We start from the raw sequence: 116,371 nt of genomic DNA, 5'->3' as shown, positions 1-116,371 counted from the left end.
AATTTTTTTGTGAATATTATAGTGTGCAAGTTAATTGCCTTTTAATTTAAATATAGTCACACCAACATTGTCATTAATCTAGGTCAAGTTTTATTCCGTCTTATAAAAATTCTAGACAAGAGATCGTGATTTTCTTCCTAAAGAAGCACGCGATAAGAAATTAGCAATATTTTATGATATTGCTTAGTTTTTGACATTAAAAATTATATTTAGTTTGGTGATTAATAGGATGAGTAGAGTTTAATTTTGTCTTTAGATTGTCTAATTAACCATTATGAAAAAGTTTGAAACCCCAAACTCGCCCTCACTGAGTTTGAGATTTCTGGTGAAAGAAAAATCATATTTCTCTCGAAATGTGACTCTTAACTCATTTTCGTATTTTTAACAGCAAAATTACTTCATCCAATCATGCATTCCTTCCTGTCACAACTCACAAACGAATCCATCTTTCAATACACTAATAATCTAATCCAAACGGCCAAACCACTCCATCCTTCAATAAACTTTCAGTTGTTAATATCAAGTATCCGCTAAAGTTTTGAGAAATAACATGATTTGTGTTGTATGGTCGAGTAATTAACTTTCTTGATTAAAAGGTTTGATCATCGTGGTTGGATAGGATATTTGGTATTTGAAATGCACATAACAAATCGATAATAAATATGCACCGGAAAACTTTGAGACCAAAACAAAATTGTAAATTTGAGGAAAATGATGAGGACCGCTCAATTTATTTGTATTTTCTCTTTATAACTTTTCGTGTGAATATTTTATTGTCCAAGTTAAATGCCTTTTGAATTAACTTTTTTTTTTTTTTGAAACCTTTTGAATTAAATATAATCACACCAACATTGCCATTAATGTGGGTTTAGTTATCCGATCTTACTTTTCATATAATAATCTAGACAAAAGATCGTGATTCTATTCCTAAAGTGGTAAGCACGCTGTGGGAGATTCACAACATTGTATTGTTTAGGTTTCTTTTGTTGAAAATTATATTGTTTGATTGGTGATTAATAAGAGATAGGATTTAATTCATTTTGTCTATATATTATTTGATTGAAGATTATATTAATAGAAATTGCAAACTAACCTTTGGTGAGTTTGGATTTTCCCCTAAAAAAAACATATCTTTTTTCAGAATGTGATCTGTCGCGACGAAATCAAATAAACCAAAAAAACAAACAAAAAGTACACAATCATATAAAATATAAACAGATTTACGTGGTTAGGTTTGTTAAACCTACTCCACGACAAACAACGGCGCGATAATTTTCACTATGTTTAGAATAACAAATTACACAAGGTATCCGTGAGAATGTATAAGATATCCTTAGACCTTAGGGGAAACTGTTTATATGGTCACAAAAATCCTAATCCCACTGCCTCACTAATTCTCTTTCTAAATCTCGAAATACATATGGGTGCCAATAACATTGATGGCAGCCTTAACTAGGGGTGACAATGACTACCTCGATTACCCGAAAGAACCAGAGCTGTTTATGCCGGTTCTAGATCTTCATTTTCATATATGATAGGAAATTAATACCCGACCGGTGTTACTTGATTGGAACCGATAAGACTGCGATACTATCGGGTATATAACACACGATTATTTGATTCTTTTGTGAATTTTAAGGTCCCTATTATTTGTTCTTTGTTAATTATGTTCTAAACATGTCATTTGAGTTTTTCGTTTATACATATCATTCTTAATTGATAATCACGATGTACTTATAATAAATTTTTGGATTAATTCCATCTTAGCCTCCTAAAAATTACCAACTCACCAAAATGGCCCCCTTAAAGATCACCAATTTCTAAATTGGCCCCCTAAACTCTATTGTCGGCAACTTTTCCATCTACATTAACGACTTTATAATATAAATCTCAGCTTTGCCCTTTTTCTTTTCCTACTTTCTCCTTCCCATTAATTTCTTTTCTCTCTCTTATTAATTTATTCGCTCTCTCTCTCTCTCTCTCTCTTCATCATTTTAATCATTTTGAACTACTTTCATTTTCATCGCCATCATTTCTAATATTTCTCTCTCTAATTAATTTCTTCTTTATTCTCCAACATTTCAAAAAATTAAAATACCTCCATCATCATCTTCAAAATTTTCTAATGGGATTTTGCTAGAAGATATTTTATTTAAAATAATCAAAATTATTTTGTAGGAAAGGAATTCTAGATTTCTCTTCTTTTATTATGTTTTATTCATTTTTCTCTCTATTAGAAAATCATCTTGAAATTTCTTCTCTCAAGATAGTAAGAATTAACTTTTCACTTTTTAGAATTCCCGACTTAAATTTCAACAAAAATGAACTCCTCTCTTAAAACATTAAATCACTAACAATTACTCAATATCTCATACATGTTCAAACCCTAAACCAATTCAAAACCCTCTATCAAGACTTAATTATTTCATTTTGGGTTACTTCAAAACCCTCTTTCAAGAGAAGAAATTTCAAGATGACTTCTTGATGAAGATAAAGATGAAGAATGAAGAGAAGACAAGACAGGAAGAGAAGATAAGAGGGAAGAAGAGAAATGTGAGCTTTTTTTCTCAAAAATAATATTGATTTTTTATAGTCCAAAAAACGGGTCCTAATAGTAGATATAATCCTCTCTAATCCTATAAAGAGTTTTAAAACCAAAAAAATAACATAAATGGATATCTAGCCCATTTGGTCTCATCTAGAGAGAAAACACAAATCTCTAGAATAAATATTATTTCATAATCCCTAATCTAACCTTTCTATATTTTATAACTAATTTATCTTCGAAATCTATGCATATCTTTTTCCATATTTATCTCACATATTTCTCTCCAATCATGTTTCTATTCAAAGTAAGGATATCTTCATTATTATCTCCCATATTTCTCTCCAATCATGTTTCTATTCAAAGTAAGGATATCTTCATTATTTTCAGTAACGGAAACTCTTTATTTGATTTCTCTAAAACCGATTTAGTTGACAAACCTCCATTAAACTCAGAAAATCTTCTTCTTCTACATTATATTGCTGTCCAAATTCATCATTTATCAGGTTTAATACTTTCGAAATCTTTATAAACACCATTGTTAATATCTAATATTTCTTCTTATAACTAAAACCTTAATTATTTCGCTCTATTATAAAACGTATCAGATTTATTATACATATCTATAAGATCTGTTTACTAATTCATTAACTTCGAATGTATGATGTTTATTTTCTCTCTCTAAAATTTTCATAACTGTTTAAGATCTTTATGTTTATTCCTTATTCAATGATTTATAACTAAAACCCTAAAATTTTCATAACTGTTTAAGATCTTTATGCTTATTCCTTATTCAATGATTCCTTCAAAGTTAGTATGTTATGTTTGCATCCAGTGATAATATCATATTTCTTTAGATCTATGTTTAATCTTCTGTTGTTTCTGATATTTCGTGAGATCAGATTATCAATCATCAATCGAATGTTTGATGTTTATTTTCTTTCTCTCTCTTAAAATTTCATTTATGTTTTTGATCTTGATGTTTAATCCTTCAACTCGAGTTTGACATTATTGCAATCAATCATCATAGCAGATATATTTAGATTTGTAGTTTAAGCTTTCTCATTTTTTTTTGTTCAGATCTGGTTTTCAATCCGTACGGATTTATGAAACATTTGTTCTTTCGTACGGTTACTCATAACAGAATTTACAGTACATGTACTGTATCGTAAATTACCACAATTTATAGTAAATTATGGGTAATTTATAGAACATTACCCGTGCTTTAACACCAAAACAGTACTCATTTCATTAGTAGAAATACTTCGCTTTACTATCAAATCTCGTGTACTTTGCAATAAAGTATATATAATTTACGTATATCTTCATGTTCTTACCATTATGTATACAATTTATGTATAAGTGCACATAAATTATGTATTATTTATTTACCATTACGTGTACTTTTCACCCAAAACAGTAGCCTTGATAAGTTTACCAAACTACTCAAAACCTTCAAATGTTGTCAAACTTTGACAAACATTATATATAATTTACGAAACTGTACATGTAGTTTATAATACAATATATGATTTTTTTTTTCTTTAATGTATGTGTATTTATGTGTGTAGATTTGATATACCAGATGAAATTTCAAAGAGAATCATCAAATCAAAGTGAGTCAAAGTGAGTCAAAGAAATTTCAGGATGGGCACCATTTTTGAACCAAAGAAGATTTTGTACTTTTTTTTTGTAACAGAATGTAAAGGATGTGTAATGTAAAAAAAAAAATTATGTGTCATGTAAAAGAAATTATGTGTAATTTATTGAACAAGACCCACATACATTTGATAAATTATGTTGTATACTTGACAAATGATGGTTTCCTCGTCATAAACAATACATAATTTACGTATTTGTTTCATAATTTTTATTCTATGTGTATTTATGTATGAGTAAAAACGAAAACATATGTTGCTTTAATGTTCCCAGAAAAATATACTATTTCCAAAACTGAAAGTTAAGTGAGAGAAAGTGATATATATGTTTTGTATATTAACCCTCAAATCACGTAAATTGATCCTAGAAAATATACTATTTCCAAATCTGAAAGTTAAGTGAGAGAAAATTGATTTGAATCGAAAAAAATTTACATAGTAAGAGAGAGAAAATTGATTTGGTTTCCAAATATGTAAAGAGAGAGAAAATTGATTTGGTTACGATTTTTGTTTTGAATTGATTTGGAAATAGATTTGCTTTCCAAAACGGTTAGAAGATAGAGAAAAATCAATTTCGGATTTATAGTTAGTTGCTTTAAATCCCCTAAATCACGCCCACATTAGAAACATTCCAAATTCACCCTACAAAATTAAAAATCCCATGATTTTTGTAGGAGGGACATGGACGGTAGTTCTCTCATAAAGAATGGGTTATTATGTCCATAATGTAAAAGGACTAAATATCCATGTTTTGGGAAGATTGGATCATAAACCTTTTTTGAATATTATTTTGGTCTATATACCCACGGACCTTTTTTTAATAAAATGTCTTCTAGCAAAATCTCAACAGAAAATTTTGAAGATGATGATGGAGGTAAAATATTTTAAAAATATTGGAGAATGAAGAAGAAATTAATTAGAGAAAGAAATATTGAAAAAGATAGTGATACAAATTGATGAAGATGATGAAGAGAAAAAATAAATTCATAAGAGAGGGAAACGAAATTAATGAATGGGATAAACTAGGAAAAGCAAAAGGACAAAGCTGAGATTTACATTTTAAAGGCTTTAATGTGGATGGAAAAGTTGACGACAATTGAGTTTAGGGGGCCAACTTGGAAGTTGGTCATCTTTAGGGGGCCATTTTAGTGAGCTGGTCATCTTTAGGAGGCTAAAATAGAATTAACCCTAAATTTTACGACAACTTAAAATATATAATATAAGATGTGTTCCAAATTTTAATAACTCGTTCATGTATCTCTTATTTTCTAGGTTATACAAAAAGTGTTTGAGTTTTTGAGTGAAGTATAACTTTCCTGATTAGTGGTAAAAAATGATTAAATAAAAAGTTTGAGAGAGAACCGATACCCGACGGGTACCCGCACCTTTTATAGTTTCCAGTTCTGGATCCTTAAATTATAGAAATGAAGCAGGTAGGATCTGAAACTGTAATTTTTAATGGGTTCCGATTTTGGGTAGTAAGATACCCGAAATAGAACCAACTTGTTGACACCCCCGATCTTAACATAAGTCATGCTTTGGAGATCGACCTTGCTGAACAAATCCAAAATTCTTCAAAATGAGTTGGTGGGTCGTAAACTAGATTAGATATCGACTCATATTCAAGACACTTTCAACATGATCCTTAACTCTTTCCTGCACCGTCCGTATCAAACACCATGTAAAATACAAGTGCTGATAATTCCTTCCAATCCTGCATTCCTTCCTGTCACAACCTACTCCACCTCTCAATAAATAAATGACCTCATTTAAACGGCTAAACCACTCCATCTTTCAAATATCAATTGTTAACATAATATCCATGCTTTCTTGTTTCATATCTTACTTCCTAAAAAAAAAAAATTTGTCCCTCATGGGGCCTCTCTGTTACTAAATTAAGACCGGTGATTTACGGATTATTCATCTTTCAACCATTGGTTTCGTCTCAACTCTCAAGTCTCCTTAAGACTGTAACGAGTCTGTTATTTTTTAATATAGTACAAATAATTGGAATAGCTTTCCAACCCTTTTCCTATTTTTTTTCCAACCTTTTATTTTTATTTTCCTTAAACAATTGTCACGCCTCACATCTAGATGGTCAAAATCATTATATTCATACCCCATCTCCTACTTCACCATTATTCCCTACTTCTGTTACCTTTTTAGTTTTTCCACACACACCAACCAATTAAAGATAACACTTTTTTTCTCTGTCTACTTCATCTACCCACCTACTTTACCCATCTTTGTCCTTATAAAACAACACACTTCAAACCCTAATTCCCATATCACTTCCATCTTTCTAGATCACCATTGTTTCTACTAGTAAGAACTTTATTTTCCTTGGTAGAGTTTTCAATGGCAGGAATTCAATCTTTGGTCGCAATCTTCTCTATCTTCATCTTCATTTCTAGCATACTAGTTGATGCCAAATCCCATTCTTTTGGAAAGGTTTTAGACCCTGTAAAAATGGGTCTTGGAAAAGAAAAATTTAGTCATTTTCGTGTTTACTGGCACGATATCGTTTCGGGCCCAAATCCAACTGCAATTCGAGTAGCGGCTGCACCATCGACCAACAAGTCACCAACGGGCTTCGGTGCTATAGTGATGATAGACGACCCCTTGACAGAGGGACCAGAGTTAAGTTCCAAACTCCTTGGACGTGCCCAAGGATTGTATGCAGCTTCGTCCATAAACGATGCGGGATTACTAATGAACATGAATTTTGTTTTCATGACCGGAAAATATAACGGAAGTACAATTAGTATTATGGGAAAGAACGCGGTGATGTCGAAAGTTAGGGAAATGTCCATAGTCGGTGGTAGTGGGCTTTTTCGATTTGCTCGTGGATATGTTCAAGCCCAAACTAACAAGTTCAATCTGAAAAATGGTGATGCTACTGTTGAGTATAACATTTATGTCTTTCATTATTGAAGGATTTTTGTTTTGGCCAACTACTTTGGCTTATTTTGTTTTAGATTTGACTTGTCAGTTTTATAAAAATGAAATAGCTAGATGGTATGATTTGTAAGACTATTTGGTTATTTCGTGAGTTATTAATATATAATATTATCGGATTCACAAAATTGAATGAAGTGGTTGAGTATAGTTGTTTCGTTATATCTCTAAGCTATCTGGTTTTTGTCGGAGTTTTGGAGGAATAAAACCGACTTAACAATATGTTTGAGCACAACTAAGTTTGTTTCCAAATCACATTTCTAAAATTTCATGTTCTCACCTAGTCACCTATATCAAACTCAACTAGGTTAAAACAACTTTCGATTTGTTAAGTTAATTGAGATTAAGAAATACAATCCCAGTTTAGGTTTTGATGGCGGTCATGAGTAGGGGTGAGAAATTCCCTCACAATTTTAGTTTTTCGGTGGTAGTGATGGCGATGGATGGTCGGTGATAGCGGTAATTATATTGTCCGTAAAACAGTTAATCGATGGAATTCGAGAGAAAATCTAAAAAAGTATTTTTCATTAATAGAAATAAATATGTAGAACAATTAACTAATGGAATGATAGGGAGACTTAAGAGATTTATTTGGTCTATGGGTTGAGGATATTTTGAGTAAAAGGACAATCTAAGTAATTAAAACTTACTTGGTAACCAAAACTACAAAAATTATTAGGGCAAAGTGTAATTTCTTCACATCACTTGGACACTTGGATATATCTTCCGCTTTGTCTTAAAAAAAAAAGAATATCTTCCACTCAAATACAAATAACTTGTTTAATTATTTACTTAATTTGAGTTAACCCATTAAGTAAGATATCTAGTAACATCAAATCATAATAAATTTTTTTTTTTTTTTTTTGGAAGTCGACTACGAACTACGTATGTCATTACATTTGGCACTTGATACATCATAGATGTGATAAGCTCGATAACCGCCCACTCAAACACTAACAGGACCGGGCCTATAGCCCAACTAGAACATGTCCTAAAGGCCAACAACAATCATAATAAATTGGAAGGGAGAGAATCATTTTATTTAAAGAAAAAACAACACAATCCATATAACTTTTAAAAGGAAAAAGAAAGATAAAGTGCCTATAAAAGCTTACTTCATATACAAGCCGACTAGAGTAACTCTAGCCAATTTGGTCTCTTTCTGACTTCCAATTGCAAGTTGGCAACAGAAACTCTACCCCATTTGATCTCCATTGCCACCTTCACTTTATTTCTCTTCTCCATTATGGCCGCCAATGGCGTTGCCGGAAAACATCAACAATTTTCTACAAGACTGGATCCAATAACAAAACATGGTTTGAAGAAGGAACAACTAAGTCATCTACACTTCTACTTACATGACACTTTTAGTGGACCTAATGCTACTGCAATTCGAGCCGCTTCATACCCATGTCTATCAAAACACAAACAAACCCGTTCGGTGATGTTTTCGTGATAGATGATCCGCTAACAGAAGGCACAGAAATAAGTTCGAAACTCGTAGGAAGGGTGTAAGTTTTCATGAACTCTAAAATTTTATTTCCAATTATCTTCTCATTGTTTACAACCTTTATTTATAGAGATAGAAAGGAAAAGAAAGTAACAGAAAAGTTTGTTACTAGAAACAGAAAACAGAATTGAAAGAAAAGTTAGTTTGTTAACTAACTTAAAACTAACTTTTCTTTAACAATTGGTGAGTGCTCTTAGCATATCTGAGATGTCACCGAGCTGGGCTGAAATGGGCTGCATTCGTTGACTCCATCCTGTTAACTCCATCTTGACTATTGATTCAAGTTGACCATATAAGATTCCTTGTAATCCCTAATTGCTTAACTCATCGAAATGTAAAACCCTAGTTCTCTCACTGGTTCTCTCACTGGTTCTCTCAAAGGGCTCAGGGGATATATGTCTTCGCTTCACAAAACGAAATTAGTTTGTTAATGAATATAAATTTCGTGTTTTCGGTAGGAAAATATAACGGGAGTACTTTGAGTTTACAAGGAAGGAACTTGGATTTTGCTAAAGTAAGAGAGTTGCCGATTGTCGGTGGTAATGGGGTTTTCCGATTTGCTCGAGGTTATGCTTTGCTTAAGACACACTCATTTGATCGTGAGACCGCTGTTATTCAGTATGATATGTTTGTCTATCATAATTGATAAAATTAATATACATGTATAAGTAATGTCCCAAATGACATATGCAATTACATTTTTTTAGTTGATAAAAGTTAGGGTTTATTTGATGCACATATGATTTTGGAAATCAATAGAAAAAATCAATTTGGGAATAATATTGGAAATAAATTGAAATGAGATATTGTTCTAGTTGGATTTGATTTTGGAAAATATGGAATCTGGGTCTTGCATTGGAAATTAAATGAAAAATATCTCTCAGTTAATTTGCCCTGATTGTAGAAACAAATTGAAATAGATTGGTGTTTGAATTGGGGTTAGGTGTCGTTTGGCAATCAAAAGTAAAAGTACTTTTGCTTGTAGTAGAAGTTCTTTTGCTTTAAAAAAGTAAAAAAGTTTCAAAAGTATATTTGACAAAAATGTTACTTATAAGTAAAAAAGTCAAAAAGTTAGTTTGGTAACTCAATTTACTTTTGATAATTTTATTTTTCTTTCTCATAGAGATAGTTGATTTTAATTGAATTTGTTTATGATTTCCACTATTACTCTCGTATACGAAGTAGTGATGATATTAATGGTAGTGGTGGTGCGATGAAGGTATGGTTATGGATCTGGTGGTGGTTGACGTTTGATAGTGGGGGTGGTAGAGGAATGATGGTGGCGATGGTGGTGGTGGAAGTACGGTGGTGGAAGTGGAAGTACGATGGTGGTGATGGTGGAAATAAGGTGGTGGTTGGGATACGGTGGTTGTGGTGGTGGGGATACGGTGGTGGTGGTGGTGGATAAGATACGTGAGAGATAGTGACGGAGTTATGGTGGTGGTTGTATGGTGGTGGTGGTATGGTGATGGTGGATAAGATATGTAGGTGGTAAAGATGGAGGTATGGTGGTGGCGGTGATGAAAGTACCGTGGTGGTGAAGGTATGGTGGCGGTGAAGGTATGGTGGTGGTGGTAGTGGTGGTGGTGAAGGTATCGTGGTGGCGGTGGTGGTGGTGGTGGTGAAGGTATCGTGGTGGTGGTGGTGGTGGAGCTAGGAGGTGTGGTGGTGTATGGTGGTGGTGGTACGAAGGTGGTGGTTAAGGTGTGGTGGTGGTAGTTGAGGTAGGGTGGTGGGGGAGGTGCAATGCTTGTTGTGGTGTTGGTGTGGGGGGGGGGGGGGGGGGGGGGTAGAATGGTATGGTAGAAGCTTAGTTGTGGTAGTGGAGTAGAGATAGACAAAAAAAATCGTCAAGTAAAATTCATGCATGTCTCAAAAAAAAGTTACTTTACTTTGAAGTCAAAAGCTAAAAATTTTAACTTTAAAAGAAAGTCAAATTTTAACTTAAATGAAGTCGGTAATTTTTGCGTACCAAACTAACTTTTTGACTTTTCTACTTAAATAAGTGAAAAAGTAACTTATTTTAGTGTTGCCAAACGACACCTTAATCTTAGAAATAAGTAAAAATGATTAGCATTATAAGGGCAATATTCTCACTTGCTTAATCCCTTAATCTGAATTAAGGGCCAAGTTTACCAAATACTTGGTCTAAATTAGTGGACCACTTCAAGAGGGTTTAAGGTTGGGGTCGGTATGAGCTAAGGTGCTTGTAACAATTTCCCATCAACTAATTGACCTTAGAGGTACGGAAACCCAATTCCTTCTACACCTATTGGGCCCAAAAATTTAAATGCACCCCTCAATGTTAAATGCACAAACATCTCTTTTGACTTGAACAGAATAGTTTGACTAAAGTCAAGCTAGAATATTCCAATTGAATGGTCACTCAGACTGAACGATTCAGATCTGAATTTGTCTAACTAGGGGTTTTTAGGTCGTGTAGGATCTCCCTTTTTTTTTTTTGAATTGTTCAACGTGCGCTTCGAACCCTTAAAGTGGAAGAACTTCTTCACCTAAGAAGAAAAATTTATGGGGGGCCCTTAATTTGTGTTAAGTGCAATTATGGCTCAATTAGTAGATAAACTATAATTGGGAAAAAAAAACTATAAAATAAATTTGTGTTAAGTGTAGTTAAACTTAAGTTTTTGAGTGAATGGACTGATGGGGGTCCCTTGATAGTGTCATTGGTTGTTGGATAATATAAACAAATAGAGGAAAAAGACTCAACCACAGCTTTGTAATATCAGTACTACAAACATCTAGAAAAAAGTTATATTCTAGGTGAAAAAAAAAAAAAAGAAATCAGAGAACATCAATTGTTTCTCAAAAGCCATTGTTCAGTTATCTCCCAATATCAGTACTACCCTTTTTATGGCTTCAAAACAAACAAAATCCAAATAGGGAAATTTTAAAAGGCCCCCCGTTTTTGTTAAAAGGCCTCCCCGCTAAAAGCGCCCCTCATTATAACCCATTTGGTTATAGGGCCCCCTCTACAAAAGAGCACCTCCTTCATCAATATTTGACCTAACGGCAAAAGTTAACGCCGTTAGGTCAAACTTAACCCAAGACCGGTGATGTTGACCACGCCACATCATCATCTTCTCCGGCAAGGTCGCCGGCCGGCCAAACTTCCGGCCGGCCGGCAACCTTCAAATTTTTTTTTTTTTTTTTTTATTTTCTCTCTTCTCTCTCTCTCTCTCTAAAAACAATATTTTTTTTTTATTTTATTTTTAAACTCTCTCTCTCTCTAGATCTAGAGAGAGAGAGAGAGAGGCAGATCCATTGAAGGTCTGCGAACAGACCTTCAATGGATCTGCCTCTCTCTCTCTAGATCTAGAGAGAGAGAGAGAGTTAAAAAAAAAAAAAAAAAATTATTTTTAGAGAGAGAGAGATAAGAGAGAAAATAAATAAAAAAAAATTTGAAGGTTGCCGGCCGGCCGGAAGTTTGGCCGGCCGGCGACCCTGCCGGAGAAGATGATGATGTGGCGTGGTCAAATGATGGAGAGAAAATGTGGGTGAAATACACCTTTAAAGGGGGTTTTTTTCACCCATTCAAAGAGGGGGGCCCTTTAACCAAGCTAAGTCAAAGGTTTTTTACTAAGTCAACGAAACTATGGGGAGGCCTTTTAACAAAAACGGGGAGGCCTTTTAAAATCTCCCATCCAAATAATACTTTCTTAACATTCTCCTTTTACACACCATATAAGTATCTATTATATAAAACAGAAGAGAAAACGATGACTGGGACAAACATCCTTATTTAATTAGGCATATTGACTAGAAGTCCTCAAAATTTAAAATATAGTCCTTCGTAGAAATAAAGTTACCTATTTACAAAACAATAATCGTTTCCTTCTTAGAAATAAAATAACTACTTTAAGAAAACAAGAAACAAAATAAATTTCAAGGGTTAAAAAAAGAAATTAAAATCTCTCTCTCAATAAAGAAATGAAAGGGTATCTCTCTCTCTCTCAATAAAATAATAATTAATTTAAGATAAAATAAACAAAAAAAATAATACAAAAAAATAATAACTAATAAAAATCTCGCTCTCAATAAAATATAACAATAAATTTCGTAACATTTGATTAATACAAGTATCTGTGCCCTAGGGCATGGGATATACCTTAGTCTATATAATAAAACAGAAGGGAAAACGATGACTGAGACAAACATCCTTTTTTAATAAAGGATATTGTCTAGAAGTCCTTCTCAAAATTTAAAATATAGTCTTTTGTAGAAATAAAGTTACATATTTAAAACACAATAATCGTTTCCTTTTTAGAAATAAAATAACTAATTTAAAAAAAATAAAATAAAATAAATTTTAAAGGTTTAAAAAAAGAAATTAAAATCTCTCTCTTTCTCTCTTTCAATAAAATAGTAACTAATTTAAGAGAGAAGAAACAAAAAATAATAATAACTAATAAAATCCCTCTCTCTCTCAATAAAATATAACAATAAATTTTGTAACATTTGATTGATACAAGTGCCCGTGCTCTAGGGCACGACATATACCCTAGAAGCCCTTCTCAAAATTTAAAATATAGTCCTTCGTATAAAAAAAGTTACCTATTTAAAAAACAATAATCCTTTTTTAATAAAGGATATTGTCTAGAAGCCCTTCTCAAAATTTAAAATATAGTCCTTCGTAGAAATAAAGTTACCTATTTAAAAAACAATAATCCTTTCCCTCTTAGAAATAAAATAATTAATTTAAGAAAAAAAGAAACAAAATAAATTTCAAGGGTTAAAAAAAGAAATTAAAATCTCCCAATCTCTCAATAAAATAATAACTAATTTAAGAGAAAAGAAACAAAAAAATAATACAGAAAAATAACAACTAATAAAAAATCTTTCTCTCTCAATAAAATATAACAATAAATTTTGTAACATTTGATTGATATAAGTGTCCGTGCCCTAGGGCACGGGATATACCCTAGTATATAATAATAGTAAATCTTTTGAAATGGGGTTTTTCTTTATTTAGTTAAAAAGCATAACTTGATACCTAAATGATGATAAGTTTAACTTAATTTGGATAAAATAGTGTTTCTTGTAGTGTTTTCTATATATTTCAAAAATTGTTAAATTTTAATTTATTTAACTTAGCAAGTATTTCTCAATTTGCAATTTGACACCCATGTGGTTGTGGAAGAAATGAATAGCGTTTTAAAAATGTTGGAATTTTATTGTATTTTAATTTAATGTAATCTTTTTAACATTCTCGAAGCCTGAATTATAAAACCTACGCTTACAACTTATTTGGATTAACTACATTGTACTCAGGGCCGTGTGGTGAGGGTGCAGGTCAGGCGTCTACTTAGGGCACCCCACCACAAGGAGCCTCTTTTTGGAAGCTAGCTCTTCAATCTCTCTACCTTAGACATACGTACCATGTACAATTGAAATCCCCACTTACGTCTACGAAAAAAATGAGTGGACACTTAAAATAGTCTTCTCACTCTTTGATAGGGCATGCATTTTAGATACAAGATATTCATTGGTACGATCTGATACTATGGTGAAAATCGACTGTACGTGTGTCTAAGTCTGTACATATACATGTTTATGTGTGTTTATTTTGTATTTTTGTTACTTGTTTAAGATAATATCAGATTATTGACACAAGCATTACAAACAAGCGTAAACTTCTCATTGTCAATAAAAGATTTACAGACATGGCTGTATGTTTGCCTATAATTTTCTTTAATTAATTCGCTTTAAGGCATTTTGTGCTTATTATTTAATTAATAATCGACAAAAATTAATTGAGATAGATGAAATGTTAATTAAATTTAACAAAGAAGCTTGACTTCCATTAATAAAAATAAAAGTTTAAAATGGTATGATTAGAATTCCCTTGTAAACATACCACCATTTTTTTCCATTATCATATATAATTTTAATATATACTTAGAAATATTATAAAAAAGAATTACAAACGAAGATCTAAACTCACGTGATCTTGTACACTTGCTTTTGATTCATACACGTGTGCATTCTGTGAACTAGAACCGTTGATTATCTGCATAGATTTCAAATCTTGATGTCGACGACGATCATCGCTAGCAAAATATGGCAAGTGATGATTAACTTGAATCTGACGGTCTCCACTAAAACTACTTTTGTTATTATTTTGATGAACGGCTGAGATTTTCCATAGAGGTAGTTGACTTCCATTAATTAGTCTTTGTTGTTGGTTATGATGAGAAAAACCGTTGGTGGTGGTGGTGGTGGTAGTGGCCGCGGCGGTGGTTGTGGTGGTGTAATTCCAAGAAGGGTAAGTAGTGAGAGTGGGTGGCGACGACGCCGTTGAGGTTCCGAAACGGCCGTAATTGAGGAGGCCATAAAGGTGATGGGGGTGGTGGCCGTCGGTGATGGTGCTATTGTGCGCCATGGTGGATTGTAGATGCGCACGTTTAGCATGTTGACGTTCACGTTTATGTGCATTTTGATGACCTCCTAATGCTTGAGAAGTTGGGAAATTCCGGCAACAATAATGACACTCGAATTTACGACTATTATCGGAGTTGTTGTTATCGTTCTCTTTCACAAGGTCACTCACGTTAGCACCATCACTACCGCGGCCGCCACCACCACCACCACTACCGGCGACAGAGGCTGATGAATTTGAAGATTCTTGTTCAGAAGTGGTGGCATTTTTGTAATTATTGTTATGAGGATCTCCGGTGGCGAATTCGATGCCGAAAAGACGAATGCCCTTCTCCACTTTGACAGGCGGTGCAGGACGAACAAAGGGTAGTTGAGAGAAAGAGTCGACGTTCATGAAATCATGGGTTTTATCAGTGATCTTGTCCATGGAGGATTTTTGGGTGTTTAATTGAGAGTTTGTTGGAAATGAAGGAGAAAGGTGGAGGATGAAGTGTGGAGTGAAAGAACAGAAAGAGAAGTGTAGAGATGGGAGAAGAGAGAAGGGGAGAAATAGTGAAGGGAGAGAGAGAGTGAGATAGGACTAACTAAAGACATCTTCTTTTTAGGGTAGAGACTAGAGAGAGAGAAAGGGAGGAGAGGAAGTGTAGTGGGACCTCATAAGAGGAAATGGATGAAGAGAGTAGTCAATTTGAGATGACCTAATGAAGGGTAAGCCTGACAGAACAACCAAGTTATAGTGAGAGATAGAGAGTGAGAGAGAGAGAGAGAGAGCTTGTGGCTTCTCAAAATACCCACATGTTTATTCATTGCTTCTTCTCTCTTTTTTCTTTCCTTTCATTTATTTCGTGTAGAATTCTACATTCCCTAACACTTTGTTTAAGATATAGTCTAATCAGGGCGGAATCAGGATTTTAAATCAGCCAGGGCAAGCCTAAAATTACTAGAACGAAAAATAACTTGAATTATACAAGTAACAAGATGACAAAATTTACAACGTTCCTATCAGAATTTCAAAGAAACTTTGATCAAATTTTAGTCGTTAAAAGATATTTGATTCCGATCTGTTCATCTTTTTAACGGTCTAGATTCAGTCAAAATTTCAGAGAAAACCTACCAACTATCTAATTCATATGGTCTATGGTTTATCAATTGCCAAACCCAACTATTAGACTTTTGGTTTGATAATCTTGTAAATATGAATACAACATTTTAAGTTTTTGACCAAAAAAATGTTATAATGATTGTCATTTTCTCTTTTACTCCCAAACAATATGGTATAAAACCAAAGTTTTTCTTTTTAATTCCTTATACACCTTTGGGGTTGCATATGATAAGATAGACATGTACTGTTCAAACTTGTTTCTCTCTTTCATCTCTGCATTTGTACCTCTTATTGTATCCATCAGTCAAAACCAAAGTTTGTAAGTTGCAGGAGAAAGAAATGAGGAACTTCTAATTGGTGTGGGTCTCTCAACTTTCTCTCTCTACATTTTCTCTCTCATCAGGATATACACAAGTAGTTGATGCTTCTTCTTTATAGCTAGTTGGGTGTTCTTTTATATCTTCTGCCACTCATCCTGCAAAAATAAATGGTCCCCAAATTAGTAAACCCTAATTTTTACAACAAACATGAAATTCACCCTACTACTAGTTCTACTATTTCAAGTACAACTCTTGTCACACTAATTGACCTAATTTACCAGTAAAAGTTCATCCAAACTATACTTTTTAACTGCTCTAACTGTAATTCTAGAATCAGCAAGTAATCTATACCCTAACTTTGTACCTGCGGCCTACCTATTCCTATTTAAATTACATGTTAGTCCCTCATTTTTTTTCTTCCAAGTTTCTAGATACTTATAATACATCCCTTTCCAAATTCAGAATTGTTTAAGTAATTGATCAGGAATTAGGTTAACTTTCATGACACATAACATATTGATCAGGATTGAGTGTTAGATGTAATAAATTTTTGCTTTGATGTCTTGTCTTTATCACTAACTAATAGGATTATTATTATTATTATTATTTTAAATGGATGTCCAAAATTTTGAAAAGCACTAAATTATTTCAAAAATTTATGAGCTTTTAAAATATCATATTTTGATGCATTAGATATTTCTGAACAGTTAAAATGTTCGTACAAGACGTTTATTAAAATGTCCAATCAAAATATCATGATATTTCTGATTGCTTCATAATTTGTATTTAGTACTGCTTTTTAGTTCATCCAATAATTGTGGTATATATAACTTGTAACACGCATTATGAAAGTACATTCTACGAAAAAGAGTACTGGCCATACAAGTTAACTAAAACAAGATATGCAATTTAAAGAGAAAATATAGCTTCATTATTTCCATTACTAGGGCAAAAGTTATACCTACTACATTGTACTCGTTTGGTTTCAAAGTTTTTTTATTTCCACCAAAGTTTTTCCTTAAGGTAGCATGTTTTGTTCTACTTTCTACTCTTGAACAAATCTTACAGCTTTAAGGTCTTGTCCAATTTAACAAAAAGTGTATTTATTTCACACCATTCAAGAGAAAGTACTATAGAACCCTAACCATGGTTTATTGGCCACTTTTTTTCTCTCTCTCTCAACCCTACTTAATCAAACCACTTCTCCCAAATAAAAGATGTTAGAAAAACAGAAATGTAGTTATGTAGGAGGCTATGATATAATTCAATTCAAGTAGGATATATAGAATCTAGTTTAATATATAAAAAGACAATTAGGTAAGTATTGATCAAATATGTTGTTAATTAGGGTCCTTAATATATTATTGAATGGGACTTCTAATTTCCTCTTGCAACAAGGAGCAAAGGACTAGTTTTAATTAAGGTTTGATGTGTAAACGTATTGAATAGACAAATGAGAAAGGACACCCTTTTTTTGCATAAATAATCTTTGTCGATGAGTACAATATGGTTACAATGGGACCAACCCAAATTGAAAGAACCTCAGTTTGGTTTATATCAAAACAGTTCTGTAATAGTTTTGGTGAAACCATAGTTCAATAATCCAACAAGCTTGGTTACTTATTACACTAAATATCATTTATTATGGTTAGGACCATCTGCCCATTTATCAAGGCTCTTGTGATCCATGAAAAAAAAAACATTATTTTGATAAAACCACTCTTTATTTGTGTGGTACTTCCACTTGCTGGGTTGATGCAATCCTCTGAAAAAAAAAAATTGTACTAGGTCTAGTTACTCTTAGGGTACAAAGTGTGATTGTTTCAAGTTCACTATTTCTTTTTTGTTATCTTGTAATTCTTAGCAATTGAAAAATACAATCTCACCTTCTTTAAAAAAAAATACACCACCAAGTTTTGGTGAGAACTGATATTTTGATAAATACCTATAATTAATTAAATATTATCTTCTCTCTCATACGGAATCAGAGTCGCTAACTGTTGTTTCTCGAGACTATTAGTACTTATTTTGCAAGTCATACATTAATATAATTTTAGCACTAATTACTATATGATTTATTTTTTTGTTGCAAGCTATGTGATTTATTAGAGATTTGTGACAAAAGATTAGAGTAGGTAATAGTATCAATGGCATTAGTGAGTAAAAAAATGGAAGGGGATCTTCACCACGTACATATTTGTTCATAATGTGCTTGCACAAGTCAAACTGGTTGATTTTGCTAGTATTCGTGCAAGCCATGGGTCTGACTCAATCTGATCCATTAACCCGACTTAAAAAAAATAATGATTCTTTGCTTCAATTTTTTTGTTTCAATGTAGAATTGGTCGTTCATCATCTTAGTAACACTCAAGTAATGCTACTTGGCCCAACAAAAAGTGACTCGAATGCTCGAACAAAACAAAATGTTCACATAACTTCAGCATTACGTTGGTAATTTGTTTCTTCAAACCATTCGAGCTGCTTTTATCTATATCAAGCATTTTCCATAACATTTATTATAGTACGTAATTTGCATTAATCAGGCCAACCAATTAATAAACCAACTTGTGAAAGGTTATCTTTACCCTTCACAAGCCGGCCAGACCTAGCTCCATATGACATTTTACACGGGATCAATGGATGCTCTTCACATCACACAGTTGCATATCATCATCACTTGTCAAAATCATCTAGAGTTGGGAGTTTGGGACCAATGATTATTCATAATAGACCATGACACCATGTGTAGGGGTGGGAATCGGACCGGACGGGCAGTCCGCGGACAACTACTCTCTCGGTCCGGGCGGAACGGACACATGCTATCATTGACCGCTCGGACATTCGGACTAAACGGTCGGACTAAACGGAAATTACTTGGTGAAAAAGCCCGTCCATGACCGTTTTTATTGCCGGACATCGGTCGGACGGGACCGGGTATAAAGCCCAAAACAGAACAAAAATATCAATATATTAAAATTCTTCTTCAGTTTAAACTATTAAGATTTAACCTACTACTTACATTTAAATACAAATAAGCAATGAACAAGAAACTAGGATGTAAAATTCATAGAATCATCACTTGGTCGATATTTGTAAAGACTTGGACATATTATGTCGATACTTTGATTCGAAGTCTTGACTCGCCATTATCTATACAACTGTCACATCTAAAACAAAAGATAACACATTAAACTGTTTCATATCCATAATTCCACACACAAAACATAAAGTATAGCATCATCAAGATTCAAGTAGCATCAAGGAGCAGCATGAAGGAACAGCATTACAACACCACATCATCAGGCAACAAGTCGACAACAACAAAAAGCAACACTCCAGTAGGCAGTTGCAAGAGCAACACATCATCATTTGGTAAGAAATCCCATATACCATGTTGCGGACTCCAAATCAACCATCATAAACAGGACGCGACTCAACTTACCAAATATTGGCAAGGAATCATATCGCGTTACGAGGCTAATTCTAGAACCCACCATCACAAGTCTAAACTAGATTTCTATTTACCATCAGAATTTAATTCAACTAATCATCACAAACATTAATTACTTATCATCATTTGGTAAGAAATCCTATAGACCATGTTGCGGATTCCGAATCGACCATCATAAACAGAAGCGACTCAATTACCATATCGCGTTATGAGGTTAATTATAAAGCCCACCTTCACAAGTCTAAGCTAGATTTCATTTCACCATCAGAAATTAACAAACATCACATAATCATGCATCATACCATAAACTCATGCATCTGATTCATCCAAAAAGAAGAATAAACATAATGTGATACTTATAGAGATGCTTGTGATGTAAAAGATGAACCCAATAAAACTATAAGTACTTAAGTAAGAATGTGACACTGTGAGTTAGGATTTAAGAACTCAAGATGTGTATGTTGTTCTGCAAAAAAAAAATAGACAATTAGAAAGTCAGTAGAAGATACAAAAACTAAAGAAAAAAATGATACAACATAGAAAACAGAGGATTAGATAAAAACTAAAACAAATCGAAGATTAAGAGAAACAAAAAAAATAAAACAGACTTACATAGTGAGTCATTTGAAGTGTTGAAGATACTCCCCTGAAGATGAAGTTGAAGAATAGATTTAGCAAATAATCGAAGATGAAAATGAAAAAACGAAACAAAAGTACTAGGGTTAGAGAAGATACTTACAAATATTTCAAGTTCAAGGGGTTCGAAACCTCGAACAGAAAAAGATAATCAATCGACTAACAGTCGAGAACAAGATCTAGGGTTTTAGGAAATAGTTATTTAGTCGAGATTCGAGAACAAGAACAAAGATTCAGTCGATTAGAATGAAAATAATAACAAAAGAAGAGTAATATACTAAGAAGAATAATAAGATACTTACAGAGATTCAAAGATGAAAGGGGTCGAAATCTCGAAGAGAACAAGTCCGTGAAGATCTTCGACTAAGAGATTCGGTCGGTCAATTAGAATGAGATGTTTAGGCTTTAGGAACTGAAGATCTTCGAATGATTAGGGTTTAGGAACTGAAGAAGAAGAAGAGCTGAGGAGGAAACAAAAAGAGGCAGCAGAGAGAGAGAGGTTCGGTCGATTAGAATGGGTTATTTAGGTTAGAAGTTTCAATACTCATTTATATATGCTGACCTATTTATTAATCTAACGGTCTATATCAAAACCCTAGTTAATCTAAGGGACGAAACACATCCGGACAGGCGGACGGTCTTTCGGTCGGGCGGACGCGGGCGGACTGCCGGGTAAGGGTTGCTGCCCGCGTCCTTCCACTTAACTCTTCCCGGTCGGTCGGGTTTTGTCCGAGCCGGTTACCGGGCGTCCACGGACCCTGGCGGACCCGGGCGTCCGTGGGCGGATCCGGGCCTCGGACTAAAATCCCACCCCTAACCATGTGCATCCTGCCTAATTAAAGGGTGATGGCAAAATCTAATGGAACCCATTGTGATCTAAGGGTACATAATCCAATATCATGATGTCATTACAAAACATGATTGTGATTGTTGATGTGAAAATATCAAAATAAACATACATAGGAAAAGGGCACTCCTGTCTCACTAAGTATACATATATAGTTCATCCCATATTAATATTGTCTGCACAATTGGGTTTGAAAGGAAGGCTTACAAATTTAATATAACTAGCGAGGCCGAGACGTTAAAGTTGCAATTTGCACACGTCCTACTGGAGTATCTTATCTACGCCATCTCCTACCGCTATCAATTGGTTTGAGAGTGAAGGTTTAGTAACTTAATTATACGGTATCAGAGCGAGGTTGAGATGTGAAAGTCTTGATTTGCGCAGGTATTGACTCTACTTCACTGGGTCACCTAACAACAAGACTTGTGTTAGATACTTAGATTCAAAGAACTGCATACGTGAAGGTTGTTTGAGAATAAAGTGATAGTCTCACATCGCTCGCAAGAGTATCAGGAACCTAAGCTATAAGTGAACGCTCGAGTTTAGGAAGTGTCGAGGCCTCTTAAGAGGCAATATCGAAAACTGCTAAGGGCTAAGGCGTTACAAGTGGTATAAGAGTCGAGGATGGCTTTTCGCTGAAGGCGAGGGATTCTGATATATAGAAAGGTACAAGAGAAGAAAGAGCATATATAAAAAGGTGGTTGCAGTATGTGCATGTGACTTTGTGAATATGTCTTTATCATAAATTAGAATATATCCTTGCAATTACTACATTAAGTATACATATAGGTAGAGTAGCCTAGTAACTTAGTGAAATTAAGGGTTTATATATGCAGAGATTTGATGCATGGGGGGGTTCATCTTTTTAGCTGAAATGGAAATTTAATGATATTGAATTGAGAGAAAGAAGTCTCTGCAACAGAATAGTTGCTTTATTTGAGCATCCTTGACCTAATTTCTCTTGCATTTATTCTTATCCTCCTCAACTGTTAACATCTTTACTTACATAATTCTACCTTTTTCAACCTTGCACCATCCAAAGACAAGTCACCCTAGTCCTCATCTATCTCTCTCAAAAAAATGTAAGCATCTAGGGTTTGTGGTCCTTATACATACCCTGCAGAAAAAAGAAGAGAGAGAGAGAGACTCCATCTATTAAGGACCGAATATTGTCTATGATCTTGATGATGATGATTTGTGAGGTAGCTACTACTAGTAGTTCTAACAGTTAAATGTTTTTGGCTTTACCCACCACCAGATACAAAACAGTTCACTATCTTAAGAAACCCTAATGACGCCTTCACTCTGCATATCTAGTCTTTCTCCATAAGTTGGCCTGAAGGGGACCTCTATCTCTAAATCTGTATGTAGGAAGAGTTTTCTCAATTTTGGGGCCACGTACCCTACAGCCAATTATGTGTGTACTATAGAGCTTAAGAAATGGAAACCTAATTATGTTCTTTTGAGTAGAATAATCATTAAAAAGGATTTTTTTTTTGTTTTTTTTGTTTTTTTTTTTTTTTTGGAATCAATTTTTTTTTTGTTTAAATAGTGAAACTATGTTAAAATATTTAGATTAAAGACATCTAAGAAAACATTTGGGGAAAGAAAATATCAATTAGTTTCATTTTACTTTCCTATGCTGCCCAAGAAAGTAGACCGAACTCGGACCGCCCAATTATCGTAGCAAGAGAGATATTGGGCCAAATCAGACCATACATCTTGGATATTGGGCCTGATTTTTGCCTAAGTTCTCGATATTTCTCTCTCCTATTTTTTTTTCGTTTTTTATTCAACCTCTCCTTTTGTTTTCAAAGTGGGAGTAAAAATGAGAAACATGAATCCAAAAAAAAATTAAAAGAGAGAAATCCATGGCAACTTGCTAAGGGTATTTATAGAACCACACTGATGGAAAAAACCTAACTTCAAAAAGATCTAAAAGAATAATTTGACAAATATAAGGTCCAAATATAAAACTAGATAAATGGAGGACCCAACAATAAATTACCCTATATAATGTCAAAATGTTATGATGGGGATGTATATAGCTAGGTTTATTAAACTACTCATAAAGGGTAGTTAGATCTTGTTGTACATAAGATCCAATATGAAAAACAATACAATAATATTATATCATGTTGTCGGAAGTAGTAAAACTTAGGACCACAACCACAAAGGCATCTGGAATGTGAGAGATCTAACAAGGTTTAAAGGTGTCTAAAAGTAGACATGTTCCTTTCAAATGTTGCAGTATCAATGTAGCCATCATTATCCCATGGCCCATACATCCCATAGTCTTTCTCTATTTTGTTATATTTTGATTTTGATTTTTTAATCTAGTTTTCATTCGATTCTCAATATGTACATTCATACCATATTTGTTTCTTTAATTAATGACCACATTGAGCCAATACGGTTTGATACCATTCAGAACTTGAGTTATAATTGTGAGACTAGTACTTTTTTTTTCTTTTGTTTGTTGAAGAAGCGAGACCAGTACTTTTTTTTTTTGTTGAAAAAGCGAGACCAGTACTTTAGGATGTTAAAGTCATTTCAAATGGATTTGTTAAAGCTCTTGCTAAGAACAAAATTCAACAATACAACTAAATAAAGACAATATTAAAAAGCCATCAAGACTTGATCGCACTATGCAGGTAATATCAGAGCCAAAAAAGACTACCCTTTGCGGGGGAGATGTGATATATAGTTCCACAATGATATGAAAGCGCCCAAACTCCAGCTATGAGTGAGAGGGTAGTGCCATGGGATTGTGTTTTTTAGGATCTTGTGAGAGCTTGTACCAAGAACAATATCACGTACCATGTCGAGGATAGTATTGGTAGGTCATTTACAATTGTGGACACAAACATTAGTTAATAAGATAACTCTAACTACATGACATGACATCAGATTTGTCACGATTATATACGAATATATAGTTGCTAGTGTACAAAGCTAACAACATTTATATATCTTCACACTTAGGTGATGAAATAGCAACAACAATTGGATTTCACAATTATTTGAATCGTGAGGGAAAAAAAACCTAAAACTTACAATTTATACAATCACATCAGATGATTTACAATGTGTCATATATAATGGTAGAAAAATGTAAATTTGTACCTCTAGAAATTTTAATAGCTATTATAGTTTACCGTGAAACTTTGACATAACCTACTAACTAGTACGAAAAGACATTGTACTTCCTATCCATGAGTTTTACATTCATCAACTAACTGATTGGCTACAAATTAAAGGGCAAGACTTTCGTGGACATTTGAGACTCCGCGAAAGTCTGAGGCATTCAAATCCAGACATTTGAGAGTCCATGAAAGTCTGAAGCATTCAAATCCAGACATTTAAGAGTCCACGAAAGTCTGAGGCATTCAAATTCAGACATTTGAGAGTCTATGAAAGTTCGAGGCATTCGATTGTAGACAAAATATGTCCCAGACTTTGGTGAACTTTATAGTATGATGGATTTGTGAAGGATTTTGGACAAATTTGGAAGCCAAAATGTCTTTCAAAAAACAAGAGACATTTGAAGTCCATCATGTGATCAAACAACAATAATAATATTAAAATAATAAATGTCTACCAAATGTCCATCAATGTCCACAAATATTAACAGATGTCTACGAAAGTCGAAAAATATATTTTTGAAATGTTAGTATAAATATATTATTTCATGTGATTAAACAATAATAATAATACTAAAATAATAAATGTCTACCAAATGTCCATCAATGTCCACAAATATTCACAGATGTCTACGAAAGTCGAAAAATATATTTTTGAAAAGTTAGTATAAACATATTATTTCATGTGATTAAACAATAATAATATTAAAATAATAAAGGTCTACCAAATGTCCATCAATGTCCACAATATTTACAGATGTCTACGAAAGTCGAAAAATATATTTTTGAAATGTTAGTATAAATATATTATTTCATGTAATTAAAAAATAATAATAATATTAAAATAATAAATATCTACCAAATGTCCATCAATGTCCACAAATATTCACAGATGTCTACGAAAGTCGAAAACTATATTGAAATGTTAGTATAAATATATTATTATTATTTTTTAATAATAATGTCCCCAGGACATTTTGTCTATAGATCAAATGTCTTGAAATGTCTATAAAGACATTTTGTCTACAAACTCTCAATGTCTTGAAAATGCCTATGAACACATGTTGTCTATAATAAGTCATCCGAAATGTCTTGAAATGTCTACGGGACATTTTTTCTATGAAAGTCTGTGAAAGTCCCGCTCCACTACCCCCTAAATACAAAACTTATTGCCCTAAAAGAAACGGAAGTTAATTGAATAATTAATCCTAAGATTTATGCCCCAACAAAAAGTAGAGCTAACCCTAAAGAAAATGAAAGTTAATTGAACAATAAAGCCTCTGACTTACGCCGAACAAAAAATAGAGCTAAAATAGTTACTGGACTATATATAGTTACTTTATATCGGAAGCAAGACTTAATTATAGGGATTTATTCCAGGTGTAGGAATGACCGAATGAGAATATGAAGTTTAATATCAGAGGGAGGGCGGAACTAATGTGGACTAACCCATGCTATATAGCCTGAGTTGAGTCTTAACCGCACCAACATATTCACAGCTAAGGAAGTTAGCCCAGCCAGTAGAGGTTGAAACCTAACGCAAATCAAGTCAGGGGTTCGAGCTAGCAGATATGTGTGCTTCTAATATGTTTGCTTATCACAAAACCGCCACAAGCCATAGCTGCCACAATTCAAATTGGAAACGGCCTGTGCTTTGGAAACTTCCTCTCACATTTTCAGTTATGTTTTTTTGACAAAGAATAATTCTTTTTAGACCCAATGTATAACGAAATTCCGATTTTACCTTTTATTCGTATCCAACTGCCACTTTGGCACTCAATTGTGTCTAGACTTTGTTTTCGTCCCCCAATATTTTTTTGCACTTATTATGTTGTACCTTAATTTTATTGCTAATCTTATATTTCTTTTATCTCTCTTTCATTATATCATTTATCTTTTACTTCATCTTGCTATATTCTTCTTCGTCTTTTGTTCGTTTCCGTTAATTTTTGCGCTCATCAGGTGTGACTTTCTGTTGATTTTGTGAACTATTTAAACTTTTCTAATCAGAAAATTTACACAAATGCGAGAGTCATCGTCAAAAATGTATTGCTATCACTAGAAATTACCTTTAAATAACACTTTACATGTATTACACGTATCATAGGTAGAAATTTATGTACAAATAATCTTTTTTAGCTACGTTAAAACTTAACTCTGTGTAAGTTGAAATCCTGACTCCACCCCTTAATTAAAATATAAATCTTAATTCTTCTATATTATAAGGATACGTAGGCGTTCATGCTCATCATTTTAAACATGTTATAAATTAGGGTTATTTCCCTAATGGCCCCCTACTTTGTGACCAGCTTCCCGCCTGACCCCCTAAATTAGCAAAAATACCCATATGGCCCCCATTTTCCGTTATCTTTAACTTTCCGTTACTCTCTCTCCTCCATCTCATTTTCTCTCTCTGCCAAGTCACCTATCACGGCCACATCATCATCTTCTCTGGCATTTGTCGCCGGCCGACCAAATTTCCGGCCAGCGACCTTCAAATATTAAAAAAAAAAGTTTTTTTTTTATTTTCTCTCTCCTCTTTCTCTCTCTAGATTTTTTTTCCTCACCCTCTCTCTCTCTAAAACTCCGGCGAAGGGGTTTCCCTTCTCCGGAGCTAGGTCTGTTCAACGAACAGACCTAGATCTGTTCACGAACAGACCTTGCAAGGTCTGTTCGTGAGCAGAACATTAAGGGTTGTTCTGCTCACGAACAGACCTTGCAAGGTCTGTTCGTGAACAGAACAGATCTGTTCACGAACACGAACAGACCTAGCTCCGGCGAAGGGAAACCCCTTCGCCGGAGTTTTAGAGAGAGAGAGGGTGAGGAAAAAAAATCTAGAGAGAGAAATAGGAGAGAGAAAATAAAAAAAAAAAAATTTAATATTTGAAGGTCGCCGGCCGGCGACCAATGCCGGAGAAGATGATGATGTGGCCGTGATAGGTGACTTGGCAGAGAGAGAAAATGAGATGGAGGAGAGAGAGTAACGGACAGTTAAAGATAACGGAAGAAGGGGGCCATATAGGTATTTTTGCTAATTTAGGGGGTCAGACGGGAAGCTGGTCACAAAGTAGGGGGCCATTAGGGAAATAACCCTATAAATTAATTGTTCAAAATTAACCTTATTTAAAAGATTTCTTCTCAGCATTTGGATCTGAAAGGGTGGAACCTGATTGATTGGTATATGGATGATGATAACTGATAAGATTGAGCAAATGAGTGACAACAAAAGATTGAACAGTCATATACCAATGGCTTCTTGAGGTTGACATCAAAACCCTACCATCACTGCATTTAGAGAGTCAAAATCATGTATATGAATTGCTAACAAGGATGTTCACATGACTAATGTCCCTACCCATGACTTCAACTCATCTCTTATGGTCCTTACATATTTTTCTTTTTCTTAATGAATAAGAGGTGAAGAGGTAAAAGGAGTAGTTAGTTAATGCTGGTTTGTACCATAATATTAGTAGTAACTCAAAAGTGTACATGCTAGATGTTACTGTTCTAAATTAGTATATAATTTCAACAGTAATACAAGTACTTCTTCGGTGACTCCATTTTAATAAGACTGAATATTTTAGTATTTCTCACTCAGGAAAAAGACTAAAATACTCCTTATTTTATTCACCATGTAGGCAATGAGGTCATCGAGTGAGTCATAAAAGACGTACTTTTATCATTTTTGATATTTTTTTTCCTACAAATGTTTTCTTATTGGATCAATTACGTTTTGAATCATATTTGTGACCTACTAGTCGGTTTGGCCTCTATAAGTGTTCAAGACATTCTTTTTTCATTTTTCCGTTACTACCCTTGTGGTGTTTCTGTAAATATTTTTTTTATCCATATTGCCTCTATCTCTTTCTTGCACTTCCCTCTATAATTCCTCCCCTTCATCTTTCCCTCTCTCATCCTCATTTCTTTTCCTTCACCAGCTAAAGTTGCTGGCATAAGGTTTTAAATTTGTCCAAACAGTCAGAAGCACATGAAGAACATGCACGCTAGGTCTTTCCTACCGAAGTTTCCATTTGCTATTCGTCAACAATCAGGCGAGCTTCATCGAGTTGCTGATACATTGAGCCGTAGACTGACTTGTGACTATGAGCCAGGGACTTGATATTACGTATTAGAAATGCCCAGAAAATATCTTATTTGTAAAGCAGAAACATAGATGCACTCCTATGAATGTGGAAAATATACTGTATTAGTCAATTCGAATCGGAATTGTGAATTTAGTGTATAGATCTCAAACGACCAATTGACTAATTTTGAATGATCGAAAACGTACCGTATATTTATAGTTCATCCCAGCAAAAAATAACAACTTAGGTTAATGGAAAATTCTAATGAAAATTATTGGTAGGCAATCTAAATCAACCTTTATCATTCAAAACTTTAATCCAATCACAGGTAGTAAAATTCATTTTGCCCATGAAAAAACTCAAATACAAAACTCAAATACAATGAACACTACATATCTAGCTAGAATCTACTTTTTTTTGCACACTTTGGAAAATGAAGGACAAAACATTAATTTGTGCAGTTGTTATTATTAGTACTTTTGTAGTCCCACATCGAGGAAGAAAGGGAAATATGAGACAGAGATTATTAAAGAGTATGAGCACTTGGTGGGTCTCCTAGTGTCCTGCACTTTAGGTCATGGTACTTGTCTTTTTAACTAATGCTCTTTGGCATTAATAAGAAATTAAAGTAAAGGGTCCTCCTAACCAAATACATATTTCCCCATACTTGTCTTTTTCTTGCACTACTTAAAACCCTAAATCTCTCAATCAAACAACCTCTTGACTTCTCATTACCAATGGAAAAGTAGGACCCTTGATAGTTACTTATTAGCAAAAGACTCTGCAAAATCCAAAAGTAAATATACATATATATTAGTTAATGGGAAAGCAAAACAAGAAAAGAAAAAAAAAATCATATATGGCAAATGTCTTGTAGAATGATTTCTTTCTTTTCTTTTCTCATTTTAGGGTTTTCTATGTTTTGAGATTATTGTCAAAAGTATTACTGTTTTCTTTTTAAAGATAAAATATTGATAATTAGTATTTTTGTTTTGTTTTGGCTACTTGTCAAGTTTTAATTCATCTATCATCATCAAACTAGCTAGTTTTCTATTAGTTAGTTTGTTGATTTTGCTGCAGTTGGGATGCACATTTAATGACTACAAAACCCTTTTAGGCTATTTATTATGGTTTGTAAGCTAACCCTAATTCAACCTTTTTGATTTGTAAGTATAGTTTGCAAACAATAATTAACATGGTAATTCGTACACATAAGAAGTGGTTCTAAAATTTAATCATCTCTAAATTTTCTTTTTTTGTTTCTATTTAGACTTATAAAAGGAATTGTTTATTATTGTTACACTTTTTATTATATTTTTATTGAAATGACGTTTTCTTTTATATTATTGATTTCGTTTTCCAGACACATTTTTATTGTGCAAAGTTCAATAGGTTTGTGATATTTTTGTTTGGGAGAAACTTGCAATGGCATTTAGTGTGGTAAGATGCACTAAATTTTGTCAACTATTTAGGCCCAGGTTGAAATTCATACACGTATATAAGAGTGATTAAAGCGACACGAAAACTGAGTGGCATTTACATCTGATGGGTCGATAAGTCATGTCTAAAGTTATTTAACACTTTATTCAAGAGGGGACAATTATGTGATGTTTACTATCATCCATTTGGTACTGCTGGCCCATATTCTTTGTTATGTTCTTTTCAGTATTTTCTTTCCGAAGTCAACATGATTTTGGAGAAGACTAAGAACTTTATAATCAGTTGAGACCGAATCGTGATCTCCACACTGAAAAGAAAGAAGAAGAATTTGAGTTTGTATATCATAGTCGTGCATATGATTTGATCGCCCGAATGTCTTTAACGTGGCCCATGAGACGAGACTTCATAATCAAATAACGGACCGGTTCATCCAAAGTGACGTGTGCTTATAGAATTTTGCATTATGGGCGTTATGAAGAGAACTCTAGAAGTGCCGTTAACACAGCTCACAATAGTTAAGACGGCAGTTTATGTGTTCATTAGGAAAAAATATTTGTAATTATGGTGTGTCTATAGAATTTCACTTTATGGGCGCTTTGAATAGAACTCTAGAAGTGCTTTTAACACAGCTCACAATAGTTATAGAAGGCAGTTCCTTCTCTCATAAAAAAAATTCTACAAATCAAATGAATCACAGGCAATGCAATATTATAAAATCATACTTCAGTGAATTCAAACATTAAACTAAGTTTTTGAATCGTCTGACAAAAAAAATTTTTTTTGAATAAAACTTAGGAAAAAAGCAAACACTACTCAAAAGTATCTATAAATTTTTTTTCCACCCTTATCTTTATGGCCCCATGGGTGCCCTAGCCAACTGACCAAACACTACAGACGTTTGCTCTTGTAGCGAATATTGGATCATTCAGAATAGGATGAACATGATAGGTATGAAAAACACGATAACCGTCTAATTCATATTCTTACAAAAACAGATTTATAGTCCAACTAAACTATGAGCTAAAGCTCAACAACATTATTTATACCTCAATAACTCAAGTTCAATAAATCATAGAATCCACTTCTTCTGGGAATCGACCTAGGGTTCTCCCGAGCTTTAGAGTTTATGTCGGCATTATCCACCACTTGGGCTACCAAATGTTGAGAAGTGGTAAGTGTCTACAAAATGTCCCTAAAGAAGACCAACCTACCAAAATAGTCCCTAAAGATAACGAAGTAAGTTAGTCCATTTTATCTCGGTGCTCCCACATATTTTTATGGCTTTGGGAGACTGTTAGGTACGAGTTGTACGACCATCAGGAAGTTAAAACCAGTTGGGGCAAGCAAAAAAAATTACTAGTTGTTTGTTAGAAAGAAGAACAAATCAAGAAGAAGAATTTTCTCTCTTTTTTCTTTTCTTGGTTTCTCGATTGAATCTAAAACGCGTTAATGGTGTTAATTCCACAGGTATGTTTATTTTCTCTCTCTCTCTCTAGATTTTTAATCAAATCTTCCTCTACGTTTTACATTTTCATTTATGTTCGAAAGACATAAACCCTAATGTTCAATTCAAATTAGGGTTTCTTCTGTTGAACGAATGTGAAGTGAAATTAAGTTTTAGCTTTTAGGTTTCGGAGGAAATTTGATTGTGTGATAATAAAATTAGGTTCTATTTGGGATTAATACAGTGTGGTTTGACGATCTATCGAATTCTTAGGGTTACGATAGATTGACTTCTTAGTTTTGTTCATTTGTTGTGCTAGAACTTTTTTTGTAGTTTAATTGTATGATATCATTGATTGATGGGTATAACATCAAATTCTTCTATGCTGCCGGGAAAGTTTATTAAATGAATCTACCATTTCAGTAATCTTGAGATGAAAGAGAGGAACTCAACTTCCACACTGAAGCGCATTTTGGTAACTTGTTCATCTCAGGTCAGTCAATGAGCTTCTCAACTACTTGAAGTTAAAACCTACATCCTGTGGTTAGGACATTATTGTACTATATTTTATCTCAGTTATGTTTGATATCCCCATTAATTGTTTTTATCAATGAAAAGAGCTGAGATTCGGTGGCAGAAATGAACAATTTAATCTAATGTCTATGTAGTGTTTCAGTTTTTAATCGTATTCTGTTTTTCCAGGCAAAAGCGTATGGTAGCTGTGTTGCGGAAAAGGTTCCAGAAGTTGAACAGAATATGTGTTCGAAGGAATTTCTCGCACTAAAAACATGCATGCAGAGTGTGGTATAATTTGATATAGACCATCCTAAGATCATTTAATCGTCTATTCTACCAGTAGGTAGTTGTTAATGTTTTCTCTACCACTTGACAGCTCAGAGGAAAGGTCTAAAGTTCAAATTTACTGTAGATTACAATTCAAGTCTGTTTATGAAGGTCATTGACAATATTATCGCAAGCACAAATTCTTTATATGTCTATTCATAAGTAGTCTGTTTTATGTATTTTGTAATTGTTCTAGTTTGTTGCAGAAAGTGAGGTTGGAGTTTTGCTACAATAAGTATTGCATTGTTAATTTGAATACACGAAGTCTATAAAATGTTCGGTAAGTCATCAAAGGTGCAGCCTAGTGTGTCTTTAAGTGGATCTGGTGCTCTGTCACATGTTTATATTCAACACCCACCATTAAGATGTCAAATTTCTGGATCCAGAGGTATATACTATGATGATGCAAATAAATTACTACTGTTGCCAACAACTAACCAGGTATTGCGTTTCACTAATATCCATGATGTTTATATTGTGATTATGTCACTTATAACTGAACAAGCTTGAGGGCCCCAATCAACAGGTATATTCATGGAAAACCAGTTCACCTACTTTAGAAAACACTCCTACCTCTGATTCAATAGATGAAGGTCCTATATTTTCTATCCGGTATTCTTTAGATGGAAAGGTTATAGCAATTCAAAGATCAAATCAAGAGATTCAGTTTAGGGATAGAGAAACGGGGGAGGCATTTGTTCAAAGATGTAAGCTGGAAACCGAGAGCATATTGGGGTTTATTTGGACTGACTGCCCAATCTGTGATGTGATAATTATAAAGACTAGGTACGTTTTCAAACTTTTGAGATCTTGACACTAGTGAATCTAGTATAAAATGAATTTATTTGAAATTGTTTATATGTGTAATATGAGACGCACATCACAGACTTGAGGTGCACTGTTGTCAGGTGTATGTGTCACATGTCAAATTCGAAAACCTTGCCTGTTCATTTTTATACATATGTGTTTGAGGACCCACCTTGTTCATCTACATTTACACCTCAATTCTTTTTTGTAAGTTCTAGTTTAATCGGCTACTCTCAAACTTGAGTTTTGGTTTTGAGATCACTAGTCAATACATTATCACTTTGAATTGTTCTAGATCGAATTTCTTTAAATTATTTATCATTCCTTGAATCATCATTAAAAAAAATCAAATTGTAGGCTCAAATCACAATCAGTAAAGATATATTGAGTAAAATATAATGTATATAGATAGTATTATGTAATCTTTATTGGAGTCAAATCTTGGGATTCTACAAGAGTCTTAGGATTCATCACACGATTTAGTCAGACATTGTAGTATTATTATTTTTTGAAATCTTTGAATTAATATTGAGGAATAAGAAAAGAGATTACACGGGAAGAAAGAGAGGAAAGGAACAAAAAAAAGGGGAGCTACATAAAATACATCTAAATTAAAACACCCCACCACTTCGATACAAAATCGAGATAAGTATACGCTCTAGCCCAACCTATGTTCCTACTCCAAGAGAAAGAACACCAATAACGTCTTCCACCTCCACCCTAACCGACGCACAAGAATCCTTGAAAATGCCATCATTCCTCGCTTTCCATATAGACCAACAGATAGCAAAAGGGACCAGGTTCCAAAGGACTTGTTTAACTTTCTTCACTGGGATCTGCCCCCACTGCTCAAGGAGATGGGAAATGGAAAAATGGAGACATCCTTGATACTCTCGAGAGAGGAGGAAGAAAGACCAAAGCATTGAAGCTTCTTCACAGTGCAAAAACACATGACTGATAGATTCCTCGCTTTTCTTGCATCTAATACATCTATTCGGAATCAGCATCCCTCGCTTTTGGAGAATGTCCACCGTTGGAAGCTTACCCAAAACTGCTGCCCAAACTATGAAACTTGCCCTAGGAGGCTAGGAGGGATGAAATTGTAGTATTATCCATACGTGGGATTAAATTTTGAATTTGTATTGAATTGTGCAAGATAAGATTTGAATCTTAAAATTCAAATTACGTATCTTAAGCTTTCGGCATCAATGGTGGATCCCAGTGCGATTAAAGTGAAAGAGGCATCTGTATTATTTTTCTGTTTCTATTTGATGAATTCAGCAGCTTGTTTATAGGTATCCAGTGCACTTTTTCTCCTCAGCATCAGGAAATTGTCATATGCCACACCACCAGTTTTGACACGATATGAACTTTCTCCTTACGCAAATAAATACATCATCATAGAGATTCTTTTTAGGACTATAATGCGACATCAATTTAGTGACATTACTAGGTAAAAGACAAAGTTAAAAAGACCTTCAGATAGCATTCTTTCAGATCCTGTTTACTTTAATATCAGCGGAGAACAACATAGTAAATTGACTAACTTCATTATTCGTAACAGTTGCCTACTTGACCTATGAAATTCTATTGCCATTGGTATTATATATGCTGAATTAAGTCAAGCTTTTATTGCATTGACATTAAGTTCAATCACAGTGGACTGGATCTATTCTCGTATGAACCTCGGTCGAAGGCATTGAATTTGGTTGAGACAAAGAAATTAAATGTCAGCTGGTATGTTTATACACATGAAAGTCGGATGCTGCTTCTCGCTTCTGGGATGCAATGCAAAACCTTTTCGGCATTTCAGGTATTGCGGTACACATTCTTTTAAGTTTCACTTTTGTAGCGTTTGATGTTCGTTGAAACTAAATCGTTATTATGCTTTTCATATATGTATACACATGTAAGTGTATGTATATATAAATGTAAATAATGTAAATGTATATGAATGTACACACACCTATTTTCCTGCCATAATTTATCTGTGGTCCAAATTTTTTGTATATGGATATTGGTTATTGCTTCTATTTTACACCCATGATTTATTCAAGTATTTCTGTCAATATGAAAAATTCATAGAACTATACGTGTCCGCATTTCACCATTGATTGTAAAAATTGTAGTATTTTCCTTGTTCCCGATGGTTGCTAGTTTTGACTTTGAAGATATCTCATCATATGCAGTTACTAGCTGTCTAGCTCTATCCATGCTGACGTTATTCTTTGAGGTTTCAAAATTATTCACACATCACAATGCTGAAATGCTAGTTATATACTTCACTTCTGTTTGATTTGTATTTGACTTGAAGCAATGATTATATTTATTCTCACTAAAGGTTTAAATTCATCGAGATTTTAAATGAAGCCTTTGATTAGAAAGTGGTTGGGATTAACGTTCTGCCGCATCAGGTTGGTCAAACTACAAGAGTACAAGTGAGACAAGTACAATAAACATTTCGAACATTTCTTGTTGTCTATGTATAGTCCTTCCTCTCTTTTTCGTTATATTAATTCAAATTCTTCAAAAAAAAAAAAAAAATAAACATTTCGAACATAATATGCAAAGATTGTTAGGGGTAAAAAAACAAAGCAAGGGGAGTCCAAAGTCGTTTGCCCACGCCAAGGCAGGGAGGTGTGGAGTGCCCACATTAGATATACATATATGCAGTTACATAATTTATTACAGCTATCGGATATAAATTAGACAAGAGAAATTAGTCCACTAAGTCAACGAATAAATGGTAGATTAGAATATAATAAAATATAGTTACTGAAATGTGAACACCAAATATCAGTATAGTCCTTCGGCAAGTCCAATATGCTGGCGGTGAGGTACTGAACATATAAATACTGAGATTTTTTGAGCCATGGTTCCCATTTGGCAACATAGGATGATAGGAATATGCCCACCTATGCTCTTTCACTGGTTTAAGTGCGTCCTATTTCTTGTTTCAGTTTTCATCCGCAGGAATCATCCGCTTGCCTCGGTTCGAGATGGTAATGGCTAAATCTGAGGCGAACCAAAAGCCTGTTCTAGCTGCAGAAGATCTGCATCTCGTTACTATGTAGGTTTTCCTTGTTGAGCTTATTTAGTGGGTATAGCTCCCAGTTTCATAAGTTTACATCCATGTGCTCTTTACTACACAATGTGTTAGAATACGTTTAAATGCCGCAAAGCGGTTTGCTCTCACAAGTCGAGGTGGTGCTCTAGGCGTACACCTTGATGTATAAAAGGTATTAACTATTTTTTTGCAAGGAAAAAATATAAATAAGCTTAAAACATAATTTCACTTTTTCTACTTTATTAACATAATGTAGAACCCCAAGTGTTTGATAAAAAAATACTAATATTTTGTGTGGCCCAACAACTCAAAGATTATAGGTGACTTCAGATACAGACGTTTTATCTCTAATTCAAATACGTACGCCTCAAGGCATCATGTGACCACCTCGCCTCGAGTTGTACGCCTTGAAAGTTTTCTAAGCATTCTTACTCTGTGGACCAAGTCTAACGTTTAAAACTAATTTTTTAATTCTCATGTTTGTCAATATCCACAGCTACGGAAGAATATATTGTCTGCAAGTTGATAAGGTCGCAATGGTGCTTCATTTTTATAGGTTTTATCGTGATGCTGTTGTGCAACAGGTACATTCTTGCCCACTTTTGAAACTGGGATATTGTCCACAATTATTAATTTTCCTCGCCTTGCCGTATTTTTGTTAGGGTTCTTTCCCGGTTTATTCAAGCAAGGTTGCTGTCAGCACGGTCGATAATGTAATTCTCGTTCATCAAGTGGATGCTAAAGTTGTTATACTATACGACATATTTGCAGAATCCCATGCACCAATATCTGCACCCCTTCCTCTTCTATTAAGGGGTTTTCCCAGGGCTAATGTTTCTTCATCCAGACTTAGTGGCACAGATGAAACTCATGTAGAGACAAATGAAATGAATGATTACGAAGGAATCATCTATGGGGATGGTTGGACTTTTCTAGTTCCTGACATTATTTGTGATGCTGTTCATGGTACTTTATGGAGGATCCATTTAGATCTGGAGGTAATATTAGTAGGTTAATCACCCAAAAGTTCCCAAAGTTTTTTTTTTTTTAATTCTGGGTGTGATTTCCTCTTCTCTGCCTTTATGAAATATAACTCATTTCTTCAGGCTATTGCTGCCAGTAGCTCAGAAGTGTCTTCAGTTCTAGAATTCTTGCAGCGTCGCAAGTTGGAATCTAGTAAGGTACCATTAAGCATTATATAGTTATACAGTTCAACTTATATGAAATCATGTAGATGCCTAGCCCAGAGGTTCTTTATCACGTAACTTGGTACTGATCAGAAGGACTTCATTTTTTACTTCAGGCTAAGCAGTTGTCAATATCAATAACGCGTACTTCAATTCTCGAAAGACAGCCTTTATCCGTGGTTTCTAGGGCAATAGACACTCTCGTGGCATCGTACTTGCACTCACTGAAAAGTGCAAACTCTGTTCCTAAAAGACCAGTGGGAGGAGAGAAATCTTCTGATCCTGGAAACGAGCATTTTGGTGACTCTAGAACTCGCGCTGATGTGCCAACCAGTAGTTCAGAAACACAAAAAGGGTCCCTTAAGCATGAATCTGGTCTAGAAAACGCATCCAAACAATCCATTATATCTGGCGTGGAGAATGAATTGGCTGATGCTACTACAGGGTCCACAGTGAATAGAACATCAATATCTTCTGATACCGAGGAGAACGTACACATGCCAGTACCCAGAACCAGTTCGGCAGAGCTTCTTGAAAAGAATCATACAAATTTCGAAATTTCAGTTGCTGAGATTGATCAGTCATTTTTACAGACACAAGGGCCTGAAACAGGTAGCAGTTCATCTCATTCAGATTTTAGGCAGCAGCCAGAGACTCAAGTTGCTTCTGCAGCCATTTCACCTGATGAAATGTACAAACACATATTTGCTCCCGTTGATGAAGAGATGCCAGGCGACCCTGCTTACTTGGTCGCTGTCATTGTTGAGTATCTACGCAGGTACTAGCTTTTTTCTCACTCTACCCATTCCCATCTTCTGTTATCCTTTCTTCCAAAAAATAACTTATGAGTTCTAATGTATAGGAAGGTCTACTTAAGGTACTTGCATGTAATATAAGTTCCATTATTTCCTGTTTAGAACTAGAATTTTTCCACTTTTGTATGAAATCTGAATTATTTGATATTTCTATTGACTGCAGTGCTGCTTCAGAAAAACTCAAAGTACATCCAAGTCTCAATGTGATGACAGTACAGTTGCTAGCCCGTAGTGAACGCTTTGCAGAGCTTTGGCTGTTCGTCCTAAACAAGGTTGGTTTACATAAACAAGCTCCCACTGTCATCATCCTTCATGCTATTTAATTGTCAATTTCTTTGGAATGATTTGTGTCTTATGTAATGATCTTAAGGATTTAGCCATTTGGTTGCAAATATGATCTTATGAATAACAAACTATGCAAGATATAAAGATAGATTATTTAAAAAAACAAGAGGTACTCTTTTTTGATCTTTTGTTGTGCCTCTCGAGACCTTCTCATCCCATCTTTAAGTTAATGGCAAATGTTGAGGGTCTTTACATTCCTTGGGAGATAAATTTGATTATCCATTGTCCAATATTAGGATTATTAGTGTCATGCCTTTAGATTCTTTCACTTGGCACTCAAGTCGTCTTTGGTAATTGGGCGCTTGGTCTTAATTGCGGAGCTTGGATCACCCTGGAAGTAGGATTAGTTGGTTCGAGGAAGTCTATGTGTTAGACATCATGGACATGGTGCTACAAAGCAAAAAATAAAAATAAGAAAGCAAACAAGAGAGCTGGTTGCAATGTTGGGCCTAATCCAATTTTAACTTTGACTTGTACCATGACCAAGCTCTTGGTCAAACCAAGATATATAATGTGATAGAAATTGCAAGTTATAATCATGTGTCTTCACTTTGACTTTCCTGGAGCTTTATAAAGAAGGCAATAGTTTAAATCTGTTTTGCTTCATGCAGATAGTTGAGCCCTCAAAGGATGTGGCGTTACAACTCATAGAGTCTGGACGTCAGAATTTCCAGACAAGGAAGTTAGGCATAGATATGCTGAGGCAGCTCTCTTTTCACCATGACTATGTTCTGCTTTTGGTTCAAGATGGCTATTATCTTGAGGCTCTTCGATATGCACGGAAGAATCAGGTAGTTCCTCGAGCAGTTATCCTTTTAGTTTGTGCATATTACATCTTGATTTGCAATCTAAAATTACAAAGGTTTTTTAGATTTATCCGATTGTCAAAACAAAACTTGTGCTGAACTAGCTCACTTTGATTGTTATATGTCCATTAAACTTGGAATTTGGAACCCACACAACAGTTAATAGGAATATTGGTGCATTTGCAGGTAAACACTATTCGACCCTCGTTATTCCTTGAAGCAGCATCAAATTCTGATAACTCACAGAATCTAGCAGCAGTACTAAGGTTCTTCTCAGATTTCATTCCCGGTTTCAAGAACACATCAGATTATAGTACCTATATCCATGTTCTGAATGGGATGAACGCAACCACAGTGGTTGCTTAATACACAGGCACATGTAGATTAGCAAGTTATGGAAAGTTATGAGCCTCAGAATCCTAAAACCCCTTCTTTTTTGTGCTTAGACTGCAAAAGGGAACGGGTTTTCAGTCATATAGACAGCTTGCTTTTTTACTCCATCGATCTATATGGCAGTGATAAATTTTCTTTTAATGTTACTTGAGTTTTGAATTATAAGAACCGGCAATGTCGGTATGATGTTTTTTATAGTGAGAATTGGGAATAGATATTACTTGTGTTCATTTTTTTATATCATGAACAATACTGATACATTAATATATCCTATGAGCTATTATAAATCTTCTCACCAGAATGGGACATGTAAACTTTATATATAGGGCTTAGGGAGTTAGGCCTGGTTTTTATCCTAAGCCAATTTTTCCTATATGTACATCTTTCTCTCTCGGCCGAGTTTGCGTTGTTTGTGGAGGTGCCTACAATGAAGATAGAATCAATCACTGCTATCAAAATGCCTAGGGTTTTTTTTTTATAGTCAAAGTCATATTGATTTTGGGTACCTCCATGCTGTCATATGATAATAAAATTCATTATCTTCAAGTTAGTCGGCTTTAGTGTTTTCATGTATTGATCGCATAGCAATCTATGTTTTCAAATCAAGTTTAAAAACCATAAAAGCTGTACTTGCTCAATTTTATATAATACAAGGTATAACCTTCCGCACGACATGGATGATTTCTTTAGGAATTAAAATTTGAATCGCTGAAATAAGAAAAGTATTTTCAATTTTTCTTATTATTCATATATTGTATGTCGTCGAGAATAAACATTTTTTTATCTTATTTATGTTAAAATGTGAACCCGTATGCCTACATTATCTAGGCCGCGGCTTTGGGGAATAAAGAAAATTCTCCGGGGAATAAAGATTTTTCTCAAAACTAGTCAAATAAGATTGACTTTTTATGTTTCTTTTTATTGCTAAGGGGCTTCTAATTTTAGAAGATGCTATAAAAAAGGCTCCTCCATCTCATCACCTCTCTCTGCCACCTAACCTTCTCGCCACCTCATCATCATCTTCTCTGGGAAGGTCGCCGGCCGGCCAATTTTCCGGCCGACGACCTTCAAACATAAAAAAAAAAAAAAATATCTCTTTCTCTCTCTATTTTTTTTTTTTTCAAAATCACTCTTCTCTCTCTCTAGATCTGGTGACCAGATCTAGATGGTCTGTGAACAGACCTTGTTGAAGGTCTGTTCACAGACCATTAAAGGTCTGCAAACAGACCTTCAACAAGGTCTGTTCGCAGACCTTTAATGGCCTGCGAACAGACCTTGTTGAAGGTCTGTTTGCAGACCTTTAATGGTCTGTGAACAGACCATCTAGATCTGGTTTGGTGAACCAGATCTGGTTCACCAGATCTAGAGAGAGAGAGAGAAGAGTGATTTTAAAAAAAAAAATTTAGAGAGAGAAAGAGGAGAGAGGAAAATAATAATTTTTTTTTTTTTTTTTATGTTTGAAGGTCGCCGGCCGGAAAATTGGCCGGTCGGCGACCTTCCCGGAGAAGATGATGATGAGGTGGCGAGAAGGTTAGGTGGCAGAGAGAGGTGATGAGATAGAGGAGAACTTTCAAAAAAATGTATTTTGTATTCCCCATAAAAATTTATTCCCCGGAGAATTTTAAAAAAAATCTGGATTCCCTCGAGAATTTATTCCCCGGAGAATTTTCTTTATTCCCCAATGCCGCGGCCATTATCTATTATATAAGTTCAAAATTATTAATGATTTTGATATCGATCAAAAGACGAGGAAAATAACTATAGATAGAATAAAGAGATCAAGAGAAAAAAAAAAGTTACATATTGAAACCAGTATCACACATAAAGTAACCATATAATTAGTATGCATCTCCGATGCAAAGGCCTTTGTGAAGAATTTTACGTTTTTTAACATCTGAAATGAGATCCCAACCCAACATCTGAAATAATTCAAATGACGTGTATACCCCTGTAAGGGGAATGGGCTAATAACACATTAGCACATGACACATAACACATTAACACATGACACATTATAATTGAGTCAATTAATTTCAAATATTAAAAATGTTTTTAGGATTGACCCAAGTTAAAAAAACGTTGGAGTGTATGTAAGAGTCTTGGAGAGAATAAAAGAGTACCTATTACATTAAAAAGAGAGAAGAAAAGTAGAAAAAGAAGAAAAGTTAGATAGAGAAAGCAATACAACAAATATAGGAGTATATATTTCCTTCTTGTTACTCAGGAGAAACTAGGGTTTTCTTATTTTTTTCTAAAAAACATGAATGAAGGCTAAAAATGTCAAATTTTAATTCGTAGCTCAGGTCTTGTAACTCAGATCTTAGAAAACAAACATCTAATTTGTTAAGTTATTTAGCCAATTCAGATTTAGAAGTAAATAAAAAAACAAACGCTACCATAATATATTAAAGGGAAATGATAGAGTGACTTAGAATTTGGTACTTAGAGGATGATATGTTTCCTCATTTGGAAAAAAAAAACGGTCCCCACAGTAGTCAAACTTTAAAAACATTTTGTCTTTTAGTATTTAATAGTGTACTCCATATAATTATGTCATCCTCTAAGTCATTGTAGCATCTCCCTTTATTAAATTCGTCATACATGTACCAAAAACTTCCTATATTGCGCGTCCATCGACGGATGTCCGCCAGTTGCAAGACACCGTTGACTTTGCATGTCATGAACTGATGAACTGTTCACTCATTGTACACCCAATGGGTGAATGCTCGCACCCGAATACTCTAATCAATAGAGGTTCGGTCGTGATGCATCAACACTACTACAAAAAGGGCGTGACAACAAATTATGTGATTTTGAAGGTGTCGGCATAACTGCCATTGACAATCCAAGTAAGATTTTATTTATCCTTTTAGATTTTTGTCAAAAAAAAATTTGTTTTAATGCATGACTAACTTTTTTCTTTTATTTTACAGGTTATGGAAGTTTTATTTACCCGTGAAATAAAGTGAGAAAAGTTTTGCAACGATGACATCTTCCTCAAAAAATTAAATAGCTTGATGTTTTTTTGTTTTAAAGTCTGAAATGAGATCCCAACCCAACATTTGAAATAATTCAAATGATCTGTATACTCCTGTAGGGGGAATGGGCTAATAACACATTAGCAAATGACACGTAGCACATTAACACATAGCACATTAACACATGACACATTACTATTGAGTCAATTAATTTCAAATATTAAAAATGTTTTGAGGATTGACCAAGTTAAAAAAACGTTGGAGTGTAAGAGTCTTGGAGAGAATAAAAGAGTACTATTGCATTAAAAAGAGAGAAGAAAAGTAGAAAGAGAAGAAAAGTTAGATAGAGAAAGCAATACAACAAATATACTATATATTCCCTTCTTGTTACTGAGGAGAAACTAGGGTTTCCTTATTTTTAGGAGAAACTAGTGTTTCCTTATTTTTTTTTTCTCTAAAAAACATGAATGAAGGCTAAAAATGTCAAATTTTAATTCGTAACTCAGATCTTAGAAAACAAACATCTAATTTGTTAAGTAATTTAGCCAATTCAGATTTAGACGAAAATAAAAAAAACAAACATTACCGTAATATACTAAAGGGAAATAATAGAGTGACTTAGAATTTAGTACTTAGAGGATGACATGTTTCCTCATTTGGAAACAAAAACGGTCCCCACGATAGTCAAACTTTGAAAAAGTTTTGTCTAATAGCACGGTAAGAAGTTGCAGAGCCATGATCTCGTGAGCAACCTGCTGATTGACAAGATGAGCAACAAATTTGGTTGATGCAAGTAATTGAGGCTTATCATTCCGCTTGTACGCTCTTTTGAGCTGCAATACGATCCTTCTTAAAAGAAGCTTTTCAGGGAATTTTGTGTTGACGACAGCTGATAATGCAGCAAACACATCCGTAAACCACGGAGACGTCATTTGTGATTTCATACAAGATCTACAAAATAGACCTCTTCCTCAGATCAGATTCTCCGTAAAGATCGCTCCCGTATTATATTCTTGATGTTAGTTGCATTAACTTTGTTAACAAGTCCATTAATGCTCTTACGAAGAACAGCCCAATTTAATCTCTCATATTCCACACTACTTTTGTCTTCCACATCTTTCATCATTCTAGCTAATTAATTTGAATGGAGGAATATAAACACCTCCACTCCTACCTCTCTTCTTCTACTCTTATCATCAAGATCTTCATCACTGCGACTATTTTTATGACTTCTATATCTATCATCATCGTATTTCCTATCTCTATATGTTTCTCTGTCTAAAAATTTCTTATTCTTATCTTCCAAATCTCGTCTTGAATATCCATCCCTATCTCTCCGATCATCCCTAATGTGATAGAATTTGCAAGTTATAATCATGTGTCTTCATTTTGACTTTCCTGAAGCTTTATAAGAACGCAATATTTTGAATCTGTTTTGCCTCGTGCAGATAGTTGAGCCCTCGAAGGATGTGGCGTTACAACTCATAGAGTCCGGACGTGAGAATTTCCATACAAGGAAGTTGTGTGTAGATATGCTGAGGCAGCTCTCTTTTCACCATGACTATGTTCTTCTTTTGGTTCAAGATGGCTATTATCTTGAGGCTCTTCCATATGCACAGAAGAATCAGGTAGTTCCTCGAGCAGTTTTCCTTTTAGTTTGTGCATATCACATCTTGATCAGTGACGAGACCAAAATTTTGTTGATGTGGAGGCACTTTAAAGTCAAAGTAACTAACAAATTCATTTTCTATAAGAAACACAAAAGTTTACTATTAAAAATAATACTCCGGATTAACAAACACAAATCATTAACCTACACAAACATAAAGTAAGTTCAAGATTACTAATAAATTAAAATTATTTTGAAGCTAGTCTATAACCATAATCATTAAAACACTTTACATTGATATATATATATATATATATATATATATATATATATATATATATATATATATATATATATATATATATATATATATACTTTAATTTTAAATGAAATAAATTGAAGATGTTATGAATTTTAATTTAATCTAAATAAGATGAGAAAAGAAAAAGAATCATATACCTATCTTCTTAAAACAATTGACTACTTCCATCCCTGTGGGTTGAAATTAGGTTTTAATTAGTATATCATGGTGATGTTGGAAATTGATTTTATCTAAAATTGAAATAACTATATACCATTAAGGGGGTGTGTGGCTTGTGACCTTGTGGACAGTTGGTTTGTTGAACAACGGTCATAAGTGGGTGAGTCTATTTGAGTTTCTTACTGTGGTAATTAATGATAGGTTTGAAGTTTTTCTTTTGAATTGGTAAGCGTGTGCATCGAACCCTTGACCTTTAAGTTGGAAGACTTACCTCTTACCACTTGAGTCAAAGGTTGTTGGCAAGGTTTGAAGTTTGTTGAGTTAACGGGTTGGCAAGAGAATTAATTTGGACATGAAAACTCTAAAGGCACTCTCTAAAGCTAATGGAGCTCACATTTGGCCCGTGGAGGCGCGCACGGGATGGCAAGAGAAATAATTTGGACATGAAAATTCTAAAGGCACTCTCTAAAGCTAATTGAGCTCACATTTGGGCTCGTGGGGGCGCGCGCCCCTGATCTGCAATCTAAAATTACAAAGGTTTTTTAGTTTTATCCGATTGTCAAAACAAAACTTGCGCTGAACTAGCTCACTTTGATTGTTATATGTCCATTTAACTTGGAATTTGGAACCCACACGACAGTTAATAGAAATATTGGTGCATTGGCAGGTAAACACTATTCGACCCCTTGTTATTCTTGTTAGGTTAATCCCACATTGGTTGTGGAAGGGGCATGGTGTGTGTTAATAAGTGTGGGAGAAGCCTTGTCTCTTGAGCTAGCTTTTGGGGTAAGAGAGGCTCAAAACCACCCAACACTGATATTAGAGTCCAGGTAATAACCAGTCTCGCCCGAATAACTATTGAAGTTAAGAGTCAATGTGGGAGGGGGAGATTGTTAGATTAATCCCACATTGGTTGTGGAAGGGACATGATGTGTGCTAATAAGTGTGGGAGAAGCCTTACCTCTTGAGCTAGCTTTTGGAGTAAGAGATGCCCAAAACCACCCAACAATTCTTTAAAGCAGCATCAAATTCCGATAACTCGCAGAATCTAGCCTCAGTACTGAGGTTCTTCTCAGATTTCATTCCTGGTTTCAAGAACACATCAGATTATAAGAACCGGCAATGTGGTTATGATGCTTTTTATAGTGAGAATTAAGAATATATATTACTTTTGTTCATTTTTCATATCATGAATGATACTAATATTAATAAATACTATGAGCTATTATAAATCTTCTCACCAGAATGGGCTATGTCAACTTTATATATCTATATAATAAAACAGAAGGGAAAACGATGACTGAGACAAACATCATTTTTTTAATAAAGCATATTGTCTGGAAGCCCTTATCAAAATTTAAAATATAGTCCTTCGTAGAAATAAAGTTATCTTTTTAAAAAATAATAATCCTTTCCTTCTTAGAAATAAAATAACTAATTTAAGAAAAAAAGAAACAAAATAAATTTCAAGGGTTAAAAAAGAAATTAAAATCTCTCTCGCAATAAAATAATAACTAATTTAAGAGAAAAGAAACAAAAAAGTAATACAAAAAATAATAACTAATAAAAAATCTTTCTCTCTCAATAAAATATAACAATAAATTTCGTAACATTTGATTGATACAAGTGTCCGTGCCATAGGGCACGAGATATACCCTAGTGTAGGGGTGGGATTTTAGTCCGAGGCCCGGATCCGCCCACGGACGCCCGGGTCCGCCAGGGTCCGTGGACGCCCGGTAACCGGCTCGGACAAAACCCGACCGACCGGGAAGAGTTAAGTGGAAGGACGCGGGCAGCAACCCTTACCCGGCAGTCCGCCCGCGTCCGCCCGACCGAAAGACCGTCCGCCTGTCCGGATGTGTTTCGTCCCTTAGATTAACTAGGGTTTTGATATAGACCGTTAGATTAATAAATAGGTCAGCATATATAAATGAGTATTGAAACTTCTAACCTAAATAACCCATTCTAATCGACCGAACCTCTCTCTCTCTGCTGCCTCTTTTTGTTTCCTCCTCAGCTCTTCTTCTTCTTCAGTTCCTAAACCCTAATCATTCGAAGATCTTCAGTTCCTAAAGCCTAAACATCTCATTCTAATTGACCGACCGAATCTCTTAGTCGAAGATCTTCACGGACTTGTTCTCTTCGAGATTTCGACCCCTTTCATCTTTGAATCTCTGTAAGTATCTTATTATTCTTCTTAGTATATTACTCTTCTTTTGTTATTATTTTCATTCTAATCGACTGAATCTTTGTTCTTGTTCTCGAATCTCGACTAAATAACTATTTCCTAAAACCCTAGATCTTGTTCTCGACTGTTAGTCGATTGATTATCTTTTTCTGTTCGAGGTTTCGAACCCCTTGAACTTGAAATATTTGTAAGTATCTTCTCTAACCCTAGTACTTTTGTTTCGTTTTTTCATTTTCATCTTCGATTATTTGCTAAATCTATTCTTCAACTTCATCTTCAGGGGAGTATCTTCAACACTTCAAATGACTCACTATGTAAGTCTGTTTTATTTTTTTTGTTTCTCTTAATCTTCGATTTGTTTTAGTTTTTATCTAATCCTCTGTTTTCTATGTTGTATCATTTTTTTCTTTAGTTTTTGTATCTTCTACTGACTTTCTAATTGTCTATTTTTTTTTTGCAGAACAACATACACATCTTGAGTTCTTAAATCCTAACTCACAGTGTCACATTCTTACTTAAGTACTTATAGTTTTATTGGGTTCATCTTTTACATCACAAGCATCTCTATAAGTATCACATTATGTTTATTCTTCTTTTTGGATGAATCAGATGCATGAGTTTATGGTATGATGCATGATTATGTGATGTTTGTTAATTTCTGATGGTGAAATGAAATCTAGCTTAGACTTGTGAAGGTGGGCTTTATAATTAACCTCATAACGCGATATGGTAATTGAGTCGCTTCTGTTTATGATGGTCGATTCGGAATCCGCAACATGGTCTATAGGATTTCTTACCAAATGATGATAAGTAATTAATGTTTGTGATGATTAGTTGAATTAAATTCTGATGGTAAATAGAAATCTAGTTTAGACTTGTGATGGTGGGTTCTAGAATTAGCCTCGTAACGCGATATGATTCCTTGCCAATATTTGGTAAGTTGAGTCGCGTCCTGTTTATGATGGTTGATTTGGAGTCCGCAACATGGTATATGGGATTTCTTACCAAATGATGATGTGTTGCTCTTGCAACTGCCTACTGGAGTGTTGCTTTTTGTTGTTGTCGACTTGTTGCCTGATGATGTGGTGTTGTAATGCTGTTCCTTCATGCTGCTCCTTGATGCTACTTGAATCTTGATGATGCTATACTTTATGTTTTGTGTGTGGAATTATGGATATGAAACAGTTTAATGTGTTATCTTTTGTTTTAGATGTGACAGTTGTATAGATAATGGCGAGTCAAGACTTCGAATCAAAGTATCGACATAATATGTCCAAGTCTTTACAAATATCGACCAAGTGATGATTCTATGAATTTTACATCCTAGTTTCTTGTTCATTGCTTATTTGTATTTAAATGTAAGTAGTAGGTTAAATCTTAATAGTTTAAACTGAAGAAGAATTTTAATATATTGATATTTTTGTTCTGTTTTGGGCTTTATACCCGGTCCCGTCCGACCGATGTCCGGCAATAAAAACGGTCATGGACGGGCTTTTTCACCAAGTAATTTCCGTTTAGTCCGACCGTTTAGTCCGAATGTCCGAGCGGTCAATGATAGCATGTGTCCGTTCCGCCCGGACCGAGAGAGTAGTTGTCCGCGGACTGCCCGTCCGGTCCGATTCCCACCCCTACCCTAGTGTATATATATAGGACTTAGGTAGTTAAGTCTGGTTCTTACTCTAAGCCATTTTTTTCCTATATTGTACATCTTTCTCTGCCGGGCGAGTTTGCGTCGTCTGTGGGGGTGCCTATAATGAGGACTGAGTCAACCACTGCTATCCCAATTTTGTTATTTATCTTAGCCATGATTGTTATTAGTTTATCTTAGCCTAGGGTTTTGTACAGTCAAAGTCGAATTGATTTTGGATAACTTCAGTCATATGATAATAAAATTCATTATCTTGAAGTTAGTCAGCTTTAGTGTTTTCATGTATTGACCACATTGCAATCTATGTTTTTTACCACAAAAGCTGTACTTGCTCAGTTTGATACAATATTCCTTCCCACTACAATACCCCAAATTTTTAATAAATCATGTATACCATATACGTGTATATAAAAATAAAACAACAAATATATTGACCTAGATTTTGTGTTATGAAACCACTACAAACCTTAATTATATGATCATGGTTTATAATATGATCATGGTCTATATACAAAGGCACTACATATTTTTAAGTGTTTTTTTTTGTTTCTTATTTCATAACCTTGGTAAGTGGTTAATGTAATACCAAAGATTTGACGTTGTTTTATGACATTACACTACAAAATAAGATTTTGATAAAGAAAGAAGAAAGAATGAAGATAACAAAGTTTAGACCACAAAAGTGTTAATTAAAGAAGCTTAGGTCGCCGTTAGGACCTACCGAAAATATGTCTTTTCTTTGATTTTGTTTTATCTATGGTTGAAGTGTCCCTATCTGACCTAACTTACAACATCATATCTTAGCTTAAATTGATTGAACAGAAACTAAGCTAGTAACTAGTATAAATCAATTCACCCCAAATAAAAAGGTTTGATGGTTGTATTCTTGTGGAGTTATAACTCTGTTGGTTTGGGTATATTTTATTATTTTGAAGTTGCTCTCAACAAAATATAGGAATTCTGGACCAGTAGGTATACCCTTTCACTAAAAATTACGTTTTTCGAATATTTCATTTGCTAAATATCTTTTTCAGTAAACAGGTTATTAAATTTCTTATTTTGCCTTTTTATTTTTATTTCTTCTTTGTAACCTTTTCTCTTTTTCATCTTTGTTTGTTTCTTTTCTCTTTTTCTTCTTTGTTTTTTCTTTCTTTCGTGTTTCTCTAATCTTTGTTCTCTTTCTTTTCTTTTCACTCTCTAATTTCTTTCTTTTCTCCTATCTATCATCTAAAGGTAGCAATATGAGTTAACCCGTGGGGTAACTGTCAAACTCCTAATAGGACAAGTTTGAGAAACCCGTTTACTAAATAAGATTAGAATGAGATGTTAAATGATAATTCTATATGTTATGGGACCAAAATAGGATTTGTTTTTCTTCCTTTCGTGTTCTTTCAATTTTTTTTCTTTTCTTTCTACTCTCTTTATTTCTTTTCTCTGGTCTATCATCTAAGGTTAGCAAGGTGAGTAGAAAGAAAAGAAAGAGATGTTTGAAAACCCGATTAATAAATCAGATGAGAATGAGATGTTTCTTTTTTTTGATGAAATGAATGAGATGTTAAATGATCTAATATGTTATGGAAGGAAATGAAATTTGATAGCAAAACCTGCCTCACCTCAATAACACATTAATTATATAATTACAGTACATTTAAATAATTAAACAAAAAATATATAATAAAAAATACAAGATGGTCATCACTAACCTTAGATTCATTTTAGTCGTCAAACGTAATCAATTACACACATTTTCTTAATAAATATTAGTAAGTTATTTATATAATTATATATAGTAATTATATATAGTAATTAAATATTTTGTTATGTTTTAAGAAATAAATATTTTAGTTAATTTAACAACAAATTGATATTTAAAAGGGTTATCCCGTGAAACTCTTTGCACTTTATCAAAAATACTCAGAAGACTCCTTTTTCCGTTAAATGTCCGTTACTCTCTCTCTTCCATCTCATCACCTTTCTCTGCCACGTCATATTTCTCGCCACCTCATCATCTCTCCACTCACCTCTCTTCTCCGGTGAATTTTTTTAAGTATGAAAGTGCCGGAATTTTTGACCGCCCGACGACCCTGTCGGAGAAGATGTTGAGGTGGCAGAGAGGTGATGAGATGGAGGAGAGAAAGTAAGGGACATTTAACGGTAACGGAAAAAAAGTTTTTTTAAGTATTTTTGATAAAGTAGGGGGCTTCGCGAGAAGCTGGTCACAAATTAGAGGGTCTTTCGGGAAATAATCCTATTTAAAATTCAACTTTGGTGGTATATTTGGACAACCCACCCTGCCCTGGTTAATAATGCGACGGGATTGAAGAGGGGCGACCTGTCCCAAACCCGCCTTATTTTCAATTTCTTTGGTATTTTCGTAATTTGCGACTGATTGCAAAATATTTGCAACTAGTTGTAACTGCTTGTGTAACGTAAAAATTTACAAATGTTGAGATTTTAATTAAGTAATATATAATTTGTCTTTTTAACTAAAAAAACTAATATTGGACCGAAAGCCTAATTTCATGAATTGAAAAACTCTAGTGTCACCTAGGATTTTTTTTAGTTTCTTACAAAACTCTCTCAAACGCAAAATCAGTTTGGATCTGAAGATGACCTAACAACATTTAACTTTAAGATTTTATATTTGAAATTTCTTTTGAGGATCTTTTTCACTCGGTATTGAAAACAAACTTCACATTTAAGAAATGACATTTATGTAACTTTAAGTTTTTAAAATTTTGTGTTCGAGACGTCTCTTGGATCGAGGAGACGTCTCTTGGATTGAGGTGTTATTGTATATAACTAGGTTTCCGCCGCGTCCTACGGACACGACAGATCCCTCTTGGCTAACGCCGTAAAATTCTCAATTTCTTCTCTATTAATTAACAACTTCAATAGAAATTACACTCAATGTAACTTCACTTAACTCCTACAAAAAATTAACCTCACATAAATAATAATTACAAACAAAGAAAGAAAATATAAGAATTACAAACAATTACAAACCTATACAAAATGAGAAAAGATAAGAATTACAAACAAAGAAAAGAAAAATGTGTTTCTTAGTAAAACTTTGAAGTGCGATGGATTGTGGAACAAAGAGAAAAAGTAACAAAAAACCGACTTAAATATGCCTAGATAGTAGTTATCAAAACTAAACATAGAAGGTTGGAGATAATCGTGGAGGAAGAGAGGGAAATAAGGAATGTGGGTGGAGACAGAGGAAATTCGTGGGCAGTTAGTCTCTTGATGTGGGTGTTACTTTCAAATTTACCCTTTTAGTATATGCCTAATTACTCACATTGTGTACCATTAGATTTGATCTGAAATAAACTTAGAACATAAATGGACGGACAGACTTATACCCTGAATAACTACTGAGCTGTTTTATTATATAGGATGTGGGTGGAGAGAGAGGAAATTCGTGGGCAGTTAGTCCCTTGATGTGGGTGTTACTTTCAAATTTATCCTTTTAGTATATGCCTACTTACTCACATTGTGTACCATTAGATTTGATCTGAAATAAACTTAGAACATAAATGGACGGCCAGACTTATACCCTGAATAACTACTGAGCTGTTTTATTATATAGGATATTGAGTATTTTATGGTTTGTAATTATGTTTACAATTAGAGATATTTGTGTAATTTGTGTTTTCCTCTTTTGATTATAAATACAGTCATACCCTATCTAGTAAAGAGTATCTCAATTAAGACTGACACATAAGACAATTTGAATTTTTTTTTTTTCAGTTTTGCATCGAAGATGCTCTCAGTTCAGTAAGTCATGGAGTGATGGAGTTCTACTACCAATAATAATCGAATTTCAGACATCCAGATTGCGCAACAGGGGTTCAACCACAATATTAAAAGTGGTGGACTATTGTCTCTAATCGTAATCAGACTCTTACTCACTTAACTGGGAATAATTAGAGGCTTAGTTACTGACTTACTGGTATATAAACATCAATGTTCTCCAACAGACACTATAATTAAAGAACAAAAGGTACCATGATTAAAGTAAAGTTGGCACCTAATCTTTATATAATATCTAGCAAAGAGGGTCAACCTTATAATTATATCTATCTTTGTTTATTTCTTAATTCATTATATTTAGAGGATCTTAAATTAACTTAATATGGTTATGAATCTCTGGCTCTCTGCTACCAAACTCTAATGTCTTACAAAAAGGCAGTATCTTAACAAAGAATTAATAGTTAAACTTTCGTACTCAAATATGTTTTCTTGCTCTCTTGTTTTACATGAAAAAAATCCAGGGTGTTCATAGAAAAAGACCGTTGTGTGACCATATAACGCTAATGGTTTTTATTTCCTTAAAGAGAATATATTTCATACCGGCCAAAAAGGTTTCGCAATGGGCATGGAAGGCCTTACAAAAATGGGGAAACAATTACCTTTTAACTGTGAAATGGCGAGTTCCATCCGATTGAGGATATAAATCAGACATCTAGAACAAAGTGGAGTCTAACCCAAATATTTGATTAATATCTGGAGTCAAATGTAAAATTTTTTCCATATAATATTGTTACACCAACTGCTCCTTCTGATCATCACCAGAAACATTTTAACTGGTCTTCATTTTGGGTTTGATGTTTACACCTAACCCACTTTAGCACCTTTAGTTGGTACACATTTTTACTCGAATAAGAAACCCCTAAAACTACAATTATAAACATATTCTCACACTCTAACACACCATAATTATCTTCAATTTTTTAGTATTTTCCGTTGAGCACGTACGACCATGGCTTTGGATGAACAAGAAGCTTCTTCCGTATACATTTTTTAGTGAAACTTTTTTCGTCTCTTCCAATTCCACCACCATTCTTTTTTTCGTAATGGTCACCAACCAATTGTCGTTGCCATCAACTTTTAATTTTATTTTCAAACCTTTCTCTTTTTTCCTCCGACTACCACCCCCGACCACCATCATCATTTCTCTCTCCTCTTCATTCATCTCTCTCTCTCTCTCTCTCTCTCTCTCTCTCTCCTTCTCCTCACAATTTTCCATAAACTAGATTGTCATTGCGACGAAGATGACTTTTCCTTCGCATGAACAGAAAGAGAGAGCAAGCGTAGGAGAGAGACATGAAAGATAAATAATGGTGGTACTGGTAGGAGGAGAGGAGAAAGAAGAAAAAGAGGAAGGAGATGAGAAAAATGTTCGTAGTGGTTGGAGGTGTGGCTGGAGGTGGTACGAGGAGATGATAGCCGAAAATCATGACCACAAATGGGAAGATACAAGGAAGAAGAAGTTTTGTTGCTTAAGAAAACCTGAAAACATAATTTTTTCTTGTTTTTCGAAAGTGCTGGCCTTGAGCATTTGTTTTTGTATGCTCTCGTTTTTCTTTCGGTTACCACTCCCTCTCTTCTTTTGGTATATAAAGTTTCTTTTATTCTATAAATTTTTTAATTGAGAATCTAAAACAAAGACATTGAAGTTCAGAAGTGAGAAATCAACATTTACTCATACATGAGGGACGCCTCTAGTTAGTTTCTCTAGGATGTACAATACTCGAATGTCAGTGAACATTATTTATCTAAGCGATTAAGCTTAAACTCACACTAGACAAGTTTGCACTGGTTATGATTCCACGTAACATAGCAATTAAAATTGGTACCTATATTGATTATTTGGGTGAAACAAATAATATCTAACTACAAGTTATATAAAACACTAATTATGATGATTGCTTGAGCTTAGTGAACGACTGAACCCAACTCTCACTGAAGCAAAAACACATTTTGTATAAATTTTGTTAATGACACAAATTCTAATACTTCGTATGGTGTGAGATATAAAGAAGACTAGTTGTACACCTCTCGTAAGTGCATATCCAAACATGTCTGTACCCGACAGACACGGACACGGTTGTGTGAGTCAAGGGAGTCATTCATAAATCATCAAAAGATAAGGGTTGATTAATGATATTATTATAATACTAGGACTAGATACTAAATTACCATCAGTGTAGTAAAGAAAAGTGAACGTTAGGAGAGAGAGAGAGAGGGGGTAGAGAGAGAGACTTAAAGTTGTGTCCGTGAACTGGATTGAAAATGTGGGTTGCTTTTCAGGAAATAAACCACTTCCAAGGCAAGCAACGAAGTTAAGAAGAAACCCTAAAAAAAGTTTCTCAACTCGAAGATGATCTCCTACTTATTAACAGGTGATCAGATCGATTTCTCTCTCTCTCTCTCTCTCTCTCTCTCTCTCTCTCTCTCTAAATTAAACTTAAATGTCGCTGTTTCTAAAACGTCATCTACTTTCATTTCCTTCCTTTCAGAACAATCTATTTCTTAATCTTACTCCTTTTAGATTCTCCGTTTATTCGGTCTTTCAATGGCGTCTGAACTAATAATTACTATTTTCTTATCATTTTTAAGAGTGATTTGAGAAGAAGCTCAATTTGATGGCGTCAAAACAAGGTCCTAAATCGAGGAAATCAAGTTCAAGTTTTGCTAAATCTGTAAATTCTCCTTCTTCTTCATCTACTTCGACTTCAAAACAGATACAGGAGACATCTGTTGATTGTTATAGCTCCCCTGCTTCTACATCAGCTCCAAGCAAAGCTCAACATATGATGTACACTGAAAGTGTTCCCCTTGATATTGAGAGATCTAAAGAAAATGTCACTGTTACAGTTCGATTTCGTCCACTTAGGTGCTGCTCTTTAATTCCTAAATTGCTTATCATTTGTAATTCTGTACCACTTTTTAGTTACTGGGTTTTAGTGATAATGAAAATTCATATTTTCTTAATAGCCCAAAGGAAATTCGACAAGGGGAGGAAGCTGCATGGTATGCGGACGGAGAAACTATTGTGCGGAATGAATACAATCCTTCAATAGCTTACGCTTATGGTATGTTACTCGTGGCATTCGCTCATTTCGCATCCTGTTTCCTGGAATGGACAAATTTTTTGTTAAAGATGAAAATTGGAGAATATATTAGCCCACATTTGAGATTCTTGTATAATTACTTTAAAATTTACGTACTTCTTCATTTCTTGCTAAGAGACGGTTTCCCATGCTTTCTAGCAAATTGGAAAATCAACGAGATAAACGGTTTCTGGGTTTACTCCACTGTACCCCTTTTTACCCATTCCGCATTTACTTATACTATATTACTATGTATAAAACTTTCTTGATAAATAGAAATTTAGAGAGGCAGATCAAATGGTTCAAAATTGGCACGCCGAGAGGGGTTCAGTTGATGGGTGGTCTAAATGTTCTGCCTCTTTAGCTGCCTGTGGCTGAGTTGTTGTGATGGGTCATGATTATTTTGCTACATAAACTAATGCTTATAACATTAAATTATGAAATACTTCGATGAAGCATTATCCGTTACCTTGTTATTTTCTTTTTTCATCTCTTTTTTCACATGAATGTTGAAGACCCTGAATCCTTGTTGATGTTTGATTTTCTGACAACTTCTAAATCAACTCACGTATAGTGGTCAATAGTCTTGTATCACGGGAGTGTTAGTTCGGGGGAAAAAAATTCTTTCTCCCTTTAAACCATGACGATTTGCAAAGAAGGAAGTGAACGGTTCAGTTTTTGTCTTTATGTTTTGCTTACTTGAGTTTTCTCTCATTCCAGATCGAGTTTTTGGCCCTACAACAACAACACACCATGTTTATGATGTGGCTGCTCAAAATGTAATTGCTGGTGCAATGAATGGCATCAACGGTAAGTAATGATAAACTCATTATTTGAGTTTGTAATTTTGCTGGCAAAAGGGCTGTGAATCAAAATTAACGCATGCTCTAGAGTCTTATGGTCCCTGGTACAAAAAATTCTCGACATTATTCCCCTCACACATCTAGAAAGAAGCACCTAGTTAAATCTTAACAGATGACCAAAAACAAACTTCTAGAGACATCCTAGAAAAGGAACTTCAAGCAAAAAAAATATAAACTATAGAAGCACTGCTTATGACCTGCGCGACATTGTGCCATATCAAATAACGTTTTGCCTTTCCTGATTTGATTTTGAGTGGACAAATTGAAAACATTATGAAGGTTATAATTACTATTTGTATTCATATAGCCTTTATCTTTATCTTCGTCCTCCTTTTTGGAATAGGTACTATTTTTGCCTATGGAGTGACAAGCAGTGGGAAGACCCATACAATGCATGTAAGAATATTTATCTGTGTTCTCTCTCTCTCTCTCTAGCACACACACATACATGTATATACTCCTTTAAGACACCTCCAGTGAGGCACCCTTACTCTTTGTGACAATGATTACCAGATCATGCAAATAATCCTGATTTAAGGAGTGTAGTGCATATTCATTTGATTCTTTAGAGTTGACCAAGTAAATAGTTTAATTCTTTTGGGGCCGCGAGTTCCTACAATTCCCTGATTTTTATGAGATGATCTCCATGCGAAGGAGGTCCTAAATGGTTATCTCCATTCATTAAGTACCAGTGTTTGATATGTTTGATATATGGCGCTTAATCTGTAGACCACGTAATCTAAGAGTGTAGGACTAACTATTTTTGGTGCACAAATTACAGGGTGATCAGAGGTCCCCTGGAATCATACCGCTGGCAGTGAAGGATACATTTAGTATAATTCAAGAGGTACTGTAAACTGGGCACTTTGTAGATCCTTATTAGTTATCCTAATTCCTAACTATATTAGCGTTGACCTCACATATTTTGTGCCCCAGACTCCTGACCGTGAATTTCTCCTTCGTGTGTCGTACTTGGAAATCTACAATGAAGTAAGGCTCTTCTAGTTTTCTTAAAATTTTCCTGGACATTCTTTATTTAATAATCTCGGAAATTTTGTGCTTTATAATTGATGTATGGTTCATGACATGTGATTTATATGCCAATGGTAGTTGTTATTGTTTCTACTTCATATTCCACAGCATGAAGCTATTCTACATGATGGAATATAAGCTTTTTTGTATGCATACCTTATCTTTGGGTAGCAACTTTTTTATTCTGCATTTGTCATTGTCAATTGGGTTTACCATGAATTCCATGAAATCTTTCGGCAATCAAGTGGGTGCTCTTGGAAGAATTCCAAAGGGTAGAAATCCAGTGATGTTGTTGTATATAGTCGTTCTTGCACTTGCTATTTTTGATAATCAACATAAAAAGGTGTAAGTAAATGATAGATGTTAACCTTTCTAAGATAATGCAACTCTTTTTTTTTCTCACAATAGTTCATCTTTCCTTATCATTTTACCATGTCTTTTGTGACAAGAACCAACAGAAAAAATTGCAAACCCAAACAACTACGCTACTTGCTTATGGTCGCGCGAACTATGTCTTTTGTAATACTCATATTATTGGTCATGACTGGGTGTAACTTTTCTTTCAATTTCAGGTTGTCAATGACTTGTTAAATCCTGCAGGCCAGAACCTGAGAGTTAGAGAGGACATCCAGGTGTTTGTCTATTTTAGTTCCTTATAAAGAAATTCAACAAGATATCAGTGCATTCAATATTCATGTCTTTGTATTTATAAATGTAGACTCCCGCTGAGTTCCTAACAATGTTTTAGACGCTGCTGTAATAGAACATATACATCTGTCTCTGCTACTAAATGTACTCGTTGAAGAATCACGAGTCACAACTACAATCAAGCAGATTGATTCTTACCTTATAATATTCGGTTCTTCATAAAATAAATATAGGATTAACACATACTGACTAGCAGAAAACAAGTATCAACTCACTTGGAATTTTAGCTTTAGGAAGTAAAGTGCTATCTTAATTCGGTGATCAAGAATGTGTATATTTCTTGATACGTCAAGCAGAGAATGTAACTAATTCAGAGAACTCTGAATTATTTCCACGGGAGTTATTATTTTAAATAACGTACATTAAACTACATGTAGGAAGTCGACAAGCTGGAACTGTAATATGGATTATGTTAGGTTCAGAGAATCTAAGGAGGGGGGATGTAAGAAATTGCCAGTCCTTTTGTGTTTATCTTATAAAATCATACAAAGTGCTAACCATTAGTATCAGTACATGTTTTATGGAGTATAGTAGTTTTGTTTAGATTACCCATTAAAGGTAATCTTACTTTATGAAGCAAAAGGAACTGAACATCTCTGGAAGCAAGCTGAAACATCTGTATCTTTGCGTATCTTCCGGAAATTAGATAACAATGTTTGAAACACCTCAAGAAAGAACTTTATCTGGATTAGTATGGACTAAATAAGATACTTTATTGGAAGTTAAAATGTACTAAATCAGTATATTTGAAATCTCTGGTTGCTTTTGCTTTCTAATCATTTTGAGGTAGCTGGGAAAACAATAAAGAGTAACTCCGACTTAAGTGATAAAAATAGAAAAGTTCAGAAGTTCACTTTTGAATGTTACGAGTTTAATAAACAGATGTACTTTGCAGCTGTGTGTTGGGAGGCAGGGCTGTATTTCACATATCTTAGTAGTACATCGTACTAACCAAGTATAGTGTTTGTATCTGGAGTTACCAACTTAGAAACCTTTGTTCGTTGTGTTTTGTTATATCTCTGTGGGCTTAGGTAAGCAATAAGCTAAATGAGAATGAACTTTTGACTTAAATGAGTCGTTTTGTTGAAAATATACTCTTTGAATCCCAGAGCCTCTTCAAGTTTGAAAGTAATTACGAGGAAAGGTTGAGCAGTAAGCTCGTATGTCGTGTTACATTTTTCCTTTTTTATTAGTGGGTTTTCCGAAAAGTAATAACTAGTTTTTTTTTCTCCTAGTTCCCGATTCCTTGAACAACCTCTTGTAGTTGATATATTTCATATTCTATAACTTTTTATGAACTATTCAGCCTATACTCCATTGGCCTACCAGGAATTAACTACTGTGATGGCTGTAGGGCACATTTGTTGAAGGTATAAAGGAAGAAGTTGTACTATCTCCTGCACATGCCCTGTCTCTAATAGCAGCAGGAGAAGGTGGAAGCTCTATCTATTTTATCTTTACTTAATTTATTCCATATTCTTTTACTACTTATGCCTAGTACCAAGCAAATGTTCTACTTTAAGTTTATTTCCCAATTGATGAAGTGTTTCTTCAGTTAGGAATTAATGGTTACTTTTGCCTTTTTAGACGCATGCTAAAAATGTGTCTTTGAGATGCTTCTTACATCTCTATGTTTTACTATAATACTATGTTTTTTAGATTGAGTTATTATACTAAGCTGGCTTACATACGTAGGTCTTTGTTCCTATGGAAAGTGTAGTGTTAACGTGTAAGTTGGTTGCGTTTTGAACTTTTGACCAGGCTTAATGATAAATATTTGTCTTGAACAACAGCACACAGGCATGTGGGATCAACCAATTTTAACTTGCTCAGCAGCAGAAGCCATACAATATTTACACTGGTATATTAGTTATACACTTCAGACATGTAATTTTGCTTCGATCAAGTTTCTTTATTTTCTCTTACATTCTTACTCTTATACTTTCCATACACAAACAAAAGATAACATATAGATCATAAAGACATTCCCAAAAGAAGTTATCATATCGCTATTACCCCGAATTTGGCAATCTCGCCCTTCGATGCTGCGGTTGATATAAGAAAATTTCACAATTATCAAATCTCCAGAGGCATGCACCATCTAGCAATTCAATTATCAAATTGCAAAATATGTTAAGGTTCCTAGACTACAGTAAGTGTAGGATCTGGGTCTAATTATGATATGGGAGTTCCCAATTGATCGAAAGAGTACGGTTACCAAGTAATAAAGCAGATATCAACCTGGTTTATCTCAGACACAACACATTTTTTACCATGTATATTTAATTACTTCCTATATCTTCTATTTTTTTTTTAAAATTATTTATTTTATATGATATTTTTCCATGTATAAGTTTGTCCGTTCTTAAATCTTTCATCCTTAACCATATTACACTTTCTTAAATTTTAGTTTTCGAAAAAAGAAGAACTTTCTTAAATTTGAAATTTACATTTTTTACTTTGTAATATCCCTTAAAAGTGTTTTTCTTCTCTTTACGTGATAATTTTTATTGTAGTCCATTAAAAAAAAAAAGTCTTTATATATGTGTTGTTATCTCGTTGACAGACAATAGAGAGTAGCCCATGCGGCGAGGACAGCGTAGGTGAAGCAGTTAACCTGTCACAACTGGTGAGTCTCACAGGCTATTTACTTTAGACGTCTGTTTGCTTATTTATCGACTAGTTTATAAAATTTTCATCCATAAGTTACTTATCTTGTTTGTGGTTAATATATTTCATACATAAATTATTCTGTATATACTCGGTTGGTATCTTACGTTGCATGTTACTTGCAGAACCTCATCGATCTGGCAGGTTCTGAGAGCTCTAGGGCTGAAACCACTGGTGTGCGACGAAAAGAAGGAGCTTACATTAATAAAAGCCTACTAACTCTTGGAACTGTAAGGATTGAATTTATCTACAGAATGATTCTTGTAGTACTTGTTTTGAAACTACACAGCTGTTAGTTTTCTGCTGATATAGAGAAAGTTTGAATGGAATGTCACTGAGATCCTTCCCCAGGGTGTGCACAGCCCTTGGGCTGGCGAGTGCCTCAACCCTTGCCGTGCAACATAGGGCATCCCAAGGGCAAAGCTCGACAATGGGGGTGAATGGGAAGCTTCCAAGAGTTGCCCAATTCATCCCTGTCGTGGGAAACTGAAGAGGCACGTGGTAGGCCCCTCGGAGCCACCTTAGGCCAAAAAATCGAAAAATCCCCAGCTTATGCCCGACACTTGGGGAAGCATCTGCGAAGGTTTGCGAGCTGCTGGGTTCACAAGTAAACACAAAATTAGATGCTCAAGGCAAAACTGTACAGAATTAACTGATTCATATGATACACAAGTATTTGTTATTAAGTGATTTTCTGGGATAGCCAACTCATAGTAGTTTTCTTACATTCCTCCACTTCCTACAAGCCATCATCAGAGTTCTTCTCACGATTTGTGGAGGCTTTTAACCGCATATAACTGCACTTCACGTTATGGGATAGGCAGTATTAGCAATTCTAGTATATCGTTTAATCAAAATTTTAATTATTTATTTTAGAAATCATCTTTAGGTAATTAAGCTGGTAAACTGATTGGTAGTTTGATGGATAGGTTTTTGAAGCGCGTAGACTGTAAAGAATGATAGACCACAGAAATTGGTGCTTTGTACATTAAACAAGTTATACTAAGACTTACCATTATATGTGTATTACAACTACACAAAAATCTGAAGATGCAGCTGAATAAGCATTAAGAAATGTAAACGAACTTCACGTCTCTACGAAATTCGAACGAATTAGATCATTAAAAAAATGAGAATCAAGTGAACTAGATTTAAAGATGTTCATCAAACATCAGTCAACCTTTAAGAAATTAGAGTAACGAACTGTTCTATTTGATAATTATTCTCTTTGATGCAGAACAATATCTCCAACATCCTGCTAATATGTGATTTTTAGAACTGCAGGTTATATCGAAATTAACAGATGGACGAGCTACACATATACCATTCCGAGATTCAAAACTTACTCGGCTCCTTCAGTCCTCTTTAAGTGGTCATGGACGTGTATCAGTAAGCTTCCGTTGATGTCCTGTTTGATCTAAGAATTGTGCTAATTGGACTAGGCTGACCAGCTCTTTTGTAAACTGCAGCTGATATGTACAGTAACCCCTTCGTCAAGTAATTCAGAAGAGACTCATAACACATTGAAGTTTGCCCACCGTGCCAAACATATAGAGATTCAAGCATCACAAAACAAGGTATACTTGTTAAGTATTAGCTACCTTTTGTTTCCTTACAGTTGTGAATGTCAGTTAATTGAAGTTTTTCTATTCTATTGTAGATAATTGATGAGAAATCTCTCATTAAGAAATACCAGAATGAGATTTTTAGCTTGAAAGAAGAGTTGGAACAATTAAAAAGGGGAATAATATCTGTTCCTGTGAAAGATGGAGATGATAATTTTGTTCTTCTAAGACAAAAGGTACACATATAATGTACTTAACTTTTATTTCTTTCTGTGAGCATGCAAATTGTGACTCTTTAGCTTGATTCTAATATCTCATAATAGTTGTATCCCTTATCGGGAATCGTTTTGATGCTATGAATTCTCTTACTATAGTTGTAAACTAGACTAGTAGCAAAAAGGATTCTCTGAATGGCTGATATTTGGGTACTTAAAAAAAGGAAGGAGATCTAGAGGATCTTTTTTCCTAAGAGTCTCAGGCCATTGCATTGGAAAGTAAAAAGGTTTTCAAGATTTTCCTACCGGGAGGGGAGAATTAGGTAAACTCTATTGATTGCATCTTTCTCCAGTCCAGACCACCTGAGAAAATCATGAAATAGGGCTTCAATTGTACAACTACAAACCTCCAGCACTCCTTTCATTTGGTGTTATTTCGTAGTTCTTGTTCCGTGAAGATGCTTTGTTAGTGCTCCATTTTCCGTGAGAGTACTGAATTTAAACCTACGCTTGTGAGATAGCTGTCCAAACACTGAAAAGGAATATATAGATTCTCGGGAAGAGAAGCCATGCTGATCTCTTACTGCCCGCATCTCACAAGTTTCCATCACATAATTTATTTGGTGCTATGGTAGATATACTTGTAAACTTCAGTTTTCTGTTTCCCAGAGTTGTGCCAACTGGACAAAAAATTGGACTCCTAACACAATTATAGCAGTGACTCGGTACTAATTAATGGTTATAATGTAGCTATATATCAACATGTTCTTGAGATATGAAGAACCCCAAATTGTCAATTTGGTTTCATGAATCTAACTAACCTATCTTATTTAAGATAAACCATCTTGGCTATTTATGTGATAGACAACAAACCATCTAAATATTTTAGATTTTACTATGTCTAGAGTTTGTCCAGAGGCTTGTGGATTTTACTATGTCTAGAATCTCTGATAAGTGACATAGAGTATCAATACATGATGCCCGTTATTTGTGTTGGAAAAGTGGATCACAGCTCGTAGTGAAATGTACATGTCGAGCTTTGTTCTCTGATGCAAGTTTGGTTAAGTAAGAAGAACTATAATTATGTTTTAATGAAACAACTATTATTATAATAGCACTCCTTCAAACAATTAAGGTGTAATTATAATAGTTCTGATACCAATGAGGAGACAAAAATTAGTCTGAATAATAGCAACGATTTATTTGAATTTCAATTTTCTGAGGCTTTCAATGTATTTATCTCTTTTTAGCTAGGGATTATGAGATTATCCTGGCAACCCAGTTGCCAATCTTATCCATATTCCGCTAATATCATAATCATTGCACTATTGCAGCATATGTTTCCGTTCATGAGAATATGTGTTTCACTTGTTTAAACTGTTTTGTTGTTATGATACGAAAAGCTAGAAGATGGCCAATTCAAGCTGCAATCGAGGTTGGAAGAAGAAGAAGAGGCTAAAGCTGCTTTGCTTGGGAGGATACAGCGGTTGACAAAACTAATTTTGGTTTCCACGAATGCCACACAATCAACAAGATTTCCTCAACGTCCTGATCTTAGAAGAAGGCATTCTTTTGGAGAAGAAGAGGTTTAGTGTTTGATCTTCTCGACTGACTTTCCTGATCATGGTCCAATAAAACAGAGTATTTTCTTAGTACATTTGGTTACATTCCACTTTGGATTAACCATTTGTTTGCTAATTTTGGACTTCCATCTTAAATTTATTTGCTCAAGTAGATTAAGAGTATCAAACTTTTGTCTTATTTTAGTGGCGATGATTGTGCAGCTTGCTCACCTTCCTTACAAGAGGAGGGACTTGATCTTGGATGAGGAAAACATTGACTTGTATGTTTCTCAAGATGGCAATGGTGAAACTGCAGATGATTCTCTCAAGGAGGAAAAGAAGACTAGGAAACATGGATTGCTCAATTGGTTCAAGTTGAAGGTATGCAAAAATCCCTCTTAAATTTGTGTCGGCAGAAATACTAATTTGAAGATAGTGCTCTGTCTTTTTTGCTTCTGCGAATCTATCTGAATCGTTTTCAAATAGCAATGTAGGCAGTAGGCACAATAAATGATCCAATTTTATGCAATGCAAATACACAATAGGTTTAGTACTTCGGAGAGAAACTGTTGTAAGATGCGGACTCTGTTTGTGTCATGTTGTGTCCGCTGCTTCAGTTGATCTGGAGATTAATTGAAGATAGTACTCATTACTTTGATAGACTAGTCTAATTCTTTTTTATGTAGTTATATAGTAAATAAATATTTGTGGCAAATGGTAAGTAATTAAGCATGGCTGAATATTGTTCTGGATTTTATTTTCCACTACCTGATAGAATTTATTGCGATAAATACCAAACGTAGAATATGAATTGAATGTTAGGATGCATAATTAGCACAGCCCAGAGTGTTTGGAATGGTGTCATTTGATGGTACATAAGCTATTTACAATTGTATTGGAACGATATCCTTCATTTTGGTCGCGGCGTCCTTATTTGTATTAGTTGATATCTTTGGATAGCTCTGGGAAAGCTAGCAAAAATAAGGCTACTGTGGGTTCTGACTGATGCTTACCTGATTTATATTTAATTGTATTGTTCAGAAACGAGATAGTAGTTCAGCGACACTGACAAGCACAGACGGTGATAGATCAAGTGTTTCAAAATCAATTACTGCACCTTCAACCCCTCAAGCAGAGAGCGTAAATTGTCCTGTGGAATCAAGGGTCTCCACTTCTTTACTTGCAGAGAGTATTCCTTCAGAAGATCTTCTATTGGAGACGAGACAAGATGGAGATGTTGCTGACGATGACTTTTGTGGACAACAAACGCCATTGGTATGTTGTTTTACCTTTAGTTACTATATTTTCTGTTCTCCCAAAAAAATGAATCCATGGTTGGTGTATTATTTGAGGTTTTAGTATCTTTTCCTTTGAGTATTAGTCTTCGTGAAGCAAATAAGTAACTAATGTACGGCAACTGGGGAAGTGAATAAGCTTCTATTAAGATACTTATAGATGGATTCAAGTGAACTCCTTTTATGGTCAGTTTGGTGAAGACAAGAATGTTTTCCTACCACTGGTTCACATTTCAAATGATGTGGATGGAGGATACACAAGAGGTTCTGATGGAATATCATACCTGAAGGAGGCAATCTGGATTCTAAAACTGTGTTATCCGTGTTCATTTTGTGAACTTGGCAAATGTGTACATATTGGTTCCTTGTCCTCAACTGCCAATCGATGCTTCTTCTTCACATACTTTTAGCTATAGAATTTGTGTTTCTTGGCACAAGGTACTAAATACTTGGTTATTTTACTGTTTCCTCTTCCTAAAAAAAATGTAAATTTGTGGTATCCGTGTGGTTGACAGTGCACTGTTGTCCATTAAGCATGGAAACCTTGAGACTACTTTCCAGTATTAACAAAAATGACTGTTGAAGTAAGTAGATACTGTAAATTTTGTTACTTTCTGTTGTCTAGTTTTTATTGCCTCTAGTTAGCCATCAGTATCTTCCTAAGGGAAAAAAATTCAGAAGCGGTCATGCCCTAGATTCACCTACAATTGCTTGTCGCTTGTAAATTTAGCAGGGATCTTGGATGTTGACATCTCAAGAGACTTGATGAGAACAATGTATGGCTTAATGGTTGTCTTAGCTACTCACCCACTCATATTTTCCTGGACTCATAATTTTCTCTAATCCCTTCAAGTTGGAGTGTATTGCCTAAAAAATTGTTGTGGATGCCACATTTATTTAGCTATGCAATTGGATGCTAAAACTTGCTGGTCAGGACGTCCTCCATTTTTTCTTTATTTTCTATCTAATGTTCATATTTTTTTTTTATCCCAGACTAGCATTAAAATGATAGACCAAATCGATCTTCTAAGAGAGCAACAAAAGATTTTGTCTGGAGAGGTAGCACTTCATTTAAGTTCTTTAAAGCGGTTGTCGGAAGAGGCTTCAAGTAACCCCAGGAAAGAACAAATTCAGGTATTTGTCGCAACTCCTTGTCCTTCAAATTGTGTCACCCTCTTTGTGCTCTAAGAGCAGTATCCTGAAATTCCTTCATACTTTAAGGTGGAGATAAGGAAACTTAATAACGAAATCAAGGTGAAAAACCAACAGATAGATTCCCTTGAAAAGCAGATTGCTTCTGGCATTCTAGCTTCTCACGACAAGATGGATACATCAGAGCTATCACAGGTAATAACTATTCTTTATATTCTTTATTTCTTATTTTACTTCTATATTCCTAAAAAGGGAGAAGGGCGAATCAAAGCCGCGGAATTTGAAGTGGGTAATCCTAATTCTGATCCTACTCTCAATTTGTGCTGCAGTCTTTTGCTGAACTGGTGGGGCAACTAAATGAGAAATCTTTTGATCTTGAGGTGAATAACAAACTCAATTTCCCCATCTCCTGAAAGGCATAGATGGCATGATGATAGAAAGCTAATTTAATTTGAATGCCTCTGTTCTTCTTTTCTTAGATACTCTTTACCGGGTTAATTCAGTTTTCAACTAGAGAGATGTGGAAAACAAAAAGAACAGAAAGAAAATCTTGTTTCTAATGATGAACTGCATTATTATGTTGTCATTTGTCCGAAGATTTAATTTTGAATGTTCATGTTATATACTGTTTTAGGTGAAAACTGCTGATAACAGAATAATTCAAGAGAGACTCAATGAAAAGGTAAAGTAACAAGTAGGGGAAGTTAATCTGAAGCTTTTCTCTTAATAGTTTTCTAAATTAATTAAGAATTCGAAGATTTAATTTTGAATGTTCATGTTATATACTGTTGTAACATCATATCTTTTTCTATCAGATCTATGAATGCGAGTCATTACAGGAGGCAGTTGCTTCCTTGAAACAGCAGTTGTCTGATGCTTTGGAAATTAGGAATTCCAGAGAATTGATAGCTGAATATGACAGTAAAGATGGAACTTCCCAGGAAATTTCCATCAAGAAGGAAAATACAGTCTCCAGAGATCCGAATGTAGAGTTGCTGCTGCAAACGCAGGTTTAGTTCTCAGAACCTTTTAGCTAACGGTGTTCTTAATAATTATGAATTCCAGGTATTCAATACCGTGATGTTATTTTTTATAAGTTCATAGATCAGCCTACACGGAAAAAGTCTCGCCGCAATGGTCAGATGTTTTGTGAATTTTGATTAGTTTCTGACGTAGGACTTATTTTCCTGTCAACAATACAGCTTTGTTCTGATAATTTTGAGATTGCTTTGTTTTACCTTGAAATAGGCAGCCGAGCTGGAACAATTGAACCAGAAAGTAACTGAACTTACAGAAGCAAAAGAACAATTAGAAACACGAAACCAGAAACTAGCAGAAGAGAGTTCATACGCAAAAGGATTAGCATCAGCAGCTGCAGTTGAACTAAAGGCATTATCCGAAGAAGTTGCCAAACTTATGAACCATAATGAGAGGCTCACTACAGAGATATCAGCGTTAAAGAGTTCACCAAGTCAACGTAGAAATAGTGGTGGTGGTGGTGGAGGCAGGAACGGAAGAAGAGACAGCTTCGGCAGTAAGCAGCAAAACCAAGTGGGAGGATCTATAGCAGAAGTGAGAAGAGAACTCACAATAAGCCGAGAGAGAGAAATGTCATATGAAGCTGCATTATCTGAAAAGGAACAAAAAGAAGCTCAGCTTCAAAAGAAAGTAGAAGAATCGAAACAGAGAGAAGCTTATCTTGAGAATGAACTAGCAAACATGTGGGTACTCGTAGCTAAGCTGAAAAAATCAAATGGAACGAATGAATTTGATGAACCTGCAGAATTGGGAAGAGAAACTGAGAGACTGGATGACTTCAAGATATGGGATGATTCCCCAGTGAAGAAGGGCATTCAATAAGATTTGAGCTGATTTATTTTTGTGTTTTTTTGTATTGGTATTTGAAGAAGGTAAAATAAACCGTAGGAAAGAAAAGAATACAAGGAAAAAAGAAGTTCAAGTTTGTTTGGGCATCATGCTGTTGTGTAAAGGTTTGAAGTAATATCATTTTTTTTGCTCTCTCTCTCTCTCTCTCACTCTCACACTATCTATCTATGTATATACTTTTTATGGAACAGTCGAGATTTTTTTGAACCGTTGGATCGTGAAACTTGAGATGTTTATCAGAATAAATCGGAGGGCCTCCCTAAGAAAGTCCATTGTGTTTTATATCAAGATGAAAAGTGTTGGAGTCTCAGCAACTAAAATCTGGAGTTGGTTGCAGTTTGTTATAGTCGAGTAGTTATCGAGTAGGTTGTCGTGTTATGGTTTTACATCCCCTAACTTTTATCCCTTTTCTTATACTAGAATGATGGAGAAGCCTTTCAACCAAAAAAGAATAATGGAGAAGCACCAAAGCCACCTCAGAAATTGTAGCTTTATATAATTTTTATCTTTTCTCTTATACTAGAATGATGTAGAAGCGCCTAAAGGAAAAAAAGAGAATGATGGAGAAGCGCCAAAGCCAACGCACAACTCGTAGTTTTATATAACATGTATGCGAGAAACATTGGTTTGTTTCTCTCCTTCACCTAACATGGACTTTTGTAATGTCATTTTCTTGATTATCGACAGTTGAAGTTGAAACGTCTCCAAGATGAGAGTAGGACGTATGAAAAATGGGTGTATTGAAGTAGTTTTTTCTTCGGTTTGGTAATGTCATTTTCTTTCTTATCAGCATTTGAAGTTGAAACGGCTCCAAGATGAGAGTAGGACGTATGAAAAATGTGTCTATTGAAGTAGTTTTTTCTTTGGTTCGGTAATGTCATTTTCATTCTTATGTGCAATTGAAGTTGAAACTTCTCCAAGACAGAGTAGGATGTATAAAAAATGGGTCTACCCTAAGAACTTTATGATGGGGCGCCCCATGGATTTGGTAATCCTGTCATGATTCTTCGATAAATGTCTGGAAGGTGGTGGTCGTCTACCACATAGAGTAGCAAGTTGGTGGATCCCAAGATCCACCATCTCATCGAAAAGGAAAAACAAAAGGATCCACCTATTCAATTATATTAAAGATAATGCTATGCTGACACAAACGGTCCGATACAGTTTTTGGAACAAGATTATCTAACCATTCATTTCATTTGTGGAGATACACATCTTTAAATCTCAAAAATAGTTGAGATTAAGAAGAGATTTATAAAAGTGAAACTAGTTGTAATTTAAATTATTTAACAGGACTGAAAAAAGTATATAGTGGGTGGCAAGTGATATGATTCTTGTCTTGCTATATCATAGTTTATCATCAAATCCTATACTATCTTATGCTCAAATGAAACCTAATAAGCCATAAATTAACCTGCACAAAGACAAAGTTAATCCTCTGCTATCTTTCAGATTTTTTTTTTTACCCATCATCACTTCTCTCTCTCACACATGACACATGGGGTGAATTTGGCTAACATTTGATAATTTAACTTTAGCACTGGATTAAACTAAACTAATTTGACTGAGCTTCTTTCACTTGCTTCAAGAATCCAAGAAGGATGTTCTCATTTTCTTTTCTGAAAGATCCTTTTAAGATAGACTTTGTAAGAATAAACAAAAGAGTACTACATTTCCTCCTTTTAGGGTTTCTTAATATGGATGAAACTCTTCTTTTTACCCTTTTGTAAGAAGAAAAACAAATTCTAAATAGTGGCCTAATCAAACTTTTTTTAAACATCAAATCTTAAGAAATAATTGTAACGGTGGAATCGATTGAATGTAGCTATATACAATCATTAGTTTTTAACAAGATTTATCTAATATATATAAGTAGGGGATTCTGACGGGTGGTGATTATGAAAGATAAATTCGAGTAGGGAACACAATGGCAATGTTTAGTAATGTTACTAAACCATGATCGATGATAAGAAGACATAGGAATTGAGACAATAAACAAGAAAAATTCATGCAACTCAGTTGAACGACTGTGAATTACTATACACAAAAACAAACGAAGATTAGACAATGTGTTCATCACATGTGGGACCAATTTGTTGCAACCAAATGTATGCAACTCATAGATAATTATTACCTTAGAATTCACTCTAATCTTGTTAGAGCAATTAATTATGTGTCTTAGTTTCACATGACTTCTACTTATATAATCACTTAAATACTTGTTAGATAATAACTTAGAAAAAATTCTTAAATATTGAAATAACTCAAGTAATCTATTAACTCATACCTATATGTAGTGAAACAAACACATCCAATATTTCATTTTAATCTGTCAAATGAAAATGAAGATAAAGCTTATTGGGAGGTGACTCTAACAAAAAAAAAAAAAGTATAGGAAGGTGTCCCCCTTTCTGAATTAAACTTTTTCTTAGGTCATTCTTCACTAGTTGGAATCCAAGGTCGGTCTTATGTGGCAGTATCTTATTTGTCAAAATTCTGTGTATACATGACCTAAAAGAACAATCACCGTCCCTCTTTAGGGGAAATTGGAAGTATTAGGGATTGGACTGTCAAAAGTTGGAATCTCTCCATTAAAATAAAGCCACACATCCCAAAATCACTCTTGACCTTTCACTTGCATAATTTTATAACTAACTTTATATCATAAAAATGTGTCCCTTGGTTTTTGGGATAACTAGAGATAGATCCTATAATTTAACTCAAGTTTTGGTATAACAGGATTGGATTTTATTACAAAGTTTTCGGTTGAAAACCGTAGTTAGTGAATTAACCTTACTGAAAGTAATACGGTAGACTGAATGTTTATCACTCCAACTATTAAATGATTGTCCCTTCATAAAGGACCTCCAAACTAAATTAGACTACTAATTAATCGAGTTCAGCATTCGAGTGATTAATAACTTAAAAAGTCAAGAGTCAAAGGGACGCATCTGTAATTTCATAAGTGGTAGGGAGACATCTCTAATAAAGCCATAATGAGGGAGGTGAGTCAAACAATAAACCCTTGATCAAATAACTCCTTCCCTATATATACAAACACTACATGACCACTTTCCTCTCAACAAGTGTCTAGCTGCATAAGTTACTTCTCTCCCTAGAATCATCAAATCAAGTACTCAATCTTCACAAAACCCTCCTCCTCTAAACCACTTCACTATTTTTCATTTTTCTCCTCACTAGACTTGCATACAATATGGCTGGTAGTGATTACTACTCTTCTAATTCATCTCCTCAATTACCAATCCACTTGTGTTTCTTCTTTATAATACTCTTCTTGTTCATGGGTTTATCTTGGTATATCAACTATGAATCCATTTTTGAAGATTTAATGGACCAATTCAAACTAGTCCTCATGATTTCACCTCTCTTGTTGTTACTTGTTGTGCACTGGCTCTCAAGTGAAGATAGAACTAAAGTTCCTTTTCTTATTCAATTACCAGAACAAAAAGAATCCCTTCATAGAGCTGGTGGAACTCCTTGGGGCGTTGGGTTTGTTCTAGTACTTCTAATGTTCATGATCTCCTATCAATCTTACTTTCACGAACGTTGGTTTCCTCTCTTAAGTCGATAACCTAAGACCCATACGTAACAACAACGATGAAGATGGATTTACTGGTGTGGTTGTAGGCGATAACCGGTGAAGCGGATACAAAGTTTGTAATTATTTCAAGAGCAAAAGAGTGGGTTTTCATACTTGTTATTTGGATATCAAGATTTAGGCTGTTTTAGGTTTTTTTTTTTAATAGTTGCCTGTTAGAGTTTTGTGTAACTTTAATCGTTCTTCCATGTTTTTATTTTTGTAGTAGACTTAGATCTAGAAGCAAGTCTATTATGTGTTTTCAGCTAATAAAAATAAGTCTGAATTAAAAATAAGACTTGTTTTAAGATTTGATTTTACTAAAAAGATAAATACATGAGCAAGAACGTCTTATGTTCAAGTAATATTGAGAAATAAAATTTAGATGCAGACTTAAGGTCTATTTAGACAAGAACGGATGTTTGCACATCTTCTATTGTGTCTTACTTTCCGTTCGCATCGCATCGTAATTAAGCACTTTTAATTAGTTTCTCTGAATCTAAAATGTTTGAATTTTATGTTAATTAATTGTCTAACATGTAAAGATATCGATGAGTTTCAAATTATATAATTGATTGGGGTTTGAGTGATCGGCAGTCGGCACAATGATTTTTTAATAGAATTGCACGGTATTAAAGTACTTTTTTGAATGAAATTACGCATAAATTAGAACTTAATGATCATCTAGGTAGGGTTAGGTAGGCGATAAAGTTTGAGTAAGCTATATCACAAAAAAAAAATTCTCCAAGAAAACCTAACTTTCATATAACGGATAGAAGTCAATACTACTTTCAACTTTCATGAATCCATGATGGTCTATGAAGTATCTTTAAGGGTGGTAATTGAGAGAGAGAGAGAGGGAGAGAAAATCAACTAGTGGGTAGTCTTGTAGAGATAGAAAAATAGGTCGGCCAGTGGATGGTTCATCCTTGTTATCATGTTCTTTCACAAAATGGCGTGAAAAAGTTTTTTCCTTTTTGATATTGTGCCCTAACAGTTATTACATTCGAATAGCATTGATACATCATGAATATAATATGCAATACATCATGAATTTGAATGAGCACTGTAACGCTGATTTATACATCTTAGGCTCTAAAAGCCATATAAAGACCGACCCTTGGTCATTTTAAGAGGTCTAAAAGCCCATTTATTCATAGAATTTAAGATACTTATAGCATATATTATAAGAGACAAATTTTAATGATAAACTGCTTCCACCGAACTAGGTCCCAAGACCTTGTGGGCGTGACAAGGGAGAATGTCCAACAACTGCACCAAAAAGTGGTAGATAGTGAAACAAAATTTGGGTAAACTATCTTCTTTTTATAGGATTCATGTGTTAAGGGGGCGCTGTTAAAAATATATCATTATAGGTTATCACATATCTTCTTATTCAAAAGTTATGGCCCAAATTATCCAGTTAAAGCCATGAGGAAATGGAATTACAAAGACGCTCCTCCAGTTGGTGGAAAAGAAAATATATGTTGTGGATTTCAAATAAGCCTGTAAGATCTTAGGGAAGCTTCATAATAACTCACAAGGAGACAAACTCTCAGGAGTCTTTTGCGAGCATGAATTTAAACATTCTACACTACTGGCCTAAAGCCCATCAAACTACTTTATTTATACTTTTAATAACTCAAGTTTAATAAACTATAGGTTTTGCCTCGGTTGAAGATTGAACCTAAGAAGTACATGGTTTATCAACTGAGCTATCAGTCTTTGATATGTTTCAACAAAAAAAAAAAGAGCTATCAGTCTTTGGCAATTGGTCTCAATTATTTGACATTGTAATTATTGTTTTTAATATCTTGTATTGTTGTCTTCTTGGAATCACAATATTCAAATACAAATTTGCCCTTTTTCAAAAGAATTGCTCTCACTATCTATATCAACTACTTAGAAAAGTATTTTTTTTTCTGTAGTATATGATCACATAAGAGAGGGGATCACCAGCACCAATGCAAGTGTTGATACAATCGAACCTACATCTGTATTTTGACTTCTGACCTTCAGCAACACATGCAGCATAACATCTCTTTATGCAACTTCTTGCTCCTCCCATGTTTGCTCGTGTAACTGGTGTTATTAGCAACGGGAGATGCTAGAGTGCCCAGCTGACGTGAAATTCATTAAAAGACAAAGTTTTTTCAAAGTTTGACTACGGTGGGGACCGTTTTTGTTTCTAAATGAAGAAATTTATGTATTTTACTGGGCATTCTAGCATGGCACTCTATCATTCCTTATTAGCAACACCATCACAACAACAACTACCATAATTTTGGTAAGAGGTATAATCTTCCGCCTAGAGGTCAGGGGTTCGAGGCACACGCTGAACAATTCAAAAACAAAAAACTACTATCATAATTTTGAGAAAATCTTACTTCTTTTGATTATCCAGCTTAAATTTTGGTTAATTTAGAACAGTATAATTTATGTTTTTGCTAGTTATTTTGAGCTGTTGTGGTATTATGGATGGTTAAATCTAGTTGTATTTATAGAGATTTCATTACTTCTAGGATTTTGTATTTAGATATGCTCATCTCATATGAGAAAATCTTTTGCTTGTCTTAATAAGATTTTCTTGATTTGAACATTGTTTCTGTTTTATTAGAAAAAGAAAACTAGAATGACTATTTTGGTGACACATGATGTATGTACCTAATGACCTAAATACAACTTAATCTCAAATTTGCCTCGAGGGACCGCTTTTAACACTTTTAGGGAGCACCTTTGAAAGTCTTTTTGAATTATCAGTGTGTCCCGAACCCTTCACTTCTAAGGTGGTAGACTAAACCTCTAACCACTCTAACTAAGGGTTGTTGGCCAGCATCTTTAAAACTTTCCCATGGGATTTAGCACAATCTCTAACTAAGGTGTGAAAAATGATATTATGGGTAGAAAAAGTTAGCAAATCCTTGGGATTTAGCAAATCCGTTTGATTTTGCAATAAATGCAAATCTATGGGATTTTGTAGTTATTGTTGATTTTAGATTTGTGCATTGTCCAAGGAAATAGAGATTGTGTAAGAAATTTGGACATTATATTTCTCGTGAACTCTATAAATTATCGTTTTCCTTAACATTTCAGATCACTCGATAGTCGATACAATAATCGTTTCTTGAATTTGTTTGGTATAGTCGCGTAATATCAATTGCCGCCGGCAGTAGCAAGTCTACTGTCCGGCGGCCCAACTCACCGTTCGAATGCTGCCTGTGAGTTCAACATCTTTTTCATAGAATTTCATCATCTAGGATGGTGGTTTTATTTTTTGAACTCACTCCCCTGTTCTTCCTAGATGTCAAAATGGCGGAGGAATAAGTGGAGAAAAAGATACTTTTATTTCATATAGAGTTTCACAAAGCCTGTGAAATTTTGTATGAGTCATAATGACTTAAAAGCTCTCTCAATATTATTAGTCCTTTTATGAGTAAAACTAAACAGTAGTATAATAATGGTGAAGGAATTGGATGAGTACTGAGGTTGTGAGTGTTGTTTTAAAGAAAATCAGAACTGAGTAGCAACACCAGAAACCTTCAAGAACCTAACATGGATAGAGTTCACACGGATCTTTCTCCTGGTGGCCATGGGATCATGGAATGTCTTATTTGTCACAGTGATGGTTGACCTAGATGTGGGTGATGAAGGTGAGAAAGAAAAATTTATATGCAAGAGAATTAATGAGAAAGCTAGTAGAGGAGATGAAGTTGATTTGAAATATGTGTTTCCTTAAAAGCCATGTTTGCCGTGCAGGGATGAATTAGGATTCCAGGGAATAACAATTCCGCAATGTAATTTCTTTATTAATTGTTATGTTATTCGGTTTGGTCGAGAACAGATTTGGTATATATATAGTTGATGATATCAAAAGATTACTTGATTCCAAGGAAATGGAAATTTCAAGGCCACTCATCCTCTGGATTTGGGATTTCTCTTAGAAGAGAATATCATTACTAGTTGCCTTGTGATTTCTGATTTCTTTTTGTGTATCCAAACTAAAAGTGATTTGTGGGAGTCGTATCTCATTCCTGCACGCCAAACGTGGGCTCATAAAACAGAACGACATTGACAACAAGTCAGCAACAAGAAAACAACAACATCAAGTCAACTGTAGCAAATCTCGAGTCAGTAAGAATATGTGAGCAACAACAACCCGTAAGCAATAGTCAGCAACAACAAAATAGCAAAACAGTCAACGACAAGCCGATTTCATCATCTTCAAACAAAGTCGCGATCCTTCCTATTAGCAAGAGTCATTCGTTTATAGGAGCATAAGAATTGATTACTCTCTTGCATACCTAATATTATCTTTAATTTCTCCGTTACTAACTCTATAGATATCACCTCATGTAATACCTCAAGTAATTCTTAATGCGATCACCATTTCTTCAATTCATGCAATTATTTCACTTCAATCAACCCAATAAGCGAGAGGGGTCTAGGGTAGGGGCGGGAATAGGTCCGGACGGTCGGGAAACGAACACTAACTCAACTAATCCGGGCGGAGTGAGCACAAGTCTGTAAGTGTCCACTCCGGCATCTGCACAGAACGGGCGGACATTTTGGAATTTTCACCAACAAATTGTTCGTTCGTGACCGTTTTAATAGTCGGGCAACCCAGGTGTTAGTAGGTCGGGCATCGATCATTAACGAATAAATAAAGAATTTTTATTCGAAATTAAAACAGTTTAGTAGCTAAATACAACTTTCTAAACTCCCACTTCACAATTCTAAAAAGTAAATGTATACAAAATTAAAAGATAATTATTGAGATTTTTCATGGATTACGATCGGCGTATTGTGGATTCTAGGGTACTGGTGATATACAGTGATTTTGGAGGGGAGAGAGACTAGAGAAGTAGAGAGACGAGAGCAAGATTACAAAAAGTGATTTTTAGGGTTATATATTTTTACTCTTGAAATCTAGCTGTTGTTGCTAACCTTATAAATCTAAAGGCTTAAAATATATCATATAGGCGGGCGGGTATAACGGATAGGATAAATGGACGAGTATAGACGGGTTCGGTCGGACAGACTATATAAGCGGACGGATTCGGTCGGATTACCGAGTAAGGACCTGTGCCCGTGTCCGTCCGCTTAAACTCTTTCGGTCGGGTGGGTATGAATCGATTCGGGCATCAGACGGTCACAAACCCTTCGAATTCGGGCGGTCGTGAGTGGCTCCAGGACAAAATCCCACCCCTTGTGTAGGGTCTATAGCCCGCTCGAGTATATATAACTATATATAGATTTCTTTTGTTGAAATAATTATATATAGATATTGAATAACAAAAGTTAGCCCCTAATCAACAATCTTACTAAATTGTTTTAGCAATCTAGGCCTCAAATTCGAGACGTAGATACTATATTACCTTGAATAAAAATTGGTCCCCTAAATGTTTCTCAGGAAGAAACAATTTTGTTTCTTTTTTGTAAATATGCATTTGGTTTTTTTTCGAGACAAAAATATGCATTTGGTTTGAGTTAGTCGATCTTTTAACAAAATATTTGCCACTTAATTATAAATTTTGTTATGATTAAAGTTAAAAATAGGACGAAGTTCTTTCGAAAAGTTATATACTGTATACAGTTTTGTTAAATTTTTCATTTTACTCTAGTCTTCTCAAAGTAAATAAGAATTGACTCCTCTTAGAATAGGGATTCATGGGAAAACTACCTGTGCTTCTTTTTTTAAACCAAAAAAAAAAACACAGGTAGTTTTCCCACTATTTCCTATTCTAAGAGTAGTCAATTCTTATTTACCTGTGCTTCTTATGTAGTGTTTGTGAGAGTTTATTTTTATAATTTTTGGAATCTTAGTCCAACAATCTACTCCACATATTTAGTCTACCCTAATATTAATGTAGAATTTTAAGCCAAAATAATAATTAGAATGGATATTTAGTCCAAATTGACACATCTTTATAGAAAAAACAGATCTCTATCATTTCAATTTAATCATAATACCCATTATAACCTTTTATATAAGAAAAAACCCACTTTTGAAAACCAATCTCCAAAATTCTCTTTCTTTTTTTTCTCAGTTTTTTTCGCTTGATTTCAAATTTATTATCTGTTTCGCGATATACATGTTATTTAGTATCAGTTACGTATATTTCTACAAGAAAACACATTTAGTATAGTTAAAGTATGTCTAAAGGTCAAAGTTACAGTGTCTTTCTGTTTATTGATTCTTGTTTTGTTTCATAAATAACGTGTTATTTATTGATAAAGTTTTACTTTATTTCATTTTTTTTATATGTGTCATACATAACACATAATGTATCAACAATGTTTCTTCCAAAAGGGAAAAAGACTAAAATCCCATTTTCTGGAAAGATTGGACTTTAATCCCTTTCTGAATTTTATTTTGGACCTAAAAATCCGTGGACACAAATTTTTATTTATCTCACCATTTATGTTTTAGCTAGTTATTTTCGGCTTTTGTGGTATTATTGATGGTTAAATCTAGTGGTATTTATAGAGATTTTATTAGTCATAGGATTTGTATTTAGATATGATCATCTCAAATGAGAAAATATTTTGTTTGTCTTCATAAGATTTTCTTAATTTGAACATTGTTTCAGTTTTGTTAGGAAGAGGAAATTTTAGGATGAATATATCGGTGACACATGTATGATGTATGCACCTCACTACAACCAATATTAAAATTTTGTTTCCGATGCTAAAATGTGAAGTATAGACTAGCTCACTCCCTTCCCTAATGTTATATGGATAAGGGAAGTTTTATAAGCGCTTTCAATAAGCGTTAAATGCGCCTCTTTCCCTCACAAACTTCGCAAAGTTGCTTTGTAAGCGCTTTTAACACTTTTAGGGAGCGCCTTTAAAACTTTCCGATAACTAGTAGGCCAGAAGGTGTGAAAATGATAGGGAAATGTTATAACACTCACCGTTTTTACCCTTTACACTCACACCTTATACCCATTTTTGTCCAAATACACCCACTTATCACTTACCCTCACATTTTGGTCAAAACCCTTGACCAACTTGTTCCGCTTCCTTTTTTTTTTTTCTCCGTTCGAATTCGGGTGAGCATTCATCGGTGAGTTTAGAGAGAAGTTAAAATCAGATCATAGGTACCTAATCTAAGAAACTCTTTTACATCAGACTCGATTTTACGATTTTTTTCCTCATCCAAGTAACTTCTTTATCTTCTCTCAATCTGAATAAGTTTTACAATCTTATTAATTTTACCATTTTAATGCTTATATCTTTTATGGGTATCTCCATTTTGTTCTAATTAGGTTCATAAAGATTTGAATTTTGTAACTTTCTTTTGATTTTCATTATTTCCCTCTCTAAATACTGATGAATCATGATTTAGGTTTTGTTCTAATTAGGTTCATAAATATTTGTTAAAGTTTTCAGATCTCATTGAATTGACTTGTATTAAATTGTTCAATTTGTTTGTTTGTTTTTCAATTTTGGTGTGCTAAATCTGAAGTACACTGTTCTTGTAGAGCTTACACATGGAATTCCAAATAAAGTCTTGACATTAACTTCATGAAGTTTTGATTAAACAGGATAATAGGAAGAAAACATGGGCTTGATTTTCTTTTCCAATTCTTCCTACTGCACTAGGAAATGTCTGTAATTTTTTGTTTTTCTTTCTTTTTAATTGTAAATATACATTTGCTATGAGTTAGACGATGTTTTAACAAAATATTTGCAACTTGGGATAGGGTTTCATGGTAAAAATGGGACGAAGTTCTCTAGAAAAGTTATATACATAGTTTTTTCAAACTTTTCTTTTTTACGTTAGTCTTCTCAAAGTAAATAAGAATCGAGTACTCTTGGGATAGGGTTTCATGGAAAAACTGCATGTGCTTTTTATGTAGTGTTTTTGAGAATTTATTTTTATAAAAAATTGTTGTTTAGGTAGAAAAAAAGGGGTTACTCTATCCCTAATAGATGTCAGTGTGCGGAAGAAGATGCAGATCATTTGCTCCTGAACTGCTCAGTTTCCAAGAAGATATGAGATTTTTTTTCTGACAAATGATTTTTGATTTCAGGAGTATACCGAATCAAATGGAAGTTTTCTTTACAAGATGAAAGAGAGATAAGTTAGACACAAGAACTGGATACTTAAGAACTGTCATTCCTTTTGCTATATGGTGGGCGTTGTGGAAGGAGCAAAACGCAAGGATATTTAAAGATAGTTTCAGGTTGGTTGAGCAAATAATTGTAGAGGCCAAGACCTTAATTTATTCATCGGCATTGCCAACTAGAATTTTCATAAGAGTTCCTTTTTCGGTCTTCTTATTTTCTTGGGAGTCAATTTTATCTAATATGTAAGTTTTGACATTTTGAGTGTTGTCTCGGCACAATAGTCAATATATTGTCTCTTTCTCAAAAAAAAGAAAAAATAATCATAATAACTAAAAAAGTTTATATCTTTTTCTATTAACCGGAACCTGCCACAATATTCTAAGTAAGGATACATAAAGTTTGAAATAATATGAGTAATTACTAATTAGGTTATTTTGAAAAAAAATATCATTCACAAAATACCCTTCTCCAGTCAAATTCATTTTTCTCTAAAAAAACGTTAGAATTTTAGGTTTTCTTCTTCTTCTCGATTCTTCTTTCTCCAATCTTCAAGTCGTGGATTCATCTACTTCTCCAAGGATTAGAAATAGAAAGAGAAAAATCTTCAGACAGTTGATCTTCGTGAGTAATCAAAAGCTTTAGATCAAGAACATCATATAGTGCAAATTATAGATAGAGAAAGTAGAGAGAGAAGAAGAAGAAGGTGATGGAGTTAATGGAATAACTAAACAAATAAAATATTCTCTTTGTTGAGAAGCAAATAATTGGAGAAATATTAAGCAGTCATTTGCGCAATGATTGACTTGGCTTTCATTAAAGACAAAATACAACATGACTAATGACTTGTTAGTTATTTATGGTCGGTTGGTTTATATAGTTAAGAAAATCAAGGAAGATGGAGGATCTACAAATGTCAAACAGACCATTGGAAAAAGGATTACAAACATGAGTAATATTAATGTCTCACTAAGTATGTGACTTGTATTAGTGTGGGTTTTAGTTTTTCTCTCTCTCAAGTTATTGTTGTATTGATGAGGGTGGTAGTTTTATGATTCTTATATGGTGCTTCTAATGTTTTTTGTTATCTTATGCTGTTATTTTGTTACATAGTTCATGTTCTTGGATTTGCTCCTGCTCCGATTTTTTCCTTCTGATGCATATGAAGGTGGATGGAACAACGATGTGGAAACACCTAATAAGAGACTGAAAGAAGGATTTCTTACAATCTAGATCAGTTTCTACTCTGCAAAGCTTGCAAATCATGTTTGCAATCTAGATCAGTTTCTATATTTTGCGGTTTACATTATATTATTGCAAACACATGTTTGCAGAACTTGTTTGCAAACTCATGTTTGTAAAACTTGTTTGCAAAACAGATTGTTGCAAATACTCGTTTGTAAAACAGATTGTCGAAAATATTCGTTTGCAGAAAAACACATATTTGCAAAATTTGTTTGGAAACACTCGTTTGCAGAAAAACAAATGTTTGCAGAACTTGTTTGCAAACACTCGTTTGCATAATAGATCGTTGCAAACACACGTTTGCAGAAAAACGTAAGGGAAAAATGTCATTTTTTCTGAGTTTTTTTGTTTGAAAAAAAAATATAAAAAGTGGATCTTGTTTGAAAGCTAATGAAAATCATTTCTAAATATATAATTTATATAGAAATCCGACATCTCAAACAAAAGTTATATAAGTTTAAAGTTTATAGAAAATAAAAGAATTTTTACACAAAATTACGAAAAAAGATACTTTAGTCTTTATATACTTTTTGACCTGAATAATAATTTTGAAGTATTTTTTGCTTTTTTTTACTTGTTTTCTATATCATTTGGCAATATAGTTGAAACCTCTAATTTAATTTGTCTCACTATTTATGTTTTAGCTAGTTATTTTTGGCTTTTGTGGTATTATGAATGGTTGGATCTAGTGTTTATTTATAGAGATTTCATTATTTATAGGATTTTGTATTCCGATATGATCATCTCATTGAGAAAATCTTTTGTTTGTCTTAATAAGATTTTCTTAATTTTAATATTGTTTCAATTTTATTAGAAAAAAGAAATAGTAGGATGAATATTTTGGTGACTCATGTATGCACCTCAACAGCTAATATTGATATTTTGTTTCCTATACTAAAATGTGAAGTATAGACTAGCTCACTCCCTTCCCTAATGCCATACCGATAAGGGGAGTTTTATAACCGCTTTCGATTAGTGTTAAATGTGCCTCTTTCCCTCACAAACTTCACCTAAAAGTTGTTTTGCGAGCGCTTTTAACACATTTAAGGACCGTCTTTAAAATATTTTGATAAGTAATAGGCCAGAAAAATGATATTATCTATAGAAAAAATTGCATGAGATTTAATTAGCAAATCCATGGGATTTAGCAAATCCGAGTGATTTTGCAATAAATGCAAATCTATGGGATTCTACAATTAATGTTGTTTTTAGATTTGGGCATTGTGAGAGGAAATATAGAATGTAAGAGAAATTTGGGGATTATATTTCTCGTAAACTCTATAAATTATCGCTTTCCGTAACATCTCAAATCACTCAGTACAATAATCATTTCTTGGATTGGTTTCGTACTATCAGAGTTGTAGTTCGATTGTGTAATATCAATTGCCGCCGGCAGTAGCAAGTCTACTGTCCGGCCGGCCAACTCATCCTTTAGATGGTATCAGTGAGTTCAACATCTTTCTTTTTAGAATTTCATCCTCTAGGATGGTGGTTTTATTTTTTGAACTCACTCCCCTGTTCTTCCCCGATGTCAAAATCGTCCGAGGAGGAATAGGTGGAGAAAAAGATATTATCTCATATAGAGTTTCACAGAGCCTGTGAAATTTTGTATGTCTTTATGACTTAAAACCACTCTCGATATAATTAGTCCTTTTATGAGTAAAATTAAACACTAGTATAATAATGGTGAAGAAATTGGATGAGTACTGAGGTTGAGTGTTGTTTTAGAGAAAGCCAGAAAAGAGTAGCAACAGCACAAACCTTCAAGAATCTAACATGGGTAGGGTTCACACAGATCTTTATCCTGGTGGCCATGGGATCATGGAATTTCTTACTTATTGTCACAGTAATGGTTGACCTGGATCTAGGTGATTAGAAAGGAAGAGCTGATGAAGGTGAGAAAGAGAAATTTATATGCAAGAGAAATAATGAGAAAGCTAGTAGAGAGATGAAGTTGCTGCCAAATATGTTTTTTTCTCAAAGCCATGTTTGACGTGCAGGGATAAAATACGTATGTCAGCGATAACAATTCGATTTTTGATTTATTCTTGTGTATCCAACACTATTTTGAATGTTATTCGTGAGAATTGTATCTCATTCTTGCGCGTCAAATTTGCGCTCGTAGTACAGCACGACATTGACAACAAGTCAGCTTTCAACTAAAGAACAATAACAAGTTAGCAAAAGCAAAGCTACAACATCAAGTTCAGTGCAGCAAATCTCGAATCAGTAAGAATTTGTAACAACAACTGATAAACAAAAGTCAGCAACAATAAAATAGCAAGGCGAGCAACAACCAGCGACAAGCCGAGCCGATTTCATCATCTTTAAAGAAAGTCGCGATCCTCCCTATTAGCAAGAGTCATTCGTTTATAGGAGCATAAGAAATGATTACTCTTTTGCATATTGAATATTATCTTTAAATTGTGTGTTATTAACTCTACAAATATCACCTCATGTAATACCTCAAGTTATCCTTAATGCAATCACCATTTCTTCAATCCATGCAATTATTTCACTTAAATCAACCGAATAAGACAAGGGGATCTAGGGTCTATAGCCCCCGAGTATATAACTATATATAGAGATTGAATATAAAAATTAGGACCCCCCTTATCAAAAATCTTACTAAGTTGTTTTCTCGTTTTAGGCCTTAATTATAATAATTTTTTGTGATTGAAGCTAAAAACAGGACGAAGTTCTGTCGAAAGTTATATACACTGTTTTGTCAAATTTTTCATTTTAGTGTAGTCTTCTCAAAGTAAATAAGAATCCGCTACTCTTAAAATAGGGGTTCATGGGAAAACTACATTTGCTTCTTAAGTAGTGTTTTTGGATCTTTCAACAAAAAAAAGTAGTGTTTTTGGAGAATTTATTTTTATAAATCTCAATATCTGTGTTTCAGCTAGTTATATATTTTAGGCTTTTGTGGGTATTATGGATGGTTGAATCTTGTGGTATTTATAGAGATTTCATTAATTATAGGATTTTGTATTTAGATATGATCATCTCAAGTAAAAAAATCTTTTAGTTGTCTTGGTAAGATTTTCTTAATTTGAACATTGTTTCTGTTTTATTAGAAAGAGAAATACTAGAATGAGAAATACTAAGATGTTATATTTTTTGGCCGCGACTTTGGGAAATAAAAAAGTCTCTGGAGAACAAAAATTCTCTACAAAATTGATCAACCGAGATTGACTTTTTTTTTATATCTATTTGTTGTTACAGGGCTCCCAATTTTAGAGTTAAACAAAACTAAGTTTCTAGAAGATCCCATAAACTAATTTAGAAAGAACTTTAATAAATTCAAGCAAAATCTTTCTAGGGTTCTAACCCCTAAGGTCATGTTTGGCGCGCGGGAATGGAATGTGATTCCCAGGAATGGCATTCCCATAACTTATTCCTGGGATTCAGATACCTTTAGCAGGGCCGGCCCAAGTAGTTGGGAGGCTTAAAGCGAAAAAAATTTTGGGGCCCTCTTTAAACTAGCTATAAAAAAGTTCATTTTTGCGGTAACAGATAAATTATGATGAAAAAGCATAAAAATCACAAACCGGAACTATGTCCTATTCCTATATAAGAAGATCCAATCTACACTAGAACTGCCATTGTAAAATTTTGTGGTGTTATAGCTTTCAGAAAGTATTTCTTTATTGAACCTTCTTGAGACTTCGTTAATTTCCTAACCTCTTGTTCTTTTCTCTTTTAGGATGTCATGATTGATGTGTAAGCTTCATTTTCGTACTATTTTCAGTTGGATAATTGAAGTATAATATAAAAATTTAAGTCTAAAATAGAGAAATTACATTTGAATCAAACAACTATATTCTAATTGAATAATACCATTTTAATACATACTTTTTAAGTAGTAAAAGAGATCAAAAGATGAGAGAATTGGAAACTGTAACTGTTGTTTGTTCAAACTTAATTTGAAAACTTAGAGCGCTCCAACAAGACACTCTAAAAAGAGTTTTTAAAAGTTCTAATTTTTTTCTTGATGAAATTAAAGTCCTAATTATCTAGTGTGAATTAATAATGTTCTCTTTCTTAAGTGGCAAAATAGAGACTCTAAATTTGTTTTGTCTCCACTTAATACACACGTGACCCTTGAATTAATAAGAAGAAACGAGTAATTAAAAAACAAATTAGAAAAAATAGAATAAATTATATCATCAAAATGGATGTTCCACTGATTTTAAAATGTGGTATATAGAATTAGATAGTGCAGGAATCTATAGGTTTATTGGGTGGAAATAGGGGTCCAGGTTTTTTTTTTGTTGAAAGGTTTAAATTGGTTTTTAGATTCTTTTGTGGACCCCATTTTCTTATTTATGTCACCATTCCCAACAAAGAACGGTAGGCTGCAACGAAATAAAACAAGGGTAGGTTACGGTAGGTGGTTGGGCTTCAGTTTTCCTTAAGTTTTTATTGGAGGTGCCTGTAACTAGTTGTTATCTTGGGGCCCTTCAAAATGTGAGGCCCAAAGCAGCCGCTTTGGCTGCTTTGGGCCTGGGCCGCCCCTGACCTTTAGTTTGATGTTTGGCTTGATCAGGAATAAGAATTCCATTCCCGATAAATTCCTACCTTGATGTTTGGTTCATATAGGAATAGGAATGTAAACTTTCATAAAAGTCTTGTTATATCCTTTTTACTTAAACTACATAATTATATGTCAATTTTGTTATACATATTTTTAAATCAGTTTTATTTATTGAAATTTGTAAATATGAAATAGTGACGTGTTACACTAATTTAAGTTGTGTTTGAATATTTATTTAAAATAAATAAAGGTATCGACTTAAAAGAAATTCTTTTTAAACGTCGTGAAAATGATTTGAATGAAGAAAAAAACGAGAGAAAAGCATAGAGATAGTGTGTGCATGTGTGTGTGTATGCGTGCGTGCGAGAGAGTTGTTATGGTGGTGGCTGAAATCCTATGTTTAAAAAAAAAATTAGTTAAATATCATGTGAAGGACGATTTTAATATTAGCCATTCTAATATTTTATTTGGAATAATTTCGTCCATAGATATTAAACTAAATCATTCCCGGGAATGGGAATCACAAACCCACCCCCCTCCTTGGGTCTGCTATTACCCCATTTAGAGGGAATTCTATTCCTCCGGGAATAGGATTCCCCCTGCATTCCCCCGAGCCAAACGGTGTCAGGATTGTGATTTTCGAGAATCACAATCCATTCCCACCTGATTCTCGCGCGCCAAACATGATCTAAACTCTTTCCAAGTTTCTTCTTTTCTTCATCTTATTTTTCAAAGCTTTGTTTTCTTCTAATCACTAAACCCTAAAAACATAGGAGAACAACCTAATATGTTTAGAAGTGAATATGTTTTAGGGTTTCAAAATTAATTGATTTTTAGGGTTTATAATGTGTTTATCTTGGGGAGGATTAATGGAGGAAGAAACTTGCTTTGGACATCTCATGGAAGATGTATTAAGAACTTTAAAATATTTTGTTTGATGTTTCTAGGGTTTAGAATGTTTTTTTCCTCTTTATCTCTCTAACTTTGTTGTTGATTTTAGAGAAATAAGGTTAATATGTATTTGAGATTTTGGGAAGATAAGTAAGAGAAGTGATAGAGAAGGAAAAAAGATGAGATGAATAAGTTTTTTTTCCGGAGAAGAAGAAAGAAGAGGGGAAGAAGAAAGATGTGTAAGTTATAAAAAAAAATTGTGTTCCCCACAAAAAAATATTCCCTAGAGATTTCATAAAGAAACATGGATTCCCCAGAGATTTTTCCTTATTCCCCAAAGCCGCGGCCTTTTTTTTTGTTGAAACTAGGATGCTATTTTGGATTTCCACAAAAAAAAAAAAGATGTTATTTTGGTGACATATGTATGCAACTAAATAAAACTAGTTTAAAAATTTTATTTCCTACACTTAAATGTGAAGTATAGACTAGCTCACTCCCTTCCCCTAATGCTATATGGATACAAGATAAGGGAATTTTTATAAGCGCTTTCAATATGCGTTAAATGCGCCTCTTTCCCTCACAAACTTCACTTCAAAATTGTTTTGTGAGCGATTTTAACACTTTGAGGGAGCGCATTTAAAATTTTAAAATAAATAGTGTAGACGGTAAAATGTCTACGGGTCGGAAAGTCTGACAGTCAACGGGTCGACGGTCAAAAGTCTTGTCGGGTCGGGTCGGATACTTCGGGGACCGGCTACGTGTCGAAAAGAATCTGCACACAAAAAGAGAGAAAAGATCGTGAAGCCTCGGGGACACCGGGATGGTGCCGGCCTAAGGGGGCTCCGACGGTCAAGTCAGACACTCGATCAAATATAAATAAAAAGAAAGTGGTCGATAAGGAGGTAACCGTCGTCGGAGTGCTTAGGTGTCTCGGCTCGTGGAGTTGTCGGAACAGATCCCCACGGTAATGATATACTTACTGTACTAAGAGGGTGATGGTAATGAAGTATTGCCGTTAACTCACTGGTCGTAAAGGATACTTGCAATGAGGTGCTGGTCGTAAAGGGGTTAGCAATAAGGTGCTGGTCGTAAGTGGATCGGACGGTGAGGATCGCTGGATGAATGCAGGTGATACGTCAAGCGTCTTATCGCTAGATGAATGATGCGGTAAGGAGGTGGCGGTATTAGGAAGGTGATACGGCCAGCTAGCTACTGCTGGATGGGTGTTACCGTCAGCTTGTTACCGTTGGTTGGGAGATATATCAGACCAGAGAGCTCTTTGAGAGGCTTATCGGAGTGAATGCTTGAGAAGATGGATAAGATTACTTTAGTATTCTTGTCGAATATTGGATGCCTTGGTCTGGTTGTAGCCTCTTGTATTTATAGTGGTAGAGGAAGGTCGTCTTGATGACGGTCAGCTCGTAACCGACGTAATTATTCTGTGACATTACTCATGGAAGTACGTTAGGAGATAGGGGATCTGACGTATCGACCGTCAGATGAGTATTCGAATCTCTTGGGGGACGGTCAGGATGTTACCGCGTGTGCGATAAGCTACTGGCCGGTAACGTCCGTCTTCAAGTGGAAGATACGGAATATTCACCATTAGTGCGGTTATGGATTGCGCGATAACCTTCTAGCCGTCAGATAGCTTAGTACTTGGAGGTGGTTATCGCGCGACACGTGTTAGATATGCTTAGTGTTAAGCGGGTATGGATCTGGTGATCATGCTAGTGTCTTGGGCCGTTACCGGGCCTCCTTATCAAGCTTCGCGGATTTTATCCTTACGAAGCGGTTGTTCATAAATTCTGCGGGCACCTCGTGGGGCGGATATTTGCCCATACAAATAGTAGGCCACAAGGTGTGAAAAATGATATTATCCGTAGAAAAGATTGCATAAGATTTAATAAGAAAATCCATAGATTTAGCAATATTAGCAAATCTTATTGATTTTGCAACAAATGCAAATCTATCGCATTTTGCAGTTATTGTTGTTTTTAGATTTGGACATTGTATAAGGAAAATGAGATTGTGTGAGAAATTGAGGATCATATTTCTTGTAAACTCTATAAATTATCGGTTTCCGTAACATCTCAAATCACTAGTACGAAACATATTTCTTGAATTTGTTTCGTACTAGTATAGTTGCAGTTCCATTGTGTAATATCAATTGCCGCCGACAGTAGCAAGTCTACTATCCGGCGGCCCAACTCACTGTTGGAATGCTGCCCATGAGTTCAACATTTTTTTTTTGATAAAATTCAACATCTTTTTCTTAGAATTTCGTCATCTAAGATGGTGGGGTTTTTTAACTCACCCCCCTGTTCTTTTTGGATGTAAAAATCGTTTGAGGAAGAATGGATGGAGAAAAAGATAGTACTTATTTCATGTAGAGTTTCACAAAGCCTGTGAAATTTTGTATGTCATTATGACTTAAAACCACTCTTGATATAATATGTCATCTTCCATGTGTTGTTATTAGGGATTATTTAGGGTTAGGGTTTGGTTGTTGTGGAATAAGGTGAAGTAATATGGGTAGCAAGGAGGAGTGTTTTATAATCTCCTGGTTGCATGTTCAATTAGGGTTTATTTTTTTTCTTAAATTGCAGAGCAGAGGAGGAGAGTGGGAGAGAGAAGGAAAAGAAAGGTGGTGATGAAGATTAGGACACAAATTTCAATCAAGTGAATTTTTGGACTAAACAATAAATATGACTTCTAAGTCAATTTTGATTGACTAAGTCTTTATTCCCCGGAGAGTTTTGTTTATTCCCCAAAGCCGCGGCCTAAAAGAAGGGGATCTAGGGTCTATAGCCCCTGAGTATATAGATTGAATTTAGTAGTGGTGGCCAACGGGCCGTGCCGTGCCGTAGTTAACATCTTACTAAGTTGTTTTCTGGTTTTAGGCCTTAATTATAAATTTTGTTATGATTGAAGCTAAAAATGGGACGAAGTTCTGTCGAAAAGTTATATACACTGTTTTTGTCAAATTTCTCATTTTAGAGTAGTCTTCCCAATTTAAATAAGAATCCACTACTCTTAGAATAGGGTTTCATGGGAAAACTACCTTTGCTTTTTATGTAGTGTTTTTCGAGAATTTATTTTTATATATCTCAATGTTTGTGTTTCAGCTAGTTATATATTTTCGGCTTTTGTGGTATTATGGATGGTTAACTCTTGTGGCATTTATAGAGATTTCATTAGTTATAGGATTTTGTATTTAGAGGAGATGAAGTTGATTGGAGATATGTTTTTCCTCAAAGCCATGTTTGACGTGCAGGGATGAAATACTATTACGAGGGGTAACAATTTTGCAATGTAATTTCTACATTAATTGTTACATTATTTGGTTTGGTCGAGAACGGATTTGATATATATAGTTGATCATGTCCTAAGATTACTTGATTGGTGATTCCAAGGAAAATGAAATCACAAGGTCACGTACTCTGGATTTGGGATTTCTCTTGCAAGAATATCACTATCCTTCGGAATGTGATTTGTGATTTATTATTGTGTATCCAACATTGTTTCGGAATGTGATTTGTGGGAATCGTATCTCATTCCTGTGCGCTCATAGAGCAACACGACATTGACAACAAGTTAGAAAGAGCAAAACAACAACATCAAGTCAACTGCAGTAAATCTCGAGTCAGTGAGAATATGTCAGCAACAACAACCTATAAGCAAAAGTGAGTAATAACAAAATAGAAACGCGAGCAACAGTCATCAACAAGCCAATTTCATCATCTTCGAAGAAAGTCGTGATACTCCCTATTAACAACAGTCATTCGTTTATAGGAGCATAAGAAATGATAACTCTCTTTCATATTATTATCTTTAACTTCTCTGTTACTATAGATATCACCTCATGATAACTCCCTATTAACAACGAGTAGTTAAAATGTAATTTCCATATATATTTTTGTGATATTAACTCGGCATATATAACTATCAATTTATAGGAACATTTTTGAGTTTAAAGGAGATGATGTAGTGTTAGTTCTCAGTGGCGACACCCTAATTATTATTTCGAGAGTCATGGTATGGGGGTTTGATTAGTTATCTTTTTCTTTCTTTTACTAAAAATTAATTACAAAGATTAGTTTATTTTCCAAACTGAGAATTGAGAGGACTTATACATATCTGTTGTTCTTAGAAGATAAATTCTGTTTTGACTCCCAATTTCTGACCAATTGGTTGTAAATTAATGTTCAAAGTCATTATCATTACGTTGAAAGAAATATAATATGATAGTGGTAGTGGTGGTGGTGGAAGAAGAGTGGAGAAGAGGAAATCTAATTCTAATTTCAGCGGAAGCCACTGGTATAGTTGGTAGTTTTGCAAAACAAAACTAGGTGCCTTGCCAACCATTCTTAGAGGTTTAGTCTTCACCCCTAGAGGTCAAGGGTTCGAGACACGTTGACCATTCAAAATAGAAAATTAGGGGCTTTGGAGATAAAAAATGAAAAGGTTTGAAGAGAAATTGAAGCCAAACAACACAAGAGTAGAAATTGAGAAAGTGAAAAAGTTTTAGGAAGTTTAGAGACCAAAATGAATTGATGTCGAATACAATTTAAGGCCAAGAAGGTCAATTAGTCACAAATATGAAACCAAACCGAAATCTACCATTCCAGTTAATGGAACCCAATAATTCTTTCTCTACTTTACAATATGAAAACAAAGTCTCAGCTTGCACCAGTGATTGAATGATCTAAAGAAACTATGACACTAAGTCGATCTTTTTCCGCCAGGCTATCGAATGTATGTGTCATAAGTCCATAATATATACTAAAAGTAGTTCTCCTTCGACGACCTTAAGTTTGTTTTGGGAACTTTAATCTAAGCATGTCAATAGATATCCGAATATTCGACATCCAATCCGCATCCGTATTCGAATTTAAAAAAAAATATCTGAAATTTCGGATACGGATTCGGATAATCCTTATCGGATATGGATACACTAATATTCGATCCGATAAATATCCGTATCCGATAAGTAATATAAAAAAATAATAAAAATTCAAATTTATTCATAATAATACATAAAATGTATGGTTGAGATTTATTATTTATATCTAATGGTTAAAAATTAAAAGAAAAAAAATGAAAATTTTGTTAAACTGACGGATATCGGATAATTATCCGATATCCGTTAATATTGTCGGATTCAGATATTAATTTTATAATATCTATCGGATAATTATCGGGTACGGATATGTCTATATCCGATCGATAAACTACCGTTTACAGGCCTACTTTAAACGTATAGATATGTGCATGTCACTGTGTTGTAAGGGTAGGAAATAGAAATGCGAAAATAGAGTCAGATGGGGTAGAAGAATGACCTAGAGAGGAGAATCTACAGAGGACTGATGTTCAGAGGTAGGAGAAAATGGAGAGAAAGATGGAAAGTTGGCTTTCATTTTGGAGGGACCCACTTGTTGAAAAAGTGGGCGTCTGTTTATTTTAGGCCAGCGCTTTGGGGAAAGCTAAATAGTTTCCGGGGTGTGAAATTTTAAAGGGAATATGTAGAATTTTAGAAATTTTCCGGGCAAATAAATTTTAAGGGGAAATAAAAAAAACACTCCACCTCACCTCACTTCGCCGGAGTTTCTAGAGAGAGAGAGTGAATTTTTTTTTTTTTTTTTTTTATGGTCGCCGGCCGGAAAATTTTTCGGCCGGCGACCTAATCGGAGAAGATAGAGGTGAGGTGGAGAGAGAGAGAGAGCTGAGGTGGAGAAGTATTTTGCTTTCCCCATAAATAAAATTGTCAAACAAAATTGACTAATTTTTGACTAAGTCTTCACACCCCGGAAACTATTTAGCTTTCCCCAAAGCGCTGGGCTTAATTTAAAGTGTAGTTCGGTGAACTAGGGGTGGGAATCGGACGGGCTCGGGCTTCAAAGTGTCGGGCTCGGACGGATCGGGCTCGGATAAGCCGAGCCCGAGGTAAGGAGTCGGGCGGATCGGGCCGGACGAAACACGCCATCTAAGTGTCCGTAGCCCGTCCGAGCCCGGCTGCCCGAGCGGGCTCCAACGGGCTCGGGCCGGACGGGCTCGGGTTATTTTATTAAAAAAATATAATTAAACCGCCAATATTTCTAATATAAAAAACGATTATTAAATATCATCATCATCATTAAATCTTATATTATTAAAATAATTAACACCATTTCTAATTTAAAAAATAAACAACTTTTTAACAAAAAAAAAAATGAACAACTAATATCACACAATTACATTTCTTCTTCATTAACTTACATATCAATCATCATCTTCAACAGTTCAACTCATCATCACCATTAAAGCTTACATCATCAAAAAAATTTACATCTCATTACTTGAAAGATTAAGAAGATACAACTAATTAATACAACTTCCAGAATACAAACTCTAACCCCCCAAAATTCTTAGAATCAAAATTTCTCTCTTCCACAAAAATCTCACTGACTTCACTGGACTCCAGATCTCACTGGTCATCATCCACCACAAAAAAAAAAAAATTACAGATCCGAGTACATCTTTGATCATCCAACGACCTCTATCCGATCTATTTGATCAGACAGATCAAAGGTTTGTCTTTGATCTGTCTGATCAAACAGATCTGACTCGTTAGAGTCTGAGATCTTCACATATAAATGATATAATCATAACAAATAATATTATAGACATTATTCATCAAATTACAACCTTAAAAAAAATAAAACATTAAAAATAAAACAAATAACATCATAGATGTGTTCGAAGGCTTAACCGCATCCTTTGATCCGAAGATCATCAGCGTATACCCATCATGAACACATCATCATAGAGATGAGAGGCTTCAACCCACTTTAGTCAACTCGAAAATCACAGAGAGGCTTCACATTAAAATGATATAATCGTTATTCGTTAAGAGTCTACTCGAAGAAGATGTACTAACCATTCTTGAAGTTGAAGCACCGAGGCGAGGACGATCGATCAAAGGGACTTCGAGTTCGAGTTTAACCCTAATTCTTTAATGGTGGTTTTTAATGGAGTAAGGGTTAAGGGTTAACAGAAAGAGAGAGAGAGAGGGGCTGAAGAGAGAGAGAGAGCGGCGGACAGAGAGAGAGAGGGGCGGAAGAGAGAGAGAGCGGCAGACAAAGAGAGAGCTAGGGTTTCGAATGAGCTAGGGTTTTGGCTGAGAAATGAGGGGTATATATAGGGTTTCGAATGAGCTAGGGTCGGGCTACACATACGGGCATCCTATCGGGCCGGGCTTCGGACGGGTTATACGGGCCGGGACTCGGAATTGAGAACCTGACCGAGCCCGGCCCTATTAGCCCGATCTATCGGGCCGGGCTAACCCGGCTCGGGGTGCTTTCGGTCAGCGGTCACTCACGGTTCGGGCCGAACGGGCCGGACCGCGGGATTTCGGACCGTTTTCCCAGCCCTACGGTGAACCATGGTCATTCGCTTGTAACGTAGTGGACTTTTTCAACTTCTTTTTATTGTTAAACTACGGACTTTTTCAACTTGATCAAGATCTCTATATGCACCTTGGAAAAATGTTGTGGGCGTGTATATGGATAAGGGAAGAGCGTTAAATGCACTTCTCTAAGTTGCTTTGTGAGTGCATTTAACACTTTTGGGAGCGCCTTTAAAACTTTTCGGTAAGTAGTAGGCAAGAAGGTGTGAAAAATGAAAAAAATGATATTATCTATAGAAAAGATTGCATGAGATTTAATTAACAAATCCATGGGATTTCTTTCATAAAAAAAAATCCATGGGATTTAGCAGATCTGAGTGATTTTGTAATAATTGCAAATCAATGGGATTTTGCACTTACTCTTGTTTTTAGATTTGGGCATTGTCAAAGGAAATATAGAATGTAAGAGAAATTTAGAGATTATATTTCATGTAAACTCTATAAATTATCGCTTTCCGTAACATCTCAAATCACTCAGTAGAATAACCATTTCTTATATTGCTTTTATACTATCAGAGTTGTAGTTCGATTGTGTAATATCAATTGCCGCCGGCTGTAGCGAGTCTACTGTCCGGCGGCCCAACTCACCGCTTAAATGTTGTCAGTGAGTTCAACATTTTCTTTTTAAAAATTCATCGTCTAGGATGGTGGTTTTATTTTTTGAACTCACTCCCTTGTTCTTCCTCATTGTCAAAATCGTCCTAGGAGGAATAGGTGGAGAAAAAGATACTATCTCATATAGAGTTTCACAAAGCCTGTGAAATTTTGTATGTCATTATGACTTAAAACCACTCTCAATATAATTAGTCCATTTATGAGTAAAATTAAACAGTAGTATAATAATGGTGAAGGAATTGGATGAGTCTGAAGTTGAGTGTTGTTTTAGAGAAAACCAGAAAAGAGTAGCAACAACATAACCCTTCAATAATCTAACATGGGTAGGGTTCCCTCAGATCTTTCTCCTGGTGGCCATGAGATCATGGAATGTCTTACTTATGTCACAGTATTGGTTTACCTAGATCTACGTGATTAGAAAGGAAGAGCTGATGAAGGTAATAAAGAGAAATTTATATGCAAGAGAAATAATGAGAAAGCTAGTAGAGAGATGAAGTTGCTGCCAAATATGTTTTTTTTTTTTTTCTCAAAGCCTTGTTTGACGTGCAGGGATAAAATACGATTGTTAGCGATAACAATTCGATTTTTGATTTATTCTTGTGTATCCAACACTATTTTGAATGTGATTTGTGGCAATCGTATCGTTCCTACGCGTCAAACATGAGCTCGTAGTACAGCACGACATTGTCAACAAGTCAGCAACAACAATAGAACAATAACAAGTTAGAAAAAGCAAAGCTACAACATCAAGTTAACTGCAGCGAATCTCGAGTCAGTAAGAATATGTCAGCAACAACAACCCATAAACAAAAGTCAGCAACAACAAAATAGCAACGCGAACAACAGTCAACGACAAACCAAGCCGATTTCATCATCTTTAGAGAAAGTTGTGATCCTCTCTATCAGCAAGAGTCATTCGTTTATAGGAGCATAAGAAATGATTACTCTTTTGCATATTGAATATTATCTTTAACTTATGTGTTGTGAACTCTAGGAATATCACCTCATGTAATTCCTCAAGTAATTCATAATGCAATCACCATTTCTTCAATCCATGCAATTATTTCACTTCAATCAACCCAATAAGAGAAGGGGGTCTAGGGTTCTATAGCCCCTGAGTATATAACTTATATATAGAGATTTTTTTTGTTGAAATAACTAATACTCTACATAGCGATCCAATAACAAAAGTTAGAGCATTTCCAATGCAAAACTAAAAAAATACTCTACTTGACTTATGTGTTGAGTCTCAATTGAAATTCTCTTTTCTATGTGGCTAACTTGAGTGTCTCTAATTCGAGTCCTTCTCCAATGCAACACTCTAAAAAACTCTAATAGATATACATTTCACACATACATTTAATAGGAAAAAATGGTTGAGAAAGAAAGGCTTTCTATTGGTTCAAAAATTAAATTTGATGACTAGGACACTTAAAGACTCTCAAAAGAGATCTCAAAAATAGAGTTTCTAGTTGAGATATCTTAAAACTTAATGCTTCCACGTCATCTTAAGGTCTCAATTGAGTTTTGCATTGGAGAGGTTTTTTCTCAAAAAAAAACTTTAAAGTCCTAGGTGGGTCTTAAGATTTTAAGATTGAGTCTTGCATTGGAGATGCTCTTAGCCTCTAGTCAACAATCTTACTAAGTTATTTTCGCAATCTAGGTCTCAAATTTGAGACAGAGATACTATATTATTTTGAATAAAAATTAGTCCCCCTAATTGTTTCTCAGTAAGAAACAATTTTGTTTCTTTTTAATTGTAAATATACATTTGGTTTTAGTTAGTCGATCTTTTAACAAAATATTTGCTAAATTATAAATTTTGTTATGATTGAATTTAAAAATGGGACGAAGTTCTCTAGAAAGGTTATATACATAGTTTTGTCAAACTTTTCATTTTACTTTAGTCTTCTCAAAGTAAACAAGAATAGACTACTCTTGGAATAGAGTTTCATGAAAAAACTACATGTGCTTTTTATGTCGTGTTTTTGAGAATTTATTTGTATAGAAAATTGTTGTTTAGGTAGAAAAATAACCATAATAACTAAAAAAACTTATATCTTTTTCTCTTTTTTTTTTGTTGAAGAGACCTGTATCTTTTTCTCTTTTTTTCGGTTGAAGGGACCTATATCTTTTTCTATTAACTATAAGTTGTCATAATATTCTAAATAATGATACATAAAGTTTGAAATAATATGAGTAATTCCTAATTAGATCATTTTCAATTTTTTCTCATTCCCGATATACCCTTCTCTAGTCAAAATAAATTTTTTTTATAAAAAACGTTAGAAATTTTAGGTTTTCTTTTTCTTCTTCTTCTCGATTCTTCTTCTTCCAATCTTCAAGTCTTGGATTCTTCCACTTCTTCAAGGATTAGAAATAGAGAGACAGAGAGAGTGAGAGAGAGAGAAATCTTCAGACAGTTGATCTTCGTGAGTAATCAAAAGCTTTGGATCAAGAACATCATAAAGTACAAATTCTAGAGAGAGAAAGTAGAGAGACAAGAAGAAGAAGAAGGTATGGAGTTAATGGAATAACAAAATAAAAAGTATTTTTTGTTGAGAAACAAATTAAAGAAATATTAAACAATCATTTGCGCAACTTGATTGACTTGGCTTTCATTAAAGACAAAACACAACATGACTAATGACTTGTTAGTTATTTATGGTCGGTTGGTTTATATAGTCAAGAAAATCAAGGAAGATGGAGGATCTACAAATGTCAAATAGACCATTGGAAAAAAGATTACAAATATGAGTAATATTAATGTGAGTAGATACGAGGTTTATGTGTTTGTATTAATGTCTCAGTGAGTGACTTGTATTAGTTTAGGTTTTAGTTTTTCTCTCTAGTCTCAAGTTATTGTTGTATTGATGAGGGTGGATTCTTATATGGTGCTTCTAATGGTTTTTGTTTTGAAGGATGATGATAAAGCATCTTATGTTATTATTTTTGTTATATAGTTCATGTTCTTGGATTTGCTCCTGCTCCGATTTTTCCTTCTGATGCATTTGATGGCGGATGGAACAACGATGTGGAAATACCTAATAAGAGATTGAAAGAGGAGGATTTCTTGTAATCTAGATCAGCTTCTACTCAAGATTATATTCTGCAAAGCTTGCAAATCATGTTTGCAATTTATATTTTGCAAACAGAGTTTGCAGTTTACATTATGCAAACACAGTTTGCAAAACAGATTATTGCAAACACTCATTTGCAAAATAGATTGTTGCAAACACACGTTTGTAGAAAAACACATGTTTACAGGACTTGTTTGCAAACACTCGTTTGCAGAACAAATCGTTGCAAATACACGTTTGCAGAAAAACGTAACGAAAAAATATTGTTTTCTTCTGAATTTTTTTTTTTGAAAAAAAAAATATAGAAAGTGGATCTTGTAAGAAAGCTAATGAAAAATCTTCTAAATATATAATTTTGTAGAAATCCGACATCTCAAACAAAAGTTACATAGATTAAAATTTAAAGTAAAATAAAAGAATTTTTACACAAAATGACAAAAAATGTACTTTAGTCTTTGTATACTTTTTTACGTAAATAATAAATTTGAAATACAATAAGTCTAGGGAATCCGTCATTCGGGGACTCCCTATGAACCGTCCAACTCAATTGGACAAAAGGACAAGGACCAAATCACTTTCTCTCTCTAGAATATTCCTTGTCCTTTTGTCCAATTAAGTCAGATGGTTCAAAGGGAGCCCCCAAATGACGGGCTCCCTAGACTATTTGGAATATTCAGTATCTTTTTACTTATTTTCTATATTATTTTGACCTTATATAGTTAAACCCTCTTATTTTTATTTATCTCACTGCTTATGTTTTAGCTAGTTATTTTCGGCTTTTGTGGTATTATGGATGGTAAAATCTAGCGGTATTTATAGAGATTTCATTAGTTATAGGATTTTGTATTTAGATATGATCATCCCAATGAGAAAAATCTTTTGTTTGTCCTAATAAGATTTTCTTAATTTGAACATTGTTTGAGTTTTATTAAAAAAAAATATAGTAGGATGACTAGTTTGGTGGCACATATGCACCTCACTACAGCTAATATTAATATTTTGTTTATGATGGGTCGAAAATGTTCCATCTGAATCGTTTAATTTAGTCGAGTTAGTTTGTTTCGAGCCTTTATTGTAATAAAATGGTTGGTTTTCTTGATTAGGTGTCTTTTGTAGAGTTATGTGTGAAAAGCAATTAAAAACGGGAGGAAGTTACTTGAAGGGCATTTTGGTCTTTTGGACACAAGGGTATTCTGGTAAATTTGACCAAGGTCAGTGCATGGGTGAAATGTAGAGTCCAAGACGAGCCCGTAGTAGAAAACGGAGGTCGGATGAGTGAAATATGCTAAGTCAAAGTTGGAGTCAAAGGAAGTGGACCAGTGGGACACTATTTGGCACCATTCTGGCTGGTGGGACACAACAAGGTGACGTGGCACGTCCTGAATGCACAAAACGGACAGTACCATGGTCCCCTATTTTCTCCTTTTAAGCCCTCCGGAAATTACTTTTATGCCCCTCCTTTTTGTCTCACGTTATGTTCAACCAATAACAAATCATTTCTTGAGTAGAAAGCAACCCTAACTTCCTATTTTAACCCTCATAAAATAGTATAACTATTTTAGGCCTATCCGTTATACTAGAATGTGAAGTATAGACTAGCTCACTCCCTTCCCTAATGTTATATGGATAACGGAAGTTTTATAAGCGCTTTCAATAAGCATTAAATGCGCCTCTTTCCCTGACAAACTTCACCTCAAAGTTGCTTTGTGAGCGCTTTTAACACTTTTAAGGAGCGTCTTTAAAACTTTCCGATGAGTAATAGGCCAGAAAGTGTGAAAAATGATATTATCCGTAGAAAAGATTACATAAGACTTAATTAGCAAATCCATAAGATTTAGCAAATCCGAGTGATTTTGCAATAAATGCAAATCTATGGGATTTTGCAGTTACTATTGTTTTTAGATTTGGGCATTGTCAGAGGATACATAATGTAAGAGAATTTTGGAGATTATATTTCTCGTAAACTCTATAAATTATGGCTTTCCGTAACATCTCAAATCACTCAGTAGAATAATCATTTCTTGGATTGCTTTTCTACTATCATAGTTGTAGTTCGATTGTGTAATATCAATTGCCGCCGGCAGTAGCAAGTCTACTGTCCGGCGGCCCAATTCACCGCTTAAATGCTGTCAGTGAGTTCAACATTTTCTTTTTAGAAATTCATCGTCTAAGATGTGTTGGGTGCTAAGGAAGATTATGGATTTATATAACTTGAGAAAGATATTTGATTGCTAGATAACTTAATTTTTTCTGATTTTTCTAACTTGTTTTTTTTGCTTGATCAACAACATTACAAAACACCTCTATTTATAGTAGAGGATTTAGCACATCTAGCAAAGCCTAGAGACTTCCACATTGGAACTTACAAGTCATAGTCTAAGCTTATCTCTAGTCTAAACTTATCTCTAGTCAAACTTCTCTAGACCCATCTATCTTGAAGACCACCACAACTCATTTACTCCCCTCTAGATTTTTCTAACACACTTAGAAATTACAAATTACATTTTTTAACACCCCTTCTTAATTTGTAATTTGCATGTAGTTCTTGAACTTGAGAAATTTTTTCGTTGTAATAGCTTTTGTGAAGATGTCGGCCCATTGCTCATTGGTGTTGACAAATTGAAGTTGAATTTCTTCTTTTTGTACCAAATTGCGAATGAAATGATGACGAAGTTCAATATGCTTTGTGCGGTTGTGAAAAACCGGATTTTTCGTCATTGCTATTGCGGACATATTATCGCAATAGATAGTTGTCGGACCTTGTTCCTTTTGAAATCAATCTTCTAGAATTCTCCTTATCCAAACGACTTCACATGATGCATCGGTAGCGGCAATATACTCAGCCTCCGCGGATTAAAAAACGATAGTCTTTTGCTTTTTTGATGCCCAAGCAATAAGTTTAGATCCCAACTTAAAAACATATCCGGACGTACTTTTCCTATCATCAAGGAACCAGCCCAATCACTGTCAGTAAAACCCACTAATTTGTTTTCATCTTCAGTCACATATTTTATTCCATGGTTTTTTGTTCCTTGAATATAGCGTAAAATACGCTTGGCAGCGGCAAAGTGAATTTTACTCGGCTCACTCATGAATCTAGAGATGTGACTGACGGGATAAACAATATCTGGCCTTGTATTTGTTAGATAAATAAGAGACCCAACCAGACTTCGATAAATTTTAGGATCGACCTTAGGTGCTCCGTCATTTAATTGCAATTTTTCATTTACACCAATAGGTGTAGCAACAGGCTTGCAATTTGACATTTGAAATCTTTTTAATAGGTCTTCAACATATTTCTCTTGGGAAATAAGGATCTCTTCTTTTGATTGACGAACTTGAATTCCGAGAAAGTATTTCATGTGACCCAAATCTGTCATCTCATATTCCTTCATCATGGATTTCTTGAATTCTTCAACCATCCTTAGATTTGTGCCTGTAAAAATTAGATCATCTACATATAAACAGACAATTAGAAAATTATTTCATTCTTTCTTCACATATAAAGATGGTTCACTTTTGCTTTTGTGAAAATTATTTTGTTGAAAATATCCGTCAATTTTACTATTCCATGCTCGGGGGGCTTGTTTTAAGCCATATAAGGCTTTCTTTAGTCTGTATACTTTATTTTCTTCTCCTTTTATTTTGTATCTTTCCGGCTGCTCAACATAAACTTCTTCTTCCAATTCTCCATTTAAAAATGCTGATTTAACATCAAGTTGAAAAACTTGTAATTTCATTTGAGCGGCTAATGCAAGAACAATTCTGATTGTCTCCATTCTTACTACCGGAGCAAATGTTTCATTAAAGTCAATACCGGGTTGTTGAGAATAACCCTTTGCAACTAGGCGAGCCTTATGTTTTTTAATTGATCCATCTTCATCAAATTTGGTCTTGTAGATCCATTTTAATCCAACGACATCTTTTTCTTTTGGAGGATCTACAAGTTCCCAAGTTTGATTTTTTTCTATAGTTGTCAATTCTTCATTCATGGCATTTCTCCATACTTCTTCTTTTTCTGCTTCTTTGAAATTTTGTGGTTCATAAGTGAAGAAAGAAAACCCACATGATTCGTAGATATCATTTAGAGAACGTGTCTTTCTTGGAGGTGATTCGGAATCCGAAGAATCCTCATCAAAATTTGGAGAATTTTCAACTCCTCCATTTTCAGAAATTTGTGACATCTCAGATAAATTTGATGAAGGGGAACTTTGATCTTCTTGACAATCATTAATTTGGAAAAAATCAGATTTATTTTCAATTTGAGAAGAACTTTCTCCCCATTCCCAAGATTTCATCTCATCAAAAATAACATCTCGAGAAATTACCAATTTATTAGAGATGGGATCAAGAAGACGATAACCTTTGGATTCATTACTATAACCAATGAAGATGAATTTCTCACCCTTCTCATCAAATTTTTCTTTTCTCAAAGGAATGTGAGAATATGCCAGACAACCAAAAATTTTGAAAAAATCTACTTGAGGTTTTTTCCCATGCCAAGCTTCATATGGAGTAATATTTTGAACTGCTTTTGTCGGAGACCGATTTAATAAGAATACCGATGTATTTACTGCCTCAGCCCATAGATTATTTGGAAGCCCTTTTCCCTTCAACATGCTTCGAGCCATTTCTGCAATTGTCTGATTCTTCCTTTCGGCCACACCATTTTGTTGTGGACTATAACGAACTGTGAGCTCTCTTTTAATTCCTTTTTCTTTGCAATAATTCATGAAGGGTTTATAAATGAATTCTCCACCTCGGTCAGTTCTGAGAGTCTTCAATTTTTGGCCACTTTGTCTTTCTACAAGAGCCAAAAATTCTAGAAAAAAACCAAATGCTTCCGATTTTTGCTCAAGAAAATAAATCCACATCTTTCTTGTATGATCATCAACAAATAAGAGAAAATATCTCTTATTACTAAGTGAAAGTGTTTTAGTCGGTCCAAAAATATCGGCATGTACCAACTCAAGTGGTGCACGGGCTCTTGAAGAGACTTTTGGAAAAGGAAGCCTATGCATTTTTCTGTAAATGCACCCTTCACAAATTTCATCATTTTTTGAGATGTAAGGAAGACCAACCACCATATCTTTTTCTTTTAATAATTTCAACCCTCTATAATTCAAATGACCATATCTCAAATGCCAAATATGAGCCATATCAACTTCACTTTTGAATGAAACATTCTCACATTTTGGCATAATAAGATAGAAAACATTATTTGAGGTCATTTGGACAGTGGCCACAATAAGATTTGTTCTTTTATCAACAATCTCACATTCTCCATTGTCAAAATGGAGAGAGTAATTTTTCCTCATGAGTTGCCCAACACTTAAGAGATTTTGTGTTATACCGGGAACATAAAGAACATCATGAATAAATTTATCACCTTTATTTGTAGCTACTGCAATCACACCTTTTTCTCCGGCAGGTTTTAATTTTCCATCACCAAGCTTTACTTTAGTAGAAACATTTTTTTCAAGTTCTACAAATAATTCTCTATTTTCAGTCATATGATGGCTGCATCCGCTGTCCAAATACCAAATATCTGATGGGGGTGTTTCAACATTCATGCAAGAAAATAACTGAGCTTCTTGTTTTTCTTCTATAAAATTAGCTTCACTTTTTCCTTTTTGAAACCAACAATCTCTTTGAGAATGATTAGGAATTTTGCATTTGGTGCATTTAAACCGACATTCCTTAGACTCATGACCAACTTTTTTGCAACATAAACAATAAGGAGCAGAATTTCCTTGAGAATTTTTTGTGTTGACGAACTTCCCTTGATTGTGTTCTTTTCCTTGAGATTGGAAAGAACCTTGTCCTTCTTGATGCTTTTCAAAATAATTTCTTTTTTGGAAAAACTTACTTCCTTTTTTTTGTTGTTTTGAAATATTAATCTTTGATTGAAATGCTTGCTCCACCGGACTACTTTGATATCTATTGATTCTACTTTCATGAGCTTCAAGAGAACTAATTAGTTCATAAAAAGAGAGAGAAGATAAATCTTTAGATTCTTCAATTGCGGCTACAACATGATCGAATTTTTGCGGTAAACTTCGAAGATTTTTTTGCACGATTTTTTTGTCTTCGATAGTATCTCCAAGACTTCTAATTTTGTTAATAAGTTCAGTAACAAAAGTTGAATATTTTCACTCTCCTTCATTCCCAAATTATCAAATTCTTTCCACAATGATTGAAGCTCAATAACAATAACTTTTTCGGAACCTTGAAATTCCTTTTTCAAAATATCCCATGCAATTTTAGCTTTAGTTGCACCCATAATTCTATGAAAGATCGATTTACTAACCCCTTGTTGGATGTATTGCAATGCTTTTGCATCTTTTTTAATTAGCTCTTTCAATTGAGCTATTGTTTTGCCTTCTTCTTCATAACCTTCATCAACTAATTCCCATAAATCTTGTGATACATAAATTGTCCTCATTTGAATGCTCCAATAATCATAGTGTTCTCCATCAAAAATTGGTATGGAATTAGGTGAAAGATTGAAGGTGGAATTTGAAGATGGTGTTGACATTTCTTTATGAGATTGAAATAGATAAAGGGGATAATTGGCTTTGATACCAAATTTGTTGGGTGCTAAGGAAGATTATGGATTTATATAACTTGAGAAAGATATTTGATTGCTAGATAACTTAATTTTTTCTGATTTTTCTAACTCGTTTTTTTTGCTTGATCAACAACATTACAAAACACCTCTATTTATAGTAGAGGATTTAGCACATCTAGCAAAGCCTAGAGACTTCCACATTGGAACTTACAAGTCATAGTGTAAGCTTATCTCTAGTCTAAACTTATCTCTAGTCAAACTTCTCTAGACCCATCTATCTTGAAGACCACCACAACTCATTTACTCCCCTCTAGATTTTTCTAACACACTTAGAAATTACAAATTACATTTTTTAACAGGATGGTGGTTTTATTTTTTGAACTCACTCCCCTGTTCTTCTTCGATGTCAAAATCGTCCGAGGAGGAATAGGTGGAGAAAAAGATACTCTCTCATATAGAGTTTCACAAAGCCTGTGAAATTTTGTATGTCGTTATGACTTAAAACCACTCTCGATATAATTAGTCCTTTTATGAATAAAATTAAATAGTAGTATTATAATGGTGAAGGAATTGGATGAGTACTGAGGTTGAGTGTTGTTTTAGAGAAAACCAGAAAAGAGTAGCAACAGCAGAAACCTTCAATAATTTAACATGGGTAGGGTTCTCTCAGATCTTTCTCCTAGTCGCCGGGGGATCATGGAATGTCTTACTTACTGACACAGTAATGGTTGACCTAGATCTAGGTGATTAAAAAGGAAGAGCTGAAGAAGGTGATAAAGAGAAATTTATATGCAAGAGAAATAATGAGAAAGCTAATAGAGAGATGAAGTTGCTGCGAAATATGTTTTTTTCCTCAAAGCCTTGTTTGACGTGCAGAGATAAAATACGATTGTCAGCCATAACAATTCGATTTTTGATTTATTCTTCTGTATCCAACACTATTTTGAATGTGATTCGTGAGAGTTGTATTTCAGTCTTGCGCGTCAAACTTGCGCTCATAGAACAGCAAGACATTGACAACAAAACAGCAACAACAAAAGAATAATAACAAGTTAGCAAAAGCAAAGCTACAACATCAAGTTAACTGCAGCAAATCTGGAGTCAGTAAACAAAAGTCAGCAACAACGACCCATAAACAAAAGCCAGCAACAACAAAATAGCAACGCGAGCAACAACGAAAGTCGTGATCCTCCTTATTAGCAAGAGTCATTCGTTTATTGGAGCATAAGAAATTATTACTCTTTTGCATATTGAATATTATCTTCAACTTGTGCGTTATTAACTCTACAAATATCACCTCATGTAATACCTGAAGGTATCATTAATGCAATCAGCATTTCTTCAATCCATGCAATTATTTCACTTAAATCAACCTAATGAGAGAAGGGGATCTAGGGTCTATAGCCCCTGAGTATATAACTATATATAGAGATTGAATATAAAAAATTAGGCCCTCCTTATCAACAGTCTTACCAAGTTGTTTTCTCATTTTAGGCCTTAATTATAAATTTTGTTATGATTGAAGTTAAAAATGGGACGAAGTTCTGTCGAAAAGTTATATACACTGTTTTGTCAAATTTTTCATTTTAGTGTAGTCTTCTCAAAGTAAATAAGAATCCGCTACTCTTAGAATAGGGTTTCATGGGAAAACTACATTTGCTTCTTATGTAGTGTTTTTCGAGAATTTATTTTATATATCTCAATATCTGTGTTTCAGCTAGTTATATATTTTCGGCTTTTGTGGTATTATGGATGGTTAACTCTTGTGGTATTTATAGAGATTTCGGCAGTTATAGAGATTTTGTATTTAGATACGATCATCTGAAATGAAAAAAAAAAAAATTTGTTTGTCTTAGTAAGATTTTCTTAATTTGAACATTGTTTCTCTTTTATTAGAAACACAAATACTAGAATAAGACATACTAGGATGTTATTTTTTATATTTTTTTGTTGAAATTAGGATTTTTTTTTTTTATGAAAGGTACTTGCATTAAACAACAAAAGTGCATACAAGGTCTCTAATGTAAAGCGGAAATAAAAGAAGGTACAACATTCCAAATTTTCTTTGACCATAACGACGACTCCATTTCGCGAAAGCATCCGCCTGAACATTGCATTCTCTAGGAACAAAAGGAAAGATGATGCTTGAGAACTTGTCTTTAAGGTCCATAACTTGTTGCATGATATTTTTGGATTGCCAATGCAGCTCTACACTGTTACCGTTGATGAACTGGATTAACGCTTGATTGTCACTTTCTACTTGCACGTGGATGATGCTCAACGGGTGACATATGTATGCACCTAAATAAAACTAATATTAAAATTTTATTTCCAACCCTAAAATGTGAAGTATAGACTAGCTCACCCCCTTCCTTAATGCTATATGGATTTAAGATAAGGGGAGTTTTATAAGCGCTTTCAATACGCGTTAAATACTTAAATGTACCTCTTTGCCTCACAAACCTCACCTCAAAGTTGTTCTCTGGGCGGTTTTAACACTTTCACGGAGCGCATTTAAATTTTTCTAATAAATAATAGGTCAGAAGGCGTGAAATATATTTTTTCGGTGGAAAAGATTGCTTAAGATTTAATCAGCAAACCCATGGATTTAGCGATACTAGCAAATCTGATTGATTTTGCAACAAATGCAAATCTATAGGATATTGCCGTTATTGTTGTTTTTAGATTTGGGAATTGTAGAATGAAATTGAGATTGTGTGAGAAATTGAGGATTATATTTCTGGTAAACTCTATAAATTATCGTTTTCCGTAACATCTCAAATCACTCAGTAAAATAATAATTTCCTGAATTTGTTTTGTACTATTAGAGTTGTAGTTCCATTGTGTAATATCAATTGCCGCCGGCAGTAGCAAGTCTACTGTCCGGCGGCCCAACTCACTGTTGGAATGCTACCCGTGAGTTCTGTTAGTGTAATAGTATGTAATGTAGGGGTTAGTTGGCTAGTGTTCCTATTAGTAAGGACCTCTCTGTAATTACTTGTCTTCTTCCTTCATTATAAATAGAATGGCTGCCCTACTTGGGGCAAGCTCAATTTCACTCACTAACATGGTATCAGAGCCGCCTCTCTGATCTTCTTCTTCTTCGTCGTTTGCTATCTTCTTCTTCTTCGTCGTTTGCTATCTTCTTCTTCTTCTTTTTCTTTCTAATGGCTGACTCTACCTTTCAAATCTCCTCTCCCGATGGTACCTCCTCCTTCCCTACCTCCTCCACCTCTGTTTCATCTCTTCCCACCCTCACTAACATTGCCAATCTTGTTTCCATTAGATTGGATAATACCAACTACTTACTCTGGAAGAGTCAGCTCTTACCTATTTTACATTCTCAAGACCTCTATAAGTTCGTTAATGGCTCCCATCCTCCACCACCTGAGTTTCTTTCAACCAGCTCATCTTCTTCCTCTGCTCCTGTTCCTAATCCTGATTATGCATACTGGTACAGGGTTGATCAAATGCTCCTCTCTTGGCTTAATGCCACTCTTACAGAGCCAATACTCACTCAAGTTCTTGGATTGACTTCCTCAAAAGCAGTCTGGGATTCATTAGAAAAGAGCTTCTTCTCCTTCAACTCTGCTAGACTCATGAATCTTAAACTTCAACTACAAACTTCCAAAAAGGGATCTCTCACCATCTCTGAGTTTCTCCTTCGTCTTAAAGGAATCACTGATTCATTAGCAGCTATTGGTCACCCTATTTCAGATGATGAATTGGTTCTCATAGTCCTGTCTGGACTTGGATCTGAATATGAGGGATTTGTCACCTCCATTACTACTCGGCTTATCCCTCCCACTTTCTCTGAACTTCACTCCCAACTTCTCACTCATGAATTTCGTCTTCAACTTCTTCATTCATCAAACCCACAACCTACTGCTCTCTACTCTCAGCATCCTACACCACCTGTATCGACCACCCCCTCTTACCCAACTCGTGGTCGTGGTCGAGGCTATGCCTCTCGAGGTCGTGGTCGTGGGTCTTTCTCTGGAAGAGGTAATTTCAGACAACAATCTTCCTCTGTTCTTGGCAAACCACCATTAACCTGCCAGTATTGTGGTCGTATTGGACACTCAGCTCGTCAATGTTTCCATCTCACTCGACAAAATGATCTCTCTACATCATTTACTGCCTTGGGTATTGATTCTCTCCCACCAGACCCAAATTGGTATGTGGATTCAGGTGCAACCTCACACATAGCATCTGATAATGCTTCTTTGAGCTCTCGATCTGATATTCATCCTCCTGATCAGGTTATAGTGGGTAATGGCTCCTCTGCTTCAGTCTCGGGTGTTGGTAACTATACCCTAACTCCCTCTTTTACTCTTCGTAATGCTCTTATTGTTCCCTCTTTTAAGAAAAATCTAATTTCCATTTCTCATCTTCTTAAAGACTTCAATTGTCAAGTTGTTTTTAATCGTGGTGGTTTCTATGTTCAGGATCTTCAATCCATGAAGATACTCCTCGAAGGCACGATTAGAGATGGGCTGTTTCGTGTCTCAACCACCACCAATCCTTCTTCAACCTTCTCTCTTTTTGCTAAATCAATGTCCACTGGTACTCGAGCAACACCAGATGTGTGGCACTGTCGTCTTGCTCATCTTCATCACAAGAATTTAAATTCCCAAATTTCGAATGATGTCTTACCATTGTTTACATCTAAAAAGAACAATTCTATTTGTATTGGATGTATCTCAGGCAAACATCATCAATTTCCTTTTAAGAATGTTCATCATACATCTGTTTATCCTAATGAGATTATACATAGTGATGTTTGGGGACCATCACCTGTTCTTTCTAAGTCTGGTTTTCGTTATTTCTTGCTTTTAATTGATGATTATACAAGATTCACATGGATCTATTTCATGAAAAACAAGTCTGAGGTTCCTTTTCATTTCAAAAATTTCAAAGTGTTTGTTGAAAAGCAATTTTCTAAACCTATAAAAATTCTTCAATCAGATGCAGGGGGAGAGTATATCAGCCATGATTTTTCAAATTTTCTAATCACAAATGGAATCCACCACAGAAAATCTTGCCCTCACACACCCCAACAGAATGGGGTTGCTGAAAGGAAGATTCGCCATATTGTAGAGACTTCTCTGTGTCTCCTTCATCACTCTTCTGTTCCGAAATTATTCTGGCCAGAGGCTTTTCAAACAGCCGTCTATACTATTAATAGACTTCCCTCTAGTGTCCTAAAGAACAAATCTCCATTTGAGGTTCTATTTAATTCAAAACCAGATTACACCTTGTTTCGAATTTTTGGCTGTCGTTGCTTCCCTCTCCTCACTCCCTATCGATCTTCAAAACTTGATGTCAAAACCACACCATGTGTATTCTTAGGCTACAGCTCCCATCATAAAGGTTATTTGTGTCTTGATGTCACCTCATCAAGGATGTACATCTCTTGCAATGTCATCTTTGATGAAACTCTGTTTCCTTTTTCGTCTCCTTCACCTGGTTCGTCTTCTTCCCCAAGCAAACCACTTTCTCCTCTTATATTACATCGGACGGTCCCCGCTCTTCCTTCGTCTTCTAATCTTGACCGTCCGTTATTGACCAATCCAGGCACTCGTCCTTCACCCACTCCGCAAATTCCACCTGGCTTTGAGCATATTCGTCTCACTCGTCGTCCTCTCTCCACTACCACTGCCCAACGGTCATCTGACCTGTCAGTGGTCCCACCACAAACGGCTGTGTCTCCTTCTGGTCTCCACGTCCACCCACCGACCACTAATGACGTGGTCCCTCATCAAGACGTGTCAACCACTGCTGCTCCTAGTCAGAGTGGTGTTCCCCACGCTAACTTTCCTCTTTCTCCTTCTTCTTCCACAGACTATCAACCTTTACTTCCTCAAAACCCTAATTCTGATTTGAATCAAATCGAGCCCAATTCTTCTCAACCCCCTAAACCGACAACCTCTTCTTCCCATCCAATGATCACGAGGAGTCGAGATGGAACCAGAAGACCCAAAATCCTACTTACTACTAACGATTCTTCTTCAAGTTTTCTGTTGCAGGAACCTCATAACTTTGCCCAAGCTTCGAAAGTTCCACAATGGATATCGGCTATGGAGGATGAAATTAATGCGTTACAAAAGAATAATACGTGGACTTTGATTCCTCGACGTCCCAATATGAACTTAGTTGATTCGAAATGGATTTATAAGATAAAACAGAGGCCAGATGGCTCTGTTCTTCGCTACAAGGCTCGGCTGGTAGCTCGTGGTTATTCGCAACAGGCTGGGATCGATTACGACGAAACTTTTAGCCCTGTGGTTCGTCCTGAGACAATACGAACAGTTCTCTCTCTAGCAGTAACTGGTAATTGGGAAATTAGGCAATTGGACGTCAAGAATGCTTTTCTCAATGGGGATCTAGAAGAAGATGTATTCATGACTCAACCAAAGGGGTTTCTCAATCCTGAATTTCCAACTCATGTCTGCAAATTGAATAAAGCTCTATATGGCTTAAAGCAAGCCCCTCGAGCTTGGCATAAGAAATTCAGTGATTGTCTTCTCAAGTTACAATTCACACAGTCGATCTCTGACTCCTCAATGTTCTATCTTCGTCGTCCAAATTCGATCATCATTCTTCTTCTCTATGTCGATGACATTTTGGTTATAGGGTCTTCATCCACTGATCTCATCAAACTTATCAAACACCTCAAATTATCATTTGATATGACAGACATGGGTGTTCTGAGTTACTTTTTGGGGATGGAGGCTTCAAGGGATAATACACATCTTAAATTGACACAGAAGAAATATATTAATGATCTTCTCAATCGGTTTGGTCTCAATTCTTCAAAACCAGTATCTACACCTGTAATTACAGGTACAAAACTATCAAAATCAGAAGGTATTCCTCTTGATGATCCTCAATCTTTTCGAAGTCTGGTTGGAGCCCTCCAATACTTGACATTAACTCGTCCGGATATAACTTACTCTGTCAATCAAGTCTCCAAGTTTATGCATAAGCCTTCTTCAATTCATCTTATTGCTGCAAAGAGAATCTTACGTTACCTAAAGGGGACAATTGACATTGGTCTCTGTTTTCGTAAAGCTTCAAGTCATCACTCACTAACAAGTTCAACATCTTTTACTTAGAATTTCGTCATCTAGGATGGTGGGTTTTTTTAACTCACTCCCCTGTTCTTTTTCGATGTAAAAATCGTTCACGAAGAATAGATGGAGAAAAAGATACTTTTATTTCATATAGAGTTTCACAAAGCCTGTGAAATTTTGTATGTCATTATGACTTAAAAACCCTCTCAATATTATTAGTCCTTTTATGAGTAAAATTACACAGTATAATAATTGTGAAGGAATTGGATGATTTGGATGAGTATTGAGGTTCAGTGTTTTTTTTAAGAAGAGGTTGAGTGTTGTTTTAGAGAAAACCAGAAAAGAGTAGCAGAAACCTTCAATAAGCTAACATGGGTAGGGTTCACACAGATCTTTCTCCTGGTGGTTGTGGCATCATGGAATGTCTTATTTATTGTCACAGTAATGATTGACCTAGATCTGGGTGATGAAGGTGAGAAAGAGAAATCTATATGCAAGAGAAATTAAGAGAAAGCTAGTAGAGGAGATGAAGTTGATTGGAAATATGTTTTCCTTCAAAGTCATGTTTGACGTGCAAGGATGAAATACTATTATCAAGGATAACAATTTTGCAATGTAATTTCTACATTAATTGTTATATTATTTGGTTTGGTCGAGAACGGATTTGATATATATAGTTGATCATGTCCTAAGGTTACTTGATTGGTGATCCAAGGAAAAGGAAATCACAAGGTCACGCACTCTCCGGGTTTGACATTTCTCTTGCAAGAATATCACTACCTTTCGGAATGTGATTTGTGATTTATTCTTGTGTATCTAACACTATTTCGGAATGTGATTCGTGGGAATCGTATCTCATTCTTGCGCGTCAAATGTGCGCTCATAGAACATCACGACATTTACAACAAGTCAGTAACAACAAGTTAGCGAGAGCAAAACAACATCAAGTCAGCTGTAGCAAATCTCGAGTCAGTAAGAATGTGCCAGCAACAACAAAATAGCAACGCGAGCAACTGTCAATGACAAGCCGAGCCGATTTCATCATTTTTAAAGAAAGCCGCGATCCTCCCTATTAGCAAGAGTCATTCGTTTATAGGAGCATAAGAAATGATTACTTTTTTTGCATATTGAATTGAATATTATCGTTAACTTATGTTTTGTTAACTCTATAAATATCACCTCATGTAATACCTCAAGTAATTCTCACCATTTCTTCAATCCATGCAATTATTTCACTTCAATCAACCCAATAAGAGAAGGGAGTCTAGGGTCTATAGCCCCTGACTACATAACTATAAATAGAGATTGAATAACAAAAATTAGCCCCCTAGTCAACAATCTCAGTAAGTTGCTTTCGCGTCCCACGTCTCAAGTTCGTAACACTAACACTATATTACTTTGAATAAAAATTAGACCCTATGAAGCGATTTTATTTCTTTTTAATTGTAAATAAGCATTTGGTTTGAGTTAGCCGATCTTTTAATAGATTAGTTGCTACTTAATTATAAACTTCCTAATCAATGAAGCTAAAAATGAGACGAAGTTCTCTCAAAAAGTTATAGACAGAGTTTTGTCAAAACTTTCATTTTACTTTAGCTTCTCAAAGTAAAAAAAGAAATCCGCTACTCCGAAATTAATGTGCCATAGTGCATCCATAAAAAAAATCGCTGGAGCATTTACCACTTCAGGGTCGGCTATTTTGGCTGCGGCAAGAAAGTCGAAGGGCGAGAAAGTGCAGAGAAAGCGGAAACAATTGATGCCAAATTAGGGTTGGAAGGAGAAACACGAGCTCTCTTGCTGGCGATAAGTTTGGGAAATGAATTAGGGCAAGATCTGACTCTAGAGGGTGATTGCAAGGCTCTTTTAGATGCTATCACGGACGGTCAAGGTTCAATAATAATTTTGTTGGACTTTAGACCTCTTTAGTATGTTGTTGGGCTTTAGTTTAAGTTAGGTGGTTCTCGTGCTTATCACATCTTGACGATTTAACAATGTCTTGTAACGACTAACGTAGATCTTACTCAGGGTTCAATAATAAGGCTTGCAAACCACCCTTTACAGGCACTCGATTTCTGCTACAGGGACGCAAATGAGGAAGCCCACGTCCTAGGGCACTCATTACTACCCAATTCTACTTAATTTTGTATTTGATCCTTGTATTTAGCTCTAATGCTATTTCGGTCCACTTATAACTTCGTTATGTATTACTTCTTTTATCAATGAAGTTATTAATTTCCGAAACATAAAAAGAGAATAGGGTTTCATGGGAAAACTACATTTACTTCTTCTCGGATGTTTTTTTTTCTTTTATCATAGGAGGGCAACATATCATTATTTGTTGGTGTGACAATTATTAAATTCTAGTAAGTAATACTATTTATAATCTCTACTGATATTATGATTCGTTGACGAGATACATAATATCATTAGGTACGTTACGAATAACACAAATATAGGTCAATTACGTTACAGATTATAAAATATAAAAAGAGACTAGTAGACTGAGAATGAAAAGAAAATAGCGAAACCATTTATTCAATTTATTATAATGAGGAGTTAACATTAGGGTAACTACATTGCTTATTAAACTGCTAAACTATGTTAGTGGCCGTTACAGACACCAAAGCAAGTATCGATGCGTCCACCAAGATTTCCATCATCTGTCATCACAAAAATATACAATTATATTCAAGAAGTGTAAACAACACAAATAAATAAACTCTAGAAAAGAAAAACACCTCAAGTATGAAATCGTTTTAATGAGTCTTATGACATTTTTTTTCTCATGCATGCATGGGCCTTTAGCTCAATGATTTTACACATACCCTAATATATAAGTTGCCTAGCTAGGGATGGAGTTCACCCTCTTGAATAAAACTTTTAAATACAATAAAAGAATTAGGGTTAGGGTTTTGAATCTTATGAAGTAATTACCAGAGTTTAGGCACAAAAATGGGATCAGAGGAGCCACCGGGGCCACCACCAATACAAGTGTTGATACAATCAAGCCTACAGTTATACTTTAACTTCTTCCCTTCAGCTACACATGCATCATAGCATTTATCAACACAACTCTTTAATCCTGCCATGGCTGGTGGTGTTGTTAGCAACACCATTACTGCAAGAAGTATAACAATTCTAGCAAGAGCTTTCTTATTTTGATGATCCATAGTGTTTGCTTCTTCTGTTTTAATAAAATAAACCCTAATTTGTTTGTCTATTAGTTGTTTTTCAACTTTTTTTTATGATGAATAGGAAGTCAAGTTTAAGTGGTATTTATAGTGGTTTATGGGGTTTTTTGGTTGGGTAATGTAAATCCATTATATTGAGGAAAATGCATGGAAATGAAGATCTTGTCAAATATAATACTTTAGTGATGGTTTGTGATATTTGAAGAATATTTCCTGTTTCATTCATCAGAAGAAAAGAAAAAGATTAATAAAATTCAATATAGGATAATAAAGTAACCAATTAAATCTACCTTCTCTTTCCAGTGAGCTCGATTTTCTTCCACTTTCCATAAGTCTATGTTTTTCTTGCTGTTTCTCTATCTACTTTCTACAAAATTAAAATTTCTTTCCATTCCTCTCTAGATATCTACCATTTTCCCTTTCTACGTGTTTGTTTCTAAAGTTATCCAATCTTTTTTTATTTTCTCTTTCTCCTTGTATTTCTCAGTTATTCTTTCTTTAAATCTTTAATTTATTTTCTTTACATAAATTTTTATTTTATTTAAAACTCTAAATCTATGACATACTCCGGCCGGAATTCAGCTGTCAGACATAAGGTCATCTCACTTAAAGTTTTGCCTTTCTAATAGAATATAAAGAGAGATTTTAAATTTTATATAGGAAAGTAATTAATATGTTGTAAAAATTGAAAAAGTACAAAAAAAAAAAAAAAAACTCCAGTTATGAATGACTAGAACTTGGGCCCATGAATTAGAATTACAGAACAGAGGTATACCGTTGTTGTGTAGTTTAAGGTTAACGCCATTGATTGTAAATAAATTGGTTTATAAGACTTATTCTTTATTTTTATTATTTCCCTAGCCAATCGTTGTGAACGCTAGCTGTCAACCTTCCAAATTTATTTCTTCCTATATCCTATCGACCGTGAGGAGCTCAAGCTCATACCTCCGGGTACGAGCTCGAGCTCAATGAATCACTGCCGATTATTAAATTTTAGTACGTAATACTATTTATAATCTCTAATGATATTATGATTCGTTGACGAGATACATAATATCATTAGGTACGTTACGAATAACACAAATATAGGTCAATTAAGTTACAGATTATAAAATATAAAAAGAGACTAGTAGACTGAGAATGAAAAGAAAATAGCGAAACCATTTATTCAATTTATTATAATGAGGAGTTAACATTAGCGTAACTACATTGCTTATTAAACTGCTAAACTATGTTAGTGGCCGTTGCAGACACCAAAGCAAGTATCCATGCATCCACCAAGATTTCCATCATCTGTCATCACAAAAATATACAGTTATATTCAAGAAGTGTAAACAACACAAATAAATAAACTCTAGAAAAGAAAAACACCTCAAGTATGAAATCTTTTTAATGAGTCTTATGACATTTTTTTTCTCATGCATGCATGGGCCTTTATCTCAGTGATTTAACACATTCCCTAATATCTTAGTTCCCTAGCTAGGGATGCAGTTTACC

General features: G+C 34.6%; 4 protein-coding genes and 2 pseudogenes across 16 annotated transcripts; 5 read left to right on the top strand and 1 right to left on the bottom strand.

Annotated features, from left to right (window-relative positions):
* Positions 1–6,384: 6,384 nt before the first annotated feature.
* On the top strand, positions 6,385–7,289 carry LOC147545758 (dirigent protein 22 pseudogene; annotated as a pseudogene). The gene has a single exon (XR_015224067.1). The product of XR_015224067.1 is annotated as a dirigent protein 22 pseudogene (transcript).
* A 1,118-nt stretch (positions 7,290–8,407) lies between these two features.
* On the top strand, positions 8,408–9,317 carry LOC147545757 (dirigent protein 22 pseudogene; annotated as a pseudogene).
* Positions 9,318–14,468: 5,151 nt separating this feature from the next.
* Positions 14,469–15,794, bottom strand: LOC147545756 (zinc finger protein GIS2-like). Its single transcript, XM_086635033.1, has one exon. It carries the CDS (start codon positions 15,492–15,494, stop codon positions 14,610–14,612), a length of 885 nt encoding a protein of 294 aa, XP_086491159.1. The 5' UTR covers positions 15,495–15,794; the 3' UTR covers positions 14,469–14,609.
* Positions 15,795–31,450: 15,656 nt separating this feature from the next.
* LOC147545755 (C18orf8) lies at positions 31,451–40,085 on the top strand. 12 transcript variants are annotated; one of them, XM_086638072.1, is made up of 16 exons: positions 31,451–31,558; positions 31,959–32,028; positions 32,238–32,339; positions 32,428–32,489; positions 32,585–32,658; positions 32,765–32,819; positions 33,002–33,164; positions 34,845–34,998; positions 36,146–36,255; positions 36,749–36,836; positions 36,915–37,250; positions 37,359–37,433; positions 37,556–38,217; positions 38,418–38,526; positions 39,211–39,390; positions 39,592–40,085. In XM_086638072.1, exons 8-16 carry the CDS (start codon positions 34,948–34,950, stop codon positions 39,769–39,771), a joined length of 1,791 nt encoding a protein of 596 aa, XP_086494198.1. In that variant the 5' UTR covers positions 31,451–31,558; positions 31,959–32,028; positions 32,238–32,339; positions 32,428–32,489; positions 32,585–32,658; positions 32,765–32,819; positions 33,002–33,164; positions 34,845–34,947; the 3' UTR covers positions 39,772–40,085. The 12 variants fall into 12 exon arrangements, with proteins under 12 accessions (XP_086494198.1, XP_086494195.1, XP_086494199.1 ...); XM_086638069.1 differs by having other exon boundaries at positions 32,905–33,164; XM_086638073.1 differs by having other exon boundaries at positions 32,575–32,658.
* Positions 40,086–54,634: 14,549 nt separating this feature from the next.
* On the top strand, positions 54,635–68,684 carry LOC147545754 (P-loop containing nucleoside triphosphate hydrolases superfamily protein). Its single transcript, XM_086638065.1, has 24 exons — positions 54,635–54,890; positions 55,108–55,384; positions 55,486–55,583; positions 56,322–56,411; positions 56,808–56,860; positions 57,246–57,311; positions 57,401–57,454; positions 58,069–58,128; positions 59,559–59,637; positions 59,998–60,065; positions 60,771–60,833; positions 61,000–61,104; positions 62,159–62,263; positions 62,344–62,451; positions 62,535–62,675; positions 64,058–64,240; positions 64,439–64,597; positions 65,258–65,491; positions 66,505–66,645; positions 66,733–66,858; positions 66,993–67,043; positions 67,298–67,345; positions 67,479–67,673; positions 67,912–68,684. Exons 2-24 carry the CDS (start codon positions 55,134–55,136, stop codon positions 68,521–68,523), a joined length of 3,090 nt encoding a protein of 1,029 aa, XP_086494191.1. The 5' UTR covers positions 54,635–54,890; positions 55,108–55,133; the 3' UTR covers positions 68,524–68,684.
* A 2,944-nt stretch (positions 68,685–71,628) lies between these two features.
* Positions 71,629–72,560, top strand: LOC147545753 (oxidoreductase/transition metal ion-binding protein). Its single transcript, XM_086638510.1, has one exon. It carries the CDS (start codon positions 71,765–71,767, stop codon positions 72,140–72,142), a length of 378 nt encoding a protein of 125 aa, XP_086494636.1. The 5' UTR covers positions 71,629–71,764; the 3' UTR covers positions 72,143–72,560.
* Positions 72,561–116,371: the final 43,811 nt, after the last annotated feature.

Source organism: Eschscholzia californica, unplaced genomic scaffold (genome assembly GCF_041429995.1).
Source record: "Eschscholzia californica isolate CP2 unplaced genomic scaffold, dmEscCali1.0.p SCAF_4, whole genome shotgun sequence".
In the NCBI taxonomy this organism is placed as follows: domain Eukaryota; kingdom Viridiplantae; phylum Streptophyta; class Magnoliopsida; order Ranunculales; family Papaveraceae; genus Eschscholzia; species Eschscholzia californica.
Note: the sequence above shows the minus strand (reverse complement) of the source record. Positions and strands in the feature narration are given on the sequence as shown.

Bases quoted from the DNA above. Each gene is read 5' to 3' on its own strand.
- LOC147545754 (XM_086638065.1), top strand. From the start codon at position 55,134: ATGGCGTCAAAACAAGGTCCTAAATCGAGGAAATCAAGTTCAAGTTTT. The intron at 62,264-62,343 runs GTAAGCTTCCGT...TGTAAACTGCAG, and splicing joins GTGGTCATGGACGTGTATCA to CTGATATGTACAGTAACCCC. The intron at 64,598-65,257 runs GTATGCAAAAAT...TGTATTGTTCAG, and splicing joins TCAATTGGTTCAAGTTGAAG to AAACGAGATAGTAGTTCAGC.
- LOC147545753 (XM_086638510.1), top strand. From the start codon at position 71,765: ATGGCTGGTAGTGATTACTACTCTTCTAATTCATCTCCTCAATTACCA.
- LOC147545756 (XM_086635033.1), bottom strand. From the start codon at position 15,494: ATGGACAAGATCACTGATAAAACCCATGATTTCATGAACGTCGACTCT.
- LOC147545755 (XM_086638068.1), top strand. From the start codon at position 32,652: ATGTTCGGTAAGTCATCAAAGGTGCAGCCTAGTGTGTCTTTAAGTGGA. The intron at 33,165-34,844 runs GTACGTTTTCAA...GTTCAATCACAG, and splicing joins GTGATAATTATAAAGACTAG to TGGACTGGATCTATTCTCGT. The intron at 38,527-39,210 runs GTTGGTTTACAT...TGCTTCATGCAG, and splicing joins GGCTGTTCGTCCTAAACAAG to ATAGTTGAGCCCTCAAAGGA.